At 43.5% G+C, this 141,928-nt stretch overlaps 11 protein-coding genes and 1 pseudogene across 16 annotated transcripts in view; 10 read left to right on the forward strand and 2 right to left on the reverse strand.

Moving 5' to 3' along the window:
- The first annotated feature begins 10,079 nt into the window (after positions 1-10,079).
- On the forward strand, positions 10,080-15,328 carry LOC112226779. Its single transcript, XM_024391339.2, has 3 exons — positions 10,080-10,321; positions 10,733-10,907; positions 11,414-15,328. The coding sequence occupies exon 3, from the start codon at positions 11,459-11,461 to the stop codon at positions 15,326-15,328; it is 3,870 nt and encodes a 1,289-aa protein (XP_024247107.2). The 5' UTR covers positions 10,080-10,321; positions 10,733-10,907; positions 11,414-11,458.
- Positions 15,329-24,672: 9,344 nt separating this feature from the next.
- Positions 24,673-26,188, reverse strand: prss1 (serine protease 1). The gene is made up of 5 exons (XM_024385511.2): positions 26,029-26,188; positions 25,705-25,867; positions 25,334-25,587; positions 25,069-25,205; positions 24,673-24,914 (listed from the first exon to the last, which is right to left on the reverse strand). Exons 1-5 carry the CDS (start codon positions 26,066-26,068, stop codon positions 24,765-24,767), a joined length of 744 nt encoding a protein of 247 aa, XP_024241279.1. The 5' UTR covers positions 26,069-26,188; the 3' UTR covers positions 24,673-24,764.
- A 133-nt stretch (positions 26,189-26,321) lies between these two features.
- LOC112222768 (C-type lectin domain family 4 member E-like) lies at positions 26,322-28,001 on the reverse strand. Its single transcript, XM_024385512.2, has one exon. It carries the CDS (start codon positions 27,763-27,765, stop codon positions 27,130-27,132), a length of 636 nt encoding a protein of 211 aa, XP_024241280.1. The 5' UTR covers positions 27,766-28,001; the 3' UTR covers positions 26,322-27,129.
- Positions 28,002-28,353: 352 nt separating this feature from the next.
- LOC112222517 lies at positions 28,354-29,594 on the forward strand (annotated as a pseudogene).
- Positions 29,595-31,797: 2,203 nt separating this feature from the next.
- Positions 31,798-34,796, forward strand: LOC112222766 (myb-related transcription factor, partner of profilin-like). Of its 3 annotated transcripts, none has more exons than XM_042304884.1 (4): positions 31,798-31,853; positions 32,223-32,939; positions 33,111-33,536; positions 33,669-34,796. In XM_042304884.1, exons 2-4 carry the CDS (start codon positions 32,684-32,686, stop codon positions 34,541-34,543), a joined length of 1,557 nt encoding a protein of 518 aa, XP_042160818.1. In that variant the 5' UTR covers positions 31,798-31,853; positions 32,223-32,683; the 3' UTR covers positions 34,544-34,796. The 3 variants fall into 3 exon arrangements, with proteins under 3 accessions (XP_042160818.1, XP_024241277.2, XP_042160817.1); XM_024385509.2 differs by having other exon boundaries at positions 31,849-31,940; XM_042304883.1 differs by lacking the exon at positions 31,798-31,853 and adding an exon at positions 31,860-32,124.
- Positions 34,797-37,081: 2,285 nt separating this feature from the next.
- On the forward strand, positions 37,082-42,561 carry LOC112246954. Its single transcript, XM_024415578.2, has 2 exons — positions 37,082-37,514; positions 37,981-42,561. The coding sequence occupies exons 1-2, from the start codon at positions 37,124-37,126 to the stop codon at positions 41,880-41,882; spliced, it is 4,293 nt and encodes a 1,430-aa protein (XP_024271346.2). The 5' UTR covers positions 37,082-37,123; the 3' UTR covers positions 41,883-42,561.
- Positions 42,562-47,250: 4,689 nt separating this feature from the next.
- Positions 47,251-60,962, forward strand: LOC112222770 (zinc finger and SCAN domain-containing protein 2). 2 transcript variants are annotated; one of them, XM_024385515.2, is made up of 2 exons: positions 47,251-47,711; positions 59,220-60,962. In XM_024385515.2, exons 1-2 carry the CDS (start codon positions 47,582-47,584, stop codon positions 60,647-60,649), a joined length of 1,560 nt encoding a protein of 519 aa, XP_024241283.1. In that variant the 5' UTR covers positions 47,251-47,581; the 3' UTR covers positions 60,650-60,962. The 2 variants fall into 2 exon arrangements, with proteins under 2 accessions (XP_024241283.1, XP_024241282.1); XM_024385514.2 differs by lacking the exon at positions 59,220-60,962 and adding an exon at positions 50,162-55,921 and having other exon boundaries at positions 47,315-47,711.
- Positions 60,963-75,098: 14,136 nt separating this feature from the next.
- LOC112246965 lies at positions 75,099-84,718 on the forward strand. Its single transcript, XM_024415588.2, has 7 exons — positions 75,099-75,354; positions 76,045-76,450; positions 76,728-77,246; positions 77,619-81,905; positions 82,004-82,190; positions 82,329-82,551; positions 82,796-84,718. Exons 2-7 carry the CDS (start codon positions 76,063-76,065, stop codon positions 84,215-84,217), a joined length of 7,026 nt encoding a protein of 2,341 aa, XP_024271356.1. The 5' UTR covers positions 75,099-75,354; positions 76,045-76,062; the 3' UTR covers positions 84,218-84,718.
- Positions 84,719-84,858: 140 nt separating this feature from the next.
- On the forward strand, positions 84,859-94,011 carry LOC112222773 (zinc finger protein 574). 2 transcript variants are annotated; one of them, XM_024385517.2, is made up of 5 exons: positions 84,859-85,007; positions 86,103-86,268; positions 88,610-88,725; positions 90,137-90,280; positions 92,033-94,011. In XM_024385517.2, exons 2-5 carry the CDS (start codon positions 86,121-86,123, stop codon positions 92,876-92,878), a joined length of 1,254 nt encoding a protein of 417 aa, XP_024241285.1. In that variant the 5' UTR covers positions 84,859-85,007; positions 86,103-86,120; the 3' UTR covers positions 92,879-94,011. The 2 variants fall into 2 exon arrangements, with proteins under 2 accessions (XP_024241285.1, XP_024241286.1); XM_024385518.2 differs by lacking the exon at positions 84,859-85,007 and adding an exon at positions 85,046-85,259.
- A 14,589-nt stretch (positions 94,012-108,600) lies between these two features.
- On the forward strand, positions 108,601-111,386 carry LOC112222774 (zinc finger protein 628). Its single transcript, XM_024385520.2, has 3 exons — positions 108,601-108,865; positions 109,149-109,326; positions 109,468-111,386. The coding sequence occupies exons 1-3, from the start codon at positions 108,839-108,841 to the stop codon at positions 110,937-110,939; spliced, it is 1,677 nt and encodes a 558-aa protein (XP_024241288.1). The 5' UTR covers positions 108,601-108,838; the 3' UTR covers positions 110,940-111,386.
- A 3,049-nt stretch (positions 111,387-114,435) lies between these two features.
- LOC112246956 (fibroblast growth factor receptor 4) lies at positions 114,436-128,678 on the forward strand. 2 transcript variants are annotated; one of them, XR_006079737.1, is made up of 8 exons: positions 114,436-114,591; positions 118,802-118,923; positions 119,264-119,468; positions 120,328-120,473; positions 121,918-122,062; positions 123,026-123,179; positions 126,142-126,279; positions 127,165-128,678. XR_006079737.1 is itself a non-coding variant. In XM_042304890.1 (7 exons), the coding sequence occupies exons 1-7, from the start codon at positions 114,534-114,536 to the stop codon at positions 126,227-126,229; spliced, it is 918 nt and encodes a 305-aa protein (XP_042160824.1). In that variant the 5' UTR covers positions 114,436-114,533; the 3' UTR covers positions 126,230-128,678. The 2 variants fall into 2 exon arrangements, 1 of the variants encoding a protein (XP_042160824.1); XM_042304890.1 differs by having other exon boundaries at positions 126,142-128,678.
- Positions 128,679-133,195: 4,517 nt separating this feature from the next.
- LOC112235404 (cell adhesion molecule 4) overlaps positions 133,196-141,928 on the forward strand; it is a 239,746-nt gene continuing 231,013 nt past the window's right edge. Inside the window, exon 1 of the mRNA XM_042304892.1 lies at positions 133,196-133,497. Coding sequence (XP_042160826.1) covers positions 133,425-133,497 — 73 coding nt within the window. The 5' untranslated portion in view covers positions 133,196-133,424. The remainder of the gene's footprint in view (positions 133,498-141,928) is intronic.

The following is a 141,928-nucleotide window of genomic DNA, read 5'->3' on the forward strand; positions in this document are numbered from 1 at the left end:
GCCAAAAGCTTATTGATTCTAGAAATAGGGCCACACAGGGGAGATATCAATGTGGCCGCTGCCGAAGTGTTTTTCAGGACTTGGACAGCTTGACAGTGCATCATGCCTTACACAGGAAGGAGATAGTGAAGTGTTGTCGTCACTGTAAACAACTGATGATTGGAAAACCACCCCTTCCAGACAACCACATCTGTCCCCTGGCTCCCCACCACCTTACCTCAGTGGGGAGTAAATGCCACTCTATCAAAAAGACTGCATTATTCCAGAAGCAAAAGAAGCAACAACCACAAAGAATCTTCCAAAGTGTTAAAGCTAGGACGCCTTACTTTTGTCAAGTGTGCAAGCACAGCTATGCCCGTAGGTATAATCTCAATGTGCACAAGTGTCAGGGCCACCCCATCCTCTTCAGCATGCCTCCAACTCTGCCCTGTACAAAAATACTGCATTTGGGTTAAACATTAAAGCAAGGGAGCCTGTCACAGGTGTCAACCAGAGGCCTCTAATCTCCAAAACCATCGGTGTGGGCACTGTCAGCACTCGTCAGATAAAGGAGGAGGTGATTTCTGCAGAATCAAGGCCACATCCTCAGTTTCCTGATTTGCTCTGGTCTGGTTCACCTAAAAGCTTCTCATCCTTCTATCCCAAAGTTTCACGCATGTAACACCGGAAGAAATTGATTCAGGATCTGCAACACTACAGCAAGGAGATGGTGAAGGGGACAACGCAGCAAGTAGTTTTAAACAAGAAGGTAAAGATGGAGAATGGACAATGCCTTTAGATGATTCTGAGATTGACGTGCTGATTGAGGCAGTAGATGCAGAAGACGACGATGATTTAATGCTACAAGAACCTATTTCTCAGGGTCATGTCAAATCCACAAAGGATGGCGTGCCTTATTTCATAAAAGATGGTGCTAGGCGTTTCCTGCTATAGATGTCAGAAAACGTACAGTCGAGGGTGCACATTAAAAAAGCATCAAAGACTGTGTGGAAATAGATCATTTTGCCACAATCTACCTTCCGGGCGGTAGCACAGAAAGTCAACAAGGGTCAATTCCAATTCGATTGCTATGTTTGTGGGAGGAGCTTTAACCGCAAAAAGATAACATGCTGATTCATAGGAAGAAGTGCCAGTTAAGTAGAACAGTGGCCAAGAATGATAATGGACTTTTACAACAGGGCTTATCAGCAGCCCAGGCACCACAACGTCTCGTGGCACAAAGTAGTAAAAATCTGGGGGATAATGGGGCAAATTGGGGTATTATGTCATTGCCCAATGTTCTCCCCCAGGAGAGTGACATGTGAGTGTGGGGCAGGCTTCACTAGCCCACGGCTCCTCCTGGAGCATTTGCAAAAGCATGCACAGGAGTCCTATACCTGCCCCACATGCGGTGAGACACTGAGTTCCTGGGCAGACTATGAAGTCCACCTACAAGTGCACATGCAGCCTCAGCACCAGATGTATGGGGGAATGCAACAACAGAGCTCTCCACCTCTACTGCTGAGGTTTCCACAGCAGCCGCGTCAATGTCGGCAGGCCCTGCCAAAGCAGCGACATGCGCCTCCGCAACACACACTGCCAGCACAGCGCCCTCAGCCAAATCAACAACCTCTGCGGAAGCCTAGGAAGCCACAGCCGCGCTGTGTGTGCATACGATGCAGCAACACCTTTTGCAGTCGTGGCGCGCTGCTAAAGCACCTCTCCTGGAATCGGTGTAAAGGTGACAGTGGAGCTATTTCAGCGAAGGCAAACCACTGTTCCGCTGCAGCATGGACTTCCCCAATGGCCTCAGCCTCAAGTTTCACCAGCTAAATGGAATGTGCAAGCCTGCCTTCAAGCCCATGCGTTGCCCTGTGTGCGTGCGCTGGTTTGGCACTGTGGAGGGACTCCAGAAACACCTGCAAACACACGACCAGACCAACTCATTTCGCTGCCTCATCTGCCAGCGCCTCTATCCCAGCCTACGGTCACTGAAAGACCACCGCAGGAAGGTCCATTGCATTTTGTCTGGAGACACAGAGCAGGTTACACAATGAGAATGAATACTCTGAAAATCATAATCCAACAGAACATATGAACAATGATTTTAGCAAAATGTTTTTGCAAGATCGGTTATTGATTTGAGGGATTAATTTTGTCTTGTGTAACCATATATAATCACTATTGTACTATACTACTTTGATTCTATTTTCACTGTCTTATCAATAGACTTTTCTTGCTCACTTGAACCTATTTTAATGGTCATAGTTGTAAACTGTTGTATTGTGCTGTAAAATGCAATGATGTTTTTAGCTTGTTCTTAAAGGGATACTTTGGGATTTTGGTAATGAAATCCTTTATCAACTTCCCCACTATGAAGGAAGTTTGAGGTAGTTACTGTATACTTCGTCATTGTGCTAATGCTAGTTAGCAACTTCCTTCAAACTGCATGCAGAGATATAAAAAATGGTATCGACAAGTTCATCTGACTCAGGGAAGTAGATTTTAAGGGCTTTATTGCCAAAATCCTGAAGTATGCCTTTAACTCTTCAACCATTATTAAAATGTACCACTTATTGTTCAACTGCTATTTTAGGTTGTGCAAAAACGTTGATGGTTATATCTTAGTGTGGTAGCTGTCAGTGCATTGTGGAGAAAACAATTAAGTGAATATACACTACAAAGTATGTGCACACCTGCTCGTCGAACTCCTCATTCCCAAATCATGGGCATTAATATGAAGTTTGTCAACCCCCCTTTTGCTGCTATAACAGAATCCACCCTTCTGGGAAGGCTTTTGTAGATGTTGGAACATTGCTGAGGGGACTTGCTTCCATTCAGCCACGAGCATTAGTGAGGTCGGGCACTGATGTTGGGTGATTAGGCCTGGCTCGCAGTCGGCGTTCCCATTTATCCCAAAGGTGTTCAATGGGGTTGAGGTCAGGGCTCTGTGCAGTCAAGTTCTTCTACACCGATGTCGACAAACCATTTCTGTATGGACCTTGCTTTGTGCACGGGGGCATTGTCATACTGAAACAGGAAAGGGCCTTCCCCAAACTGTTGACGCAAAGTTGGAAGCCCAGAATCGTCTAGAATGTCTTTGTGTGCTCTAGCGTTGATTTCCTTCTTTGGAACTAAGGGGCCTAAGCCCGAAACACAAAAAAACAGCCCAGACCATTATTCTTCCTCCACCAAGATTCGTCTGTCGGACTGCTAGATGGTGAAGCGTGATTCATCACACCAGAGAATACGTTTCCATTGCTTCAATGGCGGCGAGCTTTACAACTCCAGCCGATGCTCAGCATTGCGCACGGTGATCTTAGGCTTGTGTCCGGCTGCTCGGCCATGGAAGCCCATTTCATGACGCTCCCGACTAACAGTTATTGTGTTGATGTTCCAAACTGCCTCTGGAAGCTCGGTCATGAGTGTTGCAACCGAGGATAGGCTTCTTCTTTTTTTCGCTTCTCCTCCGCACTCCGGTTCCGTTCTGTGAGCTAGATGTTTCCACTTCACAATAAATGCACTTACAATTGACCAGGGCAGCTCTAACGGCAGACATTTTACGAACTGACTTGTTGGAAATGTGGAATCTTATGACGGTACTATGTTGAAAGTCACTGAGCTCTTCTGTAAGGCCATTCTACTGCCAAGGTTTGTCTACTCTATGGAGTTGCATGGCTGTATGCTGGTTTGTATACACCTGTCAGCAACTGTGTGGCTGAAATAGCCAAATCCATTAATTTGAAGGGATGTCCACATACTTGTGTGTATATATATTTGAGCACTTCCATCAAAACAACAGAAATGTATAGGAAATAGCATGTAGTGTGTGTTGCTCCTTGTTTTAATAAAGCCCCATTCATAGATGAAAGGTTTGAGTTGATTGTTGTACTACTAACCAGGTTTCCAACCATTGTGTATGAATTACCTGGATGCAGAAATATATTCATGACAGGCCTGATGGAAATAGCAAATGTATTGGTAAAATGTCCAAATGTCGACAAAAGAAAATATGCCACACAAGTAAAGAATGCAATGGAAACCTTTGAATGTTAAATGTATTTAGTACATGAAAACTTAAGCAAAAATTTTTTCATGTGGGGTCCTATTAGTTTATCACCCAAACTGTTAGAACGCTACCAAACTGCACGTCGACCTTACCAACTTGAGAAGAGCCTCGACACTTGTGGTGTTTTGAGACTATCCCCTTTCAAAGAGTGATCATAATAGTTTTTTTTTTTAGGTCAAACGTTCAGACTCTACAGAAGTTTTTGTGAGAAGACCTGTTTTAAGGGTTGTCTCAGATCTGAAGTATGACACTGGGGGATGCAGATGTGGATTGAGATGCATCCAGGATGCGGTGAAAAACAAACAAAAAATTTGTTAAAATGACTTTTGATGGGATTTTTTAAATTGAATTTAGATTAATGCAACAGTGCGTCAATCGACTCTAGGGGGCTAATGTCCGTTTTTGTGTGTGCCACGAATGACGAAGGTGGTAAAGGCTATATACTATTTACAGAATCTTATTTTAAAGGCTTGTACTATTTGGTGAAATGGAAATGGGTCACAGGAGGCACTGACTGGTTAACCATTAAGGCTTAAAAGTTGTTTTTAGGAATGCATGTCTGATAAATATGTTGATAATTTGAGCATTTTCCCATATTTGCTTTCTTCCTAGCGTTGTACAAACCATCATGATCTCAGGAACTTACATTCTTGTTGCAAAACGGAATGTAAAACTAGGTTTGTATTTGGCTAGCTCCCTCTTCCCTTCATTCACTCATTACCAGACTCAACCAGAGATACTGGATATAATGACACGATGCTTGCCTCCGCCTGACAATGGGATTCTTTGTCCACAGTGGAACAGGGCCTGTCAAACTCCCGTCTATTCTCTTTGGATTGGTGGATTCAACTCGTCATTTTTATATAATTTTTAATATTCAATTAGGGGTGTTGACTGTCAACCGCCTGTATTCAATGCTATGCTTGCTTCATAAATAAACAGACAGTCTCAAATTTCACTAGGGATAACTTCACAGTTGCCGGGATGTCCTTGTGCGTCACACTTATGTCGTTACACTTTTTACAACCTAAGCATTACGAAACTTATATTAGATCAAGTTAACCTCACGTATCAAAACAGCTATTAATTTTTTATCTTGATTAAATTCGACACTCATTGACTCCCATACAAAAACAACTCCTTGATTTATAATGAATGTTCTGTGGACAGATTTTGGGCGGAGTAAACCCTCTCGCTTCGCCTCTTCATCTTTGACTCAACTAAATCAACTTGCATACTCCAACCCGACAGGCGGCAGTGTTATATTGCATTTGGAAGTTTACCCGCCAACGAAACGAAGTAAGTTGTATTTTCCACCTCGCTGCCGCGGATGCGTTCCAAAATTCAGCCGATAAGCTTATGAAATATGAATAAAGCCACGGAGCAATATTATAGCAAAGTTACAAATGTCCGAATGTGGACAGCATGTGGACAGCAGTGACTCGCCGGTGTAAGGCAATGCTGCGTTTAACGTTAGCTAGGCTAGCTATGTTTTGGGATGGATAGCTGACGCTCAGCTGGCTATACGAACAAACATTTCCTAGGCTGGATAGCTAGCTTATAACATAGGTATATATAACAAATATAATTACTCGTATCTATGTATTATTAAGCTTTAGTTTGCAAATTGGGTTTAAAGCTTTTTGAACACCCGTTGGTCCAAGCAAACAAAGACCCCCAAATGTGGGCCAGCGCCGGGCTTGGGGTGACGACGTTTCATAGTGATTTACGACCACGGTGTTAGCTAGCTACATAGTGAGGTATCAATATCACTACTTAACAAGTTAGTTATTTAAGTCCAAAGGCTAGCACGCCCTACAGCTCACCTAATGTTGTGTTGCTGAATTATGTGCCCTGCTTTTTTATGTAATACTTCCCTGTTGATATAATTTCTAATCAGTACAGTTGAACAGGCTTTCTAAAATAATATCCTTTTGTTACCTCAGACACTCCAGAGAGACCCTATTCTACATGAATCATCGCATCGAGGACAGGTCAAGATGCAAAAAGTGGAACAATGTCAAATGGGAAAGGAGCTTGGTGATGGTGGACCCCCTTTTGCTTTAGTTGTGAAAGGATCTTTCCAGACCAAATCTCATTTCATGACCACTTTTGTCCTGCGGCTGGTTTACATCTGCTCCTGTGGAACAGAGTTCTCCATGTATGTTGATATGATGGACCACAGCGGGTTACATGAACCAGGCCACACTGTAATTAATTATAGCACCATAAAGAAGGAACAATATCAGAGGAGAGAGAGTACAAGGAGCAAGCTTTCAAGGCTGGTATTGACGGTGGGGCAGGGAAGCTGGGCCAAACCTGGACTGACTCCGATGCTATCGGCCACTATGCCACGAGCCACAAAGCCTCCACCTGGTCCAAGAGCCCCAACAACGGACCTCTGGCACTACTTCCAGCCAGTGGTGTTGGTGGAGACCCTGCGCAAGTTTGGAAGGACAAAGCCCTACAGGTGTGCCTACTGTGAACTGGGCTTTGCAAACAAAAGACTTACTAAAATGGCACCACAACACTCATGCAAGAAATAAAGTCCATGGCTGCCTGCAGCGGGGTTCTCCTGCTCAGTAACAACAAGTCACCACAGCCTGGCCACCACCAGTGTGGATCATATCGGGCAACTCCTGAAACCAGATTTACCACTGCCACAGTGCTGGAGTAACAGGAAACAGCCTGTGGGGATGCTCAGAAGGTTGTCCAGCGTCAGCCGTGTCCGAGGACCCGTTCAATGGGAGCTGCAGCTAGGGATGCATATGGTCCACAGCAGCCCGTTCCAGGGACTTCTGAACAAAAATACTTGAAGTGTAGAGCTTGTCAGGAGCCCTTCCAAACTGTCAAGCTGCTCGAGAGGCACCAAGCACAATGGCGGCCCTTTTTGCACATGAACTGGCCCAACGCCTGGGCAAACAGCTCAATGGTCAAGCAGGAAGGAGGGGACCAGCCCATACTCCTTTCCCTCAAGGAATGGTGACAAGGAGCTGGCGTTCAACATTCAAACTTCAGCTTAATGCAACTGTATACCGACCACAAGGCAGTAGGCCCGGATAGGGGCACTGGTTGTTCGCCATTTCAAAGACTGAGGTTTCAGACGATGACTGTTTTGTGATTGAGGATGCGCTTTTCGTGCTAGTCGGAACTAGGAAACTCAGAAATTTCCGACTTGCTAACTGGTTGAACACAGCATGTGTATAAAAACCAGTTAGTAAAGTCGGAAATGTCCGTGTTTCCTAGTTCCGACTAGCACGTGAATGTGGCATAAAAGCTCCTTCACCAAACCAGGTCAGCTGTTATACCAACGATTAACCTCTTCCCTCCCAGTACTACAGACATGAACAGTGCAAAAAGCATTCCCAATGTGAACCCTCTGCATCTGCCACGGACATAAACATCTTCTATGGGTTATGGGTATGGTCCCTTTTTGTAAGGTACCAGCTTTAACTCTTATCTAATTACTCAAATTTACAACTAATCTGTCAGTAGCCTAGATTTGATTTTTTTTTACCTTGATTTTATTTTTCAGTTGTGTGTTTGTCAAATGACATTGAAAATGTTACATATGCAGTATCAAATCAGTCTGTATGGTTCAGATAACCACAAACATTGTATGATAGTTTTTCTTTTGAAAATGCGCTTGTTTTTTTACAGTAGCTTTACTGAAAATGTGGTCTTGGAATAAAATATTGTTTTGTTTCCACTCTCTCCCTTTCTTTTGTAGCAACTAAAGTGTAATAATCTTTGTGTTCTCCGTATTTCAGGGACCAAAGCAATAGCAGCAGCCATAAAGTGATAGCTGGAAAAGGCTATAAGGACACTCCTGATCTGCAAAACATTTATTTTTCTCCAGAATTACTTAAATTAGGTTACGGTTAGAGGTAGGGTTTTAAGGTAAGAGACAGTTTTAGATTTTGGTTAGTTGTTTTACAAGTCAGGGTCTGTTATAGCCTCTGCCAAGAGAGCATGATGGATATGTAGATAATGTATTCACTGATTCCTTGGGATAGCTGCTCTGACATAGTTTGTCACTTGTGAATGCACATAGCATACAAAAAATAGGGGTTAGTCGTAGAATATTTTGCCATCTCATTAGAATTTTATTATCACTGCACACAGTTTTTGGGTAAACTTTCTTTTTTTTTACCCGGTTGTCCATCTTTGATGGTGTAGGCATCGCGACACCATTTCCGGCCTACCGGATGTTGAGTGAGGAGAAAAAAACAATTGAATCACGAATACAATAAGCTAACGTTTTAAATTATGGCACACACCACTGTATCTGAACGTTGGCGAAAACATACATGTTATGTGCAATGCATTTTATATTTATAAATATTGATATTTTGTCAGGTTTGGACTACAAAACGGTATGTTGACATTTGCTAGCTAGCTTTCATCATGTCGACAGCTATCTAACTGGTGAATCGAGAACAAGTTTGCACTAACATTTTTGGGTGAGTAACTGCGGGTTTTACATAAAACAGATCTAGCTATTGCGTGCATGTTTCTTTAGCAAGCTAACTGGATTTAGAGCATGTCGGCCTACCTGCAGAATTTCGCTACAGCTGACGTTAGTTGACACAGCTACATACCGTGCCTTCAGAAAGTGTTCACACCCTGACTTTCTCTCATTTGTGTTATAGCCTACATTTAAAATGTATTCAATTGAGATTTTGTCACAGACCTACACAATACCCCATAATGTCAAAGTGGAATTATGTTCTTTAGACATTTTACAAATGAATTAAAAATGAAAACCTGAAATGTCTAGTCAAGTAATCAGCCACGTTATGGAAAGCCTAAATAAGTTCAAGAGTTAAAATGTGCTTAAGTCACATAAGTTGCATGGACTCACTCTGTAAAATAATGTTTAACATATTTTTTGAATGACAACCTCATCTATTGGTAGATGGGTAAAAATGGTGAAGTTATTAATTAACACTGGATGGTGTATCAATACACCCAGTCACTACAAAGAGACAGAAGTCCTTCATAACTCAGTTGCTGGAGAGGAAGGAAACTGCTCAGAGATTTCAACATGAGGCCAATGGTGACATTAAAACAGAGTATAATTGCTGTGATTGGGTCAACATTGTAAGTTACTCCACAATATTAACATAAATGAGAGTTGCAATAAGGCACTAAAGTAAAACTGCAAAAAATGTGGCAAAGAAATTTACTTTATGTCCCAAATACAGTGTTATGTTTGGGGCAAATCCAATACATCACTGAGTACCACTCTTCATATTTTCAAACATGGCGGTAGCTGCATCATGTTATGTGTATGCTTGCCACCGGCAAGGACTAGAGTTTTTTGTATGTTAATAAAAAATAAATGGAATAGAGTTAAGCACAGGCAAATCCCAGAGGAAATCCTGGTTCAGTCTGCTTTCCAACAGACACTGGGAGACAAATTCATCTTTCAGAAGGACAATAACCTAAAACACAAGGCCAAATCTACACAAGTTGCTTATCAAGATGACATTGAATGTTCCTGAGTGGCCTAGTTACAGTTTTGACTTAAATCGGCTGCAAAGTCTATGGCAAGACTTTAAATAGACTCTCTAACATTGATCAACAATCATCTTGTCAGATGTCAGAGCCTGAATAATTATTTTAAGAACGTGTAAATATTGTACAATCCAGCTGTGCAAAGTTCTTCGAGCAGGTGAGTCAAGCTCATTCACATGGAGGTCCTAGTGCCTGCTGGATTTTGTTTTACTTTCAATTAAGTCCTCGACAACCAGGTGAGGGGAGCTCTTTATTAATCTGTGACCTTAATTCATCAATCAATGAAGATTGAAAACCTGCAGACGTTTGGCCCTCCATGGAATGAGTTTGTCACACGTCTCAGAGACTTACCCAGAATGACTCACAGTTGTAATCGCTTCCAAAGGTGATTCTAATATGTTTTGGCTCAGGTTTGTGAATAATTATGTAAATTAGAAAATTCAGTATTTCATTTTCAATAAACATGTTTTCGCTTTGTCATTATGGGGTGTAGAAGGGTGAGCATTTTTTTTATTTTGAATTCCGGCTCTAATAGAACAAAATGTGAAGGCATTGTAGCTAGCTGCCTACAGGGACAAGAGGAATAGATTGGATTTGGGAATTCCCGTAGCTAGTTCTTTTCACTTTGATTAGATCACTGGATGTCAGACAGCCTCAAGGGGTTGTGGTGCCTAGAACCTATCAATTTGATTCAAGACATGGAAGACACAAGGTGCAACATTTAAACCCAACAGAACAACACTACATCAGTGTGTGAGTATGTGAGATGCATGTAAGCTGTTTGGTGAGACAATTTGAATGACAGCATGGGGATAAAATGTTGCCCAGGCTGCTAAATCTGGTGCGAAAATACAGATGCAAAATGTAGTGGGACCAGTGGTATATGGTTGTTAAATTATTATAAAAAATGATTTCAAGTCAGTGGCACAGCCCCATCCCTGTCTTGTCCCAATCTATAGAAGGGGTGTTCTTGGCCATTCTTGCCAGGGGCCCCACGGGGGGGGATTGTGTTGTTAGGGGCCCTAGAAAGACTAACATTTCTGCGTGCAAAGGGAAGTAAACTCAAAATACAACATAACATGACCGTTAGTTCGTTAAACCAAGACAGTTTTCAATGTTATGATGTAGAATCACGTGGCTCAAACCTCTGTTTCTTCTGTTTAGGTACCTGGGGACAGTGGTGGGGGTTACCTGACTAGTTTGTGGTTGAAGAGGAGACACGTGATTTGAACAAAAGCTGGATGATCGTTCTTGCCTGGGCTGTTATTGGAGGATCTACGTTGAACATTTATCTTTTCCTCATCAGTCCCGCCAGAGAGCCTGCCTAAAAATAAAGACAGTAAGTATTAAAATAGCATAAGAAAGTCACTAATGCATGTTGGAAATAGTAGCATCTTGTTACTTGTATCCCAGAGGCTAGAAAAACTCCATCCTGAATCTAGATTTAATGAGAATTCACCTCTTCCCTATGTTTGGTTTGATAACAGAGCAAGAGACTGACTGACATGGGAAGTAAAATTTCCTTCAGTAGAGGAGTCAATGATGAGGAAACGGTCAGCCTTATCTGCTGCCCATAGCAACCCTCCTAAACCCTTGCCTGCCCTGACTAACGAGAAACCTGTAACTGCTGATACTGGCAATGGAGATGCTACTGTTCTAATGTGTCCCCTTTCAGGGTATTTTCATGTCTAGAACTGTGTATCTGATACAATATACCCATATATTTGTGCGATATGTGCTGAGTTTGGCTGTTTCTATATTTGATTATGAAAACTAAGACCGGCGCAAAAGAAAAGTATTAACGCATTATACCCTTTTTTTAATATATATATATATGTTTTACAGCCATCTGAAGAGAAGATCAGCAAGGAGGTTGACAACTGCCATAACATGCCCCCAATGAAGGAGCCCTTACAAAGACTCCAACTACAGAGAGAAAGTAAAAGCCAACAGAACAAAGTGGTAGCTGAACCCTCTGACACACGGTCACTACCAGGTACACCTGTTTCGGTTGTCCATCCTAATTCCAGAAAGGTAAACTCTGGTGACATTAATCACAGAAGAAAGCTCACAAAGACCCAGGCAAATATGGAGAAAATGCATGTTAATTCACCTGCTACTGGTCATGCTAGAACTCAATGTGAAAGTGCCAATCCTGAAGTGCATTTATCACTTACTGGGAGTGAGCAAACATTGAACTGTATCACAAAAGAGCTGGTGGGTGTAACAAGGCCAGCAGCAGTAGATGTTGTTAGGAAACGTGGTCGCCCTCACAAGAAGGCAAAGATGCTGCATACTGTGCTACAAACAGTGGAGAGTTCTTCTCATCTGAGCACTGCAGAATCAAAGGATTGGAGTGAAACAATGTCTGACAGAGCGAATGCTATTTCCTTTACTACAAACTGTGTAGAAAACAGGGATGACACATCTCTCAGAGCTATTGAAACAAAAGCAATATCTCTAAACCGTGAACCAAGCAATACAGCGGTGTCTGTTCTTGACTTGTCCCCCCAAGACCATCAACCAGCTGAATCCAGCCCTGTGGCTATCTCACCCTTGGAACCAAAAAGGAAAAGGGGACGACCAAAGGGGTCGACCAAGAAACAACCAGGAAAAACCATGAACACTATTTCAGTGCAACAATCCCATGTAACAGAAGAAAAACTGGCAATTAAAAAGGAACCTGATGAGATGCTATCTGAAGAGGAAAAGAGAGGAAACATTGGTCATCAGCCTGAGGAAACTCCTGTTGAGCCTAAACACAGAGTAGGACGACCACCAAAGAAAACAACACTCGTGAGGCAGTTTGCGTTAGCACAGAGAAAATCACAGAGAAAATCATGTTCTATTACAGCATCTGTGAATTCCCAGGATATTCCACCTCAACATCAGAATATTGAGACTGAGCGTTCGCTAGATTATATTGCAAGGCATGTGTCTGTGTCACTTAGTCGCGTTGATTCTCAGCGAGGTGGGACTGCTGACATGATCTCTAATGTGAAGTGTGAGGATATTGAAATAGAGCTGGGGGATTTTAATTCCCTGACACAGTCAAATTGTCTCATGTCTTTTCAATGCCAAACTGACACCAGTGTGAAGGTTGAGGCCTGTAATACTAGTTGTGAAGGCACTGAGTTCAAAAAGCCACTCAAAGTCGACAAACCAGGAGAAACTGCTGGCACTGCTCCCAGAAAGCGATCCCGGTTTGTTTTTGGAAAAACTAAATACAAAAAAGGAAAGAGGAAAAGGTTCATTGATGATAGAGGTAGACTCCAACGTGTGACCTCACAGGGAGATCCAGACACCATGTCAAAGCAGGTCGATGAAGGCAATGGTGATGTTGGAGAGGAGATGGACTGTGGCGAGTCAGCTTGGGAGTATGAGGGTAACACAAATGACAGCTTTTCAAATGGAAGTAAGTCAACAGATGAAGGATTTAAAGATTTGCCTGAGAGTCACCAAAATCCTATTGTCACTGATGTAAACATATTAGAAACTATGTCGCATGAGTCCTTTTTAAAATCAGATGTTGTACAAGGTGAAGAATTCACAAGTAAAAAAATCAAGGAAGAGAGAGAGGGTGTAGGCAATGAAACTGAATATAACCCAACAAGCAGTTGTGGCCTGAAGGCTAGGGGGAGACCAAAAGGGAGACCAAAAGGCACAGGGAAAACGTGTGAGTACTGCGGTCGCCATTTTGATTTTGTGTCTGTATATACCGTCCATCTACGCACTCATACAGGCGAAAGGCCCTATAAGTGCATTGATTGTGACCAAGACTTTGCCCAGCTATCTAACTTAAAAAGTCATGTCAAGAAACATAACAAGCGCTGTCGGCCTCTGAAGTGTCCTTATTGCAAAATGAAGTTCAGTAATTCAAAGGAATTGCTTGCTCATTGCAAGTGGCACTCGCAGAACCCGAACCAGGACTCTGAGCCTGGGAGTAAAACGAAGGATAACAGAAATGAGGCCACTCATACACCCCTTGTTTCTCTGAAAGAAAGGAGAAAAAGGGGAAAGGGGGGGATACTCAAATGCCACATTTGTGGGAAAATGTTTCCCTTTTGGTCTGGTCTGCAGGTTCATATACGTATGCACACTGGGGAAAAACCATATATCTGTAAAGTATGTGGGAAAGCCTTTAGTAATCGCTCATCAATTCGTATTCATGAGGTGACCCACTGGTCCATTAAGCCTTATAACTGCACACGGTGTGGGAAGAGTTTCACTCAGTTGTCGTCTGCAAAAAAACATCCCTGCAAGGGTCTGAGGGAGAGTAATGACAGAGAGGGCCGGAAGAAGCCTTTCATATCTTTTACATGCCACATCTGCGAAGAGAGATTTGTTCAGAGGCGTCAGTACAAAACCCACCTGAAAACCCATGCTGATGTGAAGCTCTTTCGCTGTTTATTCTGTGACCAGCTGTTTAGTGTGATGTCAGAATTTGAAGAGCACCACCAATATTGCACCAAAGTTAGGGGGGAGAAGATGACATCCAAATCTGAATTTAGGATTTGGAAACCTAGAGCCCCTAATCAGCAAAGCTCGCAGCAACCAAGTGTCAAGAGTCATTCACCAGTCACCCAATTAGTATTTCCTGCAGCTGCTGATAGTCACCCATTTCAGAACCTTGGACAGAGTTCAGCTTCCTCTGCCTCATTGCTGAACTGTGAACCTACCTCACAGCAAAAACAAAGTGGTCGTCTGTCTTCACAAACACATCCCAATAAAGCCATTGCTACAACTCTGCGCCCCTTCCAAACATGCATTATACCCACAAACAATCTCACCCCACTTGTATCAAAGTTGAACAGTCTAGATCGTAAATCTGACCCGAGGAAGTACTTATGCCCACGTTGTGGAAGACTTTTCAGACACACAGGAAGACTCCGAGCCCACATGCTAACTCATGCCCACAGTCAGAGCTACACCTGTGACTGCTGTGGAAAGACCCTGGAAAGCTGGAAAAAGCTTTGGCTTCACCAGCGAATCCACAGACAGAAACTAGGACGGTTCTCATGTCCAAAGTGTCGCCAAGGTTTCCGCTTCGTTGGGCCCTACAAGCAGCACATGCTGCGAGAACACCCGGAGTACCAGTGGATCGATGAGAGACCAAACAAAACTCTCCAAGGACTTGAACAGCAGCAGTGCCTGCCTTATCAATGTGAGGAGTGCAACACCAGCTTCAGGACACTAGATTTGCTTTTCAATCATCAGCTTTGCCATTCCTCACCAGGTGACCACAGTATGTTGGTACAGGACGACTGCTATGATTACTCTCCCTCGACACATGAACATGATGTACCTTCCAACATGAATGGATTTGACCCTCACATGAACAGTGGCGTAACACACTCCCATCAGGAACTCCACCATACCTACTACCCTTCTCCGCCTCTACAAGCAAACCACCCACGAGGTTCACATCTCCTTCATTACTTTTCCAATCATTCAGACGTACTACATTCACTGTCACCCCTTATACCTGTGCCTCCCCCAATGCAACACCCAGGTTTCCAACCAGGCCTCCAGTTATATGACTCCACCCAGCTGCTCACAAGCCCTCTATCACCACTGTACTCACAGGTAGAGACCATTCCAAACCTTGACAGAAAAGATGGGAATGTAAACAGGAAGCAGAGTAGAATTTATGGGAATGGGACTAAACGTGCTGCTAGATCCAAGGAGGACAAGGCGACAATGGGGGTTGGATTGTGCGGAGTGTGGTGTTCAGTTTCCTGCTGTCTCACAACTCTATGAGCATTATTTGCAGCATGCCAGGGGAGAGGTGTAGGAAATGAAAATGAGGGACCTTTTTCTAACACAAAAGCACGTTATCCTCCCATCTCTTTCTCAGAGGTTTATCAGTTTAGAAATGGCTTATAGGTCAACTAACAAAAGCAGCATTTTTAACACATAAGGGGTTGTTGTATTGATGTGTTTGAGTGAATATTCTGTTGAATGGCGATTGTTACTCTGGTTGCTTGTTGGTCGTTAGGGAAGCTGATTACTTTTGGTTGTTATTCGATTTACTTACACTATGATCAATTTTAGGTTGACAGTATTTTTTATTTTTCTTTGGCGGGTGTCCCTTAATCTGAAAAGATGGTCAGTGCTTTTATACATTTGAGTAGCTGTAGCAGGTTTTCAGACGAGGACAGATCATGGCCTGCAATCTATTTTTCAATGGAAGTTTGAGTGTAAATTGCTATGCTTGATCATGGAACATTGTCATACCTCTTTTTGTCATTGTTAACCTCTTACTGTCAGACTCTGATTCTCAACTGATGAAAAATAATGTTGTAATTTAGCCTGCCAATACAAGTGATTAACATACCTTTTTATTTTGTCCATTTATTTAAAATAAAATTAGAAACCTCATATTTTGCAAGTTAGTCATTTATTCTATGTTTAAGTGTTGATTTGTAACTTATGCAAGAAAAATATTTTCACTGCCAATACTCTAGTCGTTTTACCTAATAGGCCTACATTCCCTCATGTTTACAGAAAGTTCTTTTGTTTAGAAAAGCAGTACTTGTTCTGTTGCTGATGAACTGACAGCTGTTTACATACTGTATATTTTACTTTCTAGTTTCACTCAGTTATTGTGTCAGATAAAAATAAAAGCCACCTTTCTAATGTTGTGCTTATTTAATTTCAGACATATAGCCTATCACAAGTACATATGTAGGCAGACAGGACACATGTCATGTGGGATTCACTTGCAGGTTCGAATTATTTTGTTGTAGAATGCCCTTTTGAAGGCACTGTTCTCATCGAAGTATTGAATGGTAATGTCGTTTGCTCACTGTGGAGAACAAACTAATTTTCCCCAGATGATAGGGAGTCAATGAAATTTAACATTTTCAAGACTTTAACTTTGAAATCAGATTGATGTGTTATGGACTACATTTTAATTTGAAGACATATGTGAGACTAATTTCAATTGTTATTGAACGTAATTACTATTCAGGGATTGTGTGTTTTTGCGCCCTTATGTATAGTGTGAAATTGTGATAAAACTTTATTTTAATGGTGAGGCGCCGCTAATAGTTTTTTACGGTTGCAGACGACAGAATGGGGCGTGGTCCAAATGGGCGGCAGTAAATCAGTCACGCCACGGTCAAAACATTGGGGTGAAAAAAAAATGTTCTTCACAATCCCACCATCGGATGCGCACCGGTTGACATCAAACATGGAGAACATGCATATAATGCAAATATGTTTATTTTACGGCAAACAAGAGATGTAGTTTACCGGTATCTTTGAAGTATTTTATACCCGTGCATTAAACCGCAAGGGACAGAGAGAGGATCCATTGAATCTTGAGGAGCAGCCAAGGTAGGCGACGGAATTTGAGGTCATTGACGGTCACAGCCAGGTTCTGTCCATGATATCTTGTACAAATTAGAAGGTGTTCTGTTTTGACCTAAATATGTTATATTTACTGCGTAGGCTATAAACTGAAGAAATGACACATGTTTTATATAACCATATTTTGGAAAGTAGTTTGATCTGTGACCAGAGTATGGTTCTACAGCTGACACTGTTTATAATAAGCCTTAGCAATCAGGACCAAATGTTGCAGCCATTTCTTTTTCATCATACCCTATTGATGTGCCTACTAATCTCAAAGAATACAATAGGATGGAGACAGTATGTGGTAAAGGAGCGACATTGGATGGTGACATGCTGATGGTCATCGTTAAACAATTTTTATTTTACCTTTATTTAACCAGGCAAGAAGACAATATGGAGAACAGATGTCAGGGGCCAATGGTCCACTGTCATCTGACACACTCATCAAACAGGAGCAAGTCCAAGAGGGCCTCAAACAGAACAAGGCACTACAGGTGGGTCCAAATAAGGGTTTAGGAGCCTGCAAGCCAACACTTGCACACAAACTGAATTGTAGTATTGATCATTTTACAACATGATACAATATATTAGTCTCTTATTTTCAACCTTGATTTTCAACACATTTACTTTCTTTGCTCCTGCAATCCCACAAAATCACGGCTTCAACTCCAGCTCCAGATGACCAACTCCCTGAGGAAACCGACACCCTGGAAGAAAGGAGGAGAAAAAAGAGGAAGGGAAAGACAGAAGAGAGGTTCTGGTCTGCTGTTGAGACTGTGGATGTCTCTGGGTCAGACTCCAGTTGGTGCTGCAGACTGTGTCAGCGCTGCTTCAGTTCCTCCTGGCAGCTGACGGGACACTGTTGTACTGGCATCGCAGGGGAGGACGGGGTTGCCCACGGCCACAAGGTCAAACTGGAGTTCCAGTGCCCAGTGTGTGGCGACCGCTTCCTCCGTCCCACAGCCTTCATCATGCACAAGCGCAGTCACATGGGCCAGTCCCAGTACGTCTGTGGGGTCTGTGGACGGACGCTCAAGAGCCTGTGCATGCTGTCCTCCCACAAGCGCTCACACTCCGCCGCCGCGGGACTGTGGCTGAACGACAGCAGTGCCATGACTGCAGCCAGAGCTTCTGCAACCTGCTGGCACTCAGAAGCCACCGGGAGAGACAGCACGGAGAGGAGAGGAACTGGGAGGATGAGGAGGACAGGGTGGTGAGAGAGGAAGCGGAGGGAAGCACTGCAGTAATCTCTATTGATTCAACCTGAGTTTCAGGTAAGGCTGGTTCTTTATTAGTATTTCCTCTTGTTTAGGCTATGGATTCACCTCTCATTTGCAAGGTACTTGGAATTCTGTGAACTGGTGTCTTAAAACAATTATTCTGATCTAGATATGATATGTATCTTGTTATTTTCTCTTTTCAATGACTCAGTATTTACCTGTATTTGACAATCTTTCCTCTTTGCAGCAAATCACCACATCATTGTGTATCCACTGGTTCTCCTAACAGTGTCTAATTGCTTTCTCTTCTAGTAGCCCAGCCTCCCCAGTCTCCTCAGTGCCACCAGTGTTTCATGACCTTTCAGGATGCAGAGACAGAAGAGAGGCATTTACGCTTCAAGCACCCAGTGAAGTATGAGAGACATCTCAGAGGTCGCACAGTGTTTGCCTGCTGTGTCTGCGACCGAACATTCCCCTCCTCCCGCCTGCTCTCAGCTCACCAACGCACCCACAGCAAGTGGAGTCTGCCCCCCACTGGCCCAGAAGACTCTGTCCAAGAAAGCACAGACGGAGGAGAGGCTGAGGGTATATAGAATATTTTAATGTTTTTAATTCAGTCTATGTACTTAATATTTCTTTCAGTTTTCATGTTTTATAATTATACATTTTTTGTGTTTTATTTAAAAAATTACAATGTTTCTATTGTCACACACCGAATAGGTGCAGTAAAATGTTAGTTGTTTTTATATGGTCAGCCATAGTAGTACAGCGCCCCTGGTGCAAATAAGGGTTAACTGTCTTGCTCAAGGACACATCGACAGATCTTTCACCGTGTCGGCATGTTATTTCAGGTATAGACAATGAAAAAAACAGAGCTGGTCCAATGAGCTGTGAGCACTGTCATATCATCTTCAATGACCTTCGAACCTGGGAACGTCACATGATGGCCAAGCACCCCCCCCCATCCCTGTCGACACCTACTTCACCAGGGAATGTCTACCTGACTTCTAGACCTGCCAGGGGTCAACTACGACCCTATCGCTGCTCATCCTGTGGAGAGAGATTCATACAGGAAAGCACCCTGACCAAACACTAGGCACACGCCAGCTGAGAGAGGATGGTTCTGGGAGCATAGATACCAAGATGAAGAGGACAAGAGGTAAGTTTGATCTATATATATGATTGTTTTCCAGGAGTGCCTTGACTAACTATTTATAAAGTTGTTTCGAAGAAATTACATGTCACTTATGAGATTTATCCTATAATTTCATTGTAAGGCCTTCGTGTCAACCCTTATGGCAACTTTCTCCAACACCAACAGAATCCTCACAAAATATATTTGAATTCATATCTCTTCTAGGGCTGTGATGATACCAGTGTCGCAATATTTTTTCCATGGCAAAAATGAAAACATGATGCAGAACAGACTCTTTGGTCCTTTTATTTTCCAAGCTATAGGTGTAAAAATAAATACATGTGATTCTGGATAAAAAACATAATGATGTTTGTTTCCAACTTCAAGGCTGTTTCCCCAAAGAAGTTAAATCCACTTCGTGTTTTGTTTCCTTGCCACGATACTGGTATCTTCCTGGCCCTAACATCTTGAAAAGCACCCGTGTCAAAATGGAGTAGTTTTCAAAATAAAAGCCTGACCATATTTATTAGAGATTCACATTAAAAAAAAAAAAATTATCCTGTACCCTGATTTAAGATGAAAACAGACCAAACCAGCATTTCATCATTTTGATAGCAATAATGTCTGTACTACGACATGTAAACTACATGAAAAAAGTATGGGAACACCTGCTCATCAAACATCTCATTCCAAAATCATCCCTCTTTGCTGCTATAACAGTCTCCACTCTTCTGGGTAGGCTTTCCATTAGTAGTTGGAACATTGCTGTGTGTATTTGCTTCCATTCAGCCACGTGCATTAGTGAGGTCGGGCACTGATGTTGGGCGATTAGGCCTGGCTCGCAGTCGGCGTTCTATTTCATCCCAAAAGTGTTCGATGGGGTTGAGGTCAGAGCTCTATGCAGACCAGTCAAGTTCTTCCTCAACGATCTCAACATACCATTTCTGTATGGACCTCGCTTTGTGGACGGTGGCATTGTCATGCTGAAACAGGAAAGGGCCTTCTCCAAACTGTTGCCACAAAATTGGATGCACCGAATCGTCTAGAATGTCATTGTATGCTGTAGCGTTAAGATTTCCCTTCACTTTAACTAAGGGGCCTAGCCCAAACCATGGAAAAAACTTTATTCCTCCTCCACCAAACTTTACAGTTGGCACTATGCATTGGGGCAGGTAGCATTCTCCTGGCATCCGCCAAACCCAGATTCATAGATCTGACTGCCAGATGGTGAAGCGTGATTTATCACTCCATAGAATGTGTTTCCACTCCTCCAAAGTCCAATGGCGGCAAGCTTTACACCTCTCCAGCCGACGTGTGACATTGCGCATGGTGATCTTAGGCTTGTGTACGGCTGCTCGGCCATGGAAACCCATTTCATGAAGCTCTCAACCAACAGTTATTGTGCTGACGTTGCTTCCAGAGGCAGTTTGGAACTCTGTAGTGAGGGTTGCAATTAGTTCTGACAAGGTGACAGTATTACAGGCACACATGTCATGAGGGCAGTCAAATTCCACGTGACCATTTAGTCACGGAAATTAGGCTTCTCCAAGCTCTGATGCTGCTGATGGTCATTAGTAGCATACCAAACTTGCTAACTGCCTGGCACTCTATTGTCTCTATCACTCTGACATCAATGCAAATGTGATAAAAAATCTAATCAAACACTTAATGAGAGCCCATGAGCTCATGTTGCGCAACATTTCTATAGGCTATGCAATTGAGAAAACAGAGTGATAGCCTCTATTAAAAAGAGGAGGATCCCATCAGCTTTCTATAGGCTAGGCATACTATATTTATTTAAAAGAGGAGGATCAACTTTCCTAATATTAAGCACATTGCTTCTATTTGAAAAAGGAGTATAGCCTATCTGGCTAGAATGAAAATGAACCATGAGAAAAGCGTCCTCCATTCACTATTTAAGTGCATAGATGACATGGTTTTTTCCCCACTGCCCCTGTTTCGAGACAGTTGCATGATAATGGTCCATTATAAATCAAATTTCACACATATGTTATTTAGTATACAGTACCTTCGGGAAAGTATTCAGACCCCTTGACTTTTTCCACATGTTGTAACGGTACAGCCTTATTCTAAAATGGATTTAAAAATAACTTATCCTCAGCAATCTACACACAATACCCCATAAAGCGAAAACAAGTTTTTAGAATTTTTTTGCAAAGGTAATGCAAATGTAAACAGAAATGCCTTATGTAAGTAAGTATTCAGACCCTTTGCTATGAGATTCAAAATTGAGCTCCAGTGCATCCTGTTTCCATTGATCATCCTTGAGATGTTTCTACAACTTGTAAAAATTCCTGATGAAGCAGTGGCTGTGATGGTGTCCACCTGTGATAAATTCAATTGATTGGACATGACTTTGAAAGGCACACACCTGTCTATATAATGTCCTAAAGTTGACAGTGCATGTCAGAGCAAAAACCAAGCCATGAGGTCGAAGGAATTGTCCGTAGAGCTCCGGGACTGGATTGTGTCGAGGCACAGACATGAAGGGTACCAAAACATGGCTGCAGCATTGAAGGTCCCCAAGAACACAGTGGCCTCCATCATTCTTAAATGGAGGATGTTTTGAACCACCAAGACTTCCTGGCCACCCGGCCAAACTGAGCAATCGGGGGAGAAGGTCCTTGGTCAGGGAGGTGACCAAGAACCCGATGGTCACTCTGTCAGAGCTACAGAGTTCCTCTGTGGAGATGGGAGAATCTTCCAGAAGGACAGCCATCTCTGCAGCACTCCACCAATCAGGCCTTTATGGTAGAGGGGCCAGACGGAGCAATGTACAGAGATCCTTGATGAAAACCTGCTCCAGAGCCCTCAGGACCTCAAACTGGGGTGAAGGTTCACCTACCAACAGGACAACAACCCTAAGCACACAGGCAAGACAACGCAGGAGTGGCTTTGGATCAAGTCTCAATGTACTTGAGTTGCCCAGACTTGAACCCGATCGAACATCTTTGGAGAGACCTGAAAATAGCTGTGCAGCAACCCTACACATCCACCCTGACAGAGCTTTAGAGGATCTGCAGAGAAGAATGGGAGAAACTCCCCAAATACAGGTGTGCCAAGCTTGTAGCGTCATACCCAAGAAGACTCGAGGCTGTAATCACTGCCAAAGGTGCTTCAACAAAGTACTGAGTAAAGGGTCTGAATACTTATGTGAATGTCATATTTCAGTGTTTATTTTTTTATAAATTTGCAAACATTTCTAAAAACCTGTTTTTGCTTTGTCATTATGGAGTGTTGTGTGGATGAGGAAAAAAGCCATTTAATCATTTTAGAATAAAGATCTAACGTAACAAAATGTTGAAAAAGTCAAGGGGTCTGAATACTTTCCAAAGGCACTGTATGTAAAGACAATATTAAATCAATAATAGTGTGATTGGTGACAATATCAGCCTGTCACTTGTGAGTGATATATTATCACTTGTGAATTATGCCCAGTTTAAGGCAAACAGCGCTTGCTTATTTTTTTGGTGCTACTTTTTCAAATCATAGCTGCACACCTCATGTAGCCTGGCCTATATGCTATGATAAGGTTTGTATCACAACTAAAGTGGCCAAATAACTGCTTAAAATTAATCACATTAATCCGCTTTACAATGGGTTTAAAGCCTAACTGGCATACATACTGTGTGCAGAGCTTGAGTTTCAAGTTTGTGGCAGGTAATTTTCACAATAAATGCACCTTCATAATAAAAGCATTAAATGCATAATCTCATTTGTGGTCACTTTTGAGAATGGTGTTTTCCTGCTAATGGAACATTTGCGCTTTTAGCATTCTGCCGTGTGCGCATTGCTGGGCTTATAATGTGAAGAAATAGCCTAACAGTTTATCAACCGGTTTAAGCAAACATTTCTCATCTGTTCCGTCAGGGTCATTGCTTAAAACAGATTTTTTTATGCTAGAAATGGTATTAATTTGGGATCTATCGCATCCCACAAATGTCCCAGACTATGTTTGGAATATTTATTTCTCGCACAGAATAAAGTAGGTCAACTTTTTGTACTACGGCGGATAGTCATTTGTTAGGCCTACTCATCTTGTTGGCTGACGAAAAGTAAATGCAGACAGTTCTTCCAATATCTTCAACATGCGCCTCGGAATTGGATAAGAATGTGTGCAGTTGTCTGTCTTCACTTGTAGCCTGTGAGAAAGACCCAATCACGTGACTGCGAGCCATGTGAGTGAGAGGTGCTTCGACACGCAGCCGGGAGAAGGGAATTGTAATTATTGTATTCAGCCCAAGGGCACAACAGTCACTGGCCGCAAAAAGAATTTTTAGGGGGCATTACAGCCATAGAAAGGGGATGCAGCTGGGGTTTTCAAGGCTCTTCAAATTGTGAATCAGACTGATGAAGTGTGTACAACCTATGCAAAAAAACAACAAAGTAGAGCTCATGCCTTTCATGTGACTTTTTTTCAAATCATCATTAGTTGCATCATGCAGCCAAGAATGTATTACAAATCAAAACACAACCCAAGTGAAGTTACATAACTCTAAATGAAGCATATAGGAGTAGCTGTTTCTTTGTTAACCGCTCAACACAAAAATGTGTGCACTCCCTCAAATTGTTTGGAGAAAATATATTTTATTCAGCTATGTCCAATTGTATTCTTCATACTATAAAATAATGATACGGAATTCTAAGCAAATCTTGCCTGTTAAATGAACTAGTGTAGCCCACAGCCATATGGCATAGCCAGATCAGGGCCGAACATAACAAGAAAAATGCTATTCTGTTGTTCTGAAATAGACTACATTTTCTTCATATCATGTTTCTTTTGATCTGTCTAAAATAAATAGGATTTATTATGATGGTGTAGGCTATATTACATGGATTTTAGACCTTTAAAAAGTAGATGTTCTAAAAGTCTGCATCAGTGGCTTGTAGGCCATGTGTGGATGCCAGGAGATGCTCAATGTATTTATGTTCATTAACGGTCTGTGAGACCGACAGATATTTGCTTGAGATTCACAATTTCATGAACCCCACAGCCCTAGTTGCAACCGATGACAGACAATTGTTACACGCTACGCACTTCAGCACTCGGCTGTCCCGAGTTTGTGTGGTCTACCACTTCGTGGCTGAGCGGTTGTTGCTCCTAGAAATTTCACGAACTGCCTTGTTGGAAAGGTGGCATCCTATGACAGTGCCACCTTAAAAGTCACTGTGCTCTTCAACAAGGCCATTCTGCTATGGAGATTGCATGGCTGTGTGCTCGATTTTACACACCTCTCAGCAACAGCGTGGCTGAAGCAGCCGAATCCACTAATTTGAAGGGGTGTCCACATACTTTTGTATATATAGTGTATGTTCCTGTAGAACATGCAGAATCCAACCAGTTAGTGAAAAAATGACCGAAGACAGTGTTTAAAAGTAAAATAGAATTTATTTTCTCATGACAGTTGTTGTTATCATGGATTTCTGTCTGAGAGAAGATGTCTCCTCCAGTCTAGATCAATTAGTTGGAGGACATGGTGCTGCTGATCCAGGATTTGTAGTTGCAGACCTTGGTGTAGACACCAGGCTTGTTCCTCTGGGCACAGCCGTAACCCCAGGACACAACACCCTGCAGCTGACCATTGCACACCACGGGGCCACCGGAGTCTCCCTAATAGAGAGATGGGGAGACAGAAATTAAAAGTGAGCAGATTTGTTTCAGGGTATCAGTCAATCTAGGTTGAAGGATGGGTTTTGGAAATTCTATAATCGTATTTTCATTAATTCTGTTAATGGATCAGTGGAAGTGCTTCAACTCTGCTTACCTGGCAAGAGTCCTTGCCTCCCTCCATGAAGCCAGCACAGAACATGTTGGAGGTGATCTGTCCAGGATAGGCGCTGTTGCAGCTGCTGCTGCTCAGGATGGGGAGATCCAGGCACCTCAGAGTGTCAGGGTAGTTGCCTAGAGATGGGCAGAAGAGGATTAGTCTCTCAGTCATTCTCTCTTTGGTTCTGAGTGGTCAGTGATATAATGTATCATCAGTTTGAGAAACAAACTGTCTTTGTGGGCATATTGTTAATGCTACTCACTGCTGCTGCCGGATAGGTTGCCCCAGCCAGAGACCAGACAGCGGATGCCAGAGCTGGCACAGCTGGAGGGCAGAGCCACAGTGCTCACATAGCTGTTCAGGGAGGCGGGCCTGCTCAGCTTGATCAGCATGATGTCATTGTCCAGGTTGCGGCTGTTGTAACTGGGGTGCATGATGACCTTTACTGAGTCGATGAACTGCTCAGTGCCCTCGTTGACGGCAATGTTGTGCTCACCCAGACGCACCTGGATGCGGCTGGGGAGAGAGAGGGGAGGGTTAATCAGATGTACTCAGACAAATACAGTTTCATGTCGAACATACTGTAGATGGCTTTGGTAAATGTTTTTGAAGAAAGTTTCACCAGTCACTTACGACTTGTAGCAGTGAGCAGCAGACACCACCCATGTGCTGGAGATCAGGGAGCCACCACAGAAGTGGTAGCCAGACTGCAGTGATGCCTGGTAGGATGCAGAGTTCTTTCTGCACTCGTACCCTCCAACAATCTTGTCATCCTCATCGTCAATGGGGGCAGCGACTGAGTGGGATGTAAAGGAGAAATCGTTGTAAAGAAAAAGGTCAAATGTACCAAACTTTTCAAACAGTGTATAGTTATAGCTTAATCCAGAGTTGTATTTTCATGCCGTCTCCAATCTTTTGGCCCACATATTATTTCCTGTTGAATAAACCGGTACTCACATGCCACAGCGAACAGAGCGAGAAGAATGATGACCTTCATGGTTTTGTCCGTTTTTGCCTCGGTACTGAGCCACTGTCAGAGCCCTCTTATAAACCCACTCTGTCCTCTGCCATTGGTCAGTCTCAAGGGCATACATGTATACATTTCCATTGGTACCTGTCAAACAGTAACTTGCGTGTGAACGGACATATGGCTAACGAGGCTCCTCAACTGAGGATGTGTGCTAAACGGCATTACCTTGCATCCCTGTGTAAATTCCTATCATGTTAAAATGAATAGACATTTGCCCCATTTTTCGACTCCTCATTGAAGGAATATAGAAATGTTTATTGATACAGTGCTTGGTTTTGTGTCACATACTTTCTCCAAAATAGATTCACTATGAGGCCACGGGGGGGGGGTTCCTGACCTAGCATTTGAAGTAAGCCTGGCATTTTGCAACTGGTTTCGAGTATTGGTCAGAAAGGAGAGTGTGTCTAAGGGTTCCTCAGCTTCATTTATCAATATAGGCTGTTTGTTACAGAGCCTGCTTCTTTGATATAAAAAGAGCTATAAAACAAACAGTATAACAACATGGATTGTATAACAACATTCATCATATGATCATGATATCTAATTGTTGTAATCTAATGATATCATGTTTTATTGACCTCAGAAATACCTATAGATGCTGTACAGTATAGATGGTGTTACAAATACAATATGTCACTCATCATTTGTACATTTTCAGAATGTATTTCATTGCATAAAAATTCCTGAAAGGCTTTCTTTTTCAATATTCAGGGACAGGAAATTATTTTTAGATTGTCACTAGAATGTATTTAAATGAAATAGAATAATGTAATGCTCTATTATACATTAGGGATTGTCTTGGTATATTACAGGAAAAACATGACAGATCTGACAAAAATAAACATATGGTTAATATGTTTGGTACAATGTGAACACAAATAGAATAGATGTTTAGTCTGGACAAGAACAGTTGGTACTGTTTGCTCAGTGAGATTATAATGTCATGGGGAATTGTTTCAGTCTTACAGGTGGTGTGTGACATGTAGGTGTGTTTGTGCGTGTTTATCTGAAGCATGTACCAAGTTGAGCTACTGATCAGCCAATTTCTCGCAAATCCAGTGCCGCCGTTCACTACACCTGAGATCATTCCAGTTTTTCTCTGGGTCATTGAAGGTGTTAACCTCAGCACAGTCCTCAGTAGAGTCGATAGAGGCACCATTTGGCTCACCAGGAGACCAGAATCCTGTGGTCATTAGTGTCCCGTCCACCCATTTCCAAGTCCCCTTTGTCTCTCTGTCAGTCAGACCAATCCAGAAAAACCTTTTAAATGTACAGATGAATTCCTGTTCCGCTCTGTTGTTTATGATCGCCAGGTCTGCTCCTCTCTTTAGACAGTCCTGTCTGCTCTCCTCCCAGGATTCAGTCCCGTCAGAGATGTAGTACAAACTGGAACCAAACTTCTTCCATGCTTCAAGGCAGGTTTGATTCAGCATATTGTACCTTCTCTTTAGATCGGCCTTTTCTTCATCCAGGTTTTTGTTTTGGACCTGTAGCTCGTCTCTCTGTTCAGTCAGGTTGTTGTTGCTGGTTCTATAAACTAACAACCTCTCCTCCAAACGGACAGTGACTCCATTATAGTAGACAAACAGCACCATGATCCCAACCAGTAGTAGAAGGCACAGCAGGCCCAGACACGCTGCAGCAACTCTGGAACATCTCCCCATCGAGCCCTCAGAGCCGTAGTTACTTTCTCCAGGTCTACTCTTTGGTGTGGTGTCTTCTGTCTTGGTACCAGAATCATGTCCTTTCAGGGTCTCTGCACTGACAAATATGACCGTAGTCCACTCATCAGAATCACCAGTCTCGTTCCTCCCTTTTAATGCATTTTGTGCTGTCAATGATACACTCAGAAATCATGTTATTTTCCTCTGTCATTCCAATTCAACTATAACATACACTGTATTCTAATGTGTCTCTGTGACTGCACTGTACTCACTGTCCCTAGGCAACAGGAAGACACCAGTGAGACAGGAAATAACAACAGAACCACCCGCCATGCAATTGTTAAAAGTGTTAGAAAATATTCAACTAAGCTGCCACCTAAGTTGTGTGTATGAAAATAAGAATAAGAAAAATGCTGACGCTTGTGTCACTTCAGATGGACATAATTCTTTCCCAGGTAGAGTAACGTCTGAGCATCAGATATAGGCCTACTGTTCACAGAAGTGCAAATCCTTGAGAAGATCAGATAATGTGGCCGGTGAAGTGGGTATATAACAAGTTTGTCTTCGTGATTGAGTCCTGTGTTGCAGCTTAAAAACACAATCATGAAGTACCTTATTCTCCTGGCTCTGTTTGCTGTTGCATGTAAGTCCTTGCTTTACTTGTTGAGAGAAATTGTTCAAGTTCGCATTGGTGTCCATCCTGTGATAATACTCTGAATAGTGAATATTTACTGAACACAGGCACTTAAGTTTGCAAGAGTTGTATTTCCATGCAATTTCACACTGATTCTTTCTGTCTGTATTTCAGTCACTGCCCCCATTTGACAATGAGGATGACAAGATTGTTGGAGGGTATGATTGCAGAAAGAACTCTGCATCCTACCAGGCATCACTGCAGTCTGGCTACCACTTCTGTGGTGGCTCCCTGATCTCCAGCACATGGGTGGTGTCTGCTGCTCACTGCTACAAGTCATAAGTGACTGATGAAACTTTCTTCAAAAACATTTACCAAAGCCATCTACAGTATGTTTGACATTAACTGTTTTTGTACATCTGATTAACCCCTTCCCCAGCCACATTCAGGTGTGTCTAGGTGACCACACAACATTGCCACTGAGCAGTTCAACTCAGGAAGGTCATCATGCACCACAGTTACAACAGCCGCAAACTGGACAATGACCTGAAGCTGAACAAGCCTGCCTCCCTGAACAGCTACATGTGCACCGTGGTCATGCCCTGCCGCTATGCCAGCTCTGGCACCTGCTGTATGGGGCAACCTACCCAGCAGAGGCTGTGAGTAGCATCAACAATATGTTCAGAAATACTTTTAGTATTTGTTGTTTATCAAACTGATTACAAATTATATCACTGACCACTCAGAACCAAAGGGAGAATGTTTGATATACTAATCCTGTTTTGCTTCTTCTAGCCTTCTACCCCAACCCACTGTTCTGCCTGGATCTCCCCATCCTGAGCAGCAGCAGCAACAGCACCGACCCTGGACAGATCACCTCCAACATGTTCTGCACTGGATTCATGGATGGAGGCAAGGAGTCTTGCCAGGTAACCAGAGTTGAATTCATAGCACATTTCTACTGTTGTCCTTTTCATTTGAGTTGTTAAAAGCTCTCATCTGTTGTGATTAACCAGCATCAACCAATATTGAAAGATGCACCTCTAACCACCTTTCTCTTGCCCCATCTTCTTCCAGGGAGACCGTGGTGGGCAATGGGCAGCTGCAGGGTGCTGTGTCCTGGGGTTACAGCTGTGCCAGAGGAACAAGCCTCTGTCACAACTCCTGGATCAGCAGCACCATGTCTTCCAAATAATTGATTTAGACTGGAAGAGACATTCTCTAAGACAGAAACCCATGATAACTGGTATGAGAAAATAACCATCTTTGACTTATTCATTCTTTTAAAGTGCAATATGTGCTTTTAGGAAGTGTGAAACAGGTATCTGGCTGGTGCTTATTATGTCTAACTTGTAAAGCAAGAGTTGCAGACAACAACTAAAGTTCAATGCTGATTGTCCACTGTCCTATTGTTTCCTCTCCATGTTAGCTGGTAAGCTGCCATTTCCTGGAAACTTAATGATATGAGAATGAATGAACAATTGTCAGTGGAAATATGATGACATGAACTAGCAACTGCAATAGACATGAGTAGAAAATACTTTTGTTTCTCTTCATAGGTTAATGGAACTTACCCAAATTTAGTCTTTCAGCAAATGGCCTATTTAGTCTTTTCCCTAATCTTACTACATTTACACTGTATAAATTTTTCTATTTTTAATATGTTTGTTTATCCCATGTGTAACTGTTGTTTTGTTTGACTTTATCTTGGCCAGGTGCAGTTGTAAATGAGAACTTGAACCTGGTTGAATAAAGTGCTGAATTTTTAAAAATTTAGTAGAATATTTTGACAATATGCATACAATTAACCTAAATGTGTAGCTATTCAGCTAAGACAGTTAATGAATAAAGGTTTGTGTTCGTTTGTCTGCTGACTTAAATTGGTGAACTTCAAATGGCAAATGCCTCTTCGATGAGGTTTAACGAGGTTGGCATCCAAAAAGATGTTGCATTACTGCAACTTACTATACTGGAGTCCAACTCCCTTATACTTTTCTTGAAAAACAAATAAAATACCCTACCATCTAACACTACACTCAAATACCACCACCATACTCCACAATTTAAATATATTTAGTCCTACCTCAGGCCAACAACCTGAAAGGATGGGACACCACTTAACACACCCTGTAACTCTGATGTCAAGTCTCACACACCCAAATACCTCTCTGCAGCTGCCACCACTACCTCAATTTTCTGTGACTTACGTTCCGTCCCTGCAGTACAGTTGATAACCATTGCTATAAAATGCTACAAATCCAATTTTACTGAAACATCACTTGTTGGCCTATCCCTCTGTACTGGTACAGATCTACAACTCACACCACTCCTCTCAGGATCCCTCCCCTTGACCCATCTTCCGCACTGCCTCAGTATATGATAACTTCTGCACTACTCTAACCCTGGAAACCTCAACCTGCCTCTCGCATGGGACATTTCTAATCCCCAGCCCCATAGACACCACTACAATTAACACATACCACTACTTTCCACAATACTACACATTCCTTTGTCACATGTCCTTCTGCACACTTCACACCTAGGAGCCTTCCTCCTACACACTGCTGCTACATGAGCTAGACACCTGTAATAAAGTAATGTATTCGGGACACAAAAGGCTCATACAGGATAATGTATCCTGTCATCCCTGTCGGGCAAAGACATCAAAACTCAAAAGAACAGACAATGACTTCTGTTTCACCACTCCTGCCACCCTGTCTGCGTCACACCAAACGACAACCTTCAAAAACACTGGGAATCTTCCCCTTCAGTTGGTCAACTTTTACATTTACTGCTACCCCAGTAAATCATCCTTTCAATGGCACACCTTCATTGAGAGCAAAACAATTCACATTTCTTGGCTCCATTGTTTAATGTGGAGAGCCTTCTCCCTCTGACCAGCAGAAACACAAACAATTATCACAGACCAGTTCTGGTTACCCTTACCGATTCCACAGCACCAAACTCTGTTTTCACCCACCCTGAAACCACAAATGGATCACCCAAAAGGCAAGGGTCCACGTTTAACAAATATGTCACTCCTACAATCACAGACTCATCTTTAATCTGACCCTAGGCCCTGAGAACTTCACCACACCTACCACCTCCGATGCTTCGACCTCATTAACTCACCTTTCTCCCCCTGTCTTAAGATGGCTCTGCTTACACTTTCTAACATTCTTATTTAACAAACCATCTCCCTTTTCCCGTCATTTTTAACCGACTCAAGCTCATCCTCATCTGTCCTCCCTTCCTTCTCTCTCTTTTAGACCTCCTCTGCCCTCCATTCCCCTCCGCATTCAAAGAATATCTCCTTATGATAATACTGCACTTCTCCTGACATACATTTTGTTCTTGCATTATAGCAAATGCTTTACATATTCCTATTCCTTTATCTAGCACTGGGAACATGTGACAGCGGAATGGTGACGTAAATATTCAGCGACGCTCTAAGGTTTGTGTACAATTTCAAGCTTGACGGAAGGGTTACGTTTAGGACAATTGCATCAAATGTGTCTTTGTTTTGTTTTATAATCGTGAGGTGAGTAAAATAAGATTTTATCCCACTAAGTGTGTTGACATTTTCTAGATTAAAGCTAGCTAATTTGAAGCGAAGTGCCGTGCATTGCTATATCAGCATCACTATTAATATATGCGGAATGCGCAACCATTGCGGATGTGGTGCAGAAAGAATGCGCATCGCTGCGACGAACGCAATTATAAAGGTGTTAGACATCGTCATCATCAAGTTGAAACCTATATTGTAAATTATTTGTCATTTGTGTAACTATTTGGTAACGTATCATATTTCTCTCTTTTGTAGAATTCCCTCGATCCTCTATTTACTCAAGTCTATCTGCACATCTCTGTTGATGGGTACTGTCATAGTTGTTTTTGCACTAATATAAAGGAATTTAAATGATCGTTTTCAGAGAGAGTACATGTCTCTCTTGGCCAGCTTTTACAGTTGAATAACGTCTGCTCCAGGACTTTAGCTGTAAGCTACCTGGTATGAATTAATAATATATTATGCAAACTAATGCACATTACAGTGAATGTTGATCTCAGTCTGTCCCTGCACAAGATGCTCTCCTAGCGCCCCTATTTATTTATGTGCCACTTAGTTGTAGCCTGTGAACATATGCCTTATGCTGCCCCCACTGAAAGATTAGTTAGTTGTCAGGCAGATATTGCTCGTCCCCAACAATGCTGTGGTACGGCCAGCCATCTGTCGCTGTGTGAATGGAACTGTCAGTTGGACCGTCTGTAAACCAGGCCTGACTCATGACTGAGTACTACGAGGAGGGGGGCCTGCTGTACGAGCACTCGCCTCCCATGCACATAAAAGTGGAGTCTCCGGAGGGACCCTTCGGAGGGGGCGTCTCAGAGGACGGCTTTCCCAGGGAGGATGAGGACTCGGAAGGCAGCTGCGACCAAAGCAGTGGGCTGCCTGGTGGACTACCCTTCAACGTGGTGGTGGTGCATCCTAACATCATGACCCCTGGCATGTCCTCAGATGACCTCCTATCCATGGAACAGCGTAAGCTTTAGCCAACTTTTAGCAATTAAACGCATGTCTATTGTTCAATATTGATGCTTGCAGTGGTGCTCTGTACTGTTATGATAAATTATGTTTTGACTATTACATTTTTGTGTTTCACCTCATATGACACATGGTAAACACCTATAGATCAACTCTGTCTTTCTGTAGACAGAGGTATTTCCTCTGTGTTGGCAGCAGGGGGTGCAGGCAAGAGGAAGAGTCGTTTTAGCGGTGCAGAGCTGGAGGTGCTGGTTTCTGAGGTGACGCGGTGTGAGGGAGAGCTTTTTGGTCCTGCTGGGAGGCTCCGGCGCAGGGAGAGAGAGAGGATCTGGGCAGGAATCCTGGAGCGGGTCAACGCTGTGTCCAGAGTCCCTCGCACCCTCCGCGAGGTCAAGAAGCGCTGGGACGACCTGAAGAGACGCAATGGAGGCAGGCTGGCAGACGCTAGGCACCGAACTTGTTACCTGCCATCTAATAGAGGGGCTTCCATGCTGGGACGGTCAGCTCAGGCAAGCCCCAGGCTTCACCAGGCCAGACAGAAGCAAAGCACCAGAGGGAAGGCCAGTTTCACGTGCTTCACTGATACAGAACCAGGTAAATCTGAACACTAACAATGAGGTAAAGCCTTAGATTCAAGCCTTGTAGGAACATTCAGATAATGCATATAAAAACAGATTTTTGAAACCACTGCTAACCACTGCTACTATATCCTCTTGTTTATTGCAGTGGGTGGAGGTGAAGGGTCGGAGAGGGATGGCTTTGAGAAGGATGAGGATAGTGGTGAGCGGGAAGGGGAGGTGGGAGAGGCGGAATGCGAGGGGGCAGAGAGCAGTATGGAGGAAAAGCTGGGTTTAGGACTGGGAATAGGACCTCCCCCTAACTCGGAACGCTGGCTGCCTCCCTCTCCCCTCTACAGCGCCCCTTTCCTCAATGGGACCCCTCAGCCTAGTCCCCAGCCCTCACTAGGGGCCCAGCAGGGACCCCTGGAGGCCCCTCCTCGTGGCTCATGGCTGGAGGACGAGCTCCGTGGCATGGGGGAGGCAGCTCTGCAGCTGGGGGATCGGGTGGAACAGAGTCTTCGGGAGTTTGGGGAGGGATTCAGACGTGATATGAGAACATTAGTGGTCTCTCAAGAGGCACTGGCAACCAGCCTACAGCAAAACAATGTTCTCCTGCAAAGGCTGCTGGGAGTCCTAGAGGTACAGCAGCAGCAACAACAACAACCACCACAGCAGCAGCCACATCATTCCCAAAAACAAGAGCCACAACAGTCAACGCAACAACCACAACAGTTACAGCAGCAGAAACCACAGCCTCAACAACCGATTCAGCAGCAGCAACAACAACAACAGATACAACCACAACAGCAACAACTGCTACCACAGCAGCAGCAGCAACAACAGATACAACCGCTACCACAGCAACCGCAACACCCCCAGAGTCCAAGTAATCAACCAACTTTAGCAGTTGCCCCTGTACCACCACCCCCAGATATTCTTGATGGTACCACCCGTCCAAATCCACCCGCAGTCATTAATGGAATTGTCCAACGGCCAAGGCGGGGGAGAATTGTTGATCATAGACGAAGAAGAAGGCGTTAGATAAAGAGATGTAAATAAGCTTTGATGTACTATATTTATTTTCTCTTATACAATCTGATTTGAAATAATTGTGTCCCTCTAATTTCAACCAATGCTGAAAAAGTTGTGTTTTATGAGTACATTTGTTGTGTAAAGTATTCAGACCCCTTGACTTTTTCCCACATTGTGTTACGTTACAGCCTTATTCTAAAATGGATTCAATTAATGTTTTTCCTCATCAATACACCATAATGACAAAGTGAAAACAGGTTTTAATAAATGTTTACAATAATTTACATAAGTATTAAGACCTTTGCTATGAAACTGAAATTGAGATCAGGTGCATCCTTTTTCCATTGATCATCCTGAGATGAGATTTGTCCACTGTGGTAAATTAAGGTCCCAGAGTTGACAGTGCATGTCAGAGCAAAAACCAAGCCATGAGGTCAAAGGAATTGTCTGTAGAGACAGGATTGTGTCAAGGCACAGATCTGGGGAAGGGTACCAAAACATTTCTGCAGCATTGAAGGTCCCTAAGAACACAGTGGCCTCTATCATTCTTAAGTGGAAGAAGTTTGGAACCACCAAAATCTTCCTAGAGCTGGCCTCTCGGGTAAACTGAGCAATTGGAGAAGGGCCTTGGTCATGGAGGTGACCAAGAACCCGATGGTCACTCTGATAGAGTTCCTCTGTGGAGATGGGAGAATCTTCCAGAAGGACAACCATCTCTGCAGCCCTCTACCAATCAGGCCTTTATGGTAGAGTGACCAGATAGAAGCCACTCCTCAGTAAAAGGCACATAACAGCCTGCTTGGAGTTTGCCAAAAGGCACCTAAAGACTCTCAGACCATGAGAAACAAGATTCTCTGATCTGATGAAACCAAGGTTGAACTCTTTGGCCTGAATGCCAAGCCTCACGTCTTGAGGAAATCTGGCACCATCCCTACGGTGAAGCATGGTGGTGGCAGCATCATGCTGTGGGGATGTTTTTCAGTGGAACAGGGAGCCTAGTCAGATCTGAAAGATTAACAGAGCAAAGTACAGAGAGATCCTTGATGAAAACCTGCTCCAGAGCACTCAGGACCTCAGATTGGGGTGAAGGTTCACCTTTCAAAAGGACAATAAGCACTCAGCCAAAACAATGCAGTAGTGGCTTCGGGACAAGTCTGTGAATATCCTTGAGTGGCCAGCCAGAGCCCGGACTTGAACCTGATCGAACATCTCTGGAGAGACCTGAAAATAGCTGTGCAGTGATGCTCCCCGCTCCCCAAATACAGGTGTGCCAAGCTTGTAGCGTCATACCCAAAAAGACTTGAGGCTGTAATCACTGTCAAAGGTGTTTCAACAAAGTAAGTAGAGTGTGCTCTGTACTGAGTAAAGTGTCTAAATACTTAGGGAAGTGTGATATTTATTTATTTTTACATTTGCAAACATTTCTAAAAACCTTGATTTGTCATTATGGGATATTGTGTGTAGATTGATGGAAGAAAAAAACGATTTAATACACTTTAGAATAAGGCTGTAACGAAACAAAAATGTGCAAAAAGTCAAGGGGTCTGAATACTTTCCGAATGCACTGTATATATTATTCAAACTAAACACAGTAGGCTAATTGAAGGTTCAGCCCTCATCCACATATATTAGCATAATGTATTGGTTGGAAGTTGCTGCAATAGAACCAAGAAATGTCAGCGATTTCTGTTTTGCCCAAATCTTGTAGATAGACAATCAGCATTACATTTACAGAAAGCACTTTAGAGTCTGCAGCAATCTATCATTAGAGCATATTAGTAAATGACCATTGAAATGTAATATACCAATGCATATGCACATGTTCTGATTGCTCATGCAGTTTTATGATGCATATTAAACATGCATTGTGTGACAGGCTGGACATACACATGCAAATCTTAGAAAAAAGTATTATACAATGTGTATTTAACATGTGATGATAAATTATTTTATAATTGGACTATAAGGTTTAAGATATGGAACTGTTTCCCTGCATAGCTCTTAAATGAAAATCTGCATCAGTATGTATTTTGCTTCAGATTTTCATTATTTGTTTCTCGTGATGTTATCAATTTATTAAGCATTATCTACAAGTATGATGTATGTGTTATCTTGCATGCAGTTTCTGATGTGTAGACAATAAAATGCAAGGGATCCGTAAACAAATTAAGCATTTGTGTACCATTTTGCACAATTTATACACCTAAATATAGTTGAAGGGTCTGACTCTGTTCTGAGACATGTATTGACTAAAGATTAATAAAGGCAACCCTGAACTATATCTCGCCACAGCTCTTCAATAGCTCTTTATTCAGACAAGTGCTGATGGTGCAACCTGTTGACTGATGTGAGTGAATGCTCATGGATAAATGTAAAATGCATTGCTTTCGTTTCAATACTCATGACAATCTGAAGTGGATAAACATAACATCACCTGCAGAATGCAGGGCAGGCGAAGACCTTTCACTTCACACCATCACACTCTAGCGGCCAGTAACATAATATACAATTCGTTTCGCCTTCTGCCTTCACGTTGAGGAAGAGGGGTCATAGAGAACCATCTTTGGAGGAGTGCTACATGGGTAAAACATGGCTGCTGTGAATTCGTCAGAGAGACGCCAGGGCGACCCCAACGATGAGCTGGGGGACCCGGGGGGTGCAGCACAGAAATGCGAAACATCTGACTATAAATCGACAGACCCCGATAACACTTTTGCTGTTGAATTAGACAGAATTCCCAAGGACTCAAATGAAAATAGAGAATCTAGTATTGTTACCGATGGGCTTGCTAGCCAGACTGAAAGTAGCATTGCGCTTCGAGCTAATGATAGATCAGAGATATGTAATGAGTTGGTATATTTAACATCTTCTGAAGAAAAGACCCACAACACCGACGTTTCCTTCAACAAGCAGCGGCATTTCGATTGGTCTGAGACGGAGGACGAGGAAGACGGCACGGATGCAAAAGAGAATGGAAACTGTAAGTTTGTTTGCTAGCTAGCGTTGACTATGTTTCTTACTTAGAATAGCCTGCCTTATCAATATTAGCTATCTAAGTTTCGTCTTATCTATTTTGGAAAACAGTCGTGTGCAAAAACAGACTGAAATCTACGGGGTATCCCTGGAAACATGCAGGATGCAGCATTGACTGTAAATGTGCTCATGCTCACTTTAATTGCCAAGATGCTAGCTAGTTGTCTCATGCACTTAATGAGCTAGCTTTGTTATTGGCCAACCGTTTATCCAATAGGATATTGATCATGCAGGCGACTCAAAATAGTACACTGACCTTACCCTTCGTCGTCAAATTCCTTTATTCATAATATTTGTGTGGAGATTGATTTGTGTAGTAGGCCTGTTTTCATATTTAGTCTCAAAGCGTTTGTATTCATGCTTACTCATGAACGCTTCACAATGGCAATGTTGTATTACTTTTGTATTTACAGTTCGTAATGGTAAGATGGGGATGACTCATGAGGTGCAGCAGGATAAGATTACTGAAGATATCTCATATGCAGAGGATGTGGAAAAGGAAAAATCACATTCTGACGAGGAGATGGATATATCAAAAGACACAGGTGAAGAACAAGATTGTAATGGAGGAAAGGGGGCGGAGGAGGAGGAGGAAGAAGAAAAAGAGGAAGAAGAGGAAGAAGGAGGAGAAGAGGACCAAACAGTGAAACGGAGGCAATGTAGTTTGGAGTGCAAAGACTGTGGGAAGAGGTTCACCCGTCGGGAGACATTCAACCTCCATCGTCACTTCCACGCTCACCAGGATGAACTGGCCTCACTCACTTGTAAGGAGTGTGGCCTTACCTTCCATCACCGCAGCAGCCTCATCAAGCACCGCAGTGAGCACCAACAGAAGGTTGAACAGCCTGTGGAACGGAAGAGGAGAAGGAGCCCACAGGGAGTCCACAAGGAGGAGAGGCCAGGCTTCCAGTGTGACCACTGTGAAGAGACTTTCCCATCACTGAGCAAACTGAGGCTCCACACCTGCGACTGTGCCCCGGATAAGGCGTACCGCTGCCCCCTGTGCCGCAAAGAGTTCCGCATGAAGATCTCCATCACCAGCCACATGCAGACCCACTCCCTGAGCTCCCACCCCTTCCGCTGCCAGGAGTGCCACAAGAGCTTCTCTGACATATTTTCCCTGCGTGACCACCAGGGCTCCCATGCCTCCCTCAAGCCCTACGCGTGCCCCGAGTGTGGCATGGTGTTCAGGCACCGCTCTGTCATGGAGGACCACCGTCGTAAGCACACAGAGGACACACAAGGCCCCTACCTGTGCAACATCTGTGGGAAGCACTTCAAGTATTCCAGCCTCCTGCAACAGCACCAATACCTTCACACAGGTCAGAAACCCTTCCGCTGCCCAGACTGTGGCAAAACGTTTGCCTTAGCCCAGAACATGAAGGCGCACTGCCGCCAGCATAGACGGCACCCTCACGGATGCTCTCTTTGCCCCCTCACTTTCCCCGACCAGGGCAGTCTGCAGGCTCACGTGTCATGCCACGAGACAGTCGGGGGACTAGACAAGGAGAACACAAACCACGGGTTGGAGCCAAAACGTATATTCAACTGTCCCCTCTGTCCTCAGAACTTTCCTTCACCAGCTGACCTGAGGGCTCACATGCTGATCCATGAAGCAGAGCATGAGAGGATGGAGAACGGGGCATGTAAAGACGGGGAAACAAACCGTTACACCTGTCCACACTGTCCTGCCACCTACTCTGACCAGTCTAATATGATGGCCCACCTGACAACTCACACGTCTGCCCGGGTCAGGGTAGAGAGGCAGGGTAATGGACTTGAAGTAGGGAGATCTGCTCCACTTAACACTGCCAACGTCCCAGGGAGGTGGCATAGGGAGGAGATGAGTAGTAAGCCTTTAAAGTGTCCAGACTGTGGCAAGTCGTTCCGTCACCGCTCTGTGTTAACGTTGCACATGCGTATTCATTCCAAGGACAAGCCTTACCAGTGCAGGGTGTGCAACAAGTCCTTCAGATTCAACAGCTATCTGCAGCAGCACATGATCATTCACACCGGGGAGAAACCATACAAGTGCCCAGACTGCAGCAAGGACTTTGCTTTCCTGCAGAACATGAGAACCCATCAGAGGCTGCACACACAGAAACCGTTCCGCTGCACAAAGTGCCGTAAGGGATACAGCGACGAGAATCAGCTTCAGCGCCATTTGCTGTCACACAACGGCGAAAAGCCCCACAAGTGCCACCTCTGCGAAAAGAGCTTTGGGCTGGCCTACCTGCTACGGGACCATCTGAACACCCACACAGGCGAGAGGCCCCATCGCTGTCAGGAGTGCCACAAGACATTCCCCTGGCTCGGCAGCCTGCTGGTGCATCAGAAAATCCACGCTCGAAAGCGCCAGGGGTCGAGTCAGCCTTACTCTTTTCCAATGGCCATGAGGATAAGAGGCAAGGGTAGCAGGGGCCGGAGCGGAGGCAGGCTGGCATCAGGCTGGCCCAGGTTGGGTGGAATGGGGCGATCAGGTATGGACACGCCCCAACAAACACCTCCATATCAAGTCCCAATGTCAAGGAGTCCTGAGTGGCAGAGGAGGCCGGCCCAGCCACAGCCACCCATGTTTTCATCCCAGATGGATATGCAGCAGCCAGGGGAGACGTCTGCGAGAAGGCCTCCACCAGTCCACCAACAGTGGCGGGTGGAAGGTGGAGAACTGAGGCCTGTTCCACTGCCTAACCAGTCTCAACCGTCTCAGGATCCTGAAAGACAACCAGCGCCTGTCCAACAGCAGCCATCTCCACAAATACAGCCACAGCAGGTACCACAGTCTCCACTGATACAACAACAAGTGCAATTACAGCTACAGCTACAGCCACATCTACATCCGCAGCTGCGCCAACAGCAGGTTCAGCATCATCTACAGTCTCCGCTGATCCAACAGCAATTACAGTGGCAGCAACCAGGTGTACAGCTCCAGCCCCAGCTAGTACCACAACAGCAGTGGCAGCCTGCCAGACACTTGCTCCAGCAAAAGCTGCCCTGGTTACCAGATGCTCAGCCCCGGCCCGCCCCACCACAGCAACCCCAGCAGTGGCACTCAGATGGCCTGCCTCGGCCACCCCCACAACAACAGCAGAGGAATTCAGGCAGGGCAGAGGCACCTACAACGTCACAGCCCGGTCTTAGTGCGTCTCAGAGCCTAGAACCCCCTCCTCCGGGAGAAAGTGGAGGGACCATGCCCTTAGGTAACAAAACACCACCAGTGGCCGGGCCACAGAATCCCAGCCCATTAGCTGTGAGTGAGCAGGAGCAACACAGGCAACAGCCGAAGCCCATGAGCTGGGGTAACACACCCACTACACCACCAGTCCCCACACTGAGCTCTGTTCAGCTTGACTTCCCTGGATCCCCCATTTACATGGATGGGGCTGCTTTGTGGGGTGGGCTGAGGACCTCTCCAGCAGTGCCACCATCCCAGAGCACATTAAACAAGCTGGGCCAAGAGCTTAAGCTACCAAGATGGTCGAGCGTCTCTGTGCCAATGCAGAAAGCTGTTAATGAATCACCCACACCTCCTAGAAAAGAGGACACTAGAGTTTGGGACTTTAATGCACCTCTGGTAATGTCCCCAACTGTTAGTTCATCAGAGAAAGCTGGGAGTGGGCGTGAGCAGCAGAAACAGTGGTCTCCAGCTCTACTCAGTACATCCTCCTCAGCTCAGATGGGCCACAGCTCTGTCATGTCAATTTCAAGCCCTCCAACTCATGGGATTGGAGGTAGTCCCTGGGATTTCAAAGGATCCCCCTCAAACAAATCAGGCCTTAGCCAGGAGTTAGAGCAGCAGCAGCAAAAACATCTATCTTCCAGCTGGACCAATGTACCCACATCCACCCAGAACGTTCCCATCTCCATTCAATATGACCCACAACGTTTCACTCATGGGGTGGGACCCACTGTGTGGGGTTTCCAAACCACTCCAGCTGGCCCTCAGCAGCAGCCAATGGTAACAGGCACTCAAATCATCATAAATCAGACCTCTCCTTTCTTCTCTCCTCTCCCTCCGCTCCCTCCTCTTAGTTTGCCTGGCTCACACCCTCTTCACTCTGTAGCAGTCGGCTCTCTACCAAGGCCTCCACACCCAAACATTTTCTTCACGCCACAGGCTGTCATGAGTGAGAGGCCACACATGACACAGACCCTGTCGCTACCTCAGCTCGCCCCACGGCCTGTTCCTCACAAACTGGGCCGTTTGCCTTACGCCCCAGACCGCCTTCTCCAGTGCATGATCTGTGGCTGCTCTCTACCCCGGGAGTTAGACTTGCAAATGCACTACATGCAGCATGCACAGGGAGAGATTTGACACTGGCAAAGAGTGTGTCTACTACTCTGTTTTTCCAAATGTTTTTAATGTACATTTATTGTATAACTATAGCAATTTAGCTGTGTTTTGTGTCCTTTTTGGACATTGTCCATGTTGTTGATCTCTCACTCTATAAGAAAGGGTCAGAGACTCTCAAAAAGTGTATAGTTTGTTAACTGACAACTGTGCTTGATGCGAACCAGGGACCCTCTGCACACAACAACAGTCACCCACGTAGCATCGTTACCCATCGCTCCACAAAAGCCGCGGCCCTTGCAGAGCAAGGGGAACCACTACTTCAAGGTCTCAGAGCAAGTGACGTCACCGATTGAAACACTATTTAGCGCGCACCACCGCTAACTAAGCTAGCGTTTCACATCCGTTACACTTGATAAAGTTTTCTGAGTTCACAGCTTTGCCTTCAACTGCAAATAACTTAGAAATATGACTGTGTAATGGATTTCTTGGCCAGTACCATCATATTTACTGTGTTGTAAACATAAACTGGGTAAATCCATGCTATTAGGTTCACCACCCCGTTCACAAAAATATTTTGCACCTATAGACAGTGAGTCACCTGGCTGTGGCTTGCTATATACAGTGGGGCAAAACAGTATTTAGTCAGCCACCAATTGTGCAAGTTCTCCCACTTAAATATGAGAGAGGCCTATAATTTTCATCATTAGGTACACTTCAACTATGACCGACAAAATGAGAGAAAAAATCCAGAAAATCACATTGTAGGATTTTAAATGTATTTATTTGCAAATTATGGTGGAAAATAAGTATTTGGTCACCTACAAACAAGCATGATTTCTGGCTCTCACAGACCTGTAACTTCTTCTTTAAGAGGCTCCTCTGTCCTCCACTCGTTACCTGTTTTAATGGCACCTGTTTGAACTTGTTATCAGTATAAAAGACACCTGTCCACAACCTCAAACAGTCACACTCCAAACTCCACTATGGCCAAGACCAAAGAGCTGTCAAAGGACACCAGAAACAAAATTGTAGACCTGCACCAGGCTGGGAAGACTGAATCTGCAATAGGTAAGCAGCTTGGTTTGAAGAAATCAACTGTGGGAGCAATTATTAGGAAGTGGAAGACATACAAGACCACTGATAATCTCCCTCGATCTGGGGCTCCACGCAAGATCTCACCCATGGGGTCAAAATGATCACAAGAACGGTGAGCAAAAATCCCAGAACCACACGGGGGACCTAGTGAATGACCTGCAGAGAGCTGGGACCAAAGTAACAAAGCCTACTATCAGTAACACACTACGCCGCCAGGGACTCATATCCTGCAGTGCCAGACGTGTCCCCCTGCTTAAGCCAGTACATGTCCAGGCCCGTCTGAAGTTTGCTAGAGAGCATTTGGATGATCCAGAAGATGATTGGGAGAATGTCATATGGTCAGATGAAACCAAAATATAACTTTTTTCGTCGTGTTTGGAGGACAAAGAATGCTGAGTTGCATCCAAAGAACACCATACCTACTGTGAAGCATGGGAATGGGAAAAACTTTGGGGCTGTTGTTCCAAAGGGACCAGGAGACTGATCCGTTGAAAGAATAAATGGGGATGTATCGTGAGATTTTGAGTGAAAACCTCCTTCCATCAGCAAGGGCATTGAAGACGAAACGTGGCTGGGTCTTTCAGCATGACAATGATCTCAGGAATGGCAGGCCTGAGAATGGTGTACCAGCAACAGTGTGGTGTACAGCATCTGTCATTTGCCAAAAGGGTATATAACAGGAATGGCAGGCCAAATAAATTCCTGGGTTTTTCAGAGATGAGTGTCTAGTCCAACAGTTTCACTGCTCTAGAGGAGATCTGCATGGAGGAATGGGCCAAAATACCAGCAACAGTGTGTGAAAACCTTGTGAAGACTTACAGAAAACATTTGACCTCTGTCATTGCCAACAAGGGGTATATAACAAAGTATTGAGATAAACTTTTGTTATTGACCAAATACATATTTTCCACCATAATTTGCAAATAAATTTCATAAATTCTACAATGTGATTTTCTGGATTTTTCCCCCTCATTTTGTCTGTCATAGTTGAAGTGTACCTATGATGAAAATTACAGGCCTTTCTCATCTTTTTAAGTGGGAGAACTTGCACAATTGGTGGCTGACTTAATACTTTTTTGCCCCACTGTAAAGCAGGCATCGAGGCATTCAGTTACTATTTAAATGAATGTTAGAATGGGCAAAACAAGTGACCTAAGCGACATTGAGAGTGGTGTGATCGTTGGTGTACAGTATCTCAGGAATGGCAGGCCTCCTGGGTTTTTCAGAGATGAGTGTCTAGGGTTTACTGAGAATGGTGTGAAAAACAAAAAACAGTCAGCAGTACTAGATGGGTGTACTTTAAACTGGCCGCTGAGTGTGTATGTCAATTTGTGGATCTTTGTTAATTTTTCTTTCTGTGTACACTGTCTTCGTTACACCATTTAAATGTATTCCTCAAACAAGTGGATTTCACCTGTGTTGCACTGTATATTTGTGCCTTTTATTGTTTCAAAACACTGCATGTTCTTTCTGCTCTCTCAATGTTGTAGTGGGTGTTATTCAAATTGTCAGGTCTGAATAATGAGTCATTTGTATGAGTCATTTCTTATTCAGTCTTCATTTGGGTGAACGTTTCTTGTTTTGGTGCTAGAGTTATGAAATTAGGGTTATTGGGAGGAGCACACGTTTTATCCAAACAGTGTGGCATGGGTTAGTATACAAATTAATGTATTGTATTAAAATGAATAACTAATAACTCACTTTACCTGTTGGGTTTGTGATATTGTATACGCTTGTTTACATTGAGCTGCACTGGGATCGGACAGCAATCATGGTTATTTTAAGACACCGTGGAGCAGACGCGAGATATTCGCCGGGAAAACGTACCTCTATGCAAGGATGGGATAGGCCACTGTACTCCAAATGTTACCTTTATCCACATTGTACATATCTTGCGCCGGCTCCACGGTGTCTTAATGTAACCATGTTTGTGTTCAGACTCCAGTGCTGCTCAGTGTAAATCAACGTAATGGTAGGGACGTTATCTCTGGCAATGTAACATATTTGACGTTTTACTACATCTGTGCATTAGCAATAGTTTTAAATATGTAAATACCTGGTAATAAAAATAATTGAAAAACAATGTAATATTGTCGTCTGTATTCAATAAAACAATGACATAGTCCTGCAATAATTAAAACAGTCTACCAAATTGATGTTTTCAACAACAACAACAAAAACGTTAATATCCGTTACATTGTATGTAGAGAACTAACGGTTGGGTCTAGTGGCGCTTTCAAGACGGATGGGAACTTGGAAAAAAGAGGTTAAATCATGACGTCAGTGGTCGGAAAGTCGGAGCTCTAAATAGAGGCCAGAGTACCTGTTTTTATTAATCACCCAACTTCTTGCAAATTCTTTAAATAATAGTCCTGTACAAGGTATTTCCATAGCTGGTAAAGAAATTATTATAAGCCAGTTGGCTGACGATACTACACTTTTTCTGAAAGACGCTAACCAAATTCCCAAATCGATCAATGTGATACAATCCTTTTCCAAAGCGTCTGGTCTATATCTTAAACATTAATAAATGTGAACTCATAGCTGTCAAATATTGTGTGACACCTTCATATTATGGTATTCCAGTAAAATAAGAACTTACATATTTAGGCATAACCATTACAAAGGATCAGAAGTCTAGAGGCTTACTAAATTTGAACCCTCTTATTAAAAAAAACCCAGAAGAAACTAAATCAATGGCTACAGAGGGACTTATCTTTAAAAGGTCGAGTCCTAATAACCCAGGCTGAAGGTATCTCTAGACTAACATATGGTGCTCTATCCTTATATCTGGACAGTATAATAAGCCAGGAGATAGACCAGATGCTTTTCAACTTTCTTTGGAGAAACCGTACCCATTACATTAGGAAAACTGTTGTAATGAACACTTAAGAGAATGGTGGACTGAATTCTCTGGACTTTACTACTTTAAATAATACTTTTAAGATCAATTGGATAAAACAATTCCTAAGAAGACTCACTTCTATCTGGAATTTTATTCTTCATCATGTCTTCTCTACTTTTGGTGGCTTCATGTTGTTTTGCTATTATAATATTGACAAAGTTCCAGTGAAACTTTCTGCTTTTCATCGGCAGGTTTTCTTGTCATGGTCCTTAATTTATAAACACAATTTTTCTCCACACAGATATTATATATGGAATAATCGGGATATATTGTATAAAAATACCTCTCTGTTTTTAGAATATTGGTTCCGAAATAATATCCTATTGGTGAGCCAACTGGTAAATGCAGAGGGTCTTTTACTCAGTTATAAAGACTTCTTATCACTTTACAAGGTCCCTGTAACACCTAAAGATTTTGCAATTGTTTTAGATGCCATTCCCTCAGGTGCTGCTATGTTATTCAGGAACATGTCAAGACATGACCCTGAGAGCCTACCTTCTGTTGACCCTGTTGACTCATCAGTAGGAAAGATTCGTTTCTCTTTTGGTCCATTCAACAACAGAGCAATACGATCCTTGTTTCAGCAGGATGTTGTATCTATACCTTATGTCATGCCTTATTGGAATGGATTTATTGATAATATCTGTTGGAAAAAAGTTTGGATGTTGCCACACACATACCTACTTGTTAACAAAAATAAGGAAGTTTCCTTTAAAATTATTCATAAATATTATCCTGCCAACCACAATATGAAGAAGTTTAAGGAAAACATCAACTCAAATTGCTCCTTTTGTAATGACCACCCAGAAACAGTTGTGCATTGTATGCATGTAAGAAAACTGTGGCAAGACATCAGTAGGTTTATAAGTGAACACATTTATGAAGATTTTACACTATTGTGGAGAGATGTACTGTTTGGATTCTTTACATACAATAGAAATAAGCGGAATCATGTTTATGTAATTAATTTCATTATTATTTTTGCCAAATTTCATATACACAAATGCAAATTTACACAGTAAACCACATTTTCGTACCCTACAAAAAGAAATTGAACTGTATTTTAAGACGGTTAAATGCTCTACTAACAAAAAAGCTTTTAGAATTGTAAGTATATGCATGTCCCTTAAGGTCCTTGTGTAATTGTAATGTGCTATTGTACCCCCTAGCTCGATTGTCTATTGTTTGTCATCTATGTATGCTTGTGTTCCCTCGTGTTTTATGTATTGATTGATTTGTTATTAAAAAAAACTTTTATTATTATTTTTTTAATTTTTTTAAAGATAGAGGCCAGAGTTCCCGTTTTGTAATTTCGAGTTGGATGACCGTTCAAAACCATTTTTCCCAACTCGTTTTTCTCCCGAGTTCCCATTTGTGTTGTTGAACGTAGTTCTCAGTTTTGAACGCGTCATGATTCGCTGATATTCTCGCGCCAGATCTGTGGCAAGGAAGTTGTCATTTGTCGTAATTTCCTAGGACAGAACCACTGCAACAACAGTGCGGAGGAGAAGAGTAAGAGGCGCTCCGAACAGCATTCGAGGCCTCCTATTGTCATTGTTTACACCGTGAAAGGAGTTTTATTTTTGCATGCATTAGACAAGCCCCCCCTCTGAGAAAAGTCAGGGGAATTTAAGTAATAGAAGCGGTAAACACTAACAACGAAGGTCCAAGTCGCAGTGGCCTAGTAACAGCAAATCAAGCACCACGCTGGGTGTTAGCTATGGAGGATGTCTCCGCTGTAACGATCAAAGGCGAGGGAGGAGATGAACAGGAGTCGGAAGATGTCAGAGAACATTTAACCAAGACCGAGAACCACGCCAGCAAGTCTGCCAAAGATGACAGTACCGATGGTAAGTGACCCCATCCTTTCACAATCATCTAAACATAGCTAACGTTAACTATTGCTACATCATGCTCAAATCCACGTTTGCTAGTTAGATAATTAACGTTAGCGAACTATTCTAACATGATTATAGTTAAGGTTGCAGTTGTTAGGTAGCCATTGACCAGATAAGTCAATTTGTCCCATTTGATCTTGTTCACATTTTTAGCTCGCAAAGTAGCTAACTAGTGGTGACTAAGAAGCTGTGCGTGTAGTCGGTGACGTTACTTGGGGTTGCTAGCTAGCAAGGGTGAATTGTCGATCATCCGAATGACATTAGTTAGTACCGTTATAGTTAAACGTCTACTCTTTGATCTTACGGTTTCTTCAATGTTACGTGCAATCAAATAGGCTGTCATATTGTGATAAATAATACTGGGGCATATTTATTACGCCTATTCTGTTGCAAAACGTTCCTTGAGCGAACGAAACGGGGACCTACCTCCATTTGTCCATTAGAAACTCGTAGTTGCAAAATGATGCTAATGATTAGGCCCCTGGACTAACGTGATCACCTCCCCAATGTTTTGGAACTTCCCCGGAGGCCAGAGCCATCTAATTGGCCACCACGATTACATTTTGGGTAGCTGCTGCCCAATAGGGAAGATGCTGTATGTTGCAACTCAAGACCGTTTTGCGTTGCTGATTGGGCTGCATGACGAGTCGATAAGCCGGCGACCAGTGCACCTGTGTTGTATGGACATGCCTGCCGACCTGATACCTGACCGTGATGCTCAGGAAGCGTCCTACTGGATATCATGGTCCTGTCGCCTGCGGTACCTAACGCATGAAGAAACTGTACAATTTGTGTAAAACAGTGAAATGAGACTCATACTAATCTGCTGTTTTCAAAGCAGAGGTACTCACGGTATGGTAGCTAAATCAATATACAGTAGTTGTGGTAAGAAATGGAAGGGAATAAACACCGCTCAATCAAAACCGTCTAACCTATTAGCAGAGTGCTTTCTACACACCCACTCCTTTACCCACACCCACCCATTTTCCTTTCTGCACACCCACTCGCCCATACTCAGGTCGCCATATTGAGCCTCATATATCCACGTTTCAATTGGAAGGGGGGACTATGGATATGTCTGCGTTTGTACGTACTTTAGTCACACATGATTTTGTCTTAACTTGGGTGTATGATGCATCTTGCCATAGATCTGGCATTTACACAATTAAAATGATTGGCCCAAAGGGGGCACTATAGTAATCAACTGAAATTCCAAACTTTGAACAAGCATATGTCCTGTTTGAGCTTGAATTGTCACTAATTGGCCAAAGTGCTGCATCATTCATGGGGGGGCGACATGTTTACTGTTTAAGGCTTAAAAGGCTCTGTCATAGGCTAGTTATCATATAAGCAAAACAGAAGGTCTGACCTTATTTTCCCATGAGCTGAATATGTGAATCTTAGATAATTAGATTTTATATATTTGGGTGAGATTCTCATATTTGAGACATGATGACATGTTTGATATAGGTAACTTTATGGGGTCTCAATAGAGTAGACCTGAATTTGGCTCCATTCACCTCAAGAGAAATCATACGATACCAATTCTTTCTCTGTCCACAGGTCAGTAGTGAATAGGATAACTTGACTGATCTGAAAAGCGTGATGAGCATTTAGGTTAAATCAAACTTTCCGAATACAGAAGTTAGGTTGAAATCATTTTTAAATTAGGCTGCTTCACACATTCATGTGTCTTTTTATAAAAATTACATTTCAAAAGTATATTATCCACAATGAGTTGACTCTCCATCGTTAGGGTGATATGCACTTTAGCAAAGATGTTTATAATTGTCAAGTAAAATGTCTGTCAAAATATACGTCCATCCAAACAAAAGCTGTATCCATTGCAACATTTTTATCTTGACGATAATATGTATCGTTGTAATAAAATATGCTTAAGTCTTGTTTCTTTTTGACAGTAATGGAATTTTGGATGATGGTAACCGTTTATAATCTTCTACATTCTTTTAAAGACATTTTCTCCACTCCTGAGCTGCTGCAGGGAGGGGGGGCATTGCCTAGGCAACCCAAGACTTGATTAATACAACACCTTGCTTATTCAGCAAGGAGCAACAAAGTTTCATTAGGTTGTGACTAGTCCATGTTACCGCAGAAATGGACTAAATGTCAGCTGTCCTGTCTTCAGTCAGCTGTTCTTTCCACACAAAAAATAATGGTTATAACGGTTATTTTAAATTTTCATGACTGTCTTCATCCATAATTGTTGGTTACATGATTATACGGTAATTGTGCAAGCCCTAATTGTACATGGAGGCACATAGTCATTATCTGACATAAATATTAATTTGTGTTGTTTGTTATTGTTTGGTTTTCTTTTCTCTTTTCTTTTCTTTGGCAACAGGAGTCGCCCTGACCTCCCATTTTCCCCTTTCTATTTTTAGGGGTTGGGCTTTTCCGCTGTCTGGATTGTGGAGAAGCCTTTGGGGAGGAGGCGGCCTACCAGGAGCATCAACATGAGCACATCCATGATGGCCCAATAGTCTGCCTGGACTCTGACTCCCAGTTGGATGGCTTGCTTGTTTCAGAGAGTGGGGGCCAACGGACACTATGTTGTGCTCTTTGTGGCCGCAAATTTGCAGACTCAAGGGGTTTTTACTCACACCAGGTCAAACACCGTAATGAAGCCCTCAAGCAGTCAACTCCTGTTTTGCAATCAACTCCTGTGGCCCAGTCAACAGCTGGGCCCCAGTCAACTCATGATCAGAGCTTGGGGGTGGCTAAGCAGTATGTCTATGAATGTGAAGACTGTGGTAAATCCTATACTTCGATGGGCTCTTTCATCAGTCATACACGCTCACACAAACAAGCTTCCAAATCAGTTTTCCATGAGCTGGCACACCTGAAAAAGAAGTCCTTTGAGTGTCAAACTTGTGGCCGCTGTTACTCCCGTTCATCAGCTCTAGATGCTCACCGCCGTTGTCATGAGGTCAAACTAATCCCAAAGTCCCGCAAAAGGGATGCAGAGAAGCAACCACCCGCAGAGGAGTCTGCCATTGCAACAGAGGACAGCAACAAAGCTTCTGAACAGGTAGATAAGGCACAGGAAAATCTGTTTGGGTGTTCATGTGGCAAAACATTTCGCGCCCAGTCTGGCCTGAAAACACACCAACGATTTAGCCATAATGAAAAATGTTCTCCTGAAAAGCTTAAGAGAAAACCCAAAAAATTTGACTGCAGTGAGTGTGAGAAGACCTTCAGTTCTTATGCCGGCATGCTCTGCCATCAACGCTATCATATGAGACGAGGTGGTAGTGGTGGCAAAAGGTTTCCATGTGAGGAGTGTGGCAAGGTCTTCACAACGCTCACATTCTACTACAAGCACCAGCGTTTGGCTCATACTGAAGAGACTCCAGCAAAGTCTTTCCTTCATCAGGTTTGCCAGCTCCAGAAGAAAGCGTTTGAGTGTCAGGAGTGTGGGCTCCGATTTTCCAGGGCCTCAGCTCTCCAGTCCCATCGGCTTTGCCATAACGATGTTTTTGGACAGACTGAGAAAGAATCCCAGACACAAACATCCCCACTACCTCAACATAAGCTATTACTGGATAACAAGACAGACACTGAAACATTTGCTTTAGGGGCCATTGTCTACCCACAGGACACCTCTCAGACCCTTGTGACCGAGAGAGACCCCTGTTTCTGTGAAACTGATGGCGATGCAGAGGCTGATGGAACTGATGATGTCAATGTAGAGGTGATCAGTATAAGTGCCTCAGATGGCTCTGTAAGGGATGAAGAAGCGTCACTACAAGAACTCAACCCTGATCTTGAATTACTGTGTGAATCAGACCAGGAGGGAAAAGAGGAGATGGATGCTGTGTTGTGTCCAACTGAGTACATTTCTAGTACACTTAAGTCTAAACCAGAGATTGATCTGAAAATTGTACAAATTGACTTTCCACCATTTGCAGGCGAAGGAGCTCGAACGGAGAAGGTTCAGGGACAAGACTCACCTAAAAGATTTAACTGTCCTGAGTGTTACCGTTGGTTTACCAGTGTTGCATCTTTGCGCTCTCACAAACTGTGGCACAGAGTAGATGGCAAAAAACTATGGAATCCTGAAAATGATATTTTCAAGTGCGATGTTTGTGGGTTTGACACTACACATCGCAAAACGTACCACAATCACATGCGAAAACACGATGGCCGAAAACCACACAAGAGTGTATTTTACCAGCTTGCTGGACTACAGAAGAATAGCTTCAAATGTGAGGTGTGTGGAAAGTGTTTCTCACGCATGTCTGCCCTACACTCTCATCAGCAACAGCATCCAAAAAGCAAAGCTCATCCATGTCCAGATTGTGAGAAGACTTACTCTAATGCCAGTGGTTTGTACAACCACCGCAAAAGCTGCCACGCTCCAACCCCCACCCAAGATGAAGTATCAGACACTAAAACCGAAGTGTTTAATCCAAAGAAGACTTTATTAGGCCCAACGGTTTATTGCGAGCGATGTGGGAAGGGCTTCTGGTCATTGGGTGCTTACGCTCACCACAAGCAGAATCAAGCTCAGTGTGCACATTTGAAGGAGAAGCATGAGCCAACAGTGTCTTCACATTCTGTCAATGGCCCTCCACATGTTCGTGGTAAAGTTGCCTGCCCTGTATGTGGAAAGAAATTTCGTCACCAAGGCATTATGAAATCTCATATGAGGAAGCACGAGAATGGGAATCATAGATGTGAGCTTTGTAGCAAGTCTTTTCGCATGTTCTCAAGCCTCCTCAGGCACCAGGTTGTACATAATGCTCAAATCCTCCCGCCTCCTATCAAGTCTTTTCAACATCAGGTAGAACAAGTGAAGAAGAATGCATACAGCTGCCCTGATTGTGGAAAACTGTTTTCACGAGCCAAGGCACTTAAATTCCACATGAAGAGCCATGGTTATGAGACCGACTACTCTGCCTCATCGCCTAAATCTGCTCTTGAGCTAGAGGGGCTGAAGTGTTCGACATGCCTTTACCATTTCAGCAACAAATCCTCATTGCATACTCACCGAAAACAGTGTGGCAAGATAAAGACTGTCAGTAAAAGCTACAAGGAGGATGTTGCCCAACATGACACAGTTCCTAAGGTGAAGAAGCTCAAATGTCCCTCCTGCCCTTCTCTTTTCAACAATTTACTGTCATTGCAGTATCATCGAAAAGAATGCGGCAAGCCGAGGGCAATTGGAGGCTTGGAGGCCAAAGTGAAAGGAGGTTTAGAGAAGGTGACAAAGTGCATTGTCAAAGACCTTGTGGAAACAACTCGGTCAAACAACTCGGGCACTGAGAAAATAACTAAATCTGTTACTGAGAAGGAACGTGGTGAACAAAAGGAGACCAATGAGTCCCTAACCTTGAAGAAAGCTGCCACAATCAACACAACTGATCTGAAATACAAATGTAAAGAGTGTGAGAGAAGCTTTGCTGTTGTAGGAGCACTGAATTTCCATAAAAGGATTCATGTTCTGGGTCACAAGTCTAAAGTAAAACCAAAGCTGAAATTTAAAGTGGCCGCAAACCCTGAAGAACCTAAGCAACCCAAAAAGGTAGAGCAAACAACTAAAGGCCAATTCTGTTGTCCAGAATGCGGAAGACGTTTTATCTCCAATGCAGCCCTTGGCACTCACAGACGATGGCACACAGATAAGAAGTTTGCTGGGTCACTGATAAAAGATGACAATACAAATTCTGTTGGGCACAAGTCAGTGGACGAGGGACCTTTTCAGTGCAACAAGTGTGGTAAGGGCTTCTTTTACCTGTGTGTTCTCCGCCGGCACCAGTTGTATTACCCGCCATGTCAGACCAAAGCCGAACCAGAGCCTGCAGCGGACACCAGCATGGAAGGCAACCGCAAACCCTCACACGCTGAATTTGCATGTCCAGAATGTAACAAAACTTTTGTCAAGGGCTCACTTTTAGCAGCTCACTATGAAAGTGAGCATAACAAACCCATTGAGTCTGCAGATCTTCAGGGGGACCAGTCCATGGCCGTGTCCATTGAAGAGGTCCCGGAGCAGCCTGCCACGTCACACAGCAAGTCTGAAGTCATTCCATTAAAGAAGCCAAAGCTTAAATCAAATCTTCACCAGTGTCCTCATTGTGATATGAGCTTCTTGAAGGTTCGAGGCTTGCGTGCCCACAAATGGCAGGCCCACTCCCAGGGCAAGAAGGTTAAGAGCAAGGGCACTTTGGCTGAGAGCAGGGACTCTGTTGCCATTAACACCTTGGCTACCGAGGGAAATGAACTGATTAATGAGAGTAAGGACTTAGTTACAGAAAACAAAGGCACTGTTCTCAAAACCGAACGCTATGTTACAAAAAGTAAGAATGCTGTGGGCAGAAGGAAGAAAAGTCGACCGGGTTTCAAATCCATCCCTTGCGTTGACTGTGGGAAGAGATACAGTTCTTCTGGGGCACTCTATAATCACAAGAAGATCTGTGGAGTGCTTAAGCAGGAAGTTAATCCAGGAATGGCAGAAGTAGTGGAAGAGGAACCCTTACCACCAACCCGCCTCTATGAGCAGACAATCAAATGCCTCTTCAAGTGTGACAAGTGTGGCAAAGCTTTCCCAACTGAAGAGCAACTAAGAGCCCACAAGGACTTGGAAAAGAGCCGACCTCACTCTTGCGCCCTGTGCTGCCGTGGATATTGGACTGAGACTCAGTTGCAACAGCACCTGGCCTGGCACGACGAGGTCCGACGACGACTACCAACAGAGCTTCGTTACAGACTCAGTGCTTCTGTAAGCACAGGGCCCGCTAAACTCAATGTCCCTCTGCCTGATTTGAAGGCGAAGTCATCCCTCAAGCCACTACCTACACCTCCCTCCCGGTCACAGAATAGCCACAAGTGCCAGCACTGTGGAAAAGCGTTTCTATCTCCAGGTGCTCTGCATAAACACGAGGCTCAACACGACAGTGATGGCTCCTACCGTTGCTCCCTTTGTCCCCGGACCTTCAGTGAGATTCGGGACCTCATTGACCATCACCAGGAATGTATGGGTGATGACAAAGGGCAGAGAGATCCCTACACTGCTGTCTCCTCAAGAGACACCGATGGCCTTACTTGCATTGAATGTGGAATGCGTTTCAGTCGAGAGTTGGAGTTGCACCAGCACTACATTGAACATGCTCGTGGAGCATATTAGATTAACGATGGAACTAATACAAGTCAGGAGATATTAGAAGTGGAATTTTACTTTTTCATGCACTTATGCACCTCTTTCTACTAAAGTTAAATTTCCAAGGTGGACTCTTTTTTTTTTTCTCCAGGGTATTTTCAAGCACTAAGTGTCTAAGACTTGCTAAATTTGACTATTCTAATTTGACTATTCTAATTATATCTGTAGAATGCTGTTAACATTATTTCAAATATATCCACAAAGTGCTTCTTTAGATCTTGACACCATTGTTTTATCTTTCTCAGGCTTTATTTCACACTGGACCTGTACATAAATGTAAAATTGTCTAAACTCCTTTTTTCAGTTCCCCTGATTTGAAATGTGTCCTCTTGGTGTAGAAATGTGTAGTTATAGAGAAAGAGAAAGTTCGCTAATGTTTCTCCATGCCTAGAAATGATTACATCCTGTACAGTACAGCGATTTGTCTGTCAAGGTAGGCACTAATTTAAGTTTGTTTTGCTTGACTTAGTATGCAAGGGGAGAACGTGAGTCACCCACTTTCAGTAACATGCACTTGACTTTCTTTTGAGAAATTAATCAAGTTCTGGCTTTAACCTGTCTATATAAGATGGATGTTTATAGTATTATTAGTACCTATTTTTGTCTGTTTTCTTTTGCAAAATATTACTACATTAACATTGTATCATTTAATAATTAGAAAATGGAATGTTTTCCTGGATTTCACTACCAAAGTTCCCAAATACTAACAGTTGATTGTTACTTTTCTTTTACTTTCCTGTGTTGTGTAAACATTTATCTATCGTAATGAGTTTGATTTAACAAACGGATTTAGCATTTGTTCATGGAGTTATATTCCTTGTTGATTTAAATGAAACCTTAAAGTTTTTAGACTATTGCTAATCTTTTGAAGTCATGACCTTTATGATAACTCATTTCAATGTAACCTTTTCCTTGTACCTTTAAACTACTACTGGTGTCTTATTAATGCAGACAAGAGTTTTAGTAAATGGTTAAAACTGTAGTTAAGTTTCCTGTGTGGTTCATTGTGTTGACTGAGTTACTGGTGTTAATGGGCCTTGAAAGCTTAACTCAATAGATTCTAGTGGGTTTTCAGTCATGACGCGTCATGTTTACCGTTGATTGGAAATGGTTGAGAAACATCACTACATTATAGATGTTAAAGCTGCAATATGAATAGTGCATTCTGAAAATATTCAGACCCCTTGTTCCACATTTTGTTACGTTACAGCCTTATTCTAAAATGTATTAAATCGTTTTCCCCCTCAAAAATTAGCATAATAATAATGCTAATTTATATATATATATTTTTTTTTTCATGATATCACATTTACATAAGTATTCAGACCCTTTACTCAGTACTTTGGTGAAGCACCTTTTGGCAGCGATTATAGCCTCAAGGCTTCTTGGGTATGACTCTACAAGCTTGGCACACCTCTATTTGGGGGGTTTCCCTCATTCTCTGCAGATCCTCTCAAGCTCTCAGGTTGGATGGGGAGCGTCACTGCACAGCTATTTTTAGGTCTCTCCAGAGATGTTCAAGTCCGGGCTCTGGCTGGGCCTCTCAAGAACATTCAGAGACTTGTCCCGAAGCCACTCCTGCATTGTCTTGGCTTTATGCTTAGGGTTGATGTCCTGTTGGAAGATGAACCTTCGGCCCAGTCTGATGTCTAGAGCAGGTTTTCAACAATGATCTCTGTATTTTTCTTTGTTCATCTTTCCCTTGATCCTGACTATTCTCTCAGTCCCTGCCGCTGAAAAACATCCCCACAGCATGATGCTGCCACCACCATGTTTCACCGTAGGGATGGTGCCAGGTTTCCTCCAGACGTGTTGCTTGGCATTCAGGTCAAAGAGTTCTATCTGGTTTCATCGGACCAGAGAATCTTGTTTCTCATGGACCGAGTCCTTTAGGTGCCTATTGGCAAACTCCAAGCAGGCTGTCATGTGCCTTTTGCTAAGGCGTGGCTTCCATCTGGCCTTGACCATAAAGGCCTGATTGGTGGAGGGCTGCAGAGATGGTTGTCCTGGAAGATTCTCCCATCTCCACAGAAGAACTATAGAGCTCTGTCAGTGACAATCGGGTTCTTGGTGACCTCCCTGACCAAGGCCCTCCTTTTTCTTTTTGTACCCTTCCACAGATCAGTGCCTCAACACAATCTTGTTTCGGAGCTCTACGAATTATTTTTTCGACCTCTACCTGTTTTTTGCTCTGATATGCATTGTCAACTGTGGGACCTTACATAGACGGGTTTGTGTGTGTGTGCCTTTCCAAATTATGTCCAATCAATTGAATTTACCACAGGTGGCCTCAAGGATGATCAATGGAAACGGGATGCCCCAGGAAATGGCAGGGGGATTTCTGCATAGTGCATCTTTTTAATTGTTTCACACTTTCAAATGATAACTTATGCAGTATTAGGTACACTTCTTTATACAGTTACAAAAGTATTGGGACAGTCATTTGTTTGGGGGGGTAATCCTGAATGAATCATGAGTAATGAGCGAGGAAGCTAGACTCGCATATCACCCGGCTGTGATTGGGAGTCCCATAGGGCGGTGCACAATTGTCCCAGCATCGTCTGGGTTTGGCCGGGGTAGGCCGTCATTGTAAATAACAATTTGTTTTTAACTGACTTTCCAAGTTAAATCAAGGTTAAATAAAAAACGTAATACCCCCAAGACATGCTAACCTCTCACCATTACAGTAACAGGGGAGGTTTGAATATTTTGGGTGGCATGATATTTGTGCGTCTAACTTTCTCATCTTTATTCTCAATTCATTCAGGATTATCTGTAATCATGGAAGAATCCACGTTTAATGTAGAAGTGTTTTATAAACATATTCTTATTTACAGTAAAAGTGAATCCAAAATGACACAATACATTATTTATCATTTAATTTCTATTGAGCACAAAATAATCTGAAACACAACCAAAACAAACAGCAAACGTATCCAACAAGTTTGTAGAGTCACAAACTTGATGTAGTCATTGCATGAAAGGGAATATGGGACCAACTACTTACATTTTTCATACACCTACAGTGCCAGTTAAGTTTAGACACCTACTCATTCAAGGGTTTTTCTTTATTTAGACTATTTTCTACATTGTAGAATAATAGGAAAGACATCAAAACTATGAAATAACACATGGAATCTTTAACTAAGCAAAAAACAGTTAAACAAATCCAAATATACTTTATATTTAAAATAATTCAAAGTAGCCAACCTTTGCCTTGACAGCTTTGCACACTCTTGGCATTCTCTAAACCAGCTTCACCTGGAATGCTTTTCCAACAGCATTGAAGGAGTTCCCAATTAAGGAGTTCCCGACCTCATCCCAAAACAACTCATTTGGGTTGAGGTCGGGTGATTGTGGAGGCCAGGTCATCTGTATCATTTCAAGTCCAAAGTGCTGGAGTGGAGAGCCAAAACAACGCGTCACACTCCCAATACTTTTGTAGCTCACTCTATATGTTGGGGGTGTAAGTGGTGTGTGTTTGTATTATGTGATCAGTCTTGCAGTGTATTCTAATTAAGTATGTATCCAATCATGTTAGTTATTAATGAGCCTAAATCTAGAATATTTTGAGGTGCCAAGGAGTGTGATTGACCGTATTGATCCTAGCAGTGGAGAGAACGACTACATACCTGTAGTTGCACATATTGCACTTCAAGTTGCGATATGTAACTTTTTGGGAGATCCGACTGAAATCACATAGAAATGTGAGTTAAAGAGCTGTCATTCTCATTGAAAGCAAGTCTAAGAGGCGGTAGATATTTTCTGTGTGCTATTTCTATGCTTCCCGTTCTTAAGCATTGTTTTTGCGTCTTTTACTTTCGGCTTTGTACACCAGCTTCAAACAGCTGGAAATACAATGTTTTTGGTGCTTGAAAAGGTATTTCACAGTCGTTTAGATGTTACAATGATTCTATACACTATACATTGCTTATTTTGCCACACTGAAATTAGGCAAACTATTAGAATTTTAGCAACCAGGAAATTGCAGAGCGATTTCTGCATGTTGCACCTTTTTAAAACACTATATGGTTGTGCTGTGCCTATTCTAAAATGTGTAATAGGTAATAGGTGTAAACATCTTGGTTGTGAAAAATATGCCCCTTCATCCTAAATTCGACTGCGATGCTGCTGATAGTTTGGCAATTCAATCTGAGATAGTTTAAATCCTTTTGTGAAGATAAACTAAGTTCAAATAAATTGTTGAAAGTTTTGCAAAATTACAGGCATGTCATGGTACTATATTGTCCTAATTTATGCTCCCTTTCTCTCCTCCACAGTGAAACTAGCCAGCATGAGGTGTCAGGACTGTGGGCAGCAGTTCACTCGCTGGGAGGCCTTCAAGACTCACCTGCGTAAGCATGTTCTGGAGGAGGCGATGGCGGAAGAGGAGGAACAAAGGCAGAGCATTAAGAGATCTCTGGAGATGAACGGGAGCAATGGCAATGTGGAATCGGCAGCACCTGAGAAAAAGCAGAAAAATGATGACCATGGTGATTACAAAGAGAACAGTGACGTAGACGTGGAAGGTGATGAAGAATACGAAGAGTTCTTCGACAGTTCCTGGCAGGTCAGACCATCGGAGATCGTCACAGTTCGCCCGCGCGTCGCCATGCTGTCTGAGGAGGAGAAGCCAGTCTTCAGCAGCTCCCACAGGGTCTACGCATGCTCCATCTGTGGGAAGGTCTACTCCTACCTCGAGTCGTTTAGAAATCACCAGAAGACACATGAAAAGGAAGAAAAACAACCCACAGAGAACAAGTGCCCGGACTGTGGGAAGGTGTTTGCTCGCCCGTCCCTTCTGGTGACTCACTTGAAAGTGCACAGGCCTCCCGTGCCGATGGAACCCTCCACTCTGAAGTGTGATCAGTGTGTAAAAAACTTCAATTCCCTGCAGACGTATTTGATCCACATGGACCTGCACAAGCAGAAGCCCTTCTGGTGCCTGGCCTGTGCTAAGGGCTTTAGGGATGAGCTCTCTCTGGACAAACACCTGCAGGGCCACAACCTGAGGCGCCACAAGTGTGACCTCTGTGAAAAGTCTTTCTGCGTTCCCGCTGAGCTCCGCTACCACTACAATACTCACACCGGCGCCAAGCCCTACAAATGCACGCTCTGCAAGAAGAACTTCTCCCAGCTGGGCAACCTCATCACGCATCGGAAGAAGCACGTAGGGGTCTACGTCGGGGCCAGCAAGACCCCACTGGGACCCAGGAACCACCTGTTTGCTGGGAGGAGAAGGGTGACTGAGATGAAGAGGCTGGTGTTCACAGGGATGGGTAGCACAGACGAGGCGGAGGTGATCGATATGCTTCAGGAACATCAAAATGAGGAGGAGGAGGAGGAGGAAGAAGAAGAGGAGGATATTGTAACTTGTGAGGAGGAATCTGTCTCAGAAGAGTCGGGGTCTGAGTCTAGTTCTGAAGACTCTGGCGCTGAGGAGTCATCGTCGGGTTCGGGATTGTCTAAATCAGATTCATCAGACTCTTCTGGATCTGATTCTTCTGACGACTCTGATTCCTCTGGATCGGGAGTGGAGGAGGAGGAGCAAGAGGGGAAAGAAGAGACCGTATTAGAAGCACATGTGGCGGTGCAACAGAAAAGACCTAAAGAATGGGAGTGTTTTGAATGTGGTGAAGGGTTTGATCAAGAGTCAGCGTTGCACCTGCACTATATGAAACATGCCAGTGGGGAGCTGCCAGTACAATGACGGCCCAGTACATGGTGAGATTAGCTGTGAAATGATTGGTGAGTTGGGCACTGTTCAATGTGTTTCTACTACTTCAGAGTTGAGTCAGAGTTGAGTCACAGCTGATCCCTTGAATCAATTGAAGAACACTGAAGACAATTCCTAATGATTCCTCTCCCAATATTTTGACGTAAACTTGGGTGTTTCATTTGTCAGTAATGGGAAGACTTTGTCTGAATTATTTCATATATATAGTACCAGTCAAAAGTTTTGACATCTACTCATTCCAAGGTTTTTATTTTTACTATTTTCTACATTGTAGAATAATTGTAAAGACATCAAAACTATGAAATAACACATGGAATCATGTAGTAATAAAAAGGGTTAAACCAATCAAAATATATTTTATATTTGAGATTGTTCAAAATAGCCACCCTTTGCCTTGATGACAGCTTTGTGCACTCTTGTTTTTCTCTCAACCAACTTCACCTGGAATGCTTTTCCAACAGTCTTGGAGTTCCCACATATGCTGAGCACTTGTTGGCTGCTTTTCCTTCACTCCGCAGTCTAACAAAACATCTCAATTGTGTTGAGGTTGGGTGATTGTGGAGGCCAGGTCATCTGATGTAGCACTCAATCACTCTCCTTGGTCAGCCTGGAGATGTTGGGTCATTGTCCTGTTGAAAAACACATGATAGTCCCACTAAACACAAACCAGATTGGATGGCGTATCGCTGCAGAATGCTGTGGTAGCCATGCTGGTTAAGTGTGCCTTGGATTCTAAATAAATCACTGACCGTGTCACCAGCAAAGCACCATCACAACACCACCTCCATGCTTCACAGTGGGAACCACACATGCGGAGATCATCCGTTCTAGAGGTCGACCGATTACGATTCTTCAACGCCGATACCAATTATTGGAGGACCAAAAAAGCTGATACCGATTAATCAGTCGATTTAAAAAAATATATATATATATAAGATCAAATAAAAACAATATTTGTAATAATGACAATTACAACAATGCTGAATGAACACTTATTTTAACTTAATATAATACATCAATAAAATAAATGTAGCCTCAAGTAAATAATGAAACATGTTCAATTTGGTTTAAATAATGCAAAAACAAAGTGTTGGAGAAGAAAGTAAAAGTGAAATATGTGCTATGTAAGAAAGCAAACGTTTCAGTTCTTTGCTCAGAACATGAGAACATATGAAAGCTGGTGGTTCCTTTTAACATGAGTCTTCAATATTCCCAGGTATGAAGTTTTAGGTTGTAGCTTTTTATAGGAATTATAGGACTATTTCCCTCTATACCGTTTGTATTTTATTAACCTTTGACTATTGGATGTTCTTATAGGCACTTTAGTATTGCCAGTGTAACAGTATAGCTTCCGTCCCTCTCCTCGCTCCTCCCTGGGCTCGAACCAGCAACACAATGACAACAGCCACCATCGAAGCAGCGTTACCCATGCAGAGCAAGGGGAACAACTACTAGAAGGCTCAGAGAGAGTGACGTTTGAAACGCTATTAGCGCGCACTAACTAGCTAGCCATTTCACTTCGGTTACACCAGCCTCATCTTGGGAGTTGATAGGCTTGAAGTCATAAACAGCGCAATGCTTGACGCACAACGAAGTGCTGCTGGCAAAAAGCACGAAAGTGCTGTTTGAATGAATGTTTACGCGCCTGCTTCTGCCTACCACCGCTCAGTCAGATACTTAGATACTTGTATGTTCAGTCAGATTATATGCAACGCAGGACACGCTAGATAATATCTAGTAGTATCAACCATGTGTAGTTAACTAGTGATTATGATTGATTGTTTTTTATAAGATAGGTTTAATGCTAGCTAGCAACTTACCTTGGCTTACTGCATTCGCTTAACAGGCTAGTCTCCTTGTGGAGTGCAACGAGAGAGAGGCAGGTCCTTATTGCGTTGGACTAGTTAACTGTAAGGTTGCAAGATTGGATCCCCTGAACTGACAAGGTGAAAATCTGTCGTCCTGCCCCTGAACAAGGCAGTTAACCCACCTTTCCTAGGCTGTAATTGAAAGTAAAAATGTGTTCTTAACTGACTTGCCTAGTTAAGTAAAGGTATAACAAACAAACAAACAAAATCGGCGCCAAAAAATACAGATTTCCGATTGTTATGAAAACTTGATATCGGCCATAATCGGTTAATCGGTCATTCCGATTAATCGGTCAACCTCTAATCCGTTCACCCACTCTGCATCTCACAAAGACATGGCGGTTGTAACCAAAAATCTCAAATTTGGACTAATCAGACCCAAGGACAGATTTCCACCTGTCTAATGTCCATTGCTTGTGTTTCTTGGCCCAAGCAAGTCTCTAATTCTTATTGCTGTCCTTTAGTGTTTTTTTTTTTGCAGCAATTTGACCATGAAGGCCTGATTCACACAGTCTCTGAAAAGTTGATATTGAGATGTGTCTGTTACTTGAATTCTGTTAAGCATTTATTTGGGCTGCAGTTTCTGAGGCCGTTAACGCCAATGAACTTATCCTCTGCAGCAGAGGTAACTCTGGGTCTTCCTTTCCTGTGGCGGTCCTCATGAGTCAATTTCATCATAGAGCTTGATGGTTTTTGCGACTGCACTTTTTCCGTATTGACTGACCTTCATGTCTAAAAGTAATGATGGACTGTACTTTGTCATTGCTTATTTGAGTTGTTCTTGCCATAATATGGACTTGGTCTTTTACCAAATAGGGCTATCTTCTGTGTACCACCCCTACCTTGTCACAACACAACTGATTTGGCTCATATGCATTAAGAAGGAAAGAAATTCCACAAATGAACTTTTAACAAGGCACACCTGTTAATTGAAATGCATTCCAGGTGACTACCTCATGAAGCTGGTTGAGAGAATGTCAAGAGTGTGCCAAGCTGTCATCAAGGCAAAGGGTGGCTACTTTGAAGAATCTCTTGAAATATATTTTGATTTGTTTAACACCTTTTTTGGGGTTACTACATGATTCCATATGTTATTTCATAGTTTTGAGGTCTTCGCTATTATTCTACATTGTAGAAACTTTTTTTTTTAAATGAGGTGTAAACATTTGCCTGGTACTGTATATCCAGCCTACTGTAATAGTTGCTATGATTCCATTAACATGTAATCTAGTATGTACCAGGAATTTTTCTTCGATACAACCACATCACTCGCTCTCCTGTCAGTCTGATAACCTATTCAGCTGCATGTTTTGCATAGGATTTTTTTTTTTGTCTTGATTAAATTTCTGTTTTTGTAATAGAATTGTGGTAATAAATTAAATGCATTTTGAGTCCACTCTTTGTATGTGCACTTTATATATATGAGATTTTACATCACAATTATCTTCTCACTATAGTCTAGATATAGATTGTAATGACTGTATGCCATAAGTATTTCAGCCATTTTAGGCTCCAACCCTGCATTTGTGTGTGCACAATAAGGCACGTTTTCTGCTCTGTGTGGCGCAAAGGGCGACATCTACTGGCCTATGAGCATTCCTCCAGTCACTGGATGACTCGAGTCTATTCTTGGTTTTAAGGAACCTGCCTGTTAAGTAATGTTTGATTGCTGGTTGATGCTAAGTTTTCATCTTATTTATTTTACAATATGAATATTGCTATAGCAATCAAACATACATTTATCACCAAGTATGTTGCCATGCTTTATAAGCTCACTAAATCATAGCTGATTAAACTCAACTCCATGGTGAAGGAAGTGTCTGATGAACTCCAATGGAGTTGAGCAGAGACCAGGCTTTGTGGAATTGAGCTCCAACTACATCAGTGGTCACCAACCTTTTCTGAGTCAATATCTCTGGGTCCAAAAGCAAGCAGAGATCTACCGCTCAGATTTTTAAACATGACTTAAAAAAACAAACTTATGCAACATTAACCTATTAAATACAGTTCTGTAGCAATGAGGTTTGTGCAGTAGGCTGTATATTTCAAAATTGTAATTATATGATCACACTGGTAATAGATAATGTGCTGTATTACTTTAGGCACAGCTGAGTGAGCATAATAATTTGTTTTTTATTTTACTGGACTGAGCCTGCATCTGAAGGTCAATCTGAGGGGAGGGAGAGAGCAGTGGTGAGTGCCTCACCTTGTTCACCGTCCCTCCGATCTCCCTCAATCTGCTGAGAAAACAGGACAGTCTTCCTGCTGATGGCGAAACTCAAGTCGCACTGCATTATTTCTGCCTCGTTACTAGTATGACCAGAGAAAGTGAAATATTCCTCTATATTAAAAGCCACAAATAATAACAATGCAAGCTTATCAAAACACTTTGCTATACTCATTCATTGCTGCTGCAGTGCTGGTTGTAGCATGAGTGGAAGTAGGGAGAATGCACATTTTATGGCTTATCAAAGTGTTGACAGTGGACAACTTAAACATTAACTTATAAAAACAGCAGCTCTTTGCTGTCTTCATTGAGTCTCTCTAGTCATGGTTTCACCACAGGTTAATGAGAAGGGTGTGCTTGAAAGGATGCACATAACTCTGCAGTGTTGGGTTGTATTGGAGAGAGTCTCAGTCTTAAAGAATCCACTCTCACGTAGGTATGTGGTTGCAAAGGGCATCAGTGTCTGAATAGCACGATTTGCCAAACCAGGATAATCTGAGCACAGCTCAATCCAGAAATATGGCAGTGGCTTCTGATTACATTCAATTTTCACAGACGCACGTGTTGCAATTTCGATGAGGCTCTCTTGTTCAGATATTGGTAAGTGGACTGGAGGCAGGGCATGAAAGGGATAACGAATCCAGTTGTTTGTGTCATCCGTTTCGGGAAAGTATCTGCTGCGAAGGAAGTTGTCATGGTTCGTGTTTGTGTTTATACAGGACCTCCCGCCCTCAGCTACCATAAACCAATCATGTCAATGCAGAGCTACACGGAGCCCCCCGCATTCTTACAACATTTGAGAGGCTCACAGCGATGAGGTACCCATGCAAGCTCAAGGCCTTATTTTTATTTGCTGAACAATTTCGAACATATTTTTGCATTTTTCAAGAGTCTCACTCAATTTCTGCTGATGCCAACTTTTGGGGGTCACAGTGGGGCAACGAGGTTTGGCTTTCCCATGGATCTGAATGCCCCGCTGGGGTCACTACAATGAAAAATGCCTTTGGTGGTAATATTCTACACTCGGAATGTGACCCCTTTGGTCACTTTATTTGTCTTGTGATCAGTTACAATGACATTACGCTCATTACTGTAAACTTCTACGGGTACAACACTAAACATGAGAATGATGAGTTGCTTTAATCTATAGAGAAACATATACTTCATTGGTTATCTAAATTTCCCAAATTTGTTATTATTTATTTGATAGGAGAAGACTTTAACATTACTATAAATAATTCATCTGATAGATGGCCCCCATGTAGGCCAACCAGTCAGAATTTGGATGTAATACTTTTTATGGAAAAGTTTGATCTTACTGATATATGGAGAGAGAGGTTTCTTGTCGATTGATCATTTACTAGGAGTAACAAAAGAGGTTCCAGATGTAACACGCTAGCTTAGTTAGCGGTGGTGCGCGCTAAATAGTGTTACGCCCATACCCGGGCGCGAACCAGGGACCCTCTGCACACATCAACAACAGTCACCCACAAAGCATCGTTACCCATCGCTCCACTAAAGCCACGGCCCTTGCAGAGCAAGGGGAACTACTACTTCAAGGTCTCAGAGCAAGTGACGTCACCGATTGAAACACTATTTAGCGCGCACCACCGCTAACTAAGCTAGCGTTTCACATCCGTTACACAGACAGTCCAGAATAGATTTTTGGCTTATATCCTGTCACGACTTCCGCCGAAGACGGTCCCTCTCCTTGTTCGGGCGGCGTTCAGCGGTCAAGGTCACCGGCATTCTAGCGATCACCAATCCACTTTTCATTTTCCATTTGTTTTGTCTTTGTTTTCTACACACCTGGTTTCAATTCCCCCCATTACATGTTCATTATTTAACCATCTGGTTTCCCCCATGTTTGTGTGCGTGTTTGTTTTATTGTAAGGCTGTATCTGACGGCTGGTATTATTGTTGCCTGGTTTTGTTGTTACGCCCGTGTATTTCGTGGTACCGGTATTTTTCCAGCACCGTAGTATTTGTGTTTGTACTGTTTTTTTCTTTAATTAAATACCTTGTCCACGCATCTCAGCTCTCCTGCGCCTGACTCCTTTCACCAGTTACCCACAGCCTTGACATATCCAAATGTATTGATAGTGAGTGTGAAACTACAAATATGTGTACTACTCCCCTCACAGACCATAGGGCCATTTACATTGATATCAAAATATGTATCCCTGATACTAACCTTGGTAGAGCATCTTACTGGAAGCTAAATAGCTCGTTATTAAATAATGAAATAGTTAAGTTTGAGGTTAAAGATCTGCTCTTACACTTTTGGGAAAGGGCTTGTGAAGAAAAATCTTATTGCAAGAACTGGGAGCTCTTTAAACTTGAGGTGTTCGAATACCTTAGAAAATATGGTAGTAATCTTGCTGAAACCAGAAGAGCTGAGGAGGAAAAGGTGATCATTAAAATAACTTCCCTTTCTTAGAGGTCCACAGCCGGCCTCTCGAGGGAGGAGAAGATGGAACTGATTGAGTTACAAAATAAACTGGATAATAAATAGATTAAATCAACTGGATAATATGTATAGATTAAATCAACTGGATAATATATATAGATTAAATAAACTGGATAATATATATATAGATTAAGTAAACTGTATAATATATATATAGATAAGTAAACTGGATAATATATATATAGATTAAATAAACTGGATAATATATAGATTAAATAAACAGGATAATATATAGATTAAATAAACTGGATAATATATAGATTAAATAAACTGGATAATATATATATATAGATTAAATAAACTGGATAATATTTATAGATTAAAAGCATAAGGAGCCTTTATTAGATCTAGAAATAAATAGCTTGAGGGAGAACAGAATTCATTCTATTTCTTTAGACTTGAGAAATTTCACTCTACAAATAACACTATCAATAAGTTAAACATTGATGGTGTTATTACAGATGAACCCAAAATGAATCGCTAAATAATGTAGCAATTTTTTACTCTCAGGAATCCACATATGTTTTTGACTCACTGAATAATGTTCACTCTATCAGTGGTACAGAATCTAAACAGTGTGATGAACCCATCAAAGTTGAAGAGATTATAGAGTCTATCAAACATCTAAAAAGCAATAAATCCCCAGGTGTTGATGGAATTACATCAGAATTTAACAAATTATTTTCAGACCAAGTAGCTCCCTTTCTACTTTAGGTCTTTTTTTTAGAGAGAATTAAAAACAATGTTCTCCCTCCTTCAATGACTCAGGGGTTAATACCACTGATACCTAAGCCTAAAAAAATAAGTGCTGCTCATCAATAACTGGCATCCAATTTTTCTTCTTAATAATGACTATAAGATATTAGCCTTACTACTTGCAAAAATAATTAAAGAAGTCCTGGATGCAATCATTGATGAAACACAGTCTGGCTATATGAGGAACATACATATTTCTAACAATATCAGAATAGTACTAGACATACTTGACTACTCAGACCTAATAGCTGAGGATAGCTTCATATTATTTTTTGATTTTTATAAAGGATTTGACACAGCAAAGCATCAGTTCCCTGTCATGCTCGTTGATGGAAGGATCGGACCAAGGCGCAGCTGTCACGCCCTGGTCTTAGTATTTTGTGTTTTCTTTATTATTTTGGTCAGGCCAGGGTGTGACATGGGTTAATTATGTGGTGTGTTTTGTCTTGGGGTTTTGTAGGTATTGGGATTGTGGTATAGTGGGGTTGTCTAGAAAAGTCTATGGTTGCCTGAAGTGGTTCTCAATCAGAGGCAGGTGCTTATCGTTGTCTCTGATTGGGAACCATATTTAGGCAGCCATATTCTTTGAGTGTTTCGTGGGTGATTGTTCCTGTCTCTGTGTTAGTTTGCACCAGATAAGGCTGTTTAGGTTTTCACATTTCTTGTTTTGTTAGTTTGTTCATGTGTAGTTTATTTTATTAAAGAACCATGAATCAAAATAACCACGCTGCATTTTGGTCCTCTCCTTCACCGCAAGAAAACCGTAACAGCAGCGTACTTAAGAGTTCCACATGTTTAATAAATGTGCAACTCACCAAAAATAATACTGACGGAAACGTGACGTTCTGGGCTGCTCACAGGCAGCTACACAAAAACAAGACCCCACAAACAACAGGTGGGAAAGGCTGCCTAAATATGATCCTCAATCAGAGACAACGATAGACAGCTGCCTCTGATTGGGAACCATACCAGGCCAACAAAGAAATAGAAAACATAGATTGCCCACCCTAGTCACACCCTGACCTAACCAAATAGAGAATGAAATGGATCTCTAAGGTCAGGGCGTGACATTCCTCTTCCACTCCCTTGAGAAATTTGGCTTTGGGGATTTTTTCTGTAAGGCTATTAAGACTCTATATAAATGGTAACAGCTCTTTCAAACTGAAACATGGTACCACACCTAGATTTGAGTTAAAGAGAGGAATTAGGCAAGGTTGTCCCATCTCTCCATATCTGTTTTTATTAATCACCCAACTTTTTACAAATTCTTTCAATAATTGTCCTGTACAAGGTATTTCCATAGCTGGAAAAAAAAAATTATGAGCCAGCTGGCTGACCATACCACACTTTTTCTGGACGCTAACCAAATCCCCATATTGATCAATGTGATACAATCCTTTTCCAAAGCATCTGGTATATATCTTAACATTAATAAATATTAACTCATGGCTAATATTTATTACCATGGCAGATTGTGTGACACCTTCATATTATGGTATTCCAGTGGAAGAAGAACTTACATATTTAGGCATAACCATTACTAAGGATCAGAAGTCTAAAGGCTTACTAAATTTTAACCCTCTTATTTAAAAAACCCAGAAGAAGCTAAATCAATGGCTACAGAGGGACTTATCTTTAAAAGGAAGAGTATTAATAACCAAGGCTGAAGGTATCGCTTGGCTAACATATGGCATTCTATCTTTATATCTTGACGGTAAAATAAGCAAGGAGAAAGACCAGATGCTTTTCAACTTTCTGTGGAGAAACCGTACCCATTACATTAGGAAAACTGTTGTAAGGAACACATGAGTATGGTAGGCTGAATTTTCTGGACTTTACTACCTTAAATAATACTTTTAAGATCAATTGGATAAAACAATTCCTAAGAAGACCCACTTCTATGTGGAATTTTATTCCTCATGTCTTCTCTACTTTTGGTGGCCTTAACTTCATGTTGGTTTGCAATTATAATATTGACAAAGTTCCAGTGAAACTCTCTGCTTTTCATCAGCAGGTTTTCTTGTCATGGTCCTTAATTTAAGCATAATTTTTCTCCACACAGATATTATATATGGAATAATCGGGATATAGTGTATAAAAATACTTCTTTGTTTTTAGAATATTGGTTCCGAAATAATATCCTATTGGTGAGCCAACTTGTAAATGCAGAGGGTTTTTTCTTAGTTATAAGGAATTCTTATCACTTTACAAGATCCCTGTAACACCTAAAGATTTTGCAATTCTTTTAGATGCCATTCCCTTGCGTGTTGCTTTATTATTCAGGAACGTGTCAAGATCTGACCCTCAGAACCTTCCTTCTATTAACCCTGTTGACTCATCAGTAGGAAAGATTAGTTTCTCTTTGGTCCATTCAAAAATAGAGCGATGCAAACCTTGTTTCAGCAGGATGTTGTATCTATCTATACCTTATGTCATGCCTTATTGGAACGGTTCTAATGTTAATATCTGTTGGGAAAATGTTGGATGTTGCCACACACATACCTACTTGTTAATAAAATTAAGGAAGTTTCCTTTAAAATTATTAATAAATATTATCCTGCCAACCACTGTATGAAGAAGCTTGTCCATTAATCACGGTACACCATTCTGTTTGTTTATGTTTTATCTGTCGGCCCCAGCCACATTCAGGCTCTGTGTGTAGTTAATCCGACCCTCTCTGCCTAGTCAACGCCATTTTACCTGCTGTTGTTGTGCTAGCTGATTAGCTGTTGTTGTCTCACCTACTGGTTTAGCTAGCTCTCCCAATCAACACCTGTGATTACTGTATGCCTCGCTGTATGTCTCTCTCAAATGTCAATATGCCTTGTATACTGTTGTTCAGGTTAGTTATCATTGTTTTAGTTTACAATGGAGCCCCTAGTTCCACTCTTCATACCCCTGATACCTCCTTTGTCCCACCTCCCACACATGCGGTGACCTCACCCATTACAACCAGCATGTCCAGAGATACAACCTCTCTTATCATCACCCACTGCCTGGGCTTACCTCCGCTGTACCCGCACCCCACCATACCCCTGTCTGCGCATTATGCCCTGAATATATTCTACCATGCCCAGAAATCTGCTCCTTTTATTCTTTGTCCCCAACGCTCTAGGCGACCAGTTTTGATAGCCTTTAGCCGCACCCTCATACTACTCCTCCTCTGTTCCGCGGGTGATGTGGAGGTAAGCCCAGGCCCTGCATGTCCCCAGGCACCCTCATTTGTTGACTTCTGTGATCGAAAAAGCCTTGGTTTCATGCATGTCAACATCAGAAGCCTCCTCCCTAAGTTTGTTTTACTGCTTTAGCACACTCTGCTAACCCTGATGTCCTTGCCGTGTCTGAATCCTGGCTCAGGAAGGCCACCAAAAATTCTGAGATTTCCATACCCAACTATAACATTTTCCGTCAAGATAGAACTGCCAAAGGGGGAGGAGTTGCAGTCTACTGCAGAGATAGCCTGCAAAGTAATGTCATACTTTCCAGGTCCATACCCAAACAGTTCGAACTACTAATTTTAAAAATTACTCTCTCCAGAAATAAGTCTCTCACTGTTGCCGCCTGCTTACCGACCCTCCTCAGCTCCCAGCTGTGCCCTGGACACCATTTGTGAATTGATTGCCCCCCATCTAGCTTCAGAGTTTGTTCTGTTAGGGGACCTAAACTGGGATATGCTTAACACCCCGGCAGTCCTACAATCTAAGCTAGATGCCCTCAATCTCACACAAATCATCAAGGAACCCACCAGGTACAACCCTAAATCTGTAAACAAGGGCACCCTCATAGACGTCATCCTGACCAACTGGCCCTCCAAATACACCTCCGCTGTCTTCAACCAGGAACTCAGCGATTACTGCCTCATTGCCTGTATCCGCTACGGATCCGCAGTCAAACGACCACCCCTCATCACTGTCAAACGCTCCCTAAAACACTTCTGTGAGCAGGCCTTTCTAATCGACCTGGCCCGGGTATCCTGGAAGGACATTGACCTCATCCAGTCAGTTGAGGATGCCTGGTCATTCTTTAAAAGTAACTTCCTCACCATTTTAAATAAGCATGCTCCGTTCAAAAAATGCAGAACTAAGAACAGATATAGCCCTTGGTTCACTCCAGACCTGACTGCCCTCGACCAGCACAAAAACATCCTGTGGCGGACTGCAATAGCATCGAATAGTCCCCGCGATATGCAACTGTTCAGGGAAGTCAGGAACCAATACACGCAGTCAGGAAAGCAAAGGCCAGCTTCTTCAGGCAGAAATTTGCATCCTGTAGCTCTAACTCCAAAATGTTCTGGGACACTGTGAAGTCCATGGAGAACAAGAGCACTTCCTCCCAGCTGCCCACTGCACTGAGGCTAGGTAACACGGTCACCACCGATAAATCCATGATTATCGAAAACTTCAACAAGCATTTCTCAACGGCTGGCCATGCCTTCCTCCTGGCTACTCCAACCTCGGCCAACAGCTCCGCCCCCCCTGCAGCTACTCGCCCAAGCCTCTCCAGGTTCTCCTTTACCCAAAGCCAGATAGCAGATGTTCTGAAAGAGCTGCAAAACCTGGACCCGTACAAATCAGCTGGGCTTGACAATCTGGACCCTCTATTTCTGAAACTATCCGCCGCCATTGTCGCAACCCCTATTACCAGCCTGTTCAACCTCTCTTTCATATCGTCTGAGATCCCCAAGGATTGGAAAGCTGCCGCAGTCATCCCCCTCTTCAAAGGGGGAGACACCCTGGACCCAAACTGTTACAGACCTATATCCATCCTGCCCTGCCTATCTAAGGTCTTCGAAAGCCAAGTCAACAAACAGGTCACTGACCATCTTGAATCCCAGCGTACCTTCTCCGCTGTGCAATCTGGTTTCCGAGCCGGTCACAGGTACTAAACAATATCATAACCGCCATCGATAAAAGACAGTACTGTGCAGCCGTCTTCATCAACCTTGCCAAGACTTTCGACTCTGTCAATCACCATATTCTTATCGGCAGACTCAGTAGCCTCGGTTTTTCTGATGACTGCCTTGTCTGGTTCACCAACTACTTTGCAGACAGAGTTCAGTGTGTCAAATCGGAGGGCATGCTGTCCGGTCCTCTGGCAGTCTCTATGGGGGTGCCACAGGGTTCAATTCTCGGGCCGACTCTTTTCTCTGTATATATCAATGATGTTGCTCTTGCTGCGGGCGATTCCCTGATCCACCTCTACGCAGACGACACCATTCTGTATACTTCCGGCTCCAAACGAGCTTCAATGCCATACAACACTCCTTCCGTGGCCTCCAACTGCTCTTAAACGCTAGTAAAACCAAATGCATGCTTTTCAACCGTTCGCTGCCTGCACCCGCACGCCCGACTAGCATCACCACCCTGGATGGTTCCGACCTAGAATATGTGGACATCTATAAGTACCTAGGTGTCTGGCTAGACTGTAAACTCTCCTTCCAGACTCATATCAAACATCTCTAATCTAAAATCAAATCTAGACTCGGCTTTCTATTCCGCAACAAAGCCTCCTTCACTCACGCCGCCAAACTTACCCTAGTAAAACTGACTATCCTACCGAACCTCGACTTCGGCGATGTCATCTACAAAATAGCTTCCAACACTCTACTCAGCAAACTGGATGCAGTTTATCACAGTGCCATCCGTTTTGTTACTAAAGCACCTTATACCACCCACCACTGCGACCTGTATGCTTTAGTCGGCTGGCCCTCGCTACATATTCGTCGCCAGACCCACTGGCTCCAGGTCATCTACAAGTCCATGCTAGGTAAAGCTCCGCCTTATCTCAGTTCACTGGTCACGATGGCAACACCCACCCGTAGCACGCGCTCCAGCAGGTGTATCTCACTGATCATCCCTAAAGCCAACACCTCATTTGGCCGCCTTTCGTTCCAGTTCTCTGCTGCCTGTGACTGGAACGAATTGCAAAAATCGCTGAAGTTGGAGACTTTTATCTCCCTCACCAACTTCAAACATCTGCTATCTGAGCAGCTAACCGATCGCTGCAGCTGTACATAGTCTATCGGTAAATAGCCCACCCAATTTTACCTACCTCTTCCCCATACTGTTTATATTTATTTACATTTCTGCTCTTTTGCACACCAGTATCTCTACCTGTACATGACCATCTGATCATTTATCACTCCAGTGTTAATCTGCAAAATTGTAATTATTCGCCTACCTCCTCATGCCTTTTGCACACAATGTATATAGACTCTCTTTTTTTTATTGTGTTATTGACTTGTTAATTGTTTACGCCATGTGTAACTCTGTGTTGTCTGTTCACACTGCTATGCTTTATCTTGGCCAGGTCGCAGTTGCAAATGAGAACTTGTTCTCAACTAGCCTACCTGGTTAAATAAAGGTGAAATAAAAATAAAGAAAAAACTAAAAACATCAACTCAAATTGTACCTTTTGTAATGACCACTCAGAAACGGTGTTACATCTTTTTTGGTATTGAATTCATGTAAGGAAACTGTGGCACGACATCAGTAGATTTATAATTGAACACATTTACAAAGATTCTACACTATTGCGGAGAGATGTACTGCTTGGATTCTTTACCTATGAAAGAAGTAAGTTGAAACAATTTTATGTAATTAATTTCATTATTCTTTTGGCCAAATTTCATATTCACAAATGTAAATTTACAAACAAAACACCACATTTTCTTACCATACAAAAATACATTGAACTATATTTTAAGACAATTAAATACTCTACTAACAAAAAAGCTGTTCGAATTATAAGTGTATGTATGCCTCACAATGTCCTTGTGTAATGTAATGTTGTACCCCCCAGACCCAATTGTCCTTTGTATATTAGGTATATATATATATACTTGTGTTCACATGTACTTCCTGTATTGATTTGTTGTTAAAGAAAGAAAAGGGACCCATGCGGTATCGATGATGTGACGCAATCGCGGAGCCTCTGGAGGCACGCAGAGGCCAAATTGAGCTCTTTACCGCATCGCTGTACGACTCTCAAATGATGTAATGATATGGAGGGCTTCATATAGCTCCGCATTGACATGGTTGGTTGGCGGTAGGTGAGGGCGGGAGGTCCTGTATAAATACAAATTTACTTCCTTACCAACAGCTCTGCGAAGCATGAATGGCCAATTTCTGCAGAGGCCATATCACGGTAAATGCTGCACCGCCAATCCAAACAGCAGATTTACCTCGCATGGCCTTTAAGGCTGAGCAACGAATAAATGCATCTCAGGAAAAACTACAAATCCCACTCTGCAACCTGGTTTGTGTATGACGCCATGATCTCTGCAAGCTCGTTTCTGTTGGCTTTGTGCGAAGCGAGAAACGACGCGGAGATGTTTGGGCTAAAGAAACCAGCATAGGTAACGTTATAGATTTACACATGGTGGTGTGATCATATGAGCAGTCATACGGTGATACATATGCAGCTTGAGTGTAATGCTGAGCGTTGCAAATGTTTTAAATCCACGCAATATAGGCTATTTGTATGCCTTTCATCAATGCCGTTCCAGTAGCCTAGCAGCAAGACGTCCGAACAATTAAAGATGATTGATGGACACCAGTTAGTTGTGAGCAATAACGTCCCTCGTCAGTATTTGGCATGTTTAGTCGGCCCGTCATTTGCGCAGCAGTAAAGTACCCCTGGTTGTAGGCTTGTTGGTTTTCTGTTCTAGCGCAATGTAAAGTACCATCCTTGTAGCCTATTATCCATCCCTCCTTGAAAGCATCTTTGTCATACAAATATAGTGTCCATTAATTTGCCTGCCTGCCAGCTGTCGATAAAGGCAGCAGCATGTCATGATTCCCTTGGAATCAGAGCCTATTGGCTTAGTTTGGGATGGCCATTTTATGGGCGTATACTCTCTTTAGAATAGAGTCGGTTGCTTTACATGCACACATTATGGGTCGTTGTCTTTTTTAAATAAATAAAACGTCTCTATTTTAGCCTGTGTTTTAGTGTGCGCTTCACTGTTTTCCACACCATTGTGTTTTACCTTAATGTAGATGTAGTATGTTGTGTGAGTGTTGTTGAACTTGTCACTCTTTTGCAGGGAATTCATTTTACAGACATGGAACCTCCAGTAGTGGAGGCAGGAACCAAGTCGGTTATGGAGCGCTTGACACAGCCAGTGGAGACAGTTGAACAAGCAGTAGAAATCGAGGAACAACCAATCGTTACAGGTGAACAATGCATGGAAACTGAAGCACAACCAATGAGTGAACTGCTACCTGCCACAGTAGAAGTGGCTTTGGAGTGTGTCTCAGACCCCACAGCTTCTACAGAGTCTGCTGCTCCTGAAGAGCGGGAACTGGGCCAACCTGAGGATGCACAGAAGGAGACCCATGTGCATGACGTGGCCGCTAGTGACAGAAAAAATATTCCCCCCAAGAAGAACCGAATGGAGCCACTCAAGATGGACATGTCCAGGCCACCAAAAATGGTGACGCCGCTCACATGTGAGTATTGAACTTCTCTGATAGTCTGACATGACTGGTTACCATGTAATACATTTTTGTATTTATCTTTCAAGGCTTTAGTATTGCAGACAGACTCTCATAATGTCCCCTGTAGTGTTTTTAGGTGATTTATTTCTGTGTCTTCATTAGCAGTTTAAGCTATTACTACAGTTCATTCATTTTTTTTGCTCTTAAAGTAACCTCCATTGTGTGTTAATATAGGTTTGAAGCTGGGATACAAGTGTTCTGTCCTCTAATCCCTTCTCCCTCCCCCCAGCTTCCCAGATCTCTCTGCAGTGCCTGGAGTGTCACATCATCTTCAGCGACCACAAGAGCAAAGAGCGCCACCTCAAGCAGAGTCACCCGGCAGAGTACGAGCAGTGCATGCTGGGGGATGCCCTGTTTGCCTGCTATGTCTGCGACCGCCACTTCACCAACTCCAGTGACCTCATGCTTCATCAGCGTGCACACACGGAAAAGACGCCCTTCAAGTGCCCCATCTGTGGTGAGGCCTTCAGCCGTTCCTCTGAGCTCACCCTCCATAAGAAGCTTCACTTCGGCCTGTACGGATACACCTGCGCAGACTGTGGAAAACCCTGCAAGACACTCACCTTACTGAAGTATCACCGCCGCACACACACAGGGGAGAGGCCCTATGTCTGTAAGGAGTGTGGCAAGAGGTTTAGCATGTCCAAGGCCCTCCAGAAACACGCACTAGCGCATTTGCCGGAAGGAATGAAAGGAGACATTGGAGGGATCACCCCACCGACAAAGGCACAGCTAAAGAAGAATAGTGGTGAGTGCTGAAAAACATGTTTGTTTTCATGTCATACAACTTCCCATACTGGGATGTGCAGTGAAACACTCGTGATATACACTATACAGTGATAAAGCTAGTGATGTACACTATACAGTGATAAAGCTAGTGATGTACACTATACAGTGATAAAGCTAGTGATGTACACTATACAGTGATAAAGCTAGTGATGTACACTATACAGTGATAAAGCTAGTGATGTACACTATACAGTGATAAAGCTAGTGATGTACACTATACAGTGATAAAGCTAGTAATTCTATGCAGAGTCAAACCTTTTTGTTTGTGACAAATGACTACTTCACCTTTTACACCAAGATGTAAACTTTCATCTGTATTCTTTGTATCTAGGCACTGCAGTGGTGAAATTGTCCTGCTCCGTGTGCAAGGCAACCTTCAAGACTGCCAAGACACGGCTGCATCACATGAAACACAAGCACAACCTGTGTGTTACAGCACCCAGCAGCACCACACTAGCTGGCCAACAGGTGAAGCTAGGTCAGCCCATCATAACCCAGGTTCCTATGGGCCAGCCAACCTTTCTCCACATGGAACCCCTTGGTCCCCTCCAGCAGGTGGACAACATAGACACTGAACAAATCCGGAAACTAATAGAGTCTTTGGGGAACGTGCGCAAAGTGAACCAGGTGGTGATACTGGGACAGGTGCTGCCACACGGTCAACCATTGGATCTACAGCGGCTACAGGGAAAGAGAGAGCATTTGCAATTCCGTTTTACTCAACCACATTTTATAGAGCTGAAAAAGATTGGGGGTGGAGAGACTAAGTCAATGGGACTGGAACGGGCAAAGCCACAATGTGAATTGCTGGAACCAATTATTACATTGGAACCTGTAATATCAGATGGACAAATGGAGACCCCATTATTTTCACACACACAGGAAGTTACATACGCTGAGCATGCTGGATTAAAACAAACACACGAAGGAGAGATGATTCCTCAGCAGTTACTTGGACAGACTGGTCAGACAGTTGAAGAAGAGAACACTATGATTCAGACTGTATCAGTGGAACAGGTGTTCTGTCACAGTGAAACAGTTGAGCTCGGGGAAATGACTGAACAAAGTCAAACGGTTGTGTTGGAAGTCACTCCTTCACTGTTACCAACTCCGGAATTGGAACAGACTCAAACAGATCAACAAGGACTTATGTCTGCTTCCTCACTACCAACATTTCTATTTGAACAGACTTCTGGACAGAATCTAATGGTTCAGGAGGGAAATATCTCTGTCCCGTCGCTCATACCAACAGTGGAGTTAAAGCTGAGGCCATTAAAAACTGACCAGCAGGAAGAACTCTCCACTTCCTCATTGGTACCAACAGTTAAGTTTGCACAAACTCCTCCTAAACAAACAAGCCAGGTAGGAGAGACAGCCACACAGATAGAGACATTACAGTTAGAGCAGATCTATTCCAGTATTGGACAGACACAACAGACCGGAATAGGACAGCGAAGAGCAGTTGAGAAACCTCTTCTAGAAAACACAGAGAATGACCAGCAGCACATTTTGGAAAATCCTTGCGAAGGAAAGAAACAGACATCACAAGAGCAGTTGCAGACACTGATAGATAAGTCTGCTTCTAACAACGCACTGAACAGCAGAGAGCTACAACCTTGCACTCCGACGTCAGAAATATTCCCTCCGCCGTCCGAGACAAAGGCACCACAGAGTTCACAACTGCCTGTGCATTTGATGTCAGTACAAGAATTTGTAAAAGTGAGGAAAAGAAAGCAGCCAAATAACTCTATAATGCAAGGAAATATGCAACAGCAAACGGTTGAGTTGAAAGGGGAGGCTGCCAAACGACCAAGAGCAATGAAAGCTCATCTTGTTGTGAAGTTTGGCCCTAAAGAGAAGCCTAAAAACCAGAATAAGCTTCCACAACCATCTAAGTTGCTTCAGAAAGGAGACCAGATTCAGGATATGAATCAAATGTGTGTCTCAGCTCTACCTGACAAAAACTTGCCCTTAAAGGTTGGTAAAGAAAAAACGGTCAAGAGGAAAAACAATATTTCCAAGTCAAAAATCAAATCCCCATCCATATTGTGTGACCCACATGTGCAGCAAGTCTTGCAGGTAGATGAGCAGGTGCATCAAGTGAAGCCGAGGAAGAAGAAAGTAGAAAAGCAAAAGTATGTAATTAGTGAGACTTATTCTGAGCAGATTAGCGCTGAACCGATTAGCGAGCAAGAGGTGATCACTCCACCCAAGCCAAAAAAGAAAAAGCAGCAGACGATAGCGCAGGAGGACCAGCTTAAGAAAACAAAGGGCCAAAAGATGTCAAAAATGGGGAGAAAGAAAAATAAACCGAATGTGAAAGCAAGCCCAAAAACAGAAGATATGCCCGGCCCTGAAATAAAGCAACAGTCCCTACTCCTACTGAAGGGTCACAAACAGCCTCAATTGAAAGTTTACAAATTAGATGCCTCAAAAGCCCCCCAAGGTCAAACAGATCTCCACCAAGACACCCATCCCATCCATAAGAAGAAAGGGCCAAAAAGCAAGCAACTAAAAATGCTAGCGGCTGGAGGGAAAAGAAAAGTAGGGAGACCCAAAAAGAACCACACAGCACTCTCTGTGTTGGCTCCTTTAAAGACTACGTCTCATTCTTCTGACACCTCTCCGACCAAGCCAAAGACCAGCAGGAAACGTAAGGCCCAAAAAGTGGAGACAGAGGGGCTCATCAGTGGCTCTCATTCCCCGCGAGCCCTTGAATGTAAGGACTGTGGTGAGAGGTTCTCTGATGTCTCGTCCCTCCAGGAGCACAAGGCAGCCCTGCATGCAGTGGAGAGCCCTGGTCTCACCTACACTAACGGCAACATCTTTGAGGGCGTTTCTGGGTCAGGTCTAGGCCCGCCTCCACTTAAAGTGACTGAGGAGGTCATTGAAAATTCATTGAGTCAAAACATGTTTGGAATGCAGGTAGCATCTGACTGGGATATGGCGGTGGAGATGAGAGAGGTAGGGTTGGGAGAAAGAGGGGAGCGAGTCTCTTTCCCAGCCCTAAACCCTTCCCCCTCTCTGCCTCTGGCTGCTGCGCTTGTTGAAGGTGGACAGAAGGAAAGGGAGAAGAACATGAATAAAACCTCAGAGGGGATTGAATCATTTTCTCATATGGCACCAAATTCAACTCTTTCTTACTCCCCTCCACAAGTTCAATTCACTTATCTGGCCAAATCTGACAAGGTCCAACCCCTTCTGTCCGAGAATCTTTCTCATCCTCACCTCACACCCATAGCCCCCCTCCACAGCTGTCACCAAACAGGGGACACTAAGTCAGAGAGTCAGAGCAATATGAATGACACTGCTGATGCTCTCATACCTACCGTTTCTGGATTTGAGCACCTAGGGCCTATTGAGGATGAAATTAAAGAGGAGTTACTACTTGAGGTGGATTTGGTCACTGTTGGGGATGGTGACCAAAATGAGGGGGAACACCAGAGCTCACCGTATAAAGACAGTTCACAAAATGAGGGATCCAGCCTTCATGAAAACAGCACTCATGAAAACAATAGCACTCATGCACTATCTGCACATGCTCAGATTGAAAATGTGAATAGAACTGTAACAACACAAAATGTACAGACCAAATCCTGCCCCTCTGACCCGCTGGAGATCAAGCAAGAGGAGGAGGAGATTATGGTGCAGAGAAGAGAAGTGGAAAAGAGGGGAGTGGGTAGAAGGAATTATACCAGGGGCAGGAGAAGAGGAGTTGGACGTGTGAGGAGAGGTTCAGCCACAAGGAAGAGTCTAGAAGGAGCGGGCATGAGAGAAATTGAACCAGAGAAAGAAATTGATGAATGTCAGGTAGTCTACCAGCTGTATTCACTCAATAATGATACTGAAATCAAGGATGAAGCAGACATCACTTCTCTCCATCCTGGTCAGTCATCTCCCATCAGTTTACAGACCGAGAACAGATCGATCTCTGAGCAAAACATGCTAACAGCTCCATGTCCATCTGGATCCTGCATCTCACCGCTTGAGGAGGATCTTGAGGACCAGGTAGTGTTTGAGCTAGAGTCCGTCACCACCAGTGTAGTGGAAGTGTTGAAGACCGAAGATGGGATGGTGATGAAAGGAGTAGCAGGGGACCAGGACGACAGGGACACTGGCCAATCCCCAGGCATCATACTGGAGAGGTTCCTCACCTCAAGGCAGAGCGAGGCAGCAGTGGGGGAGAATGGAGTGGTGCTCATGGTAGACTTGAGAGGTCAGGAGGTCAAGGTGGAGGAGAACACCTCAGATTTGGTTCCTGTGCCACACACCTCTCATGCCAGACACACAGTGGAGCAGAGGGGGGTCAGGATGTATCTGGTGAAGCAGGAAAACAACCTGGTTTTGAATGACCCCCAGGTTAGTCAAGGTCAATCCCAATTGAATGTGGAGCACAGCAGTACCAGGCAGTGCATATTCTACCCTGTGAAGGAGGAGAGGGAGCTTCTGGATGAGCCATCTCAAAGTGAGCAGGGAGTACCAGCGCTGGTGGTGCCTGGAGAGGCCAAACTCAACCATCCAATGGAGAGACTATCCACTACCAACCCTGCAGTAGAGGAGAATGAGGTGAACAGGAGAGCAGCAAAGTTGAGATCTGAGATCAATGAGTATGGAGAAGGTAAGATCACCACATGAGTCATGTGTTGTAGCAATGTACATTTTCATAAACAGTAGTGAAGTTATCCATGGATGTAACTAAATACTGTTTTTTTCCAGGTGACCTAGACTTTGAGCAGCAAGACACCGAGGAGCTTGTTGATTTCCTACTTCAGAATTCTGACGAAGTGGTGTCCGAGGTTGTTGAATGTTCTGACCCGCAGCCTGACCCTGAGGCTGTAGTTATGGCCTGTTTCCATGACAGCCAAAACCATGCCTCACTGCATTCAAATTATATACCAAACAAGTAAGTATTGTAATTAGCATTTTACTCATGACTACACTGTACAATTTCATTAAAGTTTCTACTTTATATTGTCATGTACTGTCTGTATCCTTAAAGACATGTCATGCTGTCAGTTTTGATGTAAATTCTTGTCCTCAGCTTGCCAACCACAGAAAGCCAGGCTCATTCAGTATCTATGGGAGGGTCCCAGGCAGGGACTGGCTACAGGAAACCCATTGATTACTTCTCCAAGTATTTTGGTTGGGACGCTTGGGCAGAGATTGCCCGTTGCACAAATAAAGTGTCCCATCTTTCGAACGCAGTAACAGCAAAAGAGGTGGCCCAGTTTGTCGGAATCCACATTGCCATGGGAACATTGAAGGTATGTAAATGAAAGTATTGGCGTATAACCTGAATTTTATTCCTATGGCGTCTAGTTTTATTGCATCGTCATCCTTACTACACAGAATGGGACATGTAAAGAACAAATTAGTTAGGCCTAGTGGGTCAAACTCATGCTAATCTCTGCACTTTTGAATGTCTACAGTCATTCTTATGAGCACACTATCTAATGCTGCCTAAACTAACATTGTCTTCAATGTCGTTCTCCCTTTCTCCTCTCCTAGTTCCCCAGTCTCAAGCTGTACTGGCAGGACTTCACCAGGGTGCCTCTGGTTGCTGACACCATGTCTGCCTCCCACTTCTCCCAACTCTCCTGCAAACTGCAACTGGCATCTCCAGCGCCAGCAGGGGATCCCATGGACACCCAGGAAGCTGGACACAGTGGTAATCCAGACAGGCCTAAGGAGGGAGACCCCACACGCAACCCTCTCAGAGCTTTACACACCCCAGCTAACCCTACAGTTGGCACAACTAGAGGTGAACTGGATGGCAGTGTCCACACACTTACATGCGGCCACAGTCAAATACAAGCTCTTAGCTCCAAGTCTGTGTCTGCAAAATCCACAACCCAGACGTCCACAGTCCCTCACAGCATTTGGCAGAGGTGTGGGGACATGCCATCCAGTCAGGACTGTTTTAGTTTTAAAACTGACCCCCTTTGGAGGGTTAGACCGTTAATGGACCACGTTCGGGCCGGATGCCTGATGCTGAGAAGAGAGGGTGACCATGGAGTCGATCAATACCCTCTCCCTTTGACGTGTAGAGCGGTCAACAACAAGCGGCCCTCCTTGCACAGCACAGTCTTAGTTAGATGTGACGGTCTGATCCTAGATTTCAACCTTAGTCTGGATCTCTCCAACAAAGAGGCCACTGTTGAGAAAATGGTGCCCAGAGATGGGATGGTGTATCTCTGCAAGCAGGAGCTCTCTACCCCTGCCATGTTGGAGCACCTCCTTGGGTCAGGGGTGCATGGTGCGGGAAAGGTGGGAGGAGCCAAAGGACAGATGGGTGATGAGTTTGTTAGCTCTGACGGGCGGCTGATGCTACACAGGTACCATCTCGGCTTCATCCTCTCTACTGTAGGGAAGGCCCAGCAGAACATGGCATCGCTCGTCGACAGCTTCGAGAAGGCTCAAAAAGCAGCCAGCCTCAATAGAGACTTACTGAATCTCTACCATTCCCCACTCTCAGCCTCAGCACCAACTAGCTGGCCACAGGCTGTTCTGTGGTACCTTACAGATCTGGCTCTGGTAAACTCATGGATACAGTACAGGCAGGATCATGTTCCTCTGCCTGAGCCTTTGAACCTCATGGCATTCAGGCTAGAGGTCTCCAAGGCCTTGATCCTCTCTAGTGTCTTAGACACCCAGGACTCAGCCCCTCCGCACCCCCCTCAGAAATTACACTCCCCGGGCACAGCCCCAGATCCTGGCCTGTTACAGGATAGTCCTCTCCCTGACATGGCCACGCGGTACGACGGTTCGGGCCACTGGCCGGAGCAGCTTGGGGAGGGAGAAGGTGGCAGGTGCCGCTTCGGAGGCTGTGAGCGACTGTCTCGAGTACGATGCCTCAAGTGTTGCGTGTTTCTCTGTATCTCTCGTAACCACAACTGCTTCTTGAATTTCCACAGTCAAGGGACTTTTTGAAGTTGATAAGATTTGTTTTTTTATTAAGTGGTGCATGTTTTATTTAATGCTATGTTTTAGCTTTTCTTTAAATATGTTTTTTATTTTAGGTTAGAAGCTCTGATTTCATATTTCTCCCCCCTACCCCAAATATGTTTGAGTACTACTCTTTTCAGTGTCAGCTTCAGTACTGTGCATCAAATTAGGAACTTGGTCCCTTTTTTAGCCTACTGTGTAAATGTAATCTTAATGTATGCAATGGCTTTTGTATGAATTTGCCTACAAAATAAAATGTGAAAAGAGAATTAATGATAACCTTAAAGTCAATGTCTCTGAAACCAAGTGAAAATACATTTGAAGATGTTTTTGAAATTATAATTTAAAATAGTGCTGCATTTTTTTCTGAACCTTGTTTAGTTGTTTACATGCCAAGAAGCTATTGCATGTTTTTTTTTTGGCGTTCTTTGTAAATGTAATAATTGAGTTAATACTGTTGGAGTAAATACATGTACGTTTCCTGACTGTTTGGGTTGTGAATTGTATTGGTCCACCTGCTGCTCTCAAGGTACATTTTTCACTGGAGTTATTCATCAAATCTTTAGCTACAAACAGCGAATTAATTAGATTATTTACCAAATCAACTGCACGCAAGCATAGACAAACACGTGTCTATGCATTTACTCAAATTAAGGATAAAAGAGCAGAAAATCATTCAAAATGGAATTGTTTTGTTGAAGACCTAAATATTGTCCTTGTCACGTGACAAGGGGCAATTCAATTTCCACATTCACTGTACTGGAAGCGGTTTGAGGTAGGTGGCTAACGGCTTGTTCGCAATTCATGTTTAGCTGTAACGTTAGTTTGCTAGTATCGTTTAAGACTTATGCCTACATATTTACCATTATCATGGTGGGGCAGTTGGTTTCCGTGAACTAAACGTGTCCGTAAAATGCTACGTTATTTCTCCGTTTTGAATTGTTAGCCAGCCAGCTAATGTAGCTAGCTGGGTTATGTTATTCGAATTTGGTGTTAGCTCAGCAAACCATTGAGGTACAAGACTAAGGTAAATACACCGCTGACTGTTAAGCCGTCCTGCAAGAACCTAAAACTAACCCATAACCATTTATTTTTGTATAAATTTAACGAATATATCGGGCTGTGTATCAGGCGTGTCGGTGTAGCCTTTTCCAACCATTAGCTAACGTTTGTCTTAACAGGAGTTTCGCGAAGTCCTATTTAGACAACGTTAACATTAGTACAAATGTAACATGTCTATCGCCATTGGCATACTGTATACATAAAATACATATAGCCAAAGTATAACTACTGTTGCTTCACTACGTGAAAATTATAATCTGTTTCTGGGGAAACTCGCAATATATCCTTCTAATGTCGAGTAACTTGCTACCGTTAGCTGATATGGGCAATCTTCACACCGTTAGCTAACTTTAGGGCCTTGTTGGTTTGGGAGCCTATATCAGCTAACGTTAGCGCATTGAGCTGCTAGCTGGGCATGTTTTAACGTTCTTATGTCTAACTTTTGCAAGCAAATTAAAGCTATTAAATCAATTATGGGCATTTATCTAGCTGTAGTTAATGTTAGTTAACAGCTGGCTATGTAGTTAACTAGTCAACAACTTCGCAACTAACATCGAATTAGCCAGCCAGCCATAAAGTCAGTGAACCCTTTTTTATTTTTAGCATTCAGTCCAAATAAGTGGGATTTAATTGAGATATGCCTGTGCACAAGACTTAGTTATTTTAAATGTCTGTCATAACTTCTCAGTTATCAAGCTTGCAATGTGATCATTTATTATTAGCTATATTAAAACCCATCTGGCTACATTACATATTAATGTACCTCCCTGGTTGGCTAAGTCGATCATCTTATGTTTAAACTTTTCAGGACATCCAGTCTCCCACGATGGACTCAGACATACTGAATATAGAGGAGATAGTGATGGGGAAGGGGCCACCAGATCCCCCTGCAGAACTGACCACTGAGAAACCAGCAGAACCCTACAAACCCATCTCCTCCTTCAAAGCACCGCCTCCACCCACCATTCAACCATGTGAGATGGGTGGCAGTTACTTATTTTGGTTGAAATGGTATTTTTATTGCAGAAGAAACAGTACACATACAAAAGTATACAAACAGACAATGTTAACAACCTATGCTTTGTGGTACAATAAATTATTTATACAAAGACCTTAAGATGCACACATATTGGGTGGCAGTTACTCTACTGTTTTAAGTTTTTGTAATGACTCACAGATAGGGCCGTTAGACCGTATTACCGCCACATTGGCGGTCACGAGTCATGGCTGCAGTCAAATTCCATGTGACCGTTTAGTCATGGCAATTAGGCTTCTCCAAGCTCTGATGCTGCTGATGGTCATTAGTAGCCAACCAAACTGCCTAACTGCTTGGTACTCAGCATGCAATTGTCCCTCTTATCACTCTGACATCCATGATAATGAACCATGGGAAAAGCATCCTCCATTTGCTATTTAAGTGCATAGACGACATGTGTTTTTTTCCCCGCTGCCTCTGTTTTGAGACAGGTGCATGATAATGGTCCGTTCTAAATCAAAACAAATTTCACACATATATTATTTAGTATATGTGAAGACAAGATTAAATCAAGAATAGTGTGATGGGTGACAATATTAGCATATCACTTGTGAATAATATAATACCCAGCTTAAGACAAACAGTGCATGTTTTTTTGCAACTTTTTCAAATCATAGTCACAAACCTCATGTGGCCTACCCCATAGGACTCCATGTTTGTTTGGTAAGGATTGTATCACAAATAAAGTGGCCAAATAACTGGTTAAAATGAAGCACATTTATCTGCTTCACAACGGGTGTAGGGCTTAACTGGCATAAACTACTTTGCGCGTAAGTTTCAAGTTTAGGGAAGATAGTTTACACCATAAAAAATGCACCTTTTATCATAAAAGCATTACATGCATAATCGTACTTTTGAAAATTGTGTTTTCCTGCTAATGGAACATTTGCACTTATAACCTACTGCTATGTGTGCATTGCTGCGCTTATAATGTAAAGAAATAGCCTAATAGTTTATCAACATTTTATGCCGTTTTCATTTCTTGCGTCAGGCTCATTGCTTGAAACAGGTTTTTTGATGCTGGTGGTTGTATTATTTTGGGATCTATTGCATCCCACAACTGTCCCAGACTGTTAGGAATATGTATTTCTCTCACAGAATAGAATAGGTCAACTTTTGTATTATGGGCGATAGTCGATTGACATAGGCAAGTGCGTTTGCTGTTCATTGGGTCTACTCATCTTGTTTGCTGATGAATAGTAAATTGGGACAGTTCTTCCAATATCTTCAATATGCACTTCCGAATTGGATGAGGACACGCAGAGTTGCCTCCCCGACGTGTCTGTCGTCACTTTAAGCCTGTGAGGAAAAACCTGATCACGTGACGGAGAGCGAGTGAGAGGTGCTTCGGCACACAGCCGGCAGAAGGGAATTATAATTATTATATTCAGCCCAATGGCACAAAGGCCACTTTCTGCAAAAGGCATGGATTATTTTAGGGGGCATTACAGCCACACAGAGGATGCAGCTGGGAAAATCGAGGCGTTATCGAGTGCTTGTCAAATTGTGAATGAGAAACTGATGAAGTGTGTACAGCCTTGCCAAAAAAACTAAGCAGAGCTCATGCCTTTCATGCAACTTTAAAAAATAATAATCTTTAGTTGCATGATGCAGCCAAGAATGTATTAAAAATCACAACCCAACATTTGTCACAACTAAAGTTACATTACTCTAAATTAATCATATAGGAGTGCCTTTTAAAAAAATACGTTTTTTAACCTTTCAACACAGTATATCCGCATGTGCGCAATCTCTCAAATAATTTGGAGAAAATATCCTTTCAATTTTGTTCAGCTATTTTCAATTGTATTTTGAAAACTATAAAATAATGCCATGGAATTCTAAGCAAATCTTTTCTCCCAAATCATCTAGTGTAGCCCACAGCCATATGGCATAGCCAGATCAGGGCCTAACATAAGGACAACTCTGAGTATGATATTCTGTTCTTCTGAACTAGACTACATTTTCTTAGTTTCTTTAGACCTGTCTAAAATAAATAATGGATTTGTGATATTACATGGATTTGTTAGACTTTAAAAAAATATTTTTTTAAATGTAGTTCTTCCAAAGGTCTGCATCAGTGGCTTGTTAATTAACAGTTGATTACTGAGATCTTCAGTCCATTTGCTTGCTAATCACCGTCTGACAAAATGTAATGACCGTCACAGCCCTACACATAGACAAATACAGATTTTCTTTTGGTTGAATGAAATCAATCTGGTAGGTAGGGAAGGCAATGCATATTCAGCTGTCATATCGCTGACCCCCTCTTCTCACAGATCAGCATGAGAACCTGCAGTGTTTCCAGTGCTTCATCACCTTCTGTAACTCCAAAGCCAAGGAGAGGCACATGAAGAAGAGCCATCGTGAGGAGTACAAGCAGCAGCTCCAGCAGGTATGCTACTACACAACCTGCCTAACAATCAAAACACTTTCTAGAAGGTATTACCCACTGAAGCCCTGTTTTTACCTTAATGTTTTCTGTCATATCATAAGCTTCAGACCAACATACAGTTGAAGTTGGAAGTTTACATACACTTATGTTGGTGTCATTAAAACTTGTTTTTCAACCACTCCACAAATTTCTTGTTAACCAACTACAGTTTTGGCAAGTCGGTAAGGACATCTACTTTGTGCATGACACAAGTCATTTTTCCAACAATTGTTTAAAGACAGATTATTTCACTTAGAATTCACTGTATCACAATTCCAGTAGGTCAGAAGTTTACATACACTAAGTTGACTGTGCCTTTAAACAACTTGGAAAATTCCAGAAAAGGACGTCATGGCTTTAGAAGCTTCTGATAGGCTAATTGACATCATTTGAGTCTATTGGGGGGTGTACCTGTGGATGTATTTCAAGGCTTACCTTCAAACTCAGTACCTTGTTGCTTGACTATTGGAAAATCAAAAGAGATCAGCCAGACCTCAGGGGGAAGAAATTGTAGACTTCCACAAGTCTGGTTCATCCTTGGGATCAATTTCCAAATGCCCGAAGGTACCACGTTCATCTGTACAAACAATAGTACGCAATTATAAACACCATGGGGCCACGCAGCCGTTATACCGCTCAGGAAGGAGATGTGTTCTGTCTCAGAGGTGAACGTACTTTGGTGCGAAAAGTGCAAATCAATCCCAGAACAACCGCAAAGGACCTTGTGAAGATGCTGGAGAAAACAGGTACAAAAGTATCTATATCCACAGTAGGAAGGAAGCCACTGCTCAAAAACCGCCATAAAAAAGCCAGACTACGGTTTGCAACTGGACATGGGGACAAAGATTGTACTTTTTGGAGAAATGTCCTCTGGTCTGATGAAACAAAGATAGAACTGTTTGGCCATAATGAACCTCGTTATGTTTGGAGGGAAAAGGAGGAGGCTTGCAAGCCGAAGAACACCATCCCAACTGTGAAGCACGGGGAGTGGCAGCATCATGTTGTGGGGGTGAAATGAAACATTTGACCCAAGTTAAACAATTTAAAGGCAATGCTACCAAATACTAATTGAGTGTATGTAAACATCTGACCCACTGGGTCTGTGATGAAAGAAATAAAAGCTGAAATAAATCATTCTCTCTACTATTATTCTGACATTTCACATTCTTAAAATAAAGTGGTGATCCTAACTTACCTAAGACAGGGAATTTTTACTAGGATTAAATGTCAGGAATTGTGAAATTCTGTTTAAATGTGTTTGGCTAAGATGTATGTTAATTTCCGACCTCAACTCTAAATGCCTATTTCCAGACTAGACCAGTAGGAATTTGCGGCATAACATAATTTATGCACATCTGTATTTTCTTCCCAGGGAGATACTCTGTTCACCTGCTATGTGTGTGACCGTACCTTTCCGTCCTCGGAGGAGCTGACCCAGCACCAGGGCTCACACAACAAGGAGGACAAGCCCTTCAAGTGTCCCCACTGCCAGGAGAGCTTCCGCACCTTCTCTGAGGTGAGTGCAGAACAGTGATACAGGTTCTGAACCAATATATGTTTAGTGTAACACTGCTTGAAATGAACTAGTAAAGTGTCAGACTCAAGGTCTCGACATAATAAATAAGTAAATAAATAAATGTGTTTTTATCGTCAGATACACCGGATAGGTGCAGTGAAATGTGTTGATTTATAGGGTCAGCTATAGTACGGAGCCCCTGGAGAAAATAAGGGTTAAGTGCCTTGCTCAAGGGCACGTCGACAGTTTTCACCTTGTCTGCTCGGGTATTCGAATCAGCAACCTTTTACTTACTAACCCAACACTCTTGCCCAGGGCAATAAAACATTTTCAAGCAAGGAGATTATAGATTGAAATTGTCCAAATGGACAAGTAAAGAAATCACTATCAAACAATTAGGCTACTCTGATCAGAAGTGGATATAATTGTCCTCCGGATGTGATGTTTCTCTCACTGTCCTCCCAATCTATGCAGAGTGCATCGGAGTATAATTATTGTAGTCCTGTGTTGAAGGGCATGAGGGGTCTTTCAATCATGCAGTCGCGAGATGCGTTTTGATCAGAGTGCACATTTGTTGATATTCATTGCTAGTTAGTGAGTTATTTGGCCAGTTAGGGCAAATTTTTGGTCAGAAATTAAAATCCTGGAAAGGTCAAGGTGTGTACATCGCCTGCGTGGGTGTCAGTGGGCTGTTGTCATAGAGGGATAGAGAGAGAGATGTTTGCTCAGCAGGTAAAATAATAAGACTAACTAATTGCCCATTCAAAACATTGTGTACTATAGCTGGTTCTCGCTAACTATTTAGCTATTAGCATGTATTAATGTTCGATGTCCTAAAATAACTTTCCACTGGCACTTGTGTATAACCGTAAATTGTCGACAGTTCAGTTGATACGGGTGCGCAGTTGATGAAACCAATGCTGCCTACTCTGTTTGTAATACCGTCTCGACCACAAAATTGGCTAAGAATCTCTATTCAATACTGGCCATGAAATTCTGACAAAGTAATAAAAAAAGTTATTGACTCGTAACTCCTATGCTGTCAACATTTCCCTGAACACTGAATATTTTAACTTTACAAATAGTTAAATATCTTAGTTAGCTACCTCTCCCACCTTAGCCATTTGATCCCCGGTACATTGAGTGAGGGAATTATTTTATAAAGATATCAAAAAGTATTTGGTTGTAATTGTAATGTTGCAGGGTGGCCAACTATCCTCCTGGAGAGCTGCTTTGGAGTGCAGGCTTTTGTTCCAGCCCTGCTTGAACACACCACATTGTAAAACATCAGCTACTCAACAGGACCTTGACTCTGGTGTGTTTGACCAGGGTTGGATCAAAAGCCTGCACACCCAGTAGCTCTCCAGATGGAGGGTTGACGGACCATGTTTTATACAGTAGCCTTTTATATCAGTGCAGTATTTTACTTTGTGGGGGTTATGTGCCTTTGCTCAAGGCCACTAGGAGGAGATGTAGTACATGGGATCAGAGACCAGCAGCCTTCTATTGTCAATACCAGTGTTGATAATTAATGTTATTTTGTGAAGTGGTTCCTTGCATCACTCAACACAGTTTTCAGTCACCTTTTTGGCCCATGGTGTTACAGATCCCTCTTTTTTTTTGGCGACTTGAGCTTTCAGACAAGTAAAAACACAGGCCTGCTTGTGGCTAGAACAGTTCATGTCAATCACTGGACTCTTCCCTCAGCCTTGACTCACATTTCCGTTCTGTTCACTCTCTGTTCCCCCTCAGCTGACGACCCACAGGAGACAAGTTTGTCCAGAGAGGCAATTTGTGTGTAAGGACTGCAGTGAGACCTTCCGCAGCCCTGCCCTCCTTCGTACCCACCGCCTGGCCCAGCACCCCCGTCCAGAGGCAGAGGTGGAAGAGCCAGATGACCCTACCAAGACCCACCGCTGTGGGAAGTGCAACCGGGGCTTTGAGGCCGAGTCTGAGCTAATAATGCACCAGGAGAACCACGCCGGTGACCAGCACTGCAACGGCAGTGCTTCGCCTGCAAAGAAGCGCGGACGGCCCTTTAAAGCAGAGGACGCAACGGTCGGAGAGAAGAAAGGGAAGAGGAGAAAGAAGAAGGAAGAGGGCACAGAGGAGGCTGAGACTGGAAACAATGCAGAGGAGGCTGCAGCAGCTCCGGCTGAGACCAAGGGGAAAGCAGGAGGAGGTGGCAGGCGAGGCCGTCCTAAAGCAGCAGCAGGCGAGGAGGCCAGAGAAGATGACAGTGAAGCCCCAGCAGAGGAGAAGAAACCCAAAGCGGCTCCCGCTCCACCCAAGCAACACCCCTGCCCTGAGTGTGAGCTCACATTCCCTGCCCTGGCCCAGCTCCGCGCCCACAAGAAGGAAAAGCACACCCCACGTAAGGCCCATCCCTGCGAGGAGTGTGAGGAGAGCTTTGCCCGTCCCGAGCAGCTAGAAGCCCACAAGAACCGGGCACACACTAAGGGGCGTTACGCCTGCCCTACCTGTGGCAAGAGCTTTGGCCGAGCGAGCAACCTGAAGGGCCACCAGCAGAGCAGCCACCCAGAGGAGGAAGAGGAGGAGGAGGAGAAGCAAGAGGCGGCGGGCCGCAGCAAGAGATAATTCAGAACGGGGAAGGGGGTTTTCTGTAAAGTGATTGGGGAGGGGGACGAAGTATCAGAGGGGTTTTAAAGAATTTGAATTTGGTCAGGGGTTTTTGTTTGAGGTTGGGCGTAAAATTTAGATCATAAGTTTGAGGTGTTTTTAGAATGTGAGGAATTTCTTGCAGGATTTTTAACAGGTGACCTGAGGTGTCCCACTGACTGTTCAGCATTTGTCATTTTTGGATTGTGTTAGGATGTTCAAGGCACACATCACACTTGGAGTGACTGACTTACTAACCAAAAGATGTTAGTCTTTGTTAAACCCATCTGTTTCTTTTCTGGACTAAGAACGACAATAATTAGTTTTGGGTATCGTGTTTGTTCCCACTGTTTTGATTATCTTTAAATGATGATCATGAGAATTGAGTTACTGTTTTTACATTATTTTTAGAGGTGTATGTAAAATGGCTTTCATGCTGTCTGACATGGAGCTTTTCTTGTATGTTTTATGATTTTTATATTGCTAATTACGTTTTCTGTAGTAGAAGATGAAATGCAACCACCGTGCATTTTCTAAAACCTGTTGGCTATTTACTTTTTGAAAAAGATTTGTGATAAGTGAACCATGGATTGTAATGTTTGGGAGTTACATAACGTCTCTTAGGAATCTATTTATATACGGTTTCTGGTTCATGTAGTGGTGCATTGTAATGCCAAACTTTCAATTATGATTAACTTCTAAATTGTACTGCTATAGTTAAATGCGCAGGGCATAAAAAATGTCAGTGTATTTATCCTCTTAAGTTCATTTGGTTTAGGCCCAATGGTTCTTTGGTGTCATGCATGGATTTTAACATAATGTCATCCTAAACAATGGTTGTAAAGAAGACTAATAGTCAATGACTCGAATTAGGATAATCCTGCCACCAGCTACACCTTGTCACCTATATTTCTGATTTGTTATACTTAATTTAAATGTCATAAATATTCTAATGAACTTTACATAAATTATTTGGTTTAAGTTTGGCATGATGACGAAATGACCAGAGGCCTGAATGGGCGTTTTCTTGTTTTCATTGTTCCCCCCATGTAACATGCCTGGACACTCTGCCAATATGTAATAAAGGTGCCCCGAGGGCTGCTACAGAATGACACATTTGTCTGTTTGCCTTTCAATGTGTCCTTCATTACCCCCTATTTTTATTAATTTGTGCTTTGTGACGTCACCCGCTATTGCCTAGCAGCTGTAACTACAGACAGACGATTATCAATTAAATTCGGAATTAAAACATTCTTAAAGGTAGTAAGTAGGCCCAAAAAAATCACTGACCATAGGTCAACCAATCTTTCTGCGGACAATCCCAAACGTAATCCCTCACCTAGCGCAGGTAATTGAAAAAGTGGACAGGCTATTTGTAGAGTATGATGGATTAACGAAAAAACGGAATCTAAATTAAATATAGGGGTTTTGCCGTCGCGCAAAGAGTAATTAAGACGACAGCAGATGCCCTGTGCTGATAGCAAGATTAACATAATTTAGTTTACTACGCCCTCTGCTGTTTAAAAGAAAGTATTGCGTTTCTAAAATAAAGTTACCTTTGAGTTGCTTTTTTGCGTTATCAAAATGGATCTAATCTTAAAGTATCTTGTGAGCTTGCTGATTTGTAAAACAGTTTCCTACACACATAGTTCGTCTTTATCTTGGAACCACTGTTTTTTATAGAGCCATGTAGCTATTAAAAATTAAATGTAAACCTATAATTTATTGAACTTATCCAATTGATCTCACCTGATTCATTTGGTCCCCTGTTTACATGTTCTCAATCATCAAGCTTCAATATCATATTCGACCTGAGGGCTGGATACATTTAGAGATGCCACCAAAAAACAGAGCGAGACCTGGGTTTGATTTTACAGGTATTTTGCATCTTTATTGCACAGCTCTCCTCTGTGTTCCTTTTATGCCAGGGACTTGCACATCATTTTATGAATGCCCACTATAATCCGCTTGAACTGGGGACTTCTAGGCAATTTTTCCAAAGTTTTGTTTTGCTGATTTGATGTCCTTGTCATATATTTTTTGTTCTGCCCACCAGGAAATCCCACTGCTCCACAATCCTCTGCATCTCCTGAGGAAGAGCCATTGGACTTGAGTCCAAAGAAGATCTACTGCCATAACTGTGGCTGGAGAGATTCCCTTAGAAATTTGTCCTTCTGTGTCCAGTGCCTTGTGGTCCTTAGGGATCCTGTTCTAAACCTCTCCATTGACATGAAACCAAACCTGAGTCAGACGACTGCTGAGCCCACCTGGGATATTCCACTTCAGCTCCCCTCTCCTGACACCATAGATCTGGGCTACTCCTCGTTTTCCTTTCCACCATCCCTGGAGGCAAGCCAGAGTGTCTTCCAGACCCCTGAGCCTGGTGTGGTGTCCCCGGGTCCCTTGCTGTGCCGATTCTGCCAAGAAACTTTTGCTCTGCCTATTCTTCTGCACCATCATGTCAAGGAAAGGCACCTTCATTCATGCAACATGTGTTGCCGCATATTCAAGAATGACATGCTCCTCATCAGACACCAGGTCAACATGCACAGCTTAGCTCTGCCTTGCTATCCTCGGCCTGCCTTCTCCAAACGTGGCCCAGGCCAGCCTAAAGGCGTTGCTCATATGCTGCTGAAACCCTACACCCGCCCCAAACCTACTCATGTCTGCCAGGCCTGCTCTCGAGAGTTCTGGTCACCAGGCGTGCTCCACAAACACAAGTGCAACCCTCGGCTGGTCCAGTGTACCACCTGTGGGGGCTATTTCGGCAGCCATCATTTGTTCTGCAAGCACAAAAGCCAGAACCTCTGCAGCAATTCCTGGAGGGCCATAGGGAAGGCAATGGCTCAGGCAGCATATGCAGCAGCTCAGGCAGCACACAGAGCAAACTCAACAAACCCACAGAGGGAGAGTTCAGGTGCAACTTTCCAGATCTTGGAGATAAACTCCACCACTCCTCATCACAGTGACTCTTCATTACCCTCCAGCAATGAGGAGGAGGAGCTGCAGAGTATGGATCGTTCATGCGCAGAATCCCCTTCTGCATAGTCTTGTCAGGACTGCATATCATAATCTTACATTTTTTTATTGCAGCATTTTGTTCAGAAAACAGGAGGCACATACTGTTTTAAAAAAAAATATGTTGAGAATATGTGAAATCATTATTTTACAGATGCATCCCAAAAAAATAATAAAAAATATGTGTCTGGCATTAAATATCCACCTTGTAGTTTTATGCTTTTTCACACTCTGTGCAAAGTTCCATTCACAGGTCAGGCAGGTAGCCTAGTGGTTAAGAGTGTTGTCCAGTAACAAAGTTCGTTGGTTCGAATCCTGAGCCCACTAGGTGAAAAATCTGCCAATGTGCCATTGGGCAAGGACCTTAACCCCAATTTCTCCTGTAAGTCACTCTGGATAAGAGCCTCTTCTTAGAGTCAAATATTATTTGTTATTGTAATACCCCTCCACGACAGTAGGTGTCATTAAGTGTGTAAAGAGCCGGATGTTTTTGTCCCACTGTTGTGTAGAAGACGGAAGCAGATCGGTCGCGGTTTGTGAGTGATTCAATTACAACAAATGGTGTGTTACAAAAAAAAATAAACATACGTTTTAACCAGTATTTAGGCTAGATAGTAACATTGTGCAACAAGCGTTATACAGTATCACAGATCAGTCACATATGATAGTTTCTGGATATTTTTCGGACAGTGAAGAGCGCATGCCTCCACGGCCACAAGGTGTTTCTGTCCAGGTGGAGCATCTGAAAATTAGCCATCTTCACTGTTGCAATCAGAACTGAGGTGATCTGCGGAAGTCCATATGTCGTCATAATTTACCTGCTTATTCTGTCAATAGTTGTAGTAGGTAGGTAGTTTTTATTGACGTGGGGCATTTTTGCGCTTTTGATTTTAATTAGGTTGGCTAAGTAACTAGCTACCGTTAGCTAGCTACAATTCAAAGTTAATATGGTGAATGTTGCCGTCACAGTCAGTGCGTTCATGTATTCAGCTCGCTCACTGCACTTGCTTGAATATGGCTAGTTACTTTTTGTATATTTCAGAATCAGTGTCAAACATACATTGTCTTAGCTGTTTTCTGCCAACATTAGTATAAAAGCATTCAACATTTTGTTTTGTAATGGCAGTTACTTTTAGTGACACTGGAATTGTATTATGGTCTGGTCTTGCTGTACATAATTCTGATGGCTTTTGTCCTGATCCTGAAATGGTGGCATTAGAGAATTATATCAATGGATTGTGTTTGTCTCACAGGTACCATGTCAGACTTCACCATCGATATCCAGCTGACAGAACTAGGGTTCCCTGACATATTGCAGCCCAGAGAAACTACCTGTGTGAAGGAAACACCATCGCCTTCGGCCTCTAACAATATCTCCCCTTTATCCCTGGCTAACCTCCAAACCCCCAGTTCCTCGCCGCCTCCTGCTGCACTCACCCCCACAGCTGTGGTCCCAGAACTGGTCGGTGTAGATCAGCTGGTTTCTGTAGACTCACAGACTGCTTCTACAGTTCAGCAGGTTGCCTCACAGACTGGCACTCATATTACAGTAACCACAAATCTCTCTGGGCCCCCTGAGACACTGACAATACTCTGCCCACCCCCTCCTTCTACACACAAACCTGTGGTAGTGCCACACACTTCACGGCCTGTTAGTCCCATATTGCTACCCAAGAGTTTAGTAAGTGGTCAAAGCAATAGCCTTCACCAAAACCCCAAAATAACTAAAACTGTCCTGATATCTGTGTCTCGTGTTGGAGCTGGTACTGTGTTGACGTCTGTACCAGCTACTTCCACTCCCCCTGTTGAACACTTAAGAACCATTAAGAATGATTCCGAGTTGCCACTGGCAGAACAGACTGCAATGTTTCAGACCACTCCAAAACCTGTAAACACAGGGAAGCCAGGAAGGGTGGTCGCTGATAAAGCTGAGGAAGAAGAACCAGAGGAGAAAATTGGAGGAGGGAAAGATGTTTTCGATGATGGGAAAGTGCAAGAACCAAAAGAGAAAGAAGCAGAAGTTGCAAAGAGTTTAGAGGAGGATTCTGAGGAAACAGATGACAGTGAGGTTTCTGAGAATGAGGATGATGACGAAGAGGAAGAGGAGGATGAGGAACTGGACCCAGGTAGGCTACAGCTCTAAAATCTTAATACCTTATTGTCAAACAACATTTTTTAGCTTAAAACAGTTGTAAGTTCACATACGTTAAAGTACACGTCTATGTTTATTTCCTATTCATGTTGTTTGTTAAAGCTCCCAAACAGTCATTCTGATTCCATTGTAAAATAGCCTTTTGAGTGACTAAAACATCAACTGTAATATTTTTTCCCTGCTTAAAAATGCTCAAAATTTGTCAAACTACCAGGAAGTCTGAAAAGGCAGACTGAGTGGGCGGGGAGCTAGTAGGCTGAGTGAGGCGAGGAGCTCATCTTGAGTGAAGTTTTTTTCAAACACCAATGTCAAGCAACATGTTTGCAGTGAGATTATCTCAAGCAAATTTGCTGATGCAAAAAGCAACTAAAACAACATTGAAATTGCATTCAACATTCAATTCTGTCATACATCACATAATGGTTTCACACAAAAAAATGTATCCAACTGTTTGGTTATGTAACAGCATCCATATAGAAAAAATGTTGGCTATATAATTTAGCTAGCTAGCCCAAAAGGAATTGTCAGCACTGTTTATCAAGTGAGCTAGCTAGTTCTTGGACAACTTCAGTTTCAATTTCAGTTCACTTTACAGGGGGAGGTTCAAAAGTGGGATTAAAATGGATTTCATTGTAATTTTTTGTCAACAGTCTACACAAAAAATGTTTGATGGAAAATAAAACACCATCTTGATTAGATATGTATTCAACCCCCTGAGTCAATACATGTTAGTCACTTTTGGCAGGGATTAAAGAGCTTTGTCTCTAAGAGTATTCCACACCTGGATTGTACAATATTTGTCCATTTATTCTAAAAAAAATATTCTGTGTCAAATTGGTTGTTGATCATTGCTAGACAGCCATTTTCAAGTCTTGCCATTGATTTTCAAAACTGTAACTAGGCCACCCAAGAACATTCAATGTTGTTTTGGTAAGCAACTCGTGTGTATTTGGCCTTGAGTTTTAGGTAATTGTCCAACTGGAGGATGAATTTGTCTTCCAGTGTCTGTTGGAAAGCAAACTGAACCATGTATTCTTCTAGGATTGTGCCTGTGCTTAGCTCTATTCCGTTTCTTTTTATCAAAAAAAAATCCCGTTCCAGTCCTTGCCGATGACAAGCCTACCCATAACATGATGCAGCCACCACCATGCTTGAAAATGTGTAGAGTGGTACTCAGTGATGTTTTGTGTTGGGTTTTCCCCAAACATAACGCTTTGTATTGAGGTAAAATAAAAAAATAAAAATTCCTAGCCAAATTTTTTGCAGTATTACTTAAGTGCCTTATTGCAAACAGGAAGCCTGTATTCTGTACAGGCTTCGTTCTTTTCACTGTCATTTATCAAATCAAATTTTATTAGTCACATGCGCCAAATACAACAGTGAAAAGCTTACTTAAGAGCCCCTAACCATCAATGCAGTTAAAAAAAATACGGATAAGAAATAAAAGTAAGAAGTAATTAAAGAGCAGCAGTAAAATAACAATAGTGAGACTTTATACTGTGCAGGGGGGTACCGGTACAGAGTCAATGTGCAGGGGCACCGGTTAGTTGAGGTAATATGTACAGTTGTGGCCAAAAGTTTTGAGAATGACACAAATATTAATTTCCACAAAGTTTGCTGCTTCAGTGTCTTTAGATATTTTTGTCAGATGTTACTATGGAATACTGAAGTATAATTACAAGCATTTAATAAATGTCAATTACTTTTATTGACAATTACATGAAGTTGATGCAAAGAGTAAATATTTGCAGTGTTGTCCCTTCTTTGTCAAGACCTCTGCAATCCGCACTGGCATGCTGTCAGTTAAATTCTGTGCCACATCATGACTGATGGCAGCCCATTCTTGCATAATCAATGCTTGGAGTTTGTCAGAATTTGTGGGTTTTTGTTTGTCCACCCGCCTCTTGAGGATTGACCACAAGTTCTCAATGGGATTAAGGTCTGGGGAGTTTCCTGGCCATGGACCCAAAATATTGCTGTTTTGTTCCCTGAGCCACTTAGTTATCACTTTTGCCTTATGACAAGGTGCTCCATCATGTTGGAAAAGGCATTGTTCGTCACCAAACTGTTCCTGGATGGTTGGGAGAAGTTGCTCTCGGAGGATGTGTTGGTACCATTCTTTATTCATGGCTGTGTTCTAAGGCAAAATTGTGAGTGAGCCCACTCCCTTGGCTGAGAAGCAACCCCACACATGAATGGTCTCAGGATGCTTTACTGTTGGCATGACACAGGACTGATGGTAGCGCTCACCTTGTCTTCTCCAAACAAGCTTTTTTTTGAATGCCCCAAACAATCGGAAAGAGGATTGATCAGAGAAAATGACTTTACCCCAGTCCTCAGCAGTCCAATCCCTGTACCTTTTGCAGAATATCAGTCTGTCCCTGATGTTTTTCCTGGAGAGAAGTGGCTTCTTTGCTGCCCTTCTTGACACCAGGCCATCCTTCAAAAGTCTTGGCCTCACTGTGCGTCCAGGTCGCAATTGTAAATGAGAACTTGTTCTCAACTTGCCTACCTGGTTAAATAAAGGTAAAATAAAAGATGCACTCACACCTGCCTGCTGCCATTCCTGAGCAATCTCTTTACTGGTGTTGCCCTGATCCTGCAGCTGAATCAACTTTAGGAGACGGTCCTGACACTTGCTGGACTTTCTTGGGCGCCCTGAAGCCTTCTTCACAACAATTGAACCGCTCTCCTTGAAGTTCTTGATGATCCGATAAATGGTTGATTTAGGGGCAATCTTACTGGCAGCAATATACTTGCATGTGAAGCCCTTTTTGTGCAAAGCAATGATGACGGCACGTGTTTCCTTGCAGGTAACCATGATAGACAGAGGAAGAACAATGATTCCAAGCATCACCCTCATTTTGAAGCTTCCAGTCTGCTATTCGAACTCAATCAGCATGACAGAATGATCTCCAGCCTTGTCCTCGTCAACACTCACACCTGTGTTAACGAGAGAATCACTGACATGATGTCAGCTGGTCCTTTTGTGGCAGGGCTGAAATGCAGTGGAAATGTTTTTGGGGGATTCAGTTTGCATGGCAAAGAGGGACTTGGCAATTAATTGCAATTAATCTGATCACTCTTCATAACATTCTGGAGTATATGAAAATTGCCATCATACAAACAGGCAGCAGCAGACTTTGTGAAAATTAATATTTGTGTCATTCTCAACTTTTGGCCACGACTGTACATGTAGGTAGAGTTATTAAAGTGACTATGCATAGATGATAACAACAGAGTAGCAGCGGTGTAAAAGAGAGGAGGGGGGACACACACAATGCAAAAGTCTGTGTAGCCATTTGACTAGATGTTCAGAAGACCTTATGGCTTGGGGGTAGAAGCTGTTTAGAAGCCTCTTGAACCTAGACTTGGTGCTCTGGTACCGCTTGCCGTGCGGTAGCAGAGAAAAGAGTCTATGACTAGGGTGGCTGGAGTCTTTTACAATTTTTAGGGTTTTCCTCTGACACCGCCTGGTATAGAAGTCCTGGATAGCAAGAAGCTTGGCCCCAGTGATGTACTGGGCCGTTCGGCACTACCCTCTGTAGTGCCTTGCTGCCGGAGGCCGAGCAGTTGCCATACCAGGCAGTGATGCAACCAGTCAGGATTCTCTCGATGGTGCAGCTGTAGAACCTTTTGAGGATCTGAGGACCCATGCCAAATCTTTTCAGTCTCCTGAGGGGGAAGAGGTTTTGTCGTGCCCTCTTCACAGCTGTCTTGGTGTTCTTGGACCTTGTTCGTGATGTGGACACCAAAGAGCTTGACGCTCTCAACCTGCTCCACTGCAGCCCCATTGATGAGAATGGGGGCGTGCTCGGTCCTCTTTTTCCTGTAGTCTACAATCATCTCTTTTGTCATGATCACATTGAGGGAGAGGCTGTTGTAAACTCAGCAAAAAAAGAAACGTCCTCTCACTGTCAACTGCGTTTATTTTCAGCAAACTTAACAGGTGTAAATATTTGTATGGAACATAAGATTCAACAAATGAGACATAAACTGAACAAGTTCCACAGACATGTGACTAACAAATTGAATAATGTGTCCCTGAACAAAGGGGGGTGGGTCAAAATCAAAAGTAACAGTCAGTATCTGGTGTGGCCACCAGCTGCATTAAGTACTGCAGTGCGTCTCCTTCTCATGGACTGCACCAGATTTGCCAGTTCTTGCTGTGAGATGTTACCCCTCTCTTCCACCAAGGCACCTGCAAGTTCCCAGACATTTCTGGGGGGAATGGCCCTTGCCCTCACCCTCCGATCCAACAGGACCCAGACGTGCTCAATGGGATTGAGATCTGGGCTCTTCGCTGGCCATGGCAGAACACTGACATTCCTGTCTTTCAGGAAATTACGCACAGAACGAGCAGTATGGCTGGTGGCATTGTCACGCTGGAGGGTCATGTCAGGATGAGCCTGCAGGAAGGGTAGCTTTTCAGCATCAAAAGCCTGTAATACACTGAAGGTCCAATAGGTTCCCCACTGTGCAAACATGTCTACAATATATATATATATATATATATATATATATATAAGGTTTTTACAATTTTCCATGGTCTCCCCATACTAATAGTGACCGTGCAACTCTCCAAACATTTCCCCCACTCTTCCCTACCAGGCAGTCAAGGAAATTCTGACAAAGTTCTGACAAATATTTTTCAATGCAAGTAAAAGTTAGTAATGTTACGAGTAAAGTAGGAAGCCCAGGTTTCAAGGCGATGAGATGTTAATGTTTCAAGAAAAAAGGAATGTGTATTTATTTGGTCTGGCCAAACTGTTTTATATGCTGACTAAATGGAACTGCTAATTATGCGTTATTTTTTACTCCACTGGCCAATTGAGACATGGATTTTGTGTGTGTGCCATTGAGGTTGAATAGCCGAGACGACAAAAGATTTAAGTGTCTTTACAACGGTGTAGGTCCCAGGCGCACCGGTTTATGTCAATAACTGCAACGCTGCTGAGTTTGTTAAGCTCAACAGTATCCCCTGTCTATCAAGAATGGTCCACCACCAAAGGGAAACCAACCAACTTGACACAACTGTGGGAAGCATTGGATTCAACATGGGCCTACATCCCATTGGAACCATTTCGACACCTTGTAGAGTCCATTCCCTGACGAGTGGAGGCTGTTCTGAGGGCAAAAGGGGTGCAACTCAATATTCATGTTTTGTACATTGACGACCAGACAATGTTCATATGTCATGACTGTCAGTCCGAGGTGGAGGCAAGTCATTATTATTCGTGTTTCAAGTCACAAGGTCCGATTCTCATGTTGAGTCCCATGTAGAATTGGTTGGGTCAAGTCACAAGGTCCGGTTCTCATGTTGAGTCCCATGTAGAATTGGTTGGGTCAAGTCACAAGGTCCGGTTCTCATGTTGAGTCCCATGTAGAATTGGTTGGGTCAAGTCACAAGGTCCGGTTCTCATGTTGAGTCCCATGTAGAATTGGTTGGGTTAAGTCCAAGTCGTGCGTTCTAAGAGCTAGTCGAGTCACACGTAAAGAATATATATATTTTCATGCAATGACTTGTTCAACTACAAGTCTTTGTCTATTTATTGAGGATACCAGACAGCCTTGTAATTTATTTTGTCTCTAACATATTTTGATTATGTAATTATTCATTTTAACAACAAATTCCAAATGCAAGTAAATTATTAATTTCAAGCAATGTTGACATACCAAGAGAGCAGTAGACGTATGCTTGTTGTTTGAAGCCCCATTGCTGGTGAGCTTGCAGAGTAAACAGTAAATATTATTAATCACCAGACATTTTTGGAGCTGCATGTTTGTGCTGCATCCAATCCTATAGCTAGCTGTACAGCATGTGACTCGAGTCCACACCTCTGCTATCAATGTCAAGAAGTTTGTATGAATCTTCTATTTAACATGTCTCTTGATGTAATGACATGACAACTGTGTCTGAGTTCTTGGCAACCCTTCCCCCGCTTTTGTTTCATGCTGTCTGAAGACCTAGCTAGCCAGCTACTAGCTAACATACGACACAGATGAAAGCAGAAACCTCTAAGTATCTTTGCCTTAGATGAATAGGGGAAACCTCTAATTGCACTGTGTCAGCAAATACAGTATAGTCACATTTTGGCACCAGTAGTAGACTAGTTACCTAGCTATGTAAACCACGCCCCTCCGAAACGAGGTAAGAGAATATGACAATACCATTGGTGTATTCAAATTTGAGATTTTGTGATGTCACAAAATGCCCTTAATATTCCCACCTCTAGAATCTGGGTGTTTGACATTGGGGAGGGGACCAGTAACTTTATAATCGAACTTATCAATGAAGAAGCAACAGTCATTCTTCATACTTTAGGTATCCCAGTTTGATCTGGTTTCATCCAAATATCATCAATTTCCTGAAAACGTTTTGACTGTGCTGGACCTTTAACACCCTCCCCCCTCTGCCTTTCAGAAGCAGAGCCTGGGGGTTCAGGCGAACACCGCTGCAGTGTCTGTGACCTTGTCCTTTCCTCCAGCTTCCAGCTCCAGGAGCACATGAACCTGCACACAGGGGCACGCCCCTACTGCTGTGCCGAGTGTGGTAAGCGCTTCTGTCAGCTGGCCAACTACCGCTCCCACCTGCGTACACACGCCCAGCCCCAGACCTCAGTCCCACCCGTACAGCTCCGCTGCCGTGTTTGCCTGAAGGGCTTCGATTCTGAGCAGGGTTTGAAGGACCACCTAGCCAAGTCCCACTTTGAGAAGGAGTTCTATGAGTGTGACGCATGCAAGCGCATCTTCACCTGCCTGACCAAGTGTGAGGAGCACCTGGAGGAGCACAAGCGCGAGCTGGCGGACCACGTGTGTCTGCAGTGCTGCCGCCGCTTCCGCCTGCGCCGCTCTCTCCGCCGCCACAAGGAGCGGGGCTGTGTCCGCAGCTATCGCTGCACTGACTGCCCCATGAACTTCAGCCGCAAGAATGCCCTCCTCAAGCACAGCTTCTCCCACCTGGGCCTGCTGCCTTACACCTGCATCCAGTGCCGTGCACATTTCCGCCTGGCCAGGCTCTACCGTAAGCACGAGTGTGAGCCGGAGCGGCTCCACTGCGTGGCATGCCTGGGCGTCTTTCAGAGCCACAACGACTTCCAGAGGCACAAGAGGGAGACGGGCTGCTGGGGCCAGCAGGGGACCAAGGGGGATGAGATCCGCTGTATGGAGTGTGGCCAGGCCTTCTCCACGGCTGACGAGCTGAAGAATCACGCCGGGGCCCACCAGAGGGTGATGACCTGCTCCGAGTGCGGCAAGGGCTTCCGCTCGGCCTTGATGCTGATGTCACACATGGGGGGCCACGCAGGGTCGAGGCCCTGTCTGTGTAAGAACTGTGGCCTGGGCTTCCCTCACCAGCAGGGTTACGAGAGCCACCTCAAGGACTGTGGACGCAAACCCCCTCCTGTGGTGAGTATGGGTTACCCCCTAAGGACTGTAGCAATACACTGATATATGTTTCACTGTATATGGCTCTTTGGAATGAAAGTATTTTCATATTAGTTTAGTTTAAGTTGGATTGGATAGAGAAGGGTACAAGTAGCTCTCTGTTCACTGTTGTAACTCTCTCTTTGTGCAGATGGCTCCAAAGAAACCACGGAAGGACCCCCCTGCTGCTCCTTCCAAACCCCTACCCCAGCTCGCTCCAAGGCATATCCCTGCTCCTGTGAAGAAACCAGAGAGTCAAGTGTCAGCACCACTTCCTACTCTGATGAGAATGCCAGGCTCTGCCCCTGCCAGAGTCACTATGGGAGTCCATAACACCACTACTGTCCGCGTGGTGAGCCCTGACCAACCCACCAAGGGGCTGTGGAAGCTCAGCCTGGACAAACAGCCTCCTCCTGGGGTGTCCTTGGTCATGTTTGTCCCTGCCAACACCCCTCTGGCCTCTGGCCTCTCTGGCCCATCCTCCACCCCCCAGCTTCCAGCCCTCTCAGGCACCCAGTCCCAGTGGAAGGTCCTCAACCCAGCACCAAATCCAGGAGCCCCTCCTCCGGTGCTGTGCCAGTCCAGCTTCACCTCTGAGCCGGGCCTGAGCCTCATAGCAGAGGCAAACCGGCGCTACTCCTCTGATGCCCCGCTGGATCTGGCATTAAAGACAGCTGACTACGAACAGGAGCCTGCTAATTTACTACCTCTTGATCTGTCTAACAAGTCGACTTGCTCCACTCCTCCTGCTAACCTTGTAGTCAAGACTGAACCGAGAGACCCTGGGTTTGCAGAGGAGACTGAGGAAGAAGTATTCACAAGTTTAACAGGTGATAAAAAGGGGATAGTCTTTCAGAGTAAGAGGGAGCCAGGGGAGGATTCTAAAATGGAGGCTATGGCTCAGAAGGGGGAAAATGGAGAAGGGAGAGGAGATGAAGACAGGCAAAATGACAGCAGAGATGATGGAAAAACTCAGTCTCAAATGAAGAAGTCACCAACGCCGGGAGTCCCGTCAACACTACAGCTCCTGACCGTCAAACAGAAGAACACTGCCAAAGTGGATCCAGTGAATCAGCTTAAAATCGAGTCAGTCAGCTCTTTGCACTCCAAAATGCTTCGGGGCTTAGTCCATATAAAGCAGGAACCACTGTCTCTAGAGCCTGACAGTGGAACACAGAGCTCAGACTTCTGTTGGTCCAGCCCGCTGACAGCATTGAAGAGGAAGATGGAGCCAGACGTGGGGCTGGACTTGAGATGGGATGGGGGCACCCCAGGCTGTGTGCTCGACTTGAGGTTGAATGGAGGGAACCCAGCCAGTTGTGATGTGGCGGAGAAAGCAGAGGAGAGGAACATGGAAGGAGACCGTGTAGAGGAGGAGCTTGATGGTGGTGAGAAGGATGGAGCAACAGAGGAGAGGAAAGAGCAGAAGGATGGATTGGAGCAGAAGGATGGATCGGAGGAGAGGAAAGAGAAGGCTGGATCGGAGGAGAGGAAAGAGAAGGCTGGATCGGAGGAGAGGAAAGGGGAGGAGGATGGAACAGAGGAGAGGAAAGCGAAGGATGGAACGGAGGAGAGGAAAGAGAAGGATGGAACGAAGGAGAAGAAAGGGGAGGAGGATGGAACAGAGGAGAGGAAAGAGAAGGATGGAACAGAGGAGAGGAAAGAGAAGAATGGAATGGAGGAGAGGAAAGAGAAGGATGGATCGGAGGAGGAGAGGAAAGAGAAGGATGGAACGGAGGAGTCTGACACACCTGTTGATGAACCCACAGCCCATAACCCAGAGACACTGCTCCCCTCCTCTCTCATCCTCTCTCCTCCCTCCTCACCACCATGTAAAAGACGAAGGTCACTAAGGACAAGGGAAAAGCCTAGAGCCCTACACGACTGTTTATTATAAGGGCAGTACTTTACAGAGTAAAAAATAAGATTGCTGACAACAATGTTAATTAGGCTGCTTTTTAATGGCCCGAGGAACAGAGGACAACAACCAAGCCTAATGTAAAACAATTCATACTAGGCCTGTTATTAATTCATAATAGCAACACATTTTGTGAATTAGTGGTGATTTTGATAAACCATGCCTCTACATTAATTTGCCCTCGGGATTTGGTTGCTTTCCTGTATTCCAATGATTTTTTTTTGTTAGACATTGCAAGTCTTCAATAGCTATGTTTAATGTATCTGCTAGTGCATACAGAGCTAGTCAACAATCCTGGTTGTTAGCTGCTTACTGTGTGGCAAGCGATTGAGATTAGGGTAAATAGTGGCTATTGTTTTCTATATTACAGTAGTTGCGTATGTTGGCAATAGGATCATGCACTTCTTCCAGTGTTATGCACACATTTCCAAACACTCCATATCTATTTGATTATACCAATATAACTTATTTGTTATTTTTTTGTTATAGGTTGTCTAGTTAGTCTTCAATTGAATGTCATTGTAATTTTGTAGTTTCTATTCAATATAAGCTGCTGTATGGGACTTCAGTCGCCAAGGTTTCTTATTCAGGTACTGATGGAGAACGTTTGGGAGCCAGGATTTAATGTACTGTCAACTTTCTGAGAAATGTTTCTCAACAGCTTGGTTTTTGTTTGATTTGAGTTCCATAATGGGTAAAATATGCAAGAAATATGTGCAGTCCAATTGTAATGTTAAATTGACTTGTATATCTTTTTCTATCACGTTGAATGTCTTACCCCAACTTCAACTGAATGGTTACAGTGTTTTGTAGAGTTTTAAAACATTCTGTTCAGAAATTGTGATCTTAAAGGATACAAATAAAGATCAACGTGTCGGAAAGGTATGGAGGGGTTTTCTTGGAAAGCCTTCTTTCATTGACCAAAACAGAACTCTTACTTGAGTGCTGGAGAGGAACGCGGGAAGGCACTATGGTAAGTGTTTGTATCTCATTGTAAACACACTGATATAAATATTAATATAACATAACCTAACATTTAACCAACGCGTCGTAATTCCAGTGTTGAATTTTGAAATGTTAATAAATGATGAACTCAGGTCTGTAATTATATAGGCCTACCTCCTCGAGACAGTTGGATAGTGCTAATGCGCACAGTACAGAGCTCGGTTGAAGAAAAGACTACAAATATTGTCACATGGTAAGAAAGCCCGGAAATAATTTGTCAAATCCGGCGAAGATAACACAAGTAGGGAAATGTGGCGGGCGTAAAGAACACACAACAGCTTGCAATATTATATCCCTTTCAGTGTCGATCGGAAGACCGTTGGCTTACGAAGCTCAAATTCCTTTCTCTTGCTTCAAGCAATGTAGGCTGATGAAACGAACAGACGGCAAAAACTTTGTATAACTGTACACATTATTCTACATGGACAAAGACAAGTTCGCTGTGAGCGTAAGTATATAGGCCTGTCAATAAAATGCATATTTTGAAGAAGTGAGAATATGATTGTGTAGCCTATTTGTATCCATAATAAGAAAGGAACCAAACATCAGTCTTGCATTAAAAAAGTATTATTGTAAAAAATATATATAATACAGTTTAAATATTTGTTAAACTGATAACTATTGCTAATGTATATGTATATGTAAGTCACAAATTAAACATGTTGTAGTATAAGCAATCTCATTGCTATTTACAATTGACACCTATCCTTCCACTTCATTTCCCCACCCAGCATGACCCATGCTCCTGGTTGGAGATGCACCAGTTCATTGGAGACCTGATGGTGTCTGGGGGGGCTCTGGGGCTAAAAGACACCCCACCAGCAGGCTCAGCCCCAGGCTCAGCCCAGCCCAGACAGGTCCAGGCCCAGGCAGAGAGCATTAGAGAGGCCAGAGACATCAGTGGACAAGGTGAGTGGAGAACATTGTGGAGTAATAGGAAAGGACAGGGAATACTAAGGAAACTAAGGTTTGTTTTCATAGGTAATGGCTTGTCTGGCTTTCTAATAAATCTATTTTCTTGCTTTTGTCTTTTCCCCCACTTGTACACAGCTCAGCACCATACCTGCACTTGCCCTGGCTGCCCATACTCTTCCTCATTTTCCTCCTTCCAGACCATAAAGCCCAGAGGCACTGTGTCCTCACAGCCCGAGCCCAGCAGCACCTACAGCCCAGAGCTCAGTCAGCCCCAGAGTCAGGACAAGGAGACCAGCACCCATAGCCCCAGCCCAGCCCCTACCACTTCCACTAACCAGGGTACTTCTTCACCAAGCCCCCTGCCTCAAATTCCCACCTTCCCTTGTTTCTGCTGCCGCCGGGGCTTCCAGACCTGCACCCAGCTACTGCACCACCAACAGGGGGCAGCAGACTTTCCCTTCTCCCAGACGCACACCCACTACCACCACCACTGCCCACTTACCACCTGCCTGCCCCACCACCACTCCCACCATGGCCTGTCCCCTGGCACCTTCCCCTGCCTGTCCTGCCAGCATTCCTTCCCCTCCTGCTCCCAGCTCCTCCACCACCAGCAGTGCCACAAACCCCCCCAGAACCATGTTGGAGGGGTGACCACAGTGTCCCCCACCCTACATCCATGCATGCACTGTCCAGCCTCCTTCCCCCGACCCTCTCAGCTGCTACAGCACCAGCGCACCCAGCACGCTCACAAGGCTGGCGGCTTCCTGTGCACTGAGTGCGGGCGCGCCTTCAACTCCCACTCCAACCTCCGTATCCACCTCAACGTACACACCGGCGCCCGGCCCTACTCGTGCCCTGACTGCGGCAAGAGTTTCAGCCAGTCGGGAGCGTTGAAGATCCACCGTCGCATCCACACTGGGGAGAGACCCTATACCTGCACCTACTGTGGGAGGGGCTTCCCCCACCTGGCCGGGGTCCGGGCCCACCAAAGGACCCACACAGGTGAGAAGCCCTACCGCTGCACCCAGTGTGGGAAGTGCTTCACCCAGTCGGGGGCACTGAAGATCCACACAAGGATCCACACCGGGGAACGGCCGTTTGTGTGCAGCCTCTGTGGGAAGGGCTTCTCCAACCGCTCCGGCATCCGCTTCCACCAGCGCACTGTCCATGGGATGGTGTCGGATATGGAAGGGGGTGGAGGAGCCGGTGGGTCCCATAGGGGGAGACAGAGTCTAGGCAGCTCAGCTGCTGTGGGACGCCCCAGTGCCAATCCAAACAGGATACGCAACAGCCCCCATACTGACGTGTGCTCTAGCATTACTCCTGCCCCGACCAAAATCCTTTCCCCTGAGTCTCTCCTTGCTCCTGCAGGGTCAGGTCTGACTATAACCTCAGACAAAGAGCCCCAGTTCCAGTCTAGCGGTGTGAAGATCCCCTCCGGAAGAGCAGAACCAGACAGTAGCAGGGAAGGAAGGGCTCAGCTGTACACCTGTGAGGACTGTGGGCTGCGTTTTGGGGACGCTCCCTCCAGAAACAGACACCAAACTCTAGAGCACTACTCCACAGAAGGGGTAGAGGAGGATGACCTGGGGGACACCGAGGGGTGAGAGAGAGGGAGGGGTGAGAGGGAGTGATGGAAGCTTGATGCAGTAGATTGTTGGATCAAAGGCTAAGGGAGAGGTGGGAAAACTGGAATGGGAACATGGAGAGGTGAGACGAGGCCGAAAGCTTGAGACTCATCGAGGAGGAAAATGTGTAAAGGCATGTTGGTGAAGGGAGGGTGAGAAGACAAAGTGAAACATTAAGTGTCTATCAATGGGATCTATGACATATTTCAGATTGAATTCCACTTTAAAAGATTCCAGGCCTAAGGAAGTCTTTTGCGATAGTTTTCACATTTTGTGAGTCCAATTTTCTCTTTGTCAAAAAGTCAAGTACTGGCCTCCCGGGTGGCGCAGTGGTTAAGGGCGCTGTACTGCAGCGCCAGCTGTGCCACCAGAGACCCTGGGTTCACGCCCAGGCTCTGTCGTAACCGGCCGCGACCGGGAGGTCCGTGGGGCGATGCACAATTGGCCTAGCATCGTCCGGGTTAGGGGGGGCTTGGCCGGTCGGGATATCCTTGTCTCATCGCCCACCAGCGACTCCTGTGGCGGGCCGGGCGCAGTGCACGCTAACCAAGGTTGCCAGGTGCACAGTGTTTCCTCCGACACATTGGTGCGTCTGGCTTCCGGGTTGGATGCGTTGTGTTAAGAAGCAGTACGGCTGGTTGGGTTGTGTGTCGGAGGACGCATGACTTTCAACCTCCGTCTCTCCCGAGCCCGTACGGGAGTTGTAGCGATGAGACAAGATAGTAGCTACTAAATTTTACATTTTTTTTTTTTTTAAGTCAAGTACCATGATTAGGCTACTAAAGATGATATTTGAGAGCTTTGGATGATTTTTAAAAATGTATTTTACTGGTTTAGCAAAATCCACAGATAACATCATATCAAATATATGACACTGTAAGACATTGTCCCATAGGGCAGCGCACAATTGGCCCAGCGTCGTCCGGGTAAGGGGTTAGGGGAGGGTTTGGGCAAGATAGGCCGTAAATAAGAATTTGTTCTTAATTGACTTGCCTAGTTAAATAAAGGTTAAATAATACATAAAAAGTAAGTGAGGATATGTTGTATTTAGCATCATGATGTAATATATATTTTGTAATAATAGATACTGATATTGTATGTCGATAGGCCCTTATATACTTGTGTATATCAGTTTATCTATTTAGCTCATTGTGCCTTGATCTCAGATTAGATCATTCTAGTACATAAAAAAATACATATATTTGCATAAACCACACTACTAAACTTCATGACAACTGATATGTTAGTGGTTTAGTGATTTTATTGAGGATCAATATCTTCACTGTTGGAAGATATTTCTTATACAAAGTATATTTTTTATCAGGATCATTTCTCAGAGACACATGGTTTGTTGACCTGTTTTCTATTGCTTCAGATCTCCACCTAGTGGACATTTAGAAGCATAGCAGCAGAAACACAGACACTGAAACTAGTCTGTCCATGGAGGTCCGAGTGTCTTCGGGTTTTAGCTGCTCCCTTGTCCTTGATTTATGAATTGTGGTCACTAATTAGTAAGGAACTCCCCACATGTGGTTGTCTTGGGCTTAATTGAAAGGAAAAGACAAAAACCTGTAGACACTAGGCCCTCCATGGAATGAGTTTGACACCCTTCTCTAGATCAGTGGTTCCCAACCAGTGGTACTAGGACCACTGGGAGTACTTGGCCTATCCACAGGGGGTACTTGAGAAAATACTGGTAAAATGCACATGAGGGGGTATTTCAGCAGTGGAGGCTGCTGAGGGGAGGATGGCTCATGATAATGGCCGGAATGGAGTAAATGGAATCAAACGCATGAAAACCATTTGTTTGATGTATTTGATACCATTCCGCTCCAGCCATTATCATGAGCGTATCCTACCAAATGAAGGTGCCACCAACCCCCTGTGCTTCAGGAGTAGTCCAGACCGAGCACAATTCAGGTGGGGGTCCAGTTACTGAAAAAGGTTGAACTATTGATCTAGATATGTGTTGCCTCCCACTATTTTCAAATGTTACTGTTGCCTGTGGTCTTTATTTTCCAGACACTGAAACTATTGAAACTTCTGTATGGCCAACTTCCCTTCTTTGGTATTCTGTTGCCTCTAGGGAAGTTCAAAAGACTGATTGAGGACCTTTTTACCGAAGATTGTGTTGGTTTTCTATGATTGTGTGTTGATGTGAATATTTGTCTATATTGATGTATATAGTGTGTATGTATACAGACAGGGCTCATCTGTAAAAGAGATGTCTCCCTGTCAAAATACATTTTATATATCCATCTGTTTTTCCACGTAGACCAGTTTTCAGTAAATGATTGCCCTCAGTCATTCAGGGTTGTTTAAAAATATAATCTATAGGGCCTTTTGTAATGATAATTTAATTCCAGCCTCTTTGACCCAAGATGTGCTTCTGAGTGTCTCAGATGTTTACTAACTGGTATAAACTGATACTAAAACCACGGTCAGCTGGGATTCCCAACAACAGGCAAGGCTTGTACAATTATCTGGGAGATCTTATATCAGACATATAGCATGACAAGCCACTAGTGATGACACTACAGAAATAGCAGAATTGGTTTACTAGAAACAGAACAATGAAAAACGTATGAGACGGGCGTTCTTGGGAGTATGACAAATCAAAATGTGTCCATGAAAAGGCTCTGTTTCAAGTTTGTTCACGGTTCCTCGAAACTCAACAGCATTTCACAGTACCTTTTGGAAAGAGATGATTTTGTTATAGGTTTTGCAAGTGTTTATTTGGTCGCGCTGAAACGACCTCAAGTGCTGCGTAAAATCAGGCGACGCAGAACAGTCATTCATTGGTAAAGAGCGTCCTTCCACTTGTCATGATATGTAATTAAGTGTAAACGGAACCATTTTCCGACCCACCTGAAGTCGGGACAGGTTTGGTTAATGATTAGGTAATTGACCTATAGATGGCAGTACGTCTCTCCAATCATGATCCTGGTGAGCTACCATCCTGAGCGAAAAACTACGGGAGGGTAGCTTTCCAGGAACCGGGTTGGAGAACCATGCATGACACGGTCTGGAATCTTTGGGACATCCCAACCCCATTAAAGTAGAATTTTAAAATGTTAGGTAAGCGCTATGGTTGTGGTTAGGGTAGGGACTTTCCAATGATCCGTATAGCACTGACCTGCGTGAAACTACGTCAACATCCTGAGCACACGGAGACAAGTGACGCACTAACAAGTGATTGGTATTTGGAGCGTATACTCCCATTGTTATCAATATATGCACGTCTTGTTTTTACTTAACTGTTCTCCACTATTGTAGATATTATTTAAAACCTAACAGAAAAAAAAACACTTTAATAAAAACAGTCTGCACGTGGAAAGAAAGAGGTGTGTGTATATAATTATATATATATATATATATATATATGTGTATGTGTGTGTAAAGCTTGTTTCCAAACTTTGAAAGAAAGACAACCCTGGAAGCCACGCCTCCTCCAGTATCAATAAGTATAGTACCAGACGTTCCTTTCGACAGTCAGACGGATTTGCATTATTTGGATACAGACAGTGAAGCAGAGTGGGAATACTCATCAATACCCAGAATCCAATAACAAACATGAGAGGTGTTATACTCTTTGCGATTTTAGTAATTGCACATGCTCACAGCAGTATTGGTAAATATAATTTTATTTACTTTAACTGAGTGAATTTTATTCTACTCACTCGATACACTTACATTTTATGTAGGCTTATTCGTTTTAATTCAACTGCAAATGTGAACTCTGTTCAGCATTGTCCTTCAAGTTAGTTTATTTGACAACAGTCGTGTAAAGTACTTAAGTAAAAATACTTGAAAGTACTACTAAAGTAGTTTTTTGAGGTTATCTGTACATTACGATTTATATTTTTGGCAATTTTTTTCTTCACTACCTTCCTAAAGAAAATAATGTACTTTTTACTCCATACATTGTCCCTGACACCCAAAAGTACATTTTGAATGCTTAGCAGGACAGAACATTTTTCCAATTCACTTATCAAGAGAACATGCCTGGTCATCCCTACTGCCTCTGATCTGTGACTCACTAAACACAAATGCATCGTTTGTAAATAATGTCTTGAGTGTTGGAGTGGGCCCCTGGCTATCCGTACATTTTCAAAACAAGAAAATGGTGCCGTCTGCTTTGCTTAATATAAGGAATTTGAAGTGATTTATACTTTTACTTTTGATACTTCAGTATATTTAGAACCAAATACTTTTAGACTTTTACTCAAGTAGTATTTTACTGGGTGACTTCCACTTTTACTTGAGTAACTTTCTATTAAGGTATCTATACTTTCACTTAAGTGTAACAATTGGGTACTTTTTCCACCACTGCCATCCGGTTTGTTTAATACAAGGAATTTGAAATGATTCATAGTTTTACTTTTACTTTTGATACTTAAGTATATTTTAGCAATTACATTTACTTTTGATACTTAAGTATATTTAAAGCCAAATGCTTTTAGACTTTTACTCAAGTAGTATTTTACTGCGTGACTTTTACTTGAGTCATTTTTTATAAAGGTATCTTTACTTTTACTCAAGTATGACAATTGGATACTTTTTCCACCACTACTTGACAAGATATTGTAGATCAGCTGTGTTGGCATCAAATAAGGGCTTTTTATTTGTGTGAACATAACAAGATTCAAAAACGGAGACATAAACTGAACAAGTTCCACAGACATGTGACTAACAGAATTGGAATAATGTGTCCCTGAACAAAGGGGGGTCAAAATCAAAAGTAACAGTCAGTATCTGGTGTGGCCACCAGCTGCATTAAGTACTTAATTAAGTGCGTCTCCCCCTCATGGACTGCACCAGATTTGCCAGTTCTTGCTGTGAGATGTTACCCCACTCTTCCACCAAGGCACCTGCAAATTCCCAAGACATTTCTGTGGGGAATGGCCCTAGCCCTCACCCTCCGATCCAACAGGTCCCAGACGTGCTCAATGGGATTGAGATCCGGGCTCTTCGCTGGCCATGGCAGAACACTGACATTCCTGTCTTACAGGATAATACGCACAGAACGAGCAGTATGGCTGGTGGCATTGTCATGATGGGTCATGTCAGGATGAGCCTGCAGGAAGGGTACCACATGAGGGAGGAGGATGTCTTCCCTGCAATAACAACAAGCTCAGTCTGATGATGCTGTGACACACCGCCCCAGACCATGACGGACCCTCCACCTCCAAATCGATCCCGCTCCAGAGTACCTACCTCGGTGTTAAGGCTCATTCCTTCCACGATAAACGCAAATCCGTTTATCCTTGCAGCATGCCTAAGGCACGTTCACGCGGATGAGCAGGGACCCTGGGCATCTTTCTTTTGGTGTTATTCAGAGTCAGTAGAAAGGCCTCTTTAGTGTCCTAATTTTTCATAACTGTGACCTTAATTACCTACCGTCTGTAAGCTGTTAGTGTCTTAAGGACCGTTCCACATGTTCATTAATTGTTTGGTTCATTGAACAAGCAGGGAAACAGTGTTTAAACCCTTTACATTGAAGATCTGTGAATTCATTTGGATTTTTACAAATTATCTTTGAAAGACACAGGGTCCTGAAAAAGGGACGTTTCTTGTTTTTGCTGAGTTTATAAATATTTTTTTATATTGTCTCTGTTTATGCCTGGGTAATCGATTCAATTATTAATTGAGAGCGGAACTCCCCTGAAAAGCCAATTATTTGAATACAAATTGAAAGTGTGACAAATCACAATCTGCACCTCAATCCAATTCCATGGGATTTGATTTACCTTGGAGACTCAATGCCTGTGGAGAAAAGCAATTTAAGTCACTGTTTAGTTTTTTGTCACTATCTAAAAACATGTTTCCAATTGCTTTTCTTCAGCATTGTCCATGGTGTGGATCGATAATGCCACAGTCATCCCCATGAAATGGTGTGCTTTCAACGTGTTGTTCAAGTAATTCAAGTTTGTGGTTTGTATGTGTTTTTGCACTAAAACGCTTTGTCCAGCAGGGGACCTCCTACTTTATTACCAGCATCTCCTAGTCAAGTAGACAAACCTGTTGTTCATCTGGCTGTGTTTGGCTAATTGCCAGCCTGGTTTGAACCAGTCAACAAGAAGGAAAATGAAGCACTTGTATAAAAATAAAACATTTTATTTTTCACTCAAACAATAAGCTGCTGTAACAGCCCAGTCTAATGCCCTATATGTGGCCTAATGTTAGGTGCACCAGCCCAGTCTAATGCCCTATATGTGGCCTAATGTTAGGTGCACCAGCCCAGTCTAATGCCCTATATGTGGCCTAATGTTAGGTGCACCAGCCCAGTCTAATATGTGGCCTAATGTTAGGTGCACCAGCCCAGTCTATATGTGGCCTAATGTTAGGTGCACCAGCCCAGTCTATATGTGGCCTAATGTTAGGTGCACCAGCCCAGTCTATATGTCTGTTATGTGCCCAGTCTATATGTGGCCTAATGTTAGGTGCACCAGCCCAGTCTATATGTGGCCTAATGTTAGGTGCACCAGCCCAGTCTATATGTGGCCTAATGTTGTGTGCACCAGCCCAGTCTATATGTGGCCTAATGTTAGGTGCACCAGCCCAGTCTATATGTGGCCTAATGTTAGGTGCACCAGCCCAGTCTATATGTGGCCTAATGTTAGGTGCACCAGCCCAGTCTATATGTGGCCTAATGTTAGGTGCACCAGCCCAGTCTATATGTGGCCTAATGTTAGGTGCACCAGCCCAGTCTATATGTGGCCTAATGTTAGGTGCACCAGCCCAGTCTATATGTGGCCTAATGTTAGGTGCACCAGCCCAGTCTATATGTGGCCTAATGTTAGGTGCACCAGCCCAGTCTAATGCCCTATATGTGGCCTAATGTTAGGTGCACCAGCCCAGTCTATATGTGGCCTAATGTTAGGTGCACCAGCCCAGTCTATATGTGGCCTAATGTTAGGTGCACCAGCCCAGTCTATATGTGGCCTAATGTTAGGTGCACCAGCCCAGTCTATATGTGGCCTAATGTTAGGTGCACCAGCCCAGTCTATATGTGGCCTAATGTTAGGTGCACCAGCCCAGTCTATATGTGGCCTAATGTTAGGTGCACCAGCCCAGTCTATATGTGGCCTAATGTTAGGTGCACCAGCCCAGTCTATATGTGGCCTAATGTTAGGTGCACCAGCCCAGTCTATATGTGGCCTAATGTTAGGTGCACCAGCCCAGTCTATATGTGGCCTAATGTTAGGTGCACCAGCCCAGTCTATATGTGGCCTAATGTTAGGTGCACCAGCCCAGTCTATATGTGGCCTAATGTTAGGTGCACCAGCCCAGTCTATATGTGGCCTAATGTTAGGTGCACCAGCCCAGTCTATATGTGGCCTAATGTTAGGTGCACCAGCACCAGCCCAGTCTATATGTGGCCTAATGTTAGGTGCACCAGCCCAGTCTATATGTGGCCTAATGTTAGGTGCACCAGCCCAGTCTATATGTGGCCTAATGTTAGGTGCACCAGCCCAGTCTATATGTGGCCTAATGTTAGGTGCACCAGCCCAGTCTATATGTGGCCTAATGTTAGGTGCACCAGCCCAGTCTATATGTGGCCTAATGTTAGGTGCACCAGCCCAGTCTATATGTGGCCTAATGTTAGGTGCACCAGCCCAGTCTATATGTGGCCTAATGTTAGGTGCACCAGCCCATCCACTGAAGTGTATCAAAATACTTCTCAACAAAGAAACCCCACTGGAATGACTCTAGCAATAGGTGGGCTAAACAATAATCTTGTCTACTACCAGCCATGGGACGAGATTAGCTAAACAACAACTAAAGTGTATGATGATGGGGTTGATTTGGTCCTTGTTGTCTTCTTCTGTGCTGTCTAGCGGCCCTGGTCATAAAGGGACCAGACAAGCCTGTTCTGGAGAACGATGAAGTCACCCTGGAATGTCTGCTTTCTGACTCGGAGCTCAACACCAGCCAAGTCCACTTTGAGAAGTTTTCCAAGGTCAGGACACAGGCTACTTCTACCTCTGACTTTACTTCTAAATGGGTTATATGATTGCCAATTCTGTTGCTGTACTATGTGAAGTAAAGCGTGTTGAGGCTCTACACTTATCGAATCATGACTTGAACTCGACTTCAGTTAGTGCAGTATGTTTATGTCAACAGGGCTCAGCTTTATCATTTTTATTGTATATAAAATTACCAATGTTTGCAGACCAAGAAGGTAATCATTCTCACTGCTACTCATATCACTGTGCCAGTCCCGCATATGACTGCTGTTTGCAGATGAGGTAAATCTCTGTTTCTCTCTCTCACTGTTCCTCTCTCCTACTCTTCATCAGTACATGAATAAGTGGTATCGGCTGGAGGAGGAGCACATGTACCGCCGATGTATCCCCAGTGTTATCTTGAGGCGTGAGGCGAGCCAACTGCTTCTGTCCATCCGCAGCATCCACAGCTACTTCCACCAGGGACTCTACCGCTGTGTCGCAGACAACGCCACGGCAACCGACAACTCCTCCCAGCCCCTGGCTATCACCATCAACTGTGAGTATGGGGTGGGCTATATAGTCACATGCATGTCTGTAACAGCTGTTTTTTTGTTTTTAAAATGGTGCGATGGCCAATAAGTTGGCACAGCAGGAAAGACCAAACCTCCTGGAGAGCTGCTGGGCATGCAGGCTTTTAGTACAACCCTGCTTTAATACACCTGATTTGTATCAGCTGATCCCTAGAACCTTGATTAGCTGAATCTGGAGGGTAAGTGTAGTGCTGGAACAAACCCCTGCACACCCAGTTGTAGCTCTCCAGGAGGAGCGCCTGCTATCCACTCCACCGTACAGTATATCCATTCTCCTTGTTTTCAATAACAATGTTCCAGAAATGGAAATTCACAGGGGAATAGAAATACAAATAACCAGAAGAAGAGACATATTGTACTGTACAAGGCACATGAAAGGGTGGTCATAGCGTGAGGCCTATTTTCCCTTGCGCTACAGGGGCGATCAAATCGTCCGTCACGTCTTTTGATAGGCTTCTTTGCCCGTGGAGCAATCGATAATGGGGAATTATTTGTGTGGACAGAAGGAGAGAGCCCAAGGCACATGGAGATGGTTCCGTTGACGTAGAGAGGGAGAAAATGAACCGTCACAGTGCACCATTGTGAGGACTTAGGAAGATGAAGGCTATTACCATTATCTGATTGTTCCCTCATGGGCAATTTGTAGAGGATTTGAGGCACGATACTGCAGTATACTCAAGGATATGACTCTGTTGACTGATGTCTATGCATGTTTGTACACTGTGTGCACAGCTGCACACACACACTCAAACCCCTTAAAACCATCACACATGCATTCTTCTTGATTTCTGCCTGAACCTGCTGTGTTTCTGATCCCCTGTTCAGACATGCGTGAGCTGTCTGTGTACGATGTGTCCTCCTCCAGACGGAAGTTCATCAAGGAAAACCTGCTTGTGACACTAGGCGAAGACGTAGAGGTGGAGTGCTCCACCACAGCCTCTGAGGCACCACAATACTTCTGGCAGAAATATGTGAGTTTGGGTCTGTCAGGATCTGACCTTCTATCGCTCGATCTCTCACTCTCTGTCCCGCTCCTCTTTCTCTCTCAGCACCATAAGAGGTGCTCAGTATTCATGTTATTCACTGGTTTGGGCCCTCCTCTTTCTGGAGAGCAGCTTGTCCACTCAGAGGATTAATAGTTTAATGAGGTCTAGACAAGTGGCAACCTGAAAGCCAATCTGTTGATAGATTCCTAATGATTTTTCAATGTTCAGTTAACCATTGTTGAATTATTCAACTTGCTGTTACCAAAGCCACAAACCAAATACCCAGGGGAATTAAGACCTCTCAATGCTAAATGTCAAACTCCCGAATGGCCATGCAGGCAACAATAAGACCTTGGTGAATTGATTTGCTGCTCCCTAGTGGTAAAATAAGGTATCACTACTTCAGCACATTGTGGGTCCACTATTTCAGACCTGATGCAATTTCACACCTTTAAAATAAACTTAGTCCTCATTTTAATAAATTTTTCTGAATTTGAATGTCTTTAGAAAGAATACCCCTCCACCCTCCAATATCCGTCACTGTGAATATCCTCCATCTACCTTTTGAACTGTTCTGTCCACACATTCATAACTATTTGCATAACTGTTTATACATCTGTCTCCTCTTTCTCTCTCAGCACCATAAGAGGTACTCAGTATTCATGTTATTCCCTGGTTTGGGCCCTCCTCTTTCTGGAGAGCAGCTTGTCCACTCAGAGGATTAATAGTTTAATGAGGTCTAGACAAGTGGTAGAAAGTATTCAAGGATGGGGATGGGAGGAATTATGGGGGCAGAGAAACAAACAGTATGGGCCATTTGATGGACAGCAGCTGACTGACTGCACAGTCCTGGTCTCTAGTAATGTCAATGGGAGGCAGGCAGGAGGCTAGATGCATCTGAGCCAGTGGATTTGCATACAGAATGCTGTTTTGGCCAAACCTGGCCTTTCCTGGAAATCCTCTTAATTCAGCCCCTCATTCAAATTGAAATGTACTTTCTTGGCAGGAAAATGGGAGATCCCAGGAGCCAAATCATTTGCATGGTGTAATGTCTTTTTTGTTGTTTGTTTCTATTCTGTTTCCCCTATTATTTCTCCCCTACTGTGTCTAGCTCTCCCTCTTAATAATAGCCCAGCAGCTAGTTCTGTGTCCACAGTGCCTCCCGTTTTCTCATTATGTGTTGTTAACAGTGTTGCCGTGCTATTCTTTGCTGATTTCCCCATCTAGGTCAGTGAATGGGGTTTATGTGGAATTTATTCAGTGGGATTACTGTTCAGGTAAATACACCTTGTCCGGGAGTTTATCGCTTCTCTCAAAGGGACACACATACTGTAACTCCACTGAGCAATGTTTTCTTGACTCGTTCGCTCGCTTTTTCCTCCATTCGCACCCCTCTCTCTCTCTCACCCACCATCCTTCCCTCTATCAGGGAGATGACTGGATCGTGCCCTCCTCCAAGCTGAGGCTGAAGAATGTGAGGATGGAGGATGGTGGAGACTACACCTGCATGGCTGAGCATCCCACCCTGTCCAGCCTGAAGAAGAGCAGCACCATCTCCATCACTGTGCTGACAGGTAGGTAGAGGGTCAGGGGTTAGGAAGGGGGGGGACTACAGGGGTCAGGGGTTATGAAGAGGGACATTATGTGTAGGGGTTAGAATGCAGGAAGGACAAGAGGGAGGGTGAGAGGTACAGATGTTAGGGCCAATGCACATATGTAGAGGAGGGGTACAGGGGAGTGTCTAGCGAGAGGCTCCCGTGAAGGCGAGGGTCTTACGGCTACGTGATGGAGGAGAGGAACTGGCCACTGCAGAGGACATGTCTTAGGACACTAAATATGTCACTGAAGAAGAGGACTCATTACATTACAGTTAATCCAATTTATCATACTGATTGTTGTTCATTTTTATCAGCGACCTGCGAGATGATTACGCTGCATTAATGGTCACGGGTTATTCAATTTTTCAGTGCTTCAATTTTAATCATTGCGATTACAATCGTTTCAATTATCTATCCTCCAAGTCAGTTGCGCCAATCAAACTGGATGCATGTCAATTATAACAGTAAAGACACTGCTTCAGTATGAAGTGGAAGTGAATAATCGTAGTGAACAATCATTTGCTCTTCATTTTACACTATTTTTAATCAATCAAATGTATTTAATACAGCCCTTTTACATCAGCAGTTGTCACAGTGCTTTACAGACACCCAGCCTAAAACCCCAGAGAGAAAGCTATGCAGATGAAGTAGCACAGAGGCTAGGAAAAACTCCCTAAAAAGCAGGAACCTAGGAAGAAACCTAGAGAGGAATCAGGCTCTTCTGGCTGTACCGGGTGGAGATGCATGTGGCCATTAAGGCCAGATCGTTTTTCAAGACATTCAAACTTTCATAGATGACCAGCAGGGTCAGATTATAACCATTTTATCCAGTAGAGTTGGATACACGACAACATGGACAGTGTTGAGCAAGGCTAACAAAATAATCTGTCTGTGAATCATCCGCTATTAAAGCCTGTAGTGTGTCTGACTCTCCTGCAGCCACCAACGGCCGTCTCAACCAAGCCTGGTACGACTCCACCAACCTGGTGTTGATGACCTCCGTGGCGGGGGCGGTTCTCCTTTTGCTCATCCTGTCTATCACCTGCTTCCTGGTCCGCAGGGCCAAGCAGGCCAAGAGCACCAAGGGACCCATGTGAGTGCTGAGCTCTGTGGCACAGTGCCCTCCTCACCTCTCTCTCTCGCTCTGTGTGTGTGTGTGTGTGGTGCCCCCTCCGTTCTCTTATCTCCTTCCCCTCCCCTCTTCCATTTATCCCAGATTATAGCCAGGCCAAAATATTATATCTATTGCCTTATATTTCACTCTGACTCTTACGATAGTACCAAGGCTAAGGTGGATTTACTGTGTGTGTTAGTGTTCTTGTAGACCGCTATGTCCCAGTGGCGGTGATCAGCTAGACTCAGTCGCTGACTTCCTCCCTGATCTCTTCCCTGCCCACATGAAATAATACTACAGTTTATTATAAATACTACAGTACTTACTATAGAATTCTGTGGTATACTGTAGAAAACTATACTACACACTGTAGTATCCCTCAATCATGTGTAGTATTTTGTAGAATACCATAGTAAATGCTACAGTAATGTCCGTAAAAACACAACACTTTTTTAAACTAAAGTAAATACTACAGTATTTAATTAGCATATTCCCTAACCATTCCCCTATCCCAATTTGTGCCACCTATAAGTAAAAAACCTACATGCCAAGTATAGACCATATATTGTGTTCCATACAGGTTAGAGAAAAGAGCTGACGTTCAGACCCCAGTCCTACCTACTTACAGGTTAGAGAAAAGAGCTGACGTTCAGACCCCAGTCCTACCTACTTACAGGTTAGAGAAAAGAGCTGACGTTCAGACCCCAGTCCTACCTACTTACAGGTTAGAGAAAAGAGCTGACGTTCAGACCCCAGTCCTACCTACTTACAGGTTAGAGAAAAGAGCTGACGTTCAGACCCCAGTCCTACCTACTTACAGGTTAGAGAAAAGAGCTGACGTTCAGACCCCAGTCCTACCTACTTACAGGTTAGAGAAAAGAGCTGACGTTCAGACCCCAGTCCTACCTACTTACAGGTTAGAGAAAAGAGCTGACGTTCAGACCCCAGTCCTACCTACTTACAGGTTAGAGAAAAGAGCTGACGTTCAGACCCCAGTCCTACCTACTTACAGGTTAGAGAAAAGAGCTGACGTTCAGACCCCAGTCCTACCTACTTACAGGTTAGAGAAAAGAGCTGACGTTCAGACCCCAGTCCTACCTACTTACAGGTTCTCTAGTAGGTTTCTTCTAAGTGAAAGCCACCACTTCTATGTAAAAGATAATAAACCAAAACACTATAGTGGACACTACAGTAATGTCTGCAAAAACACTACAGTAAATACTACATTATACTACAGTCTACAAAAACACTACATTAATTACTGTAGTATATACTACACGTTTTGTTTAACTACTGTATTTATACTGTACATAGAGTTAACTGTAGATACTACAGTATACTTCTACTAAGTACTACAGTATTCACTGTAGTGTTTTGCAGACTGTAGTCCTAAAAATCACTGCAATGCATACTATAGTATTTATACTATAGTATTTTTTTCATGTGGATGCGTTTTCACCAGACTCTTGCAAAACATGTAAGGATACTGTGGTCATATAGTATGTACTGTTAAAATCATAATAAATACACAGTAATCACACATTGTGACCCACAACCTCATATCAGAGTGATTACAACATGAGTACAGTACATGTTTTCTGTAATAGGTATTCTGTCTTATATATGAAAGCTATTGAGGTTAGGTTGCTCTTTACATCTGTGTGTTTGACCTACAGTATATTCTGTAGATTACTGGTTGGCAGTCTATTTGTTCTCTTTTACTTGTCTTTCTCTCCTCTGTGGTTCTCTGGGCATTCCATTTACACATAATGGTGCAACTCTCTATCTTTCTCTCCTCTGGGGTTCTCTGGGCAGTCCATTTACACATAATGGTGCAACTCTCTATCTTTCTCTCCTCTGTGGTTCTCTGGGCAGTCCATTTACACATAATGGTGCAACTCTCTATCTTTCTCTCCTCTGTGGTTCTCTGGGCATTCCATTTACACATAATGGTGCAACTCTCTATCTTTCTCTCCTCTGGGGTTCTCTGGGCATTCCATTTACACATAATGGTGCAACTCTCTATCTTTCTCTCCTCTGTGGGGTTCTCTGGGCAGTCCATTTACACATAATGGTGCAATTCTCTATCTTTCTCTCCTCTGTGGTTCTCTGGGCAGTCCATTTACACATAATGGTGCAACTCTCTATCTTTCTCTCCTCTGGGGTTCTCTGGGCAGTCCATTTACACAATGGTGCAACTCTCTATCTTTCTCTCCTCTGGGGTTCTCTGAGCAGTCCATTTACACATAATGGTGCAACTCTATCTTTCTCTCCTCTGGGGTTCTCTGAGCAGTCCATTTACACATAATGGTGCAACTCTCTATCTTTCTCTCCTCTGTGGTTCTCTGGGCAGTCCATTTACACATAATGGTGCAACTCTCTATCTTTCTCTCCTCTGTGGTTCTCTGGGCAGTCCATTTACACATAATGGTGCAACTCTCTATCTTTCTCTCCTCTGTGGTTCTCTGGGCAGTCCATTTACACATAATGGTGCAACTCTATCTTTCTCTCCTCTGGGGTTCTCTGAGCAGTCCATTTACACATAATGGTGCAACTCTCTATCTTTCTCTCCTCTGGGGTTCTCTGGGCAGTCCATTTACACATAATAGTGCAACTCTATCTTTCTCTCCTCTGGGGTTCTCTGGGCAGTCCATTTACACATAATGGTGCAACTCTCTATCTTTCTCTCCTCTGGGGTTCTCTGGGCAGTCCATTTACACATAATGGTGCAACTCTCTATCTTTCTCTTCTCTGGGGTTCTCTGGGCATTCCATTTACACATAATTCTCTATCTTTCTCTCCTCTGTGGTTCTCTGAGCAGTCCATTTACACATAATGGTGCAACTCTCTATCTTTATCTCCTCTGTGGTTCTCTGGGCAGTCCACTTACACATAATGGTGCAACTCACTCTTTCTCTCCTCCTCCTCTCTCTACCTCCAGTGATGACCACTCTCAGAAGAAGCCCATCTACACAGCCAGTGTGGAGTCTCTGGCCTCTACCAGTGGAGACAAACAACCACTGGTGTGACCGTGCCAAGAGATGGAGAGGAGAAGTAGGGGAACAAATGGAGAAAGATGGTAAAGGGGGCAAGGGAGTGAGGAATAGGAAGGAGGGAAGATGTCGAGGTGGGAGGAGAGGTGCCTGGGTTATGGATGCAGAGTTGCAGTGAGCCAGGATGCAGAGTAAAATCGAAGCTATTATCAAAGGCTGGCTGCGTGTAAGAGAAGGGAGACAAATGATTGTTTTACTGGGGTGGTTTGCTTCCAGCGGGGTTGGCTGAAGTGTTCTTGAACAAAAGGTGTGCAATTTTCTCTTTATTGATCTCGCAACCTGCAAAATTGACATTCACTTTCTTATCTGAGGCAAGGCGAGGGGGAGGAGTCTTTTGTACTGTGTGAACCCTGAGCAGCTGCAGACCGGTTTCAGGAGGTTACCTTGAGATAAACTGCTCACCACCACCACCACTTTTGCAGCCTTGGGCTCACAAAAAGGAATGTCTCTTACGTTGCAAATATAATGTGACTGCTGTATCACAAATGTGCCTTTTCCCCTCAATACTTTTACGTGGCGTAGAATATTGGTGTGGATTTTTTTTCTCAAGGAAATGTATCACCTTATGTAGCATACTCGTAGTGATGCACTTCAAAGTATACAGACAAGATGTAGACTTGTAGATTATTTTCTATCTCTATATTCCAATGACAACTCAAGCACTTTCAAACATTACCCTCAGAGCTATCTATTTGCTGTATTTCCTGTACTTATAATAGTCATGATATAAAGTTCCTTTGAGACATTCTAATAGTAATTCCCCAGTGTCTTTTATCATTGATTTAAATGTAGGACATATCGAGAGCGAGAGGAGTATTGACAATGCTGTGAAAGCTGGATGCTGGTACAAGCTTGAACACATACAGTAAATCCAATGGCCTCTTGACCTCTTATCCTCTCTGTAACCTCAGTTCCCTCCACTCCTGATCCATTCTGCAAGGCCTTCCTCTACTGCTGACCTTTACTGCACCTCACACACGCCATCTAACCACGGAGAGAGAGCCTACGTACGATATGCCCAGTCAATAACAGAAGACCGACAGACAACCTTGAGGCATCTACCCATTGTTTTAAGTGAGGCTATGTATGTGGTTACACATGGTTCATTCCCCACTGCATCCTACAGCACCATTAATAACTCTCCCTCTCCCAGCCAGGCTACAACTTCATTCTTTCATTTTCTCCTCTGTTGCCTTTCGAACCTTAACGTATTTGCTTCACCGCTTATCACTATAACGGCTCTTCTCATAACTATTTATTTCATTACACCTGGACTGTCTGTTGATGTTTTACTATGTGTGCCTGGTTGAAGGTAGGCTGCCGTTAATAACAGGAAGGAGATGCTGTGGTTTAATGATGACACTCTGTTAAAGGGTACCGTCCACGCGCTACAGAGCACAGCGAGGATAATGTTATTAAACTGATTATTCAAGTCTTCACAGCAGCTCCTTCTCCAGCCACCGTCTGGCTTGTTACAGGCCATTTGTGTGTCCTAGCTGCTAGGTGTAAAGGCTGAGGTCAAAACTGTGGAGCCAAAAGTCCATAAAACAGTCATGCTTCATCAAAATACCATTTGGAAATTTGAAGCGCTCTTCATTTGAAATGCCAGTGAACAGCGTTTTATTTTGGCCTTTGAGGCATTTATGGGTAAAAAGCATCCGCCTTCATGGATGTTGCTGGTTCAACAGGATGGCCAAGGACTACTAGACGACAGTGAGGTCAGTCGCATGAGGGCTTTCTGCCTCCATGGTTGTGTTTGGATAGCTCTGGCCCCTAGGCACTGACCTAGAATCAGATTTCCCTTCTAATGTCACCAGGTAAAGTTGAGGGCTGCCCTTAGACACTGGCATATGGTCTGGCTTCTGACCTCATGTCAGTAGCTAAAGGTCATAGGATTGGAGTAGGCTTACAAAAAGATGACCAGCTACACTTTTACCTTACATATCATATTGGAATAATTGTTAGGATTCATTATTATTATCCTGCACCAAGTATTTATCATTGCTGATTCTGTTTCCGAAGAATATCCATTCACAATATAGTGATAAGTATACCCATAACCACACACATTGGTTATTACATTAAGTCTATAGTTGGGTGACTAGCTGATGCTACTTGACCTGCAGTCAATGATAAACTATGCTGTGAACTGGAGTGCAACATGTTTCAGCAAGACAGCAGTATACCTGTCTACAGAAGCCTGTCTCAGTGGACATCTCCATTGGAATGAGAATGACTAGAGCATGTATAGTTCTCTTGAATAATATAGCAACTAGGGCCCGCTCAAAGACATTTTTAGAACATGTGGTCTCTATTCTGTTGAATTGCTATAGACTGTCACATTCGTGCATGTCACTTGGTTTTGTATGTTTCCTTGTATATAAAAACATGTATGGACTGAAATAAAATATAGGTTTTCTCTGGAGAGGCAGGTGTTCCCACATTACTCTCCAACAATGCCCCATCTGATGCGGGGGAGCCGCCGCTGACACCCGCCAACCCGGGAACAAACACTCGGAGAGAAAGTGACAGGGGAAAATGAAACGGAACGCGAAATGCGGGGGGCGGAGATTATCCTAGCCAAAACAACATGATGAAAGCGAACATATCTCGGCGTGGGACAAGTAGAAATCAAAAGACAGAAGGAACGGAAGTGTGGTTGAGCGGGAGAAGTACAGAAGGGTAAATCAGTAGCCTACAATCATGTCAGGCTACCCACGGGGCAGAAGAATTTATACAGCTGGGCCTGTTATGGAGACTGAGACAGGCCACTTTCCATGTAGCAATTTTAGAGGAACGTTCAGGCTTTGGGCTACAACATTTCCATCGAGCAATTCTCAAAGCTTAAAATGAGAATGTGCCCTGCTTCAAATATATTATAATTTTCAGGCTGAATTAATTAATTAACAAACACATGTTAATTACAGGCTCATGTTACGAGCTGTTCTGACATGCTATGCACTTTGTTCATCCAAAGGTGTCGCCAAACACTTACTTTGAAACATATTCATTCACGTATAATAAAATATTCACTGAGGTATATTCAAAAGAAAATACAATTTTCATAATAAGCCCGTTTGGTGCCACGCTCTGACTAGAAAACACAATTTGGAGTGCAGTGCAACCACAGCATGACGGTAAGAGTCTCCGGTGCGTCTTATTCAGACGTTATGTGCGCCCCGAGCTCTGTCAAGAACAAGGGTTTGGAACCGCTGGAGAGTTTTGTTGGTTTCATTCCATTACCGCTATTCCAAGCGGTAATTTGATCAAATATAGCTTTATTTAGGCTAGTGCTCTGCTCTACACTCCACTGATGATTTCACTTTACATTTAGAACACAAGCAAACACACGTTTTGTTTACTCCTAGGCTACTCCAATATCAAACTAGGTCTAATAAATTCCTTTGATGACGATAAGTTCTAAAGCCTCCATGTATATGGCCATAATAGCACATTTTAATACTCAGCCTATTATGTTTTGAATCTTACAATAACATACTGTATATAGACTACCGTTCAAAAGTTTGTGGTCACTTAGAAATGTCTTTGTTCATCAAATCAAATTTTATTTGTCACATACACATGGTTAGCAGATGTTAATGCGAGTGTAGCGAAATGCTTGTGCTTCTAGTTCCGACCGTGCAGTAATATCTAACAAGTAATCTAACCTAACAATTTCACAAAAACTACCTTATACATACAAGTGTAAAGGAATGAATAAGAATATGTACTTAAAAATATATGAATGAGCGATGGCCGAACGGCATAGGCAAGATGGTATAGAGTACCGTATAAACATTTGAGATGAGTAATGTAGGGTATGTAAACATTATATAAAGTGGCATTGTTTAAAGTGGCGAGTGATACATTTATTACATACATTTTTCATTATTAAAGTAGCTAGAGATGAGTCAGTATGTTGGCAGCAGCCACTCAATGTTGGTGATGGCTGTTTAACAGTCTGGTGGCCTTGAGATAGAAGCTGTTTTTCAGTCTCTCGGTCCCTGCTTTGATGCATCTGTACTGACCTCGCCTTCTGGATGATAGCGGGGTATCATGACAGGCAGTGACTCGGGTGGTTGTTGTCCTTGATGATCTTTATGGCCTTCCTGTGACATCAGGTGGTGGAGGTGTCCTGGAGGGCAGGTAGTTTGCCCCCGGTGATGCGTTGAGCAGACTTCATCACCCTCTGGAGAGCCTTACGGTTGTGGGCGGAGCAGTTGCCGTAGCAAGCGGTGATACAGCCCGACAGGATGCTCTCGATTGTGCATCTGTAAAAGTTTGTGAGTGTTTTTGGTGACAAGCCAAATTTGTTCAGCCTCCTGAGGTTGAAGAGACGCTGCTGCACCTTCTACACCACGCTGTCTGTGTGGGTGGACCAATTCAGTTTGTCCGTGATGTGTACGCCAAGGAACTTACAACTTTCCACCTTCTCCACTACTGTCCCGTCGATGTGGATAGGGGGCTGCTCCCTCTGCTGTTTCCTGAAGTCCACGATCATCTCGTTTGTTTTGTTGACATTGAGTGTGAGGTTATTTTCCTGACAACACACTCCGAGGGCCCTCACCTCCTCCATGTAGGCCATCTCGTCGTTGTTGGTATTCAAGCCTACCACTGTAGTGTCGTCTGCAAACTTGATGATTGAGTTGGAGGTGTGCATGGCCACACAGTCATGGGTGAACAGGGAGTACAGGAGAGGGCTGAGAACGCACCCTTGTGGGGCCCCTGTGTTGAGGATCAGCGGGGTGGAGATGTTACCTACCCTCACCACCTGGGGGCGGCCGGTCAGGAAGTCCAGGACCCAGTTGCACAGGGCGGGGTCGAAACCCAGGGTCTCGAGCTTAATGACGAGTTTGGAGGGTACTATGGTGTTAAATGCTGAGCTGTAGTCGATGAACAGCATTCTTACATAGGTATTCCTCTTGTCCAGATGGGTTAGGGTAGTGTGCAGTGTGATTGCGATTGCGTCGTCTGTGGACCAATTGGGGTGGTAAGCAAATTGGAGTGGGTCTAGGGTGTCAGGTAGGGTGGAGGTGAAATGTTCCTTGACTAGTCTCTCAAAGCACTTCATGATGACGGAAGTGAGTGCAACGGGGCGATAGTCATTTAGCTCAGTTACCTTCGCTTTCTTGGGAACAGGAACAATGGTGGCCCTCTTGAAGCATGTGGGGACTGCAGACTGGAATAGGGATTGATTGAATATGTCCGTAAACACACCAGCCAGCTGGTCTGCGCATGCTCTGAGGATGCGGCTGGGGATGCCGTCTGTGCCGGCAGCCTTGCGTGGGTTAACGCGTTTAAATGTTGTACACGTTGGCTGCAGTGAAGGAGAGCCCGCAGGTTTTGGTAGCGGGCCATGTCAGTGGCACTGTGTTGTCCTCAAAGCGAGCAAAGAAGATGTTTAGTTTAACTGGGAGCAAGACATTGTAGTCCGTGACGGGGCTGGTTTTCCTTTAGTGGTCTGTGATTGACTGTAGACCCTGCCACATACCTCTCGTGTCTGAGCCGTTGAATTGCAACTCTACTTTGTCTCTATACTGACGCTTAGCTTGTTTGATTGCCTTGCGGAGGGAATAGCTACACTGTTTGTATTCGGTCATGTGTCTGGTCACCTTGCCCTGATTAAAATCAGTGGTTCGCGCTTTCAGTTTTGCGTGAATGCTGCCATCAATCTACGGTTTCTGGTTGGGGGAATGTTTTAATAGACGCTGTGGAAGTCCTCAACTGGCAGCTTCATTAAATAGTACCTACAAAACACCAGTCTCAACGTCAACAGTGAAGAGGTGACTCCGGGATGCTGGCCTCCTAGGCAGAGTTGCAAAGAAAAAGCCATATCTCAGACTGGCTAATAAAGAGAAAAGATTAAGATGGGCAAAATAACACAGAACTCTGCCTAGAAGGCCAGCACTCCGGAGTCGCCTCTTCACTGTTGACGTTGAGACTGGTGTTTTGTAGGTACTATTTAATGAAGCTGCCAGTTGAGGACTTGTGAGGCGTCTGTTTCTCAAACTAGACACTCTAATGTACTTGTCCTCTTGCTCAGTTCTGCACCGGGGCCTCCCACTCCACTTTCTATTCTGGTTAGAGCCAGTTTGTGCTGTTCTGTGAAGGGAATAGTACACCACGTTGTACGAGATCTTCAGTTTCTTGGCAATTTCTCACATGGAATAGCCTTCATTTCTCAGTACAAGAATAGACTGATGAGTTTCAGAAGAAAGTTATTTGTTTCTGGCCATTTTGAGCCTGTAATCGAACCCACAAATGCTGATGCTCCAGATACTCAACTAGTCTAATGAAGGCCAGTTTTATTCCTTCTTTAATCAGAACAACAGTTTTCAGCTGTGCTAACCTAATTGCGAAAGGGTTTTCTAATAATCAATTATCTTTTTAAAATGATGAATTTGGATTAGCGAAGACAACGTGCCATTGGAACACAGGAATGATGGTTGCTGATAATGGGCCACTGTGCACCTATGTAGATATTCCATTAAAAAAAGCAGCCGTTTCCAGCTACAATAGTCATTTACAACATTAACCATGTCTATACTGTATTTCTGATCAATTTTAAGTTATTTTAATGCACAAAAAATGTATTTCTTTCTAAAACAAGTACATTTCTAAGTGAACAGTAGTGTATATATTTTTTTTATTAATCTCATTGAATTTGAATCATACATGTTGGCCTAACTATGCATGTTTTGTAAATACCTTTTATTTGGCAGGCTGTTAATGCTTGTTATCAATCAGGTTTATTGTAGCCTACATACATTGATTGATTCATATAGATATATATTGTAGTATGTTCCTTCCCTCTCCCCTTTTTTTCTAAACACACCCTCATCTTTATATACAATCTTCCACTTGCTCCTTGCTTCTTATTGGTCAGAGAACAGTTCCGAATCCCGCCCTCTCTGCTTGCTTTTAAATATATTTAAGTAACCAAGAAAAACTGTCCAAACCACGGTCGTTTATTCACGTCAACGAGAAAAAAATGGGTGCATGTGTCTAGTAGTATGCCGTTTTTTTGTATGTAAAAAGACCCCAGCGAATGTTATTAAACAGAACCAGACACACTCCAGGCTTTATTCGCGGGTGAACCTGCGGGTTCACGTCACTTTGATTTCTCCAAGGAAGAGGAATATCAAAAAAGAGATCAGCGGGACTATCAACGATGGCATTTACGGCGGTGTGGAACTACTGCGTTCCCTTGTCTGTCATCACTTTGCTATCTCTTGTGGGGACAGGTAAGAACGTTTTCTATTTGGGAATGATATAAAGAATGGGCTATCCGCTGGTTAAGAAAGACTCAGAAACGAGAGATTCCTACTTTCTGTAGGGACTTGCACTGACCTTTGTTGACTATTCAAGTGGAAAGGAGTGCGTGACAATAACCTAAACGCTAAATATGCACCGCAGGCTATTTCGTCATGTAAATTATATATTTTGTCAGTGGATAGGACTGCCCGCTGCCTGCCTGGGACACTGGTGATTGTGCATATGCAATTACGCGCCTCATGTGGTCTGTGAAGCTTTTTAAGACGGATGAGGTCTGTATCTCATTGAACACACATCGTTGATGTTTCACCTACACATCGATATATTGATGCTACATGGTAGCATGGTTTATTTTCTGTTTGGACAGGTAGTATTACATGCAGACATGCGTTGTTACGACCCCATATTGAAAACAAAAGTAAAAGCCATTGCCACCATTGTACCTTCTGGCCAGTGTTCCGATCTTATATGATATTTAATTGTACATTTCATCGCCATCATACGCCGTAACCTATACATATTCCACTTCATCATTTGTATCGACAGAACATAGTTGGGATTACACATAAACGGGGTGTATAGCTAGATATACGACTGTGCGCGCCATGCGCATAGGCTATGTAACCGCACAGTGTGAATATCGATTCAGCCACATGCCTACTCATAACAAATACCGCAGCAGAGCAGAGAATCCCACTACTACCACACATTCTCTGTCCAGTCAGTCACTTCTGACAGCGTCCTCGGCAGAGTCATTTTGATGCCTGGGTTCTGGGGACAGATAGTCGCAGTGTGCTAGCCCAGTATCCCTAGCCTCATATGTTCGTCTGATAGATTACTACTCATTTTCTGACATTCTCCACATTATGTGTTCTGGAAGCTTTGAGTTCTCAACACCTTATCAGCTGGTCTGATATCTATAAGTGTTGTATTGCAGAATGACCATTAAAGCCAGCCAGGCACCCTTAGGCAGTGCTGGAGGCTACTATTGTCCTCTCTCCCTTGTATGTCTTTACCTAGGGATAGTCCCAACCTGTTCCCTTCTGTTCCCATAGGGACAGCCTATTTCATGCTCACCATCCCATGAGAAGTGCATGTGCTGCACACTGGAGATATGGATTAATGTGACATCTCCAAGACAACTTGCTCTTTTTACTGCATGGCTTTGGTTTCGCCATCTGTTTATATCCGAGAGGAATTGCTTTAGCTCAGCCTGCATCAATGTTTATTAGAATGAGTTACTATTCTCATGATTCTAACACAGGAATTAGAAGTGGGTTGTGTGGATAGTCTTGTTTTATAGGTTCCCATATAGTACCCATTAGCTATTACTAAGTTATATTACGCTGTAGTGTAGGCTGATGTCTTTATATTCAGTAATATTGATTATGCTTCTAGCAAGGCAGTGAATGGGTTAAGATCTTGCTTCCATACTGTGTGTATTGTCACAGAGTGGTGCTGTCCCTGCCGATGATGTCTACTGTTGGTGAAACATGAGTCTTTCCTCCGTACCCCTATGTGTGTATTCCACAGCTGCTGCTCTATAGCCAAGAGAGGGAATGATGTTATATGCATGAGTGTGTTACTGTATGTGCATGTATCCTTTACTGGAGTAAGAGAGAAAGGTGTTTGTGCTGCTTACTGTGCAGGGTTTTGTCAGAGCTGCAGGCTGCCTTGGCTGGGGCCTGGTTGGTGATCACTGTCATTAATCAAGCCAGTGACAGGGCTGGGGGGGTGGGGAGTCAGCCGAGGGGAGTAAGGAATCATGACATGTAACGTGGTCGAGTTTATGGGGAGCTGGAATGGGGAAGAGAGATGGAGGAGAGTGATAGAAAGAGGGCGTTGGAGGAGAGGCAGAGCGGCAGTGAGGAGATGGAGCTGGAGAGATGGCTGGTTTTCAACACCCCTTCATCATGCAAATCAGGATGGAAATCAAGAAAACTAATTTAAAGGGGAGATGGAGGAGGGAGACGAGGGGAAGGGAGAAAAAGGGAGGCCCTCTGACTATGGCAGAGAGTGAGATGGATGGATTGATTGGATGGATGAATAGACAGAGTGATGTAAAGACAGGGAGGCAGCCAGAGATGGCTACCTAAGAGGAGGAGAAAGAGAGGGGCAGAAAGCGATGGGGGGGGAGAGAGAGAGAGAGATGAAGAAGCAAAGCACAGGCAAGGAGAACTTCACAGCGCGTGTCTGCTGGGCAAGCCTGAGGGACACACACACACACACACACACACACACACACTGAGAGCTCTGTATCGGGGTTCTGGTGTGTGTGGGTGATCCGCTACAGCTGCAGGCCAAACTGCCAGAGCATCCCCAGAGCAAATCAAATCAAATGTTATTTGTCACATGTGCCAAACACAACACTGACCTTACAGTGAAATGCTTACTTACAAGCCCTTAACCAACAATGCAGTTTTAAGAAAAATACCTTTTAAAAAAAGGAATAAAAGTAAAAAATAATTAAAGAGCAACAGTAAAAGAACAATAGCTTGGCTATATACAGGAGGTGCCGGTACAGAGTCGATGTAAGTCCAGGTAATATATACATGTGGGTAGAGTTATTAAAGTGACTAATGCATAGATAATAACAGAGATTGGCAGCAGTGTAAAAGGGGGGTGCAATGCAAATTGTCCAGTTAGCCATTTGATTAGATGTTCAGGAGTTTTATGGCTTGGGGGTAGAAGCTGTTAAGAAGCCTTTTGGACCTAGACTTGGTGCTCTGGTACCGCTTGCTGTGCAGTAGCAGAGAGAACATTATATGACTAGGGTGGCTGGAGTCTTTGACCATTTTTAGGGCCTTGCTCTGACACCGACTGGTATAGTGGTCCTGGATGGCAGAAGCTTGGTCCCAGTGATGTACTGAGCCGTACACACTACCCTCAGTAGTGCCTTGCGGTCGGAGGCCGAGCAGTTGCCATACTGCAGAGCTCCTACAGTGAGGGAAAAAAGTATTTGATCCCCTGCTGATTTTGTACGTTTGCCCACTGACAAAGAAATGATCAGTCTATAATTTTAATGGTAGGTTTATTTCAACAGTGAGAGACAGAATAACAACAAACAAAACAGAAAACTCATGTCAAAAATGTTATAAATGGATTTGCATTTTAATGAGGGAAATAAGTATTTGACCCCTCTGCAAAACATGACTTAGTACTTGGTGGAAAAACCCTTGTTGGCAATCACAGAGGTCAGACATGAGATCTTGCATGGAGCACCAGGCTGAGGGAGATTGACAGTTCTTTCGTGTTTCTTCCATTTGAGAATAATCGCACCAACTGTTGTCACCTTCTCACCAAGCTGCTTGGTGATGGTCTTGTAGCCCAATCCAGCCTTGTGTTGGTCTGCAATCTTGTCCCTGACATCCTTAGAGAGCTCTTTGGTCTTGGCCATGGTGGAGAGTTTGGAATCTGATTGATTGATTGCTTCTGTGGACAGGTGTCTTTTATACAGGGAACAAACTGAGATTAGGAGCACTCCCTTTAAGAGTGTGCTCCTAATCTGAGCTCGTTACTTGTATAAAAGACACCTGGGAGCCAGAAACCTTTCTGATTGAGAGGGGATCAAATACTTATTTCCCTCATTAAAATGCAAATCAATTTATAACATTTTTGACATGCGTTTTTCTGTTTTTGTTGTTGTTGTTATTCTGTCTCTCACTGTTCGAATAAACCTACCATTTAATTATAGACTGATCATTTCTTTGTCAGTGGGCAAACGTACAAAATCAGCAGGGGATCAAATACTTTTTTCCCTCACTGTAATACTGCTAATGCCACCTCTGCTGCTACCAGCACCACTACCACCACACTGCACCCCAGCCAGTCTGCTATTACTGCTGCTCCTATCACCTCTGGGCATTTAATCACCTCCATTTGTTTATGTGACTGCATGCAATGAGAGCCATCTGTTTGAACCCCTTGTCATCATGCATCTGGGCCATGGATCTGCTAAAGACGCTGGCGGTTGAAAAACGGTAGCAATTGGATGGATTTGGGGGGAGAAGATTTGAATATCAATTATTGTCGGTGTGCACACGTACACATCCACATGCGCCGAGTATAAATCAATGTCGGTGTGAGTCACTGTCTTATTCTGCCTTAAACACACTAACATATAGGGAAGCAGGCATACACACACACACACTGCGACTTCAGAGGACAGCTGACACAGTTTGATCAGGTTACTGTCTAATGCAAGAAGATGAATGATTACGCAAGACGCTGTCAGCCTGAGCCGTTTTTTAATGCTTGTCAGGCATAGTTTGCATCATGTCAGAGGAGGATTGACTTATGCTTTCTTCTAGATTACACCGGAATCACTAGTTCAGCTCACCACTTTGTTCTTTAATGCATCGAACAAGTCTTCAGCGTAGGCCAAGATTTTATCCTTTGATCCAAACCTTTGATAATTCTACTCCAAATAAAATAAGGTTGTCGACAATTGAATTAAAATAGTGGAACGTCCTCCTCTTCTCACAGAAGTGTCATAATAAAGTTCTTGAGCGATGCCAATGTTGGAATTTCTCTGTAATACATCGTTATTTCATGATTCCTCTCTAGTGGGACTACACAATGGGAAAATCAAACGTTATCATACGATGCTGGCGTGCCCGTCAAGTCAACATGATTGGGGCGATACTCAGGTTTGTTTGTATTCAGCCTGGCACGGCAGTATCACAGCAGTTTGATCAGCTGATTTAGTTTAAAGGCTATCTGCTGTCAAAACAGAAGCTCTGTCTTCTGCACTACGGAACACTGAAGGGATCAAGTCATAAACAAATTTGAGTGTGTCGCTTTTCACAAAGTCACAACGGTGAACGAGAGAGAGCGTGAGTTACGGAGCGTAACGTGGGCGAGTTTTATTCTTCCCTCCTTTGGTTTTCTGCTTCCATTACTCATGGATTGAAGATTTCCTAGCTGACTGTTTAGTGCAGGTGATGCCTTTTACTGCAATGATTCTCTCGTTTCCAACTAGCCCACCGTCTCATCCATAACAATGGAACTATGGAAATATGGGCAATATCTCAGGTCTTAAGTATATTCCTTAGTCTTTTCTCTCTTCCTCGACACACTGATCTGAAAACACAGGATATGTGAAAGCAACATGGTAGAAGCCCATCAGGAATGTCTAGCTCATCAATGTCAGTGCAGACTGCAGAGGGAGGGAAGGAGAGGAAGAGAGGAAGCCACTTTGAGAGTATTGAGATGACTTGGCCTCTATAAGACTTGGCCGTCGGTCACATGCCATAGTTCACTTCCTGTTTACTACTTACAGTCGCTGATCTGTCCGTAGTGAGAAGTCGACAGGATATAAATAGATTGTGGACACTGGCAATGGAAAGGCAGAAGGCAACCATGTTGATGATTTTAATCGGATATCTCATTTGTTTCTTTTCAGTCCAACAAAATAAAAAATCTGGATTTGTGAGGGATTATTTAACAAAAATAATAAATATATATATATATATATTGACTTGATTGTTTAAAGCGGAAGTTAATTTAGAATCATTTACATCTCCTCAGAGAGTGCTAAACATGCTAATAATAACAGTGATTTACCTAAGCTGTCCTTATGACAAGTCTATGTCTGAGTAATTGGCTTTCCACCAACTTCTCTGGGAAGATGTTATGGTGAAGAGGAGATGTCAAGGACATCCTTATTTTCTGGCTCTTTCAGCCTGTCAATCAATCTGTTGTTTAATCTCCCGCTGAGTGTCTGCTCCTCTCTCCTCCCCAGCTTCTTGGTCCGTAAACTGACAGCTTTTTCTCATGTCCCTCTGTATGTTCTGACCTTCTATCTCTTGGGCCGGGGCTCTTTATGTTCCTTACCGCTGTCTGTGTGTCTGTTTTGCTGTTGAGACTGTGAAATCAGAGCATCGATTCCCACTTCACCATCGCTTGAAGTTTGTGTAGTATCGGTGCTACTGCTGTGTGTTCTATGTGCGCCACACTCTTATGTGAAGGACCTCGGAATTGAATTCAACAATAGCAAGAAACAGGGACAATGAGAGAACTAGGGAGAGGGAGTGGGAAAGAGAGAGAAACAGGGACAATGAGAGAACTAGGGAGAGGGAGTGGGAAAGAGAGAGAAACAGGGACAATGAGAGAACTAGGGAGAGGGAGTGGGAAAGAGAGAGAAACAGGGACAATGAGAGAACTAGGGAGAGGGAGTGGGAAAGAGAGAGAAACAGGGACAATGAGAGAACTAGGGAGAGGGAGTGGGAAAGAGAGAGAAACAGGGACAATGAGAGAACTAGGGAGAGGGAGTGGGAAAGAGAGAGAAACAGGGCTAAAGAGAAAACAGGATATAGAGCTTGAAGAAGGGGAAGTCACAGGGGTGAACATTCCTTCCTATTGAGGACTTTGTTGCCATGATTCTGGGTAAACACCGCCCCCCTCCCCTTTGCCCCCCTTGCTTGTTTAACACCCTGTTCCACCCTGCTGACACCTGTCTCCGTGACTCCCGGATGGCCTGGCACTAACACGGCGGGATGGAAGGCCCCCGGTAACACTGTAACCACAGTGATTATACCCACTCAGACGGCGTTAGAGCCCTCGCCAGCCTTGATTGGATGATAGGAGCTGATTGAACTGAAAGGCCACCCGTCTCTAATTGGAGTGTTGAAACTTGGGTGCTGCTTGAGCAACGGAGCTAATACATGCCTCCCATTGCTTGATGAGGATGAAGAGAGAAGCAGACTGAAGCACGCCCGGTCACACACACACAGACACATGCACACACTTCAAATCACCTGTGAGTGTGAGTCACCAGCAGGGTGAGTGGTTAGCCATCTTACATTGGAGTGTAAGGCACAACAGTGTAATGGGGCTAATACTGTCCCATCGTTAGCTCATGAGTACAGTCAGAGTACAGATTCTGAATGGGCTATATTAGGGGCTCCTCCAGGGTCAGGGGGATGAGAGACACAGAGATTAGCCCAGGTGAGGCTTCCTCAGCAGGGCATGACACGCAGACCAGTCCCCCTGAAGTCTGGTTCTGTTGGAGGTGGTTTATGCTGGGAAGGGAGAGGGTGATAAGAGAGGAGAAAGAGGAGAGTGTATATTGCTGCTTGCTGGGCCTGGGAAAGAGGAAAGCTGGGAAAGGAGGGAAGGAGCCCTGAGCATACGTCACAGACCAGTGGAGCGGGCCGGCTGAGAGTCGGGGTGAGAGACGGAGAGAGGAGTCCAACAAACGAGTGAATGATTGCAGGATTTGGAGTTGAAAATGGAAGGCTGGAGAAAGACAAGGAAGATGAATCTGCCCGTGCAGAGCCTTTTTATTGAACTTTTGTTTAACCAGGCAAATCAGTTAAGAACACATTTTTATTTACAATGACAGCCTACCAAAAGGCCTCCTGCAGGGGCTGGGATTAAAAATATAGGACAAAACACACATCACAACAAGAGAGACAAAACAACACCACATGAAGAGAGACCTAAGACAACAACATAGCATGGCAGCAACACATGACAACAACATGGTAGCAGCACAACATGACAACAACATGGTAGACACACAACATGGCAGCAGCACAACATGGTAGCAACACAACATGGCAGCAGCACAACATGGTAGCAGCACAAAACAGGGTACAAACATTATTGGGTACAGACAGCAGCACAAAGGGCAAGAAGGTAGAGACTACAACAATACATCACGCAAAGCAGCCGCAACTGTCTGTAAGAGTGTCCATGATTGAGTCTTTGAATAAAGAGATTGAGATAAAACCGTCCAGTTTGAATGTTTGTTGTAGCTCGTTCCAGTCGCTAGCTGCAGTGAACTGAAAAGACGAGCGACTCAACGATGTGTGTGCTTTGGGTACCTTTAACATAATGTGAATGGCAGAATGGGTGTTGTATGTGAAGGATGAGGGCTGCAATAGATATCTCAGATAAGGTGGAGTGAGGCCTTATAGGGTTTTATAAATAAGCATCAACCAGTTGGTCCTGCGACGGGTATACAGAGATGACCAGTTCACAGAGGAGTACAGAGTGCAGTGATGTGTCCTATAAGGAGCATTGGTGGCAAATCTGATGGGTCAAATGGTAAAGCACATCTAGCCACTCGAGAGGTGTAAATCTGGAGGAAGAGAAGTAGAAAGAGGGGGAGAGATTAAGAACAGAGGTGTGACCACAGGCAATGTACAGAGATCCAAAGCGGCAGAGTGGAAAGAGGAGTGGGAGAGAGACACGATGGCCATGTAGAGAGGAGTGGGTGCTGTGTAGACTACGCAGAGAAAAGAGGCCATGAGCTCATTCTATACAGCACACACAATGACATAGACTGTTGCTGTCATTCTCTCAGGTCGCTATGCTCCCACTTACATAGTGTGTAGAACAGCACAGTAGTACTCAGCTTTCAGTATTAACCCCCCACCCCCTCTTCAAATGACT

This window comes from Oncorhynchus tshawytscha, linkage group LG23 (assembly GCF_018296145.1).
Source record: "Oncorhynchus tshawytscha isolate Ot180627B linkage group LG23, Otsh_v2.0, whole genome shotgun sequence".
Lineage (NCBI taxonomy): Eukaryota > Metazoa > Chordata > Actinopteri > Salmoniformes > Salmonidae > Oncorhynchus > Oncorhynchus tshawytscha.

What these genes read in the sequence shown, in the direction of transcription:
- LOC112226779 (XM_024391339.2), top strand. Translation starts at nt 11,459, where the DNA reads ATGCCCCCAATGAAGGAGCCCTTACAAAGACTCCAACTACAGAGAGAA.
- prss1 (XM_024385511.2), bottom strand. Translation starts at nt 26,068, where the DNA reads ATGAAGGTCATCATTCTTCTCGCTCTGTTCGCTGTGGCAT. An exon ending in CGCTCTGTTCGCTGTGGCAT is followed by an intron (nt 25,868 to 26,028) that starts GTGAGTACCGGT and finishes CATCCCACTCAG; the next exon opens with TCGCTGCCCCCATTGACGAT. An exon ending in GAGGCAAGGACTCTTGCCAG is followed by an intron (nt 24,915 to 25,068) that starts GTAAGCAGAGTT and finishes TCTCTCTATTAG; the next exon opens with GGAGACTCCGGTGGCCCCGT.
- LOC112222768 (XM_024385512.2), bottom strand. Translation starts at nt 27,765, where the DNA reads ATGGGGAGATGTTCCAGAGTTGCTGCAGCGTGTCTGGGCCTGCTGTGC.
- LOC112222766 (XM_042304884.1), top strand. Translation starts at nt 32,684, where the DNA reads ATGACTGAGTACTACGAGGAGGGGGGCCTGCTGTACGAGCACTCGCCT. An exon ending in CCTCCTATCCATGGAACAGC is followed by an intron (nt 32,940 to 33,110) that starts GTAAGCTTTAGC and finishes GTCTTTCTGTAG; the next exon opens with ACAGAGGTATTTCCTCTGTG. An exon ending in CTTCACTGATACAGAACCAG is followed by an intron (nt 33,537 to 33,668) that starts GTAAATCTGAAC and finishes TGTTTATTGCAG; the next exon opens with TGGGTGGAGGTGAAGGGTCG.
- LOC112246954 (XM_024415578.2), top strand. Translation starts at nt 37,124, where the DNA reads ATGGCTGCTGTGAATTCGTCAGAGAGACGCCAGGGCGACCCCAACGAT. An exon ending in TGCAAAAGAGAATGGAAACT is followed by an intron (nt 37,515 to 37,980) that starts GTAAGTTTGTTT and finishes TTGTATTTACAG; the next exon opens with TTCGTAATGGTAAGATGGGG.
- LOC112222770 (XM_024385514.2), top strand. Translation starts at nt 47,582, where the DNA reads ATGGAGGATGTCTCCGCTGTAACGATCAAAGGCGAGGGAGGAGATGAA. An exon ending in CAAAGATGACAGTACCGATG is followed by an intron (nt 47,712 to 50,161) that starts GTAAGTGACCCC and finishes TTCTATTTTTAG; the next exon opens with GGGTTGGGCTTTTCCGCTGT.
- LOC112246965 (XM_024415588.2), top strand. Translation starts at nt 76,063, where the DNA reads ATGGAACCTCCAGTAGTGGAGGCAGGAACCAAGTCGGTTATGGAGCGC. An exon ending in AATGGTGACGCCGCTCACAT is followed by an intron (nt 76,451 to 76,727) that starts GTGAGTATTGAA and finishes CCCTCCCCCCAG; the next exon opens with CTTCCCAGATCTCTCTGCAG. An exon ending in TTGCCATGGGAACATTGAAG is followed by an intron (nt 82,552 to 82,795) that starts GTATGTAAATGA and finishes CTCCTCTCCTAG; the next exon opens with TTCCCCAGTCTCAAGCTGTA.
- LOC112222773 (XM_024385517.2), top strand. Translation starts at nt 86,121, where the DNA reads ATGGACTCAGACATACTGAATATAGAGGAGATAGTGATGGGGAAGGGG. An exon ending in ACAAGCAGCAGCTCCAGCAG is followed by an intron (nt 88,726 to 90,136) that starts GTATGCTACTAC and finishes TTTTCTTCCCAG; the next exon opens with GGAGATACTCTGTTCACCTG. An exon ending in GCTTCCGCACCTTCTCTGAG is followed by an intron (nt 90,281 to 92,032) that starts GTGAGTGCAGAA and finishes GTTCCCCCTCAG; the next exon opens with CTGACGACCCACAGGAGACA.
- LOC112222774 (XM_024385520.2), top strand. Translation starts at nt 108,839, where the DNA reads ATGGACAAAGACAAGTTCGCTGTGAGC. An exon ending in AAGACAAGTTCGCTGTGAGC is followed by an intron (nt 108,866 to 109,148) that starts GTAAGTATATAG and finishes TTCCCCACCCAG; the next exon opens with CATGACCCATGCTCCTGGTT. An exon ending in CAGAGACATCAGTGGACAAG is followed by an intron (nt 109,327 to 109,467) that starts GTGAGTGGAGAA and finishes ACTTGTACACAG; the next exon opens with CTCAGCACCATACCTGCACT.
- LOC112246956 (XM_042304890.1), top strand. Translation starts at nt 114,534, where the DNA reads ATGAGAGGTGTTATACTCTTTGCGATTTTAGTAATTGCACATGCTCAC. An exon ending in ACTTTGAGAAGTTTTCCAAG is followed by an intron (nt 118,924 to 119,263) that starts GTCAGGACACAG and finishes ACTCTTCATCAG; the next exon opens with TACATGAATAAGTGGTATCG. An exon ending in CTCCATCACTGTGCTGACAG is followed by an intron (nt 122,063 to 123,025) that starts GTAGGTAGAGGG and finishes ACTCTCCTGCAG; the next exon opens with CCACCAACGGCCGTCTCAAC.